Below are 106,376 nucleotides of genomic sequence, written 5' to 3' on the forward strand. Positions count from 1 at the left end.
TAAGCCTATGGGACATGATTGTTAGCCCCAAGTAGCTTATTGTCATGCATCTCCAACAATGGATCTAACAAGGGTCTGTCCTCAAATGATGCAAGATATGCGGGTGATAGCCTAGGTGGACGAAGAGAGGATATAAGATGATCTTCTATTTTTATATTATTAATAATTCTATCAATAAAAAATAACACCAAAGAATTAAAATAAATAATTTGACATAAACTAACTTTGTTAACTATAGAAAACTACTCAGGTTTATGGATATCAAATTGAATTTCTTCACCTGTTAGGCATCTCCTTCCACTTGTTGTTGTTGTTGTTCTTCTTCTTCTTATTCTTCTTCATGCTCATCTTATACCTCTACCTCATCTTTATTGTCTTCATTTTCTACCATTTGAATCAATATAGTTGTATGGTTTGGAGGAACATATAATCTAAACATCATCATCCACTTGGACAACATGAAGATTATCAATTGACAACTCCCGTTAAAAGATATTTTTTTCATTAACTATGGTAAATTATTGCTCCAACACATCAAACATATTTCTCATTACAAAATTTTGAACTACGTGCCTATATAAAAAAACGTTCATCTTGAAATGTTAATGCGAATGGTTCACCATTACACTAGGTCCATGAGGTATTAATACAATAAACCTGGTATCAATCTTTATATTTTGTCAACTGTTGCTGACATCTGACCACTTTTACTTGAGTACATAAATAGAATTATTACTCAAGTAATGTAGTTCAATTATACCAGTTACAACTCTATAATAGTCAAGGTGTCTTCATAATAACTCTTTACCATGATGATACTACTTCGAGTCTTACAATTTGCCTCAAGTTGCTCGGACTACATGATACCGCTTTGTGGGATAGATGAATTTCCAAATGGATCATCAAACCATCAAAAAATGGTGGTGGAAAATCTTCTATAATTTATAAAACATCACCATGATGTCACCTTGTAATTTTTTCAACCATCAACCTTGAGTGTTTTTTAGCATGACTCTTGTAAAAATATTCCCAAGTCAATAAGAGATGTGGACATGTTGTTGGATTAATAACCACATAAACGCACATAAAGTAAATATCGCATCATTAAGTGGCAATCATGACTCTTTAGACTTGATACATGTTGGAGAACTACCTTAACTCATTGTGATATATTTGAAGCATAACCATCTTAAAACTTGTTGAATTTTTGTAAAAGAGAAAAACATTACTAACTTGATATAATTTTGAGTACAATAAGACTCTAGTTATAATAGAAGAAACAAGTAGAATCTAATTATAATTAAATTAGCCTTGTCCCAATTACACCTAAAGTTAAACACTAAAAGATAAGTCCTAGAACAATTGAACATAGATAGAATACTAACATAACTAAAACAACTTTAACTAAGACTCTTCTATGAGACCTCCTCCTATGAGACACCTGTACTCATTGTGCAAAGTTGAACGACTAAGTCGACTATTGAGGCACAAAAGACAAAAAAAAATTATGATAGACTCCATGACCAATTTGGCCACTAAAGTGAGAGTCCCTACTTCAAAGTCAAGTTATACTCCTAAAAAAACATTTTTTTTTTCAAATGGAGCGAGTTTAAGGGAGATGGTTCTGAGTAAGAATATAGGGAATTATTTTAAGTTTAAAAACATTCACGTCAAAGCTAAATGTATTGAGAATGGCAAGGGTGGGTGGCTAAGTTCCAAAATTAGGATGGTGGTAACAACAAAGATGTTATGTATTTTTTTTAAAGTTCTCCTACCTAATGTTGAAGATAATTCATGGTGGTTAGTTTTATTGCATCCACAAATGTCCTAAGTCTAGGGAATTTTTCATTGATTTAAAGAAACTAAAAAATGATGAGCACAAAGTCAACATAGATAACAATTCATAGTATGATGTGTTTATCACAAGGATAATTCAAGTTATGTTACCAAGTGTTAACTATGTGGTGGTGGACTGAGGTGCTTTGAACTCCTACAATTAGGAGGAACTTTGCCTCAATCCCTTGTCTTGGTAAGAAGGGATTGAGAACTTGTTTCGAGTGTCAATAGTTTGGAACATAATATTTGCTTGTATTATGGACTATATGAAGCATATGAATACATGGCAATTTGATGGTGTACAATTACAGTTTTGATCAATATTTTTATTCTTGTGTGCTAGTGTTCAAATTTCTTGTCTCAGACATACCCCATGTGAGCACAATTCCGTTGATGAAGCAAAAACGTGTTGAGGATTGCTTATGGTTCCTAGACAAGTATCTCTTAGGCCTCTATAAAGCAGTGAGTCCTAAGCATAACATGTAGAGCAACTTTGATGGGTCCGAGTCTTGTCTTTACAACCATATCGGGTGTCTCAGGTGCATGAGCTGTTAATGATGAGGGTGTTAGTCTTTTTGTTCTTTGACCATACTCAAATTACTTATTCATCGATTTGTTCATACATTTATTTAATTTCATGAAATTATTTTTTGTTGTGATCATTAAGAGGTAGGTGTTGGATCAGCAAGGTGTCCTAGAGCCTAATACTCAAAATTTTACGAAGTCACTAATGGTGTCAATTGGGGCAATTTATTCAAATCTTTCTATGTCAGATGGGTGAATGTGGGGGTGGTGGGCGGTAATCCATGGATTGATGAGATATTACATCAACATACAATATTTGTGTGAGAACAACATATAAGGTGTTGTCCAGTTTATTAAGTAATTGGGGTTTTGAGTCCATGAACTTGATCACCTCATAATGTCATTTTCTTCGATCTTAGGAATTGTCCAGATATTCATATGGGATATATGATTATTTTAGAGTGAAAATCATCACATAAGTAGATTATTTGATAAATCAAACCACTTTCGAGAGTTTGTATTTTCTATCGAGTTGGAAATTTTTTATTTCCAGAGAAGCCAGTCCTAGGGGTAAAATTATAATTTGAGAAATAAGTCAATAAACCTAGAAATTTAATGATTATGTTTAAAATTATGGATATTCTAATTCTCATAAATGCTTTTTATGAATAAATATTTTATTTAATTTATAAAAAAATATTTTCATGTATTGTTTTTATTAAAAACATTGTGTGGGTAAGGCACAATGGACCTACTTATTGGGTGCCGTATTTGAAATTACACTCAGGGGGTGTTAGTCCACAATGAACTTGAATTGAAGTGAAAATTTGAATTGAAGTGAAATGAATTGATTCAACTTCAACTCATCTTTGGGTGTTAGTGCAAACGAGTTTAAGTGGGGGAAAACAGATTCCAGTATTAGTGCCCCCAAATGAAAAATATGATATTAATAAGAGAATGCGTAATATTTTATAATATACTTAAATATAATATATACATAAACATATAATTAACCAAAATAAATATGGTTACTACACTTTATAAGTGATTTACGTGTAGTATTAGAATATATTAATATCCTAATTAATGAAAAACTATGTTATATTACTTAATGATTATAGTTTATTATAAATTAAAACAATAATTACATGTGACTAGAATAAATTATTTAAAATAAACGAAAAAGTTAAAAATAACATAAGTGAATATAATAAATAAATAAATATTTTTTTAATAACACAAGATATAATTTAATATTAAAATTCACTATTTTAATACAGAATAAATAAATAAATAAATTTATCAATAACATAATATATATTTTACATATTATTAATTAATACTATATTAAAAAAATGAAAAACTAATGGTTTAATTAATTGGATAATTAAACCAATTATGAAAATGGTTTAATTTTTCCTAACTTAGGAAAAATTAAACATCTTCTTCCTACGTGTCGTCTTCCTCAGCGGCGGGCCGACAGGTAATGGCGACGCTCCGACAATACGCTGAGAGAGAGAAAAGAGGGAGGCCGAGAGAGAAGAGAAGTTGGGAGGTCGGCCTCCCGTGCTCTGCAATGGAGGTGGAGAGGGAAAGGAGAGGGAGGAAGGCCGACGAGGGGGGAGGGGGGAGAAGAGCGGGAGGTCGTGAGAGAAGAGAAGCCGGGAGGCCGAGAGGCTCGGCCTCCCGTGCTCTGCGACGGAGGTCGAGAGGGAGAGGAGAGGGAGGCCGACGGGGGTGGGGGAGGAAGGTGGGGCGAAAAAAGTCATTGGGAGACGAAGGCTGAGGGAGAGGGAGAGGGAGAAGAGAAGCAACACGACGCGCTCGAGGAAAGTTGATGATTCACAAAACAGGTAGAAATCAACTTTCCCCCATTTTTTGCCTGAGCGAATGAAATGGTATAATCTCACTTCAATTCAATTGTTTCTACTCTAACGCCATTTTTTTATGAACTAGGTAATGCGGGGGAAATTCATTCCATTCATTGTGGACTAACCCTCCTCAGTTGTTGAGGGATGCCTCATCTAGCTAAAGTTTGAGCGAAAAATAGAGATGGAGTAATCAACATTGGAGTAAGAGAGGTTGATAGGCCACTAAACTTTATATAAGCGCATGTTAAGGAGGTTACACCAATTCATGTAATATAGTCTACCTGGTCTTATGAGAGGGGAACCTGCCATTAAGGAGAGGTAAGAAAAAGATGGGCGGACTTCAAACAATAGAGGGATTTCTACACTGAGTTAAGTATCTTCAACTGTTTTTCTTTGCATTCTGAAAATTTGATTTATTTGTGAAATACATAATTAATTTGGGAGAGTAGAGGGCATGTGAATAATACGTTTCTCCATCCTATTTTTTTCGTTGTACCAATAATTGAACATGAATGGATGCCTTGCACATTGCATTATATGTATTTATGTGCTTTAAAACATAGCAGTTCAATTATTGAGGTAGGATCTAATCTCATTTTGAGCATAATGTACGGGCAAACCCTCCAACCATCGACCCCCAAATTGATGCTTCAAGAGTGCCTCCAATTTGGCTCCTTAAGGTTATGTTTGGAACATAGAAAGTGGAGAGAAAAGAAAAGGAAGATAAAAGAAAGAGAAAGAGAAAAAAAGAAAAGAAAAAAAAGAGGTTTCTTTTCTCTTGTTTGGATGCCCATGAAAAATGAAAGATAAATGAAAGATAAATATAGTTTTTCTTGTTCGGATAAATGTGAAAAAATGAAAAAAAAGCAATATTTTAAAATTTTGATGATTAAGATTTTCTTTCAAGTTTCCATTTCTTTTCTTTTCTCCCCTAATTCCATCATTATGTTAGAAAAAAATTATTAACTAAGTGAGAAAGTGATTCTCTCTTATTTTATTTTTTCTCAATGATTATCTGTTGTCAAACAACAAAAAATAACTTTCTCTCCTTTTTTTTTTTTTTGCTTACGGGTTCCAAACAAACCCTATGTTTTTGTTGGAAATAATTGTCCCACATGAAAAGAATGAGTAGAAAAATATTGAATTTTTAGCTAAGAAAAAGGGTTCTTATCTTGGGTAATTATTTTTGGGATGTGCCCTGGACCCAACTTCTAATATTATATCAAATGCTTAGGTGTAAGTTCTCAATTGTCCGTGTATAATAGGATCAAAACAAAAAGGCCTACATGTAAAGTAGAGTATTAGAAAAAAAAATGTATCATATGGAAAAATAAATAGATAAATGTTAAATTTATTACTTAGAATGACGTTTCTTAACTTACAAAGCTATTTTGGGATGGATCTTGCACCCAACTTTTAGTAGTTTTATAACTCGTACATCGACATGGATATAGAGAGGCTAATAGTGTCATTAACTTTTTGGCCAAGCATGCCACAATGAATGCATCTAATAGAGAAATTTGCCTAACATTCGATCATCTCAAAATGTCTTATATCATGTTTGTTTGAATGTATATAGGGTAGTGTGCTCCTTTATTAATATCATATGCCAATATATATTCTTCCTATTAAAACGTTTTGCCCCTGTAATGCATACTTGTAGGCCACGACAGCCACCCTTTTTCCTAAAGCCTTTCCTCTCTCGCCAAGAATATTTTGATGGTCTCACATCTGTGACCGTGAGTCGTGACTCTCACTCCACCGAAGAAGAAGAAAAAAGGCGGAAAAGTTCTCTCGGTTGCTTCCTCATCTTCGTTCAAGTGTCCGTGGCATCCCTTCTCTGCAACTTCTCCAAAATTCTCTTTTCAGTTGTAGTTTCTGCGATTAAGCACGGAAGAAATAAACCAAATAAGGAAGGGAAAGTTCTCTAGTCCATCTCTGGCTCCGATCATCTAGAAATGGACGAAAGCAGTAGTTTGACTAGTAATGTGGCTCTAGCGATAACTGCAGCCCTAGATTGGAGCTCTCCGCCTGAAAATAGAAAAGCAGCTGTTGCTTATTTAGAATCTGTGAGTTTCTTCTGGCAAAAAAAAAAAAAAAAGAGTTGTGAATGTGACGTTATTATTTAAAGGCTAATTGACACTTCGCGCCATTACTGTCTTCTTTCTTCCCGGAAAAAAAAATGATTTTAGTCAGACATGTTAGTATCAATGCAGTTGTCTACTCTTCCGAGTTTTGGCTGTGTTTAGAGGAAGTTGAACTGCGAATGAGCTATTGGAGTCAATGTTTTAATGTGGTTGATTGCCCTTTAGTTTCAGTTTTTTGCTTGTCTTCTTTTTTCTAAAGAGCCTTTTGCATCGGTTGACATAAGATGTGACTAAATGCTTAATTAGCACATTTCCTCCCTAGCTCTTGTCAAAGTCCATGCCGTAGAGATTGAGAGATTGGTCGAGGACTTGTATACCCGCAATTTTAGCATTGTTACGGTAGATTTGCTATGGTTAAGAATGGTTTAAAAGAGAAGATGTGTATAAAATGCCATAACATCTTGTGTATAGACTATCAATTAGGTGCACCATGTCTCTCGTTCTTGTGCTGTATTATTACGAGGTTCTTGACTTTCATATCGTCATAATTGTACAAACTTTGGTTTTGGTGATGTCTTTATTTTCTAATCCATCTTTCTTATATTTCTTTTGTTCTTGTTTCACAGGTCAAATCTGGGGATATTCGTATTTTAGCTAATATATCCTTTCTTTTGGTCAGAAAGGATTGGTCCTCTGAGGTTCGGTTGCATGGATTTAAAATGTTACAGGTTAGTGTGCCCGTGTTAATCTCACTTTCTCTATTTGCTTGTACAGCCTTATGACTTTTCTAAAGTTTTTCTTTCTCTCTGTTCTCTATGTAGCACTTAGTTCGGTTGCGTTGGGATGAACTTAATAATGCTGAAAGAAGAAATTTTGCAAATCTTGCAATGGGTTTAATTTCAGAGATTGCAAGCCCTCGTGAAGAATGGGCACTGAAGAGTCAAACAGCAGCCCTTGTAGCAGAGGTTTACTAATTACTTTCTGTGAATGACAGAAAGAAAGACCTGATATTTTTACTGCATTTCCACTAATTTTATGTTTATGGCAGGTAGTTCGGAGAGAAGGAATTAGTCTCTGGCAGGAACTCTTGCCTTCTTTCGTGACTCTTTCTAACAGTGGTCCTATAGAGGCATGCTTCATTTCATCTTTTGCTGATTTTGGCATGTCATTTTATGCAGGAACCCTGCTTCTCATGTGTTAGACCTTTTACTGTTTGTTTTTCAGGCTGAGTTAGTTGTGATGATGCTGAGATGGCTTCCGGAAGATATAACAGTTCACAATGAGGACTTAGAAGGTATTTACTTGTTTTGTCGTCAATATGCTTTTCTCTTTTTGATGGGTATGTGTATTTGATAAGATCCATTTATACAATTATAGTATATGTCTCTTGTTGTTAGGGATTTGCTCCTTTTCCTTTGTAATTTTTCTCTTGTTAATATAAATACATCTTTTTAAAATAAAAATAAAAATAATTATAATGTATATTTTAGTCTTGATGTAGTAACTTGGGGTTAGTACAGATATTTGGCCTATTGATTAGACAATCACAATTTGAAGCGCCCACCATGTACAGACAACTATGAGATTATTGGTGGTTGAAAACCAAATTGCATTGCTTGCCCAAGAAATCAGCAACTTGCTCCTCCCACATCCCAACTTGTTCCTCCAGGCACCTCTCCTCCAATTTTCAGCTGACATTATCTCTTTTTGACTTGACTCTCTCAGTCAAGCAATCAATACAAAACTAGCAAGTAATATAAAGCCCTCTCTTCTCCATTTATGAGCTGATATGGGGCAGAGAGTCAAGTGATCCAAATTGCCCACCTGAAACATCATGTCCTGGAAGGTGCGCTTTTTAAGATTGCATCCGTCCTGTTGAACAGTGATGCCCTGCCTTTTATCCTGCTTTGGTTTCCCTCTATTCATTGGGCTATCATGATCTCTTGTGAATCCCATTTTAGAGAAATATTAACAATGTCCTTTAACCTGGCCAAGCAATGTCCTCCCATTGGTAAGTCAAACTGGCCTGATCAAATCCAAACCCATTGGTCTTCTCGATCATTTTCTTTCCTACCTCATTCTGGACCTTGATTTTTCCCAAAATTGAAACATTTGAGAGGATATTATTGTGGCAAGGTGCCAACAATATGTTCAATACAATCTAGTTAAATAGGACAAATTTTGCCTTCCAAAATCTTGTAAGGGTCTTGGCATCAGGAAAATTGGGCAACAAACAATATCCTCCTATAAAAGTGGCTTTGGAGGTTCAGCCTTAGAGAAGTTGCTTTACAGAGCATGTTGCTTATACTAAATATGAGTACTAGGACAGATAAAGAGTACTAGGACAGGATTTGCTTCCCCCAAAGAGTCCTCTCAGGCTTTTTCTTTGAAAGGGGGAAGAAAATGATGCTGACTAACACTTTGAATATTTGGAAAGTTCTCTGTGCTTATTCAAGCCTAAATTCCGGAATCAGAATTCAAGCATGGAATGAGGAATGAACTAGATTTTGGCTTGGCACTTAGATGGGCGATAACTATCCTGTTATAATTTTGTTCTTTTATCATTCTCATTGTTAGGAACCCTCAGTTTATGCCTCTTTGGCCCTTAGAGGCTCATGAAAGCTGGAATTTGAACCTTAAAAGGGACCTATTGTAACCAGAATTATATGGCAAAAAGGGTAAGAGAGAGAGGGAGAGAGAGAGAGAGAGCGAGAGAAGAAAGAGAGGCAAAGTAAAGAGAAGCTGCCATAATTGTCAGGCAGTTGACCCCTAACCTGTTTTATTATTCGTTTAAGATAATTAGATAAAAAAGACGATTATAAGCCTCTTTATAAAGTCTCACTTAACTCTCTATTCTAATACAATAACTTTCTAAACTTTGGCTTAATTCAACTCTACTTAAACCAGCAATAATTCCAGACATGAGAAGGGCAAAATACATAAGTTAAAACACTCCAACACATTTTGTCGTGATTTCCTTTCTATTTGGGTGTAGGGGATGGCCACCTCCTTTAGTGTGTGAGTGTGGTGGGTGGGATGGAGGGGGAGGGGGAGCGGGAGGGGGTTTCCTAGTTGAAGGTCTTGATTCCGCGGCTCCCTAGGTTCAGTGGGTCCAGGTATATCCTGTTGCAATGCATTCAATCCTCCTTTAGTGATGAAGCATATTTTGGTTAGTATCCAATGTCTTCCTATAGTGTGTGCTTCCTCTTAGAAAAGTAACTCGCTTTTTTTTTTTGATAGAAGCAATTTTTCGTAACTTCATAGGAATGAAATTACCGAGTATTCAGTAGTAGGTCTCACCACATTTATGTTATCATTGAAAAAGTATATCCTTTTTGGCTAGCGAATTTCCAAAGTTTGATGGCCTCTATGGAGCTATTATTCAGGACAGCTGCAGCTCGTTGTGGCTTCTACTTCGGATTTATGATCCCCATGAGTGATGCCCCTCTTAATAGTTGGATGGAACTAAATCTTTTGAAAAGGAAAACTTGGTCCTGTTGACAATGTAAGCATTATGATCGGTAGTGATGGGTGGATCATGTGGGTATATTCTGCTCCATTGTGCACGTGGACTCCATTGAATGATGTGGAGGTGGAAAAAGAACACATCATACAGATCAAGCTTGCCGGAAAGCGCCACCCATGTACTCCTACATTGCAGCTTTGCCTAGTCAGTCTAGGCCAGCCTCCTGAATAGAATCGGGATCCAGTACTACGTCGCTTGTGATCTCCCTTCGATGATCCAATCACTTGTTGGCTCTCGGCTTCCCAAGCTTGGTAAGCTCCTCATTTCCAACTGCGTGGGTCATATCCCTTGGGCTCTTTGAAAGGAGCGAAATAGGCGGAAATTCCAGTTCAAGGCCTCCTCTGACTCTGAACTTGCTGAATCTATTGCGGATCAGGTCTCAACTTGGCTCCTCACGAAGAAAAATTTCCTTCATCTCAGAAGTTCCCACCTTCGGGGAAATTGGCGTCTTGTTGCTGCTATGGCTGGGGCCTCTCACCCTCCTACTATGGTTACCTGGAATCCTTCGCCTATCGGTTACCTTAAACTAAACTTTGACGGTGGTGCCTTCGGGTGTTTTGGGCTTGTGGGATTTGGTGGTGTCATCCATGATGACCGCAACAACCTCCTTCTCTCCTATGCCGGGCCTTTGGGCATCTCCGACTCCACCTTGGCGGAGCTTGCTGGGTTGCTTCATGGGTTGATGTTCTTCCGTGATCATTTCTATGGTCCCCTCATCATTGAGGGAGACTCTAAAGTGATCATTGATTGGTGCACCAAGTCCAAGTCTCCTCCCTGGCACCATTGGGACATCTTTCTAGATATTTGTAACATCTCTTCCTCCCCGGACTTTATTTGGAATCATGTTCTTAGATCCACTAATCATCTTGCGGATGCTCAAGTTAAATAGGGCACATCCGTCCAAACTTTTGATGTGGTGGGAGACCCCCCCTCTAGGTTGTAACTTTTGCTCTCTCTTTATAAATTCACACTTCGCATAAAAAAAGAAGAAGCTTGCACTTCAGATCTGTAGGATAATATGTAGACAGCATCTTGCTATTCGACAAGCCTTTTGCCTAGAAAGTTATTGCTATAGTTCTCATTCAAGGGTCTAATAAAACCAACCTCAACTCATATGAATTAAGAATTTGAGAGGAAAATAGTAATTTTATTCATAATTCATGACTAAGATGAAAGGGAGGTCTAAGACTTGGGTACTAAGCCTTGCAGCCTTTTATTCTCTTACAAAATAATAGTTTCACCCCTCGTTGAGTTATGTTAAAACACAAGTTCAGGGGTATTTTGGTCATTTCTTATATTTTCCATATTACATTTTTCTCTTATATTATGGCTATTAGATAGAGAATGTCTTATTTTATCTCTAGTTAAATTTTCATTCAATTTAGACATGTATTTTAGGAGATATGTAATTTTGAGTATTGAGAAGCATTTTTGTCCTTTTGTAAATTTCACTTAAACCTTGATTATAAAGAAGCAGGAAGGGCCTTTCTGGCTCGGATTTCAAGGCAGCAAAACTGCCCCTCTTCTAGAAATCTTTTTCCTCTTCTATTTTCTCCCCAAATCACCTAGTCTTGTGCAAGTTTCTTTCAATTTTGTGGATCTTCTCTGCATTTTTAGCAATCTCCTCGAAGTTTTTTCCCAGATTTCTGGACTGGTAGGGTAAAAATTCCATTTTTTCCCTTTTTCTGCCTATTAGCCTAGTGACTAATGATTACTGCTTCTATTTGATTGAATGTTGGGATTTAAAAGTGTTTGATGATCCCAATTTGAGGAAATTTCTCAAATCTGCTTGCATCATCAATCTAATGCTTGCATCATCATCTATATAGTCTACGTCATCCTGATTTCTTGCAATTAGATCATTCTTTCATCGATTTATGGTCTTAATTGCTAGAATTGATCATTGTTGGTTCTAAATTGAATAAATTGGGTGCTGCATTGCCCTAATTGAATTCGGTGTGTGGCCCACTTCACTACGCAAATATAGAAATTTGGGAAAAGTGCTTCCCTTTGATTTATTGATGCTCTAGTGTACTGAATTGTGGTATTTGGTGATATTTAATGGTTGATTCCAGCACACAGGTTGCTGTCCAAAGGACTGCTGAGATCTCAAATGTAAAATTCTCTCAGTCTATTTAGATAACTACAATCCGATTGAATGGATCGAATTATGTAAACTGGTCTAGATCAGTTTTGATGTATTTGAGGGCCAGAAAAATGGCAAAACATATAAATGATGATCCCCCGGTACCTATTAGTGAAGATTGGGTGGCAGAAGATAATTTAGTATTGACCTGGTTGGTCAATAGTATGGAGTCCAGATTTAGTGATCAAATTTTGAGTTGTAGCATTGCTAAGGCAATGTGGACTACATGGGCTTCCATTTTGTCTCAAGAAAGTAATTTGTCAAGGATCTATGAGTTATATGTGAAGTTCTTTAATACGAAGCGTGGAGGTAGATCAGTGACAAATTATTTCACTTAGATGAGGGGAGTACTACAGAAGATTAGTACATTCCATCCTTTTAATACGAATGTTGAAGAAATCCGTAAGAAAGAAAATCAGATTCAAGTAGCCCTGTTTTTGGATGGTTTGGGGCATGAGTATGATGCTATTAGAGCCCAGTTGTTGGTCAATGAGGATGTTACCACTCTTGAGTAAGCCTTTAACAGAGTTCTTCAAGCTGAAGGTGCAGTTATAAATAATAATAAGTCAGGTGGAGCCCTATCAGAAGAAGCTGCTCTTAACCTTCAATCTTCTACTAGTAAGCCTGAGGGTCAATTTCATGGTGGTAATAATAGAGGTAGAGGTCGCTATTACACAACCTGTGGCTGTGGCCGAAATGATTGGGGGGATCGAAAATGTGTTTATTGTGGTAGGACTAATCATATTTCTGAGAAATACTGGGATAAATTTGGTAAACCTACCTAGGCCAACACTATAGTCACAGATAAGGATGCCTCCTCACACACTGGATCCTATGAGGAAATTCAATAGTTATTACAGTGACTTGGTCAACCGACTGCTTCTCAGATTACCGAGACTCCTCCTTCTTCCTCAGCAAGTGCCCCGATGGCTAGTAGAAGTATGAATGCACTGAATGTATCTCATTCCCCCTCTTGGATCATTGATTCGGGAGCCTCTACACACATGTCAGGTATGCCCTTTCTATTTTAGTCCATTAGTCCATCTCATTCATATTGTCGAGTTACTTTAGCTGATGGATCCACCTCTCCCATTCAGGGGGAGGGTGTTCACACTACACAAATATCCTTAGATTCTGTTTTATTTTTATCAAAGTTTCCAGTTAATCTCTTGTCTGTGAGTCATATAACTAAATCCTTAAACTGTTCAGTAACCTTTTATCTTACTTCTTGTGTTTTCCTGGACTTGTCGACGAAGAGGACGATTGGTTCAGAACATGAGAAGGAGGGCTCTACATGCTGAATGATGTATCCGTTTCTTGAGTTGTAGCTCTCACTACTGCAGATTCTTCTTACTTGTGACATCTGCGCTTAGGACATCCCTCACTAGCGAAGTTGCGTTAGTTTTTTCCTTCTCTGCCAGCCAATATTTCATTTGATTGTGAATCTTGTCAGTTGGGAAAGCATTGTCGCTCCGGTTTCCTAGTTAGTTCTAGTCAAAATACCAAGTTATTTGAATTAGTCCATTCTGATGTATGGGGTCCATGTCGGGTTCCTAGCCCATTTGGTTTGTCGTTCATTGATGATTTCAGTAGAGTCACTTGGGTGTATCTCCTATGGGAGAAATCCGAAGTATTTGATGTATTCCTCAATTTTTTCAATGAAATAAAAAATCAATTTGTGGTTATGTTCATGTACTTCGTACTGATAATGGTGTGGAATATCTTAACTATATATTTTCAGTATTTTGTGATTCTTATGGTATTACCCATCATACATCTTGCCCTTATACACCACAACAAAATGGGGTTGCTGAACGTAAAAATAGACATTTCCTTGAGGTTACACGGACACTATTACTGCATATGGATGTTCCTAAATCTTTTTGGGGAGATGCGGTTTTAGCTTCGTGCTACTTGGTTAATCGTATGCCCTCTTCTGTTTTGAGTGGTCAAGTTCCTCTTTAGGTTTTAAAACCCAATTGTAAGTTGTTTGGTGTGGTTCTTCGTATTTTTGGATGTACTTGTTCATATGTTTGGAACTTTAGTCGGTAAGTTGTCACCTCAGTTTGTCAAATGTGTTTTTTTGGGATATTCTCGTCTACAAAAAGGGTACAAATGTTATGATCCTATTCAACGGAAAACATATCTGTTAGCCGATGTGACCTTCTTTGAACATACTCCATATTTTTCATTATCTACTGAGCTTCCTGTATCACTTGAATCTCTTTCAGACAGTCCTGCTCCTGTTGCAGTTTTGGATGTACCAGCATCAGCGAGTTCTTCATTGCCTCTTCAATTTTACAATTGTCGCTCTCGTACTCCTGTTGTGCCTCCACCAGTTACCTCTACAAAGCTCTCTTCTCATGATCCACTAGCTTCCTCATTGCCTGCAGATCCTGTTGTCTCTGATTTGGACCTACCTATTAGTCTACGAAAAGGTAAACGATATTGTACTTCTCATCTGATATCCAAATATGTGTCTCTTGATTTTTTGTCCCCATCCTTGTCCTTTGCTATGTCATTGTCTACTTCCCATATGCCTCGTTTAGGGTAAGAAGTCTTGTGCTCTCCAGAGTGGAAACAAGCTATGGATGATGAGATGAGTGCTTTGGTGTCTCGGGGAACGGCGTCTATATGAGCAACTATTGTGGGGTGTCATTGGGTTTATACTATCAAATATAATGCTGATGAGTCTATTGAACGGTACAAAGCTCGGCTGGTACCGAAAGGGTATACGCAAACTTTTGGAGTTGATGTCTTTGAAACATTTTCTCCTGTGGCCCGACTTACTTCAGTACATATCTTAATATCTGTGGCTATTAATAAAGGTTGACCTATCTTTCAACTCGATGTGAAGAATGCCTTTCTATATGGTGATCTACAAGAGGAAGTGTATATGGAGTAACCTTCTGGGTATGTTCTCCTGTGGCCCGACTTACTTCAGTACATATCTTAATATCTGTGGCTGTTAATAAAGGTTGACCTATCTTTCAACTCGATGTGAAGAATGCCTTTCTATATGGTGATCTACAAGAGGAAGTGTATATGGAGTAACCTTCTGGGTATGTTGCTTAGGGGGAGATAGAAAAGGTGTGTAAGCTGCAGAAGGCTATTTATGGACTTAAACAAAGTCCACGGGCCTGGTTTGAAAAGTTTAGTGATGTGGTACTACAGTTTGGGTTCTATAGGAGCCATTGTGATCATTCTATGTTCCTACTTAAAAGGAAGACTGGTATGGTTGTTTTGGTTGTCTATGTAGATGACATTGTGTGATCTGGTGATGATCTTGATGGTATTACAAAATTTAAACAATATCTAGCCACACATTTTCAGACAAAGGATTTGGGCTCTCTCAAGTACTTCCTTAGCATTGAAGTCGCTCGTAGCAAGCAAGGTATTGTTCTTTCTGAGAGAAAATATATATTAGATATGTTACAAGAGTATGGTTTATTAGGTGCTAAACCCATAGACACCCCCATGGAAGTCAATCATAATCTACATGACACCCAGGGTCCTACACTTAAGGATAAAACTCAATACCGACAATTAGTAGGTAAACTGATCTATGCTATAGTTACCAGGCCGGATATCTCATTTGCTGTGGGAGTTGTGAGCCGGTTCATGGAAAATCCTCAAAAAGTACATTTAGAAGCTGCTCAAAGGATTTTGAAGTACTTGAAGGGTGCGTCTGGAAAATGTATTCTATTTACTTATAATGGGAAAATTGATGTACTTGGGTATTCTGATGCCGATTATGCTGGGTGTATGATGGATAGACGTTCTACATTAGGCTACTATTGTTTTGTTGGAGGCAACTTGGTAAGCTGGAAAAGTAAGAAACAAACAGTTGTCGTTAAGTCCAGTGCAGAGGATCGAGCAATGACTCATATAGTTAGTGAGCTTATGTGGATTAAGTTTATGCTTCTTGAGTTTGGTTTTACGTTACCTGACCTTATGGTTATGAATTGTGATAACTAGGCAGCTATTTTTATTGCCAGCAAGCCTGCATTCCATGAGAGAATGAAACATATAGAGGTTGACTGCCACTTCATTAGAGATACAGTTATGCAAGGGAAGGTGATAACTCATGTAAAGTCTTCAGACCAGTTGGGAGATATATTTACCAAGCCTTTAGGGAGACGTGAACATGTATTATTTAGTGACAAGCTGGGATTGTTTGATATCTACTCTCCAGCTTGAGGGGTAATGTTAAAATACAAGTTCATGGGTATTTTGGTCATTTCCTATATTTTCCATATAATATTTTTCTCTTATAGTATGGCTATGTCTTATTTTATCTCTAGTTAAATTTTCTTTCAATTTAGACATGTATTTTAGGAGATACATAATTTTGAGTATTGAGGGGCATTTTTGTCCTTTTGTAAATTTAACTTAAACCCTGATTATAAAGAAGCAGGAAGGGCCTTTCTGGCTCGGATTCCATGGCAGAAAAACTGCCCCTCTTCCAGAAATCTTTTTCCTTTTGTATTTTCTCCCCAAATCACCTATTTTTCACTTCTAAAGTAAAAAGACTCCCATAAACTTTTTTTTCTTTTTTCTTTTTTAGAGAGGACAAAAACAGAATTAAGGGTGTAAAATTCTGAGGTTAGTGAGAATAGAAGAGAGGAAGAAGAGGAGAGAAAAGACAAGGGAGAGAAGAGCTTTACGGCAGCCATAGAAGAGGGCAGTCTCGTCGGAAGCTTCTGATACCCTCTGACTCTGATTTATTAAGCACTTAAGTGAAACGTTACAAAATGACAAAAATACTCCTCTTCCTTGCCTGCACAAGATAACATAAAACAGCCACTGTTTAGGCTTAAAAAATTTAGGATAACTTCACCTAATCAACTCAAGCTTATTAGGAAGAGGGTTATACCACCAAACATATGGTGAAAACACAACTTAGAGGCACACTTTTTCTGTCCTAACGAGAAAGATGTCCTCATCTGGAACCTATCCAGCTCTGTGAAGTATGAAGTCTCAAGTGGATACCAAGTCATTTACAAAAGTGGCAATAGCCCGCACCCGGCCCACATGGCTTGGAAGCTTGAAGGATGTCCAAAAACGAAGTTCTTATGGAGTGCTATGCATGATATTCTAGCATTTGATAAGCTGGCCAAACGTGGGGTTTCATTACCAAACCTGTCATGCACGCTGTGGCAGAGAGAATGAGACCATTGACCTTTTACTGACTCATTGCTGGTTTTCTTGATCCATCTGAACATCCTTTATGGATAAGAGTGGCCTCAGTGCTGTTTTCCGGCCTCCTTCCAGCAATTCATCTTGCATATGACTAATATGCCACTATTGGAAAGAATTCTCTGGAAAACTTGTCTTATTTATATTCCATGTGTAAAAGAGTGAACTTTAGGGTTTTGGAGAAAGAGAAGGAGAAAGAGAGAAAAGAGGAGAAAATCAAATTACTGGAAAGACTCTTGTGTGGGGGTTGATAGGGGTAGCATTGAGCCAAGCCAAGCCCAAACCTGTCTATGTTCGAGTCGAGTTTGATTTAAATATTTCGAACTCGAGCTCGAGCCAAGCCTAGGCTTGAGCCTAAAATTGTTATCGAGCTTGAGCGTAATAATTTTAACCGAGTTCAAGCCGAGCTCGAGCTTCAACATACATTTATAACTTTTCAAAAAATATATGTCAAATAAATTGTATATAAAATTATGCATACATTTTACGTAAAATTGGGAATGACCTCTACTTAAAATTGGGCATAATGGTGGCATCGAATCCAGCCGAGTCCGAACCTTGTTCAAGCCGAGCTTGATTTAAATATTTTGAACTCGAGCTCGAGCCGACCCTGGCCTTGAACCTAAAATTGTAATCGAACTTGATCCTGATTTTTTTAACTGAGTTCGAGCTCGAGCTCTACCCAAGTTCGAGCTTAACCTACATTTAATACTCTATATAAAATATATGTCAAATAAATTATATATAAAATTATGCATACATTTTAAAAAAAGAATGATAGGGGAGGTTCAGGATTGAATTTCAATAATGGATTAAAACGCACCAATATTAATCTTTTTTACTCCAAATGTTGTCTAACTTGTTTTGTAATTTATGAATCTGGCCATAAATTTACTATGGCCTCCTTAGTGCCCCTGGTTGAAACTTATATTCTAGGAAAAACTAGTTTTTCCTATGATACATATTTCAAAAAAAAACTTTAAATAAAATCCTATTACTATTAGTGACTTATTAGAAAATTACAAGAAATATTTTAAAAATTTCTTAGGAAAGTTAATGGACCTCTTATTGCCTCTTCTAGGGAAATAAATAAAAATTAATAATCAATCTAATATATTACTATATTTATCAATAAATTTTTAATCAAATAAAATGTCAAAAAAATAATTGCAATAAAAATTGCCTCATGCTAAAAGTATTACAACAACAACTGTCAAATTCTTATTCAAAATTTTTCTATACGATTTTCTAGCCCATCTTGGCAGGAAAATCTTACTTAGAAAATTATATGATTTTTTTAATAAGAATTTTCAATTAGAAAAATGTTTACAAAAAGCATGAGATACTAATAGTACCTAGAAACTTATTTCTACTGTATTTTCAATTTCTTCAAGAGCCATGAGGAAGGAGAGTTTAAGGCGAGGGGAGGAAGAAATCGAACGGCCGGCGACAGAGGCGGCCGACGAGTAGCTGTCGACGGTGACAGAGGCGGCAACAACAGTTGTCGGGAGGGGCTCGACGGTGACGAGGGGAGGAAGAATTTTCCCCCCTCTCGCTCTGGCTCCCGCTCTGGCTCCCGCTCCCGTCTCAGCTCGTTAACGAGCCGGCTCGCGAGTCGTCGAGCCGAACTTGGATTCGGTCGAGCTCGGCTCGTTAATTTAAACGAGCCGATTCCGGATCTCGAGCTCGAGAGATACCGAATCGAACCGAGCCGAGCTCGAGCCGCTCGCAAACTAGCCCGGTTCGAAGCCACCCCTAGGGGTCAAGCTTGATCCCCAACGCTTTTATAAGGTTTTGAAATCCAAATTACAGAAATGCCCTTAAATCACATATATCTCCTTATACACTTGTCCAAATTACATAAAGATTGAACTAAAGATAAAATTAAACACACATAATAGGATAGTGTAGCCACTGTTTGTAGTAAGTGCAAAATGAAGATTGTTGCTCCTTAGTTGATTTTCTAATACTCCCCTTCAAGTTGGAGCATATATATCCATAAGGCCCAACTTGCTGTAGAACACACCAAATTCACGTCTGACCAATGCTTTGGTCAACATGTCTCCAATCTGATCACTAGACTGCACATAGGGGTGATGACTTTATTTTTCATCACAACATCTCGAATGAAGTGACAATCTGCTTCGATGTGTTTTGTCCGTTCATGAAACATTGGGTTTCCTGCAATAAATATGGAAACTTGATTGTTACAGTACATAGTCATTGACCCCTGCTGTTGTAGTTTCAACTCTCTGATCACATATCTCACCCACATTAATTCATTTACTATATGAGATATGACTCTATATTCAACTTCAACATTGGAATGAACAACAACATTTTGTTTCTTACTCTTCTAGCTAATCAGATTACCTCCCAAAAAGATGCAATAGCCAGTGGTAGATTTTTGGTCAAGTTTAGATTGAACATAATCAGCATCTAAGAAGGCCTCTATCTTCATGTGACTGTGAGGTTTAAAGAAGTCCCTTTCCAGTTGCTCACTTCTTTTTGATATCTCAAGATCTGTCGGGCAACTTCCAGATGAATCTTATGTGGGCACTCCATGGCCTGACTAACAACATTGCTAGCAAAGGGTATGTCTGGATGAGTGATAGTAGCATATACAAGTTTTCGAACTAGTCGATGATACATTGTCTTGTCGCGGAGTTCATCACTTTGTTCACCATGAAGGTCATGACCAACCTCTGTAGGGGTCTCAACCGGCTTAGCACCCAACAATCCATATTTATGTAACATGTCTATGACATATTTCCTTCGTGTCAGTATTAGACCTACTTTGCTTCTACCTACTTCGATACCAAAAAAATATTTTAGTGATCCAGGTCTTTGGTCTGAAAAATGCTGTGCTAATTGGGCTTTTACTTTTTCAATGCCTAGTATATCACTGCCAAATACAATGATGTCGTCTACATATACTAGTATTACCACGATAAGGGACGATCTTCTCATAACAAAGAGTGAATAGTCACAATGGTTCTTGACAAACCCAATGGACATGACCGCTTGACTAAACTTCTCAAACCATGCTGAGGACTTTGTTTGAGACCATAAATGGCTTTCTTTAGTTGACATATTTTGTCATTCTCCTCCTGAGCAACATGCCCAAGAGGTTGCTCCATATAGACTTCCTCAACTAGGTCGCCATACAAAAAGGCATTTTGAATATCAAGTTGATACAACGACCACCCCTTGTTAACAACAACAGACATCAAGATCCCAATCGAAGACAGCTGTGCAACAGGAGAAAAGGTTTCAAAGACGTCAATCCCATATGTTTGGGTGTAACATTTGGCAACTAGTCTAGCCTTATATCCTTTAGCAGAGGCGTCTGGCTTATACTTGACAATTTATACCCATCTACAACCTACAATTGTAGCACCAACGAATAAATTACATAGTTGCCAGTACCTTTATTCAGTAGTGCCTCCATCTCAGCATCCATAGCTTTCTTCCACTGAGGGGAGGAAAGAGTAGCTTGAATAGATGAAAGACAAGTATAGGAGGACAAGGACAAGGCAAACTACTTATATCCATCAGAAAGAAAATCAAATGAGACAAAGTGAGACAAGGGATAACGGAGAACCTTTTCTAATACTTTTCCGAAGAGCAATGGGTACGTGTAGATCACTTACTTTAGGATTAGTAAACACGGAGGGTTTTTGGTCCAACGGGAGAGAGGGAATAGTTTCATCTCGAGTAGCTTTCCGTCGTTGATACACCTGTGGTGGCTTCTTTGCAGTAGCATCAAGAAGTGGACTAGGAATATCATCCATATGTATTGGAGCAACAACCTCTGGAATAGAAGCGGGTGGACACACATCTATAGAGGGTGAAGAAAAGAAAGGAGTATCCTTAAAAATGTTATATTAGCAGAGATAAATGTTTTCTTAGTAGACGTATAGTAACACTTACATCCTTTCCGTGTGAGCTTAAAAAAGTACATTTGATAGTCCTAGGTGATAACTTGTCTCTTGAGGAACCAAAGTCATGTCCAAAACAATCGCATCCAAAAACTTGAGGTGATACTGGAAATAAGGTGACTGATGGTAATAATACCTGGATAGGAACTTTTCCATCAATAACTGAGGAAGACATTTGGTTAATGAGAAAACAAACATTTAGGACAGCATCGCCTCGATATGATTTGGGAACATGCATGGAGAAGCATAGTACAATCCACTTCTAACATATGATGGTTCTTACGTTTAACAATGCCATTTTTTTGTAGCATAAAAACACATGAAGATTGGTGTATAATACCATGATTTTTACCAAATAAGTCAAACTTTTGATTTATAAATTCAAGACCATTGTTAGTGCGAAGTACACAGATAGAAGTATTGAATTGATTTTTTATTTCACTATAAAAAGTTTGAACACATTACATACTTCAGATTTCTCCCGTAGGAGATACACCCAAGTACATCGATTGCATAATAAAAGAAAAAAAATATTTATAACCAGAAATACTTGGCACTGGTCAAGGCCTCTAAACATCAAAATGAATAATATCAAACGAGCAATTGTTTCGGGATTGATTTGTAGGAAAGGATGTTCGACGGTGCTTGCCCAACTGACACGAGTCACATTGGAAGGATAGACTTGAAGGAAATGTAGGAAATAGTTGAATCAACTTTGAAGGAGAGGGGTGACCTAACCGTAGATACCACTGTAGAGGAGAAACTGTAGAATGCAATGCTTGTGGAGTATTTTTTGAATCGCTTTCCATATAATATAGTTCGCCTCTCTCACGCGCGGAACTAATCCTCCTCCTCGTCATAAGATCCTGAAAGACATCGTGTGAAGGATAAAAAGTTATGAAGCAATTCATAAATTTAGTGAATTGACTTAATAAAAACAAGTTGAGATGGAATTTAGGGACAAATAGAACAAATTGCGTGACATAAAAAGTAGATGGAATCATTGTACTCATTCCTCGTATTGGAGAAATAGATCCATTGGCCAAGGTGACTTGTTTAATGGAAGTTGACTCTTTCAAATTAGAAAACAAGGTGGACATACTTGACATGGAAGGAGACTCCTGAGTCAAGGACCCAAGCGGAGGATGAGCGTACATGAAGGGCAGACATACTTGAATTGGCCAATATGGCTGTAGGAACGGAAGATTAAGTTACAGATGTTGAAGAGGAGGCAACATTTATTGTGACATGCACTAAATCAGCTGTAGTATTTCATCAGAGGCGCCTGTTAAAACTTACACAAGAGGCTCAGTAGACGATTCAGTACTTTCATCAACAAGAGAGTTGACCCATGCAGGTTTACAAAACTCCTTCCAACACTTTTCACAAAAGTGGTTTGTACGGCCACAACTAATACATTTTTTGTTCAGCTTAGTGCCACCTCTGCCCTTTCTTCTTCCTTGACTATCTTTGCCCCTTTCTTCTTGTGCTTCCAATTCTGCCCTTAGATGTTCTAAGGGGCCCTGACAGTTCAGTGGTGATCCTGGAGTGCTGGTCACATCTGTATTTTCCGGTACTAAAATAGCCTTCTCTACATGCAGTATTCGGTTATAGGCTGTGGATAATGATTGAACATCCTCATCTGCCAATAATTGAGCTCTAATAGAGTCAAATTTTGCGCCTAATCCATCCAGAAATTTAGCAGTGTGCACTTACCCATTCTGTTTTTTTATTTCCCTTTCATTTGTTGTAACGGGATGGAAAACACTAATCTCCTGCAATATACTAACCAACTCACTATAGTATACAGTAATAAACCTCTGACCTCTCTTAAGGCTAAACATCTTGGCATACAACTAAAAAACACGTGACAAATTACTTTCTTGTGAATAAACAGACTCTAAGGAATTCCACATTTCCTTAGCTGTGCCACAGTTCATAGCCTGATTTTTTAAATCGGGATCTGTATCCAGGTCATAACATGACTATCCTAGGCTTCCCAATCTTCATTCAATGGCATAGGAGGATCATCCGTAATGAATTTTGTCTTTTTCTTACCTTTCAAATATAGAGTGGCTGATCCTGACCAGCTCAGGTAATTTTGGCCATTCAATCTCTTAGTAGTTATCACAATAGTATCCTTTTTTTTATATTTACAAACTCACTTGAAGGAGTAAAAACCTTACCTGAATCAGCCATTATGGTTTTTGAACAACCTAAAACAACAAATAAAGACAATATGTGCTGGTGTTGTGGGCTCCACTTTGCAGGAAAAATTAGGGTTTTACAAACTGGAAGAATCAATCTGTCTTAACATGCAATTCTTTGTTTCTGTAGGTAATTCCCTGAAAAAATCCACAAATTTCACAACTTCCAGGGCTAACATCACTTGATCCAGTGATGATGCAGGCAGTTCAGCCCAGCAATGGCTGCTCGACAATACAAAAGTTGGAAATTCAAGGAAAGAACTCTTCTTTAGGGCATAATTCCAGGTTTAAGCATTTAAGTTTACACAACTCATGCAAAATTCAGAAAAAAATTAGGGCTGGCGCAAGCAGATGACCAGGTGCTGGGTTCGCAAGTAGTTTAGAATTGCTCAATAGACAGTAGGAGCCATTAACCCTAGTGTTATGGCAGGAGAGGAATGCAAAAAGTTCAGATTTTTACTAACCAGTCTATGCAGATTCTGGAAAATCCCTTTTCTTGAAGTTGCATGCTTTTTGATCGAGAGATCTTGAGAGGACTGGAAGGCTTCAACCAAGACCTACTACTTTGATACCATGTAAAAAAAAGTGAACTTTAGGGTTTTAGAGAGAGAAGGAGAAGGACTCCTCCATTCGTGAAAACTGGGAAAACTTGGCTATGATGCACATTGAGAAAAAGCTTCCGGTCATGCAAGAATGGACTCCTCCTGATCCTAGTTATCTCAAGTTAAAATTTGATGGCTCGTCTCTTGGTAACCCTGGGATTTCTGGTTTCGGAGGAGTTATTTCAGACCATTCTGGTAATCAGCTCTTCACTTATGCCGGCCCTCTTCGTATATCTGACTCTAAGTCTGCTGAGTTACATGGTCTTCTCTCCGGTTTTCGCGTCTTTAGAGATAAATGCAGGGGGGCCCTTCATATTGAAGGTGACTCAAAAGTGGTGATAGGCTGGTGTGAGAACGCATCCTCTCCTCCGTGGAGGCATTGGGATACTTTTAGGGAAATTTTAGAAATTACCTCAATTGTTTCTTGTATTTGGACTCACATTCCGAGATCCACAAATCCGGCGGCAGATGTGCTAGCCAGGCAGGGAGCTACCCTACAATCCCTGGTTGTAAGGGACATGCTCCCCCAAATTTTGTAATTTCTCCTGTTTTATTAATACATCTTTTTCAAAAAAAAAAAAAGAAATAAAAGTGGAAAAAAATCAGAGTCCTAGAAAGCCTCTGTGTGGGGGTCAAGCTTGACCCCAGGTGCTTTCATAAGGTTCTGAAAATCAAATTACAAAAATGCCTCTAGTCACTTAAAAGCAGTTAAACCCTTATACCTTCCTGTTAAGGAATAGTCTCACATGGATTAGTGAGTACAAAGATCTTAAGTTTATTAGTTGGGAAAAAGGCTTCCTAAGGTGGCTAGTCATTTTGGAATGAGCTTTAGACCCAACTTTACATGGTATCAGAGCAGGTACTCATATGTGGCCTACACCTAAATTATCTACTTGTAAAGCCACAAAAGAGGACCTACACCTAAACTATCTACTTGTAGAGCCACAAAAGAGGGCCTACACCTAAACTGCCTACTCCTAAATTATCCGCATGTAGAGCCACAAAAAAAAAGGGTCTACACACGAGGGGGAGTGTTAAGGAATAGTCCCACACGGATTAGTGAGTACAAAGATCTTGAGTTTATTAGTTGGGAAAGAGGCTTCCTAAGGTGGCTAGTCATTTTGGGATGAGCCTTAGACCCAACTTTACACTTCCTATATACTTTTTTTTGAGAAGAGTTGTAAATGTATTCAAAAAGAAAATACAAACCTAGAGACTAAAAAGACATTTCCTCCACAACAAGATGTTGCAGGGTAACGCCTTTTTTAGCTTGAACATCGGCTAAATGATTAGCGGATCTTGGAACATGTTTCCAAGTACATAATAAAACAGAAGTTAAATTACAAATTTCATCAAAAATCTTCCAATGACGCCAAGGAGGTTTTGATGGCTTGGAGCACCAGTTTATAATAACTTGAGAATCCCCTTCAATCAAGAGAGCACCGTCCTTTTTTTGTTTGAAGAGTTTCAGCCCGTTGAGCAAGCCATGTAATTCCGCACAAGTAGAGTCTGATACTCCAATTGGACCTGCATACATCGTGAATTACTCCACCAAATCCAGCTGGGCCCGGACAACCGAAAGCACTTCCATCAAAATTTAATTTAAAGTGTCCAGGAGGAGGTCTAGTCCATTCTAACATAATAGGAACCTTCGAAATAAGAGACATTTTCGCAACATTTCTCCAATTTTCCCTCATATTTGTTGCTCTTAGATCACAAAATTCTTTGCGAAGGAGAACCCAAGAGCTAACTTGACCGACTATCTGATCACAAAGAATATTCCGAGGAATAGCTTTCTGATTGAATTTGCGATTGTTTCTTTCTTTCCATAAATTCCACGCAATGTGTCCAACACAACAAGATATTAAGATTTTCCCTAACTTCGGAAGACGAGAGCTAACCAAAGTTAAAATAGTGTTTTGCAAATCTTGCGAAGGGCAATATAATAAACCGATCTTGTCCATTAATTCGGTCCAAATCTTATGAGCATATTTGCAATGTAGAAGCGTGTGATCTGCTGTTTCAGGAGATGTGTTGCAAAATGGGCATTCTGGATTGGAAATATTAATGCCTCGTCTTTGCAAAGCGTCAGAAGTTAAGATTTTCTTACGACATACCGTCCAGATGAAAAATTTGATGCGAGGAGGAATCGGGAGCGACCATGCAAAAGCAGCAGGATGTTTTGCGTGAAGAGGCGGGTATGAAATCATATGATGGTACGTTGAGGCTGTAGAGAACATACCTTGTTTGTTGGGCGTCCAGATGAGTGTATCGGTAGAATTTTTTAAGGCCACACCAGAAAGTAAATTGATCAGACCAGTAGCTTCAACAGCTTCAGAATCATTTAATGCCCGCCTGAGATGAAGATTCCAACCACCCGAAGACTGCCAATGGTCAGAAATCATTGAACTACGAGATCTTGACAGTTGGAATAAAAGAGGATAACTTTCCTCTAAACAACTAGCCCCGATCCACCAATCCGACCAGAAAAGAGTATTTGTACCACTCCCAATATAGCATTTGACGGCAGATTTGAAGGTAGGTAAGAGTTTGGCAATTTTCTTCCAAACAGGGGATAACTTGTAAAATCTTCCCCCATCCGTCCACCAGCCATTCTCTTTTCCGGATTTAATTGCAACCATTCGGCGCCACAGTAGATTGGGTTGCATGTTGAACTTCCAAAACCACTTTAATAGCAGAGACTTGTTGGTGGTAGCAACGTCGCGAATCCCAAGGCCCCCCATTACAATTGGTTTACAAACATCTACCCATTTTACAAGATTAAATTTTTTTTCCCCATTTGGCCCATCCCACAAAAATCTTCTTTTCAAGAATTCAATTCTATCCCGAATAGAAGCTGGACAATGGTACAAAGATAAGAAATAGGATGGAATTCCATGAAGGCATGATTTAATTAGAACCAGTTTACCAACTTTGGATAAAAATTTTCCTTTCCAAGAAGCCAGACGCTTCTCAAGCCTCTCAACAACCGGAAACCAAGAATTTTTCGAAGGCAGGAAAGGAGTCAAAGGTAAGCCCAGATATGTACTCGGAACTGATGCTACCTTACAACCCAGATAGTTCGCCATTGAGTTGAGAATAGATGCATCAATATTAAATCCAAAGATTGTTGTTTTCTCCCAGCTTATCTTTTGACCAGACGTCATTTCAAAGATGCTCAAGATTGCTTTCATGTGTTTTATTTGTCTCATGGACCCTTCTCCAAAAAAATTAGAATCATCTGCAAACTGAAGAATGGGAACGTCTTGGATTGGATCAGAAAATAGGACTGAGCCAACCCAAACGTTTAGCAAACCGGATCATAGAGGTAAGGTATTCTCCAATGAGAGTAAAAATAAATGGAGAAAGGGGGTCTCCTTGTCTGATCCCCCTAGAGGCTTTGAAATATCCTCGGGGTTTCCCATTTACCAAAACAGAATATGAAGGAGAGGAAATACAGCTCCTCATCCAAAATTTCCATCTTGTACCAAAACCCATACGGTCAAAAAGATAATCCACCAGTTTCCAATCAACCCGGTCAAAGGCTTTCTCAAAATCAATTTTTAGAACAAACCTAGGAAGGGAAGATTTTTTGAACGAATCAAGAAGTTCATGAGCAGTTAGAGAAGAGTCCAGGATGTTTCTGTCTCGGATAAAAACACTTTGACAAGGATTAATTACCTTGTAAAGGACAACTTTTAGCCGATTAGCCAATAGACGTCCAATAATTTTATATGAACTGGAAGTGAGACTAATAGGCCGAAAATCTTTAGGCTCCTCCGAATTTGTTTTTTTAGGAATAAGCGCAATAAAAGATGCGCTGATTCCAGAGTGAGTAATTCCCACTTGGTGAAAATTGTGAACGAAGGCACATACATCATTTTTTAACAGATCCCACAAACAGTGATAAAACTCACCATTAAAGCCATCTGGTCCGGGGGCTTTATCTTTAGGAAGGCCAAGCACAACCCGTTCAATTTCTTTTGAGGAGAATGGTTTTTCAAGATCAACAGTGTCTTCAGTTGAGATGCGCTCGAAATCGTGCTGATGGATATTTGGTCTTCTGAAACAGACTTCTGAATATAACTCTGAGAAATACTTCACCAAAAGGTTAGAAATGGAGGCACTATCCATTACCACTTGGTCTCCGTTACAGAGAGCAGTGATACGGTTAGTCCTCCTGGCCGAGGCGATGGAATGGAAAAACTTTGTGTTTCCATCACCCTCAGCCATCCAACGAAATCTTGAACGTTGTTTCCAGCGGACAGAATCAGAATGAAGAAACGTACGGTATTCAACATTTAAATTATTTCTAATCAAAAAATCAGTAGGAGAAATTAACCTTTGTTCCTCCAGTAGATCCAGCTCAGAAATGCAGCGGCGAATCGAATCTTTCTGGGAAGCAGCAGAAACTCGGTGATTTTTATCCCACATTTTGATATTTGTCTTGAGGGCTTTCAGTTTCCGAGGGAGGGCCCAACCCGGGTTCGGATGATTTTCCAATTCGAGCCACCATGATTTCAAAGAAGGGATGAAAGCCTTGGTTAATAACCAGGCATTCTCAAACCGAAAGGGAGATCTTTCCCATGCAACAGGCCGAGAATTGAGTTGGATAGGCCAATGGTCAGATCCTATTTTGTTTAGGACTTGGCCAGAGGTGTTGGGAAAAAGGAGGTTCCATTCTATATTGGCAAAAAATCTGTCCAATTTAGACAAAATGGGGGGGGGGGGGTTCTGGCAATTTGTCCAAGTGAATTTTTTCCCCGATAGAGGAACCTCGGAAAGAGCAACACTATTGATAAAGTCAGAAAAAACTCTCATGGTTGATGAGGTTCGGGAGGCAGGAGGACTTTTGTCAGAGCAAAGTAATGTCGCATTGAAGTCTCCTCCATTGAGCCAAGGGAGGTCCCACAATTGGACAAGTTGAAAGATTTCCTCCCAGAAAGATGCTCGGTCACGGTAACGAGTAGGCCCATATATGCCAGCTAGAGCCCAAGAAGTACCGAGGTTGTGATCCCAGAGCTGGATACCGATTGAGTATCGCCCCGGAAGGACGGAAATAGCATCAAAAGCAGTTGGATCCCAAATGACAATAATGCCCCCAGAATGGCCAATTGCACCCACATGCGCCCACGCTGGGTTGGAGTCATACCATATATTACACACAATTGAGTAATCAAAAGACTGTATCTTTGTTTCAAGAAGTATAGCAATTTTTGGTTTAATATCAAAAAGCGCTACTCTGACGAGGGCACGCTTGGCCAGAGAGCCGAGACCTCTTACATTCCATGACAGAACGATCATGGGGAACGGTGGGAGTTGATATTTCGCTCCACGGCGCCAGCTTCAGTGTATCCCGCACAAAAGATGTTGGCAAACTCCGTCATTTTTGAAAATTCTTCTCGAGGAAAGTCTTGTTCCTGTTCCAGCAGGAACAGGAGGAGCTCATCCCGCGGATTGGGAGTGAAGGCCTTGGCTAGGGTAGATTCAGAGGTTATAGTTGGGGGGAGGTCAGACCAAATTGGAGGGATTCTAGAGGGGAAAGCAGGGGGGAGATTGTACCAATCATGGGGAAATTCCATTGGAAGGACAGGAGGGGGATTAGGAGGGGGGGAAGGTGGGGGGGTAGTGTCTTTGATTTTATCTTTGTCAGTGTTTTTTTCGGAAGGTGCGGGGTTACCGAATATGGCTTTAGTTTTCCCTGCTTCTTTTTTCCTGGAGTAGGTATACCGGAAAGGGGTGTTGGCAATTTGTTTTCCAGTATTGGTGTGGAAGGGAGGGGTGAAGGTTTTGGGGTTTGGGTTTTCCATGGTGTCCGAGTGGGGGAAGATAATACGAAGGGGGGTGGGGCAGAGGATAGTGGGAGAGTGAATATATAAGGGGGGAGGGGAGTAAAAGGGGGGTTCAAAATCCCAAGTGGATTCATTAGAGAGGAGGGATGGCCTTAGCGGGGCTCGAGGGGTGGCCGTATAAGGGGAGATTTGAGTCAGAGAGGGAGGGTCTGATGGGACGGCGAGAGGAGCGGGATGCTGGGATGGATGGGATGGGTGATGTGGAAGGTTTGAGGTCGGGGGGGTCGCAGAGGGAGATCCTCGATAAGGAGCCGAGAATGTGGGTGAAAGTGGGGGGGAAAGGGGATTTATCGAGTTAGAGAAGCTGCGGGACGGGAATGCCAGGTGAGGGGTGCGGCTTCGGGAAAAGGAAGATTTAGGCGGCGGAGGGGGGAGGGGAGGGATTTAAAAGTGAAAGGACGGGAGGGTGGCGTGATGTGGACTGAGGGGTTGACGTACGGCAGGCTTCGGGAAAAGGAAGATTTAGGCGGCGGAGGGGAGGGGAGGGATTTAAAAGTGGAAGGATGGGAGGGTGGCGTGATGTGGACTGAGGGGTTGACGTATGGCAGGCGAGTGGTACTGCTTCGGGAAGCGAGAAGCGGCGGAGGTGAAAAGGTTGATGTACAAAGGAAAGGACGGGGCGACGACGTGATGTAGACTGAGGGGTTTTGGAAATTGACATATGGCAGGCGAGTGGTAATGGTTTGGGAATCTAGGAGCGGCGGAGCGAAAGGGGGTGATGTAGAGAGAAAAGTACGGGGCGACGGTGTGATGTCGACTGAAGGGTGTTGGAGGTTGATGTATGGCAGTCGAGTGGTACTGCTTCGGGAATCGAGGTGCGGCGGTGGGGAAGGGGTTGATGTAGAAAGGAAATGACGGGGCGATGACGTGATGTGGACTGAGGGGCTTTGGAAGTTGATGAGGTCGACGGCTGTGGATTTGATGGTTGAAAAGGTGTTTTTTTTATGTGTAAAAGTATGGTGTGGGGCTCGAGCTTGCCAGATCGGAGGGGCATTGGAAATGTCAATGATTTGAGAGGGTGATGATGGTTTTTGGTAAATGGAGAGGTAGGTATGTGGGGGAAAGTGTTTCTTTTTTTGGTTTTTGTGTCGAGGTGAGGTAGAGTTTGACAGTGATGGATGTGAGCATGGGGAAGTAATAATCCCCTTGTCAGGATGTGTCTGTAGATCGGGTTGAGAGATCCTGTCAGATTTTGGATTTGGGGAGTGGTGTATTGCAGATGTTTTGGGATTGGGGATTGGCACTGTGGCCAAGGGCGATTTCAGAGATGGGATTGTCTGCGGAGGCATTTATGTGGATAGAATCTTTTTCGGCGGAGGCAGTAAGAGGGTTACTGTGAACTGGTGTTGATTGGACTGTTTCGAGATATGGGGATTGATTTTGTGTGGTTGGATTTTTTTTTTTTTTTTTCGGAACCTATGTCCGATTGAACTCCGAGTGATGCTTCCGAGTCAGCAAGTGGCGGATCGGCTGAGTCTGGGTTGTGTTTTCTTCCGAGTTGGCTGCCGGGAGGGTTTCCAGATCTCCGAATTCCATGGAGACCCAGATCATGGTTTTTCCGCAGGAGATATGAAAAAATTGTAAACCACTTACCGGTGATTTTGGCCGGATGAAATTTTTTTCTTTGTGAAGCTGCATTGGCTGGCTTTCGGCCCAAATAATCTCTCCGAATTCTTTTGTGAGGTATTCCAGAGTATGCCGGCATCGGATTTCCACCGGAAGACCATTGACGATCACCCATTGCCCCGAGATGGGGGCTGTGAGTTCTGGGCTCCAATTACTTGTCCAAATTACATAAAAATTGAACAAGAGATAAAATTAAACACACAGAACAGGATAGTGTAGCCGCTGGACTTTGTAGTAAGTGCAAAATAATGATATTGCCCTTCAGTAGATTTTCTAATACCATGGGTGATTTGGAATGAAAGAAAGCAAAGACATTTTAACAGAACTTCCAAATCAGCTGCTAAGCTTGCCTCATTTTCATTCCATGGGTGATTTGGAACGAAAGAAACCAAAGACATTTTAACAAAACTTCTAAACCAGCTGCCAGATTAATTGATATTGTAAGTCAAGTAGTCTCATGGGTCTGTGTGTTGAATGAATTCAAGGAATTCTCTGGGGGCCTTCCCAGGTTGGAAAGATTAAATTGAATTTTGATGGGTGCTCCAAAGGTAACCTTGGTCCTGCAGGTTTTGGTGGAATTTTTAGATATCATGAGGTCTGATTCTTCTGTACTATGCTGGCCCATTGGGTGTGACTGACTCAACCATAGCTGAACTCCAAGAAGTTCTCCATGGCCTCAGAATCTTCAAAGAACTTCCTCTGATCATTTAGAAGTTGAGGGCAGCCCTTTCTCTGTTATCAGCTGGTTCAAGAAAATCAAAAAGCCTCCCTGGAGACATTGGACATCTCTTGAGGAAATTTCAAGCATTTTTGTGGGCTTCAATTGTACTAGGAAGCATGTAAAGAGTGCAAATTCTCATGCAGACAATCCTGCAAATGAGGGAGTTGGCCAGTTGTTTTGATCCATCTCTCCTGATCTATCTTCTCAGCTTTTGGCCTATGGGCCTTAAAAATCATCCCTTTTTTAATAAACGAGGAGAAATAGAAGCCACACCAAGTACTGTCCAACTGAAGCCACTGTTGTTTACCAATGATAGACACCTCCCAAGAAACTATCAAAGGTTCCCTCCTCTCTATCTTTGCCATTTTCCTCCTCGTCTACAGCACCTGATTTGGATCTTCCTATTGCTTTTCAAAAGGGTGTTCATGCTTGTACTCATCATCTCATATCCAAATTTGTGTCCTTTGGCTTGCTGTCTGGTCCGTTCAAAACGTTTGTCTTGTTTTTGTCTTCTTATATTATTCCTTCTTCAAGGCATGATGCTCTATTATCTCCTCAATGGAAGAAAACTATGGATGTGGAGATGGTGGTATTGCTTTATAGGAGTACCTGAAAATTGTGTAATCCACCCCCAGATGTTGTTGTTAGATTTACAATATGAAATAAGGCTGATGGTCCATAATGCCGTATAAGCCTAGACTTTTAGCTTAGGAGTATACCAAGCAAGTGGTAGGGATGTTTTTGAACTTTCTCACTTGTGGGTCGATTGACATATGTTTGCATTCTGATTTTTGTGGTTGTTACTAAGGGCTGACCTTCGTTTCAACTAGACATAAAAAATGTGTTCCTATATTGGGATTTAGACGAAGAGGTATATATGAAGCAACCTTCGGAGTATATTACTCAAGGAAGACTGAGAAATAATGTAGGTTGAACAAGGCTATTTATGGCCTCAACTAGAGCCCAAAGCATGGTTTGACAAGTTCAACAAAGTGATTATCTTTGGGTTTTACCAGAAGTCATTGTGATCACTTGTTTGTTTTGAAGAGGTCTTTTGGAGTTGTAGCGCTTTTTGTGTATATGGATGCCATACTGCTGTCAGGAAATGATGAAAAAGGTATTGAAGAGTTCAAAGTACATCTTGCAAAACATTTTCAAACTAAAAACTTAGGTTTCCTCAAGTATTTTCCTGGGATTGAAGTAGCGAGAAGTAAGAAAGGCATTGTTTTAGCACAAAGAAGAATGTTACAGATATGCTCCAAGAATATGGTCTACTGGGAGTGTAAAATCGCAAGCTTTAGGGAGGAGAAGAAGGACAAAGAGGGAAGAGGAGAGAAGTGTGCATGAGGCAGAACGTGTTAGGCTCAGAAATGGAGCCCCCTTTCTCTATCAAAAGTCACTTAAGTGAAAATAAGATAAGATTACAATAATGCCTTTTACATCTTAAACCCTCATAACCTTATTTCATACTATTCAGAACTTAACCAACCAAACTTGGACCATTGACTTCTAATATGATACATAGCCTATTGCTGTCTCAAGATTTGTATATCAGGAAGGGGAAATGACTGAAATACCCTTGCATAGAATTTTAACCGGCAACAAAGCGTAGTTAGACACCCATGGCAGTGAACCTTAATCTTCATGAAAATGATAATACTGGACTCAAAGATAAGACTATGTATAGAAGGTTATTGGGCAAATTGATTTATGCAACAGTTACATGGTCTAACATCTTGTTTGCTGGCGGGGTGATTTTTTATCTGAGCAGCACTGCCATACTCACTTATTCTGGCCCTCTTGGAATTGCTGACTCTACCACTACTGAGCTCTCTGGTCTCCTTCACGGCTTGCGTATTTTTCAGGACTGTTTCAGTGGTCCCCTTATTGTGGAGGGAGATTCCAAGGTCGTCATTGGATGATGCTCCTCCTCATCCTTCCCCCCATGGCGTCACTGGCAGATTTTTCTTGATATTTTTTATATTGTTACCACCATTTCTTGTACTTGGTCTCACGTACTTAGATCAGCCAATTCTGCTGTTGATTTGTGTGCTAAACTTGCCTCCCCCCCTCCCCTCTCTTCAATCTCTTGTTGTTAGGGGAGGCCTCCCTTGATGTATTTTTCCTTTCTTTGTAATAAAATTATCATCATTTAAAAAAATAAATCTCGTTTGCTGGATGTGTAATCAATCGGTTCATAAAGCATCCAAGAAAGATTTATCTAGAGGTTGCCTTGAGTATTGAGATATCTGAAGGGCCAGTGGGCATTGTTGATTCTAATACTTCGCAGAGCTATATTCAGAAGTTTGTTTCAGCAGACCAAAACTCCATCAGCTCAACGTCGAGCGCATTTCAGCTGAAGATGTTGCTGATCTTGAAAAACCATTTTCCTCAGAAGAAATTGAATAGGCTGTTCTTGACCTTTCTAAAGATAAAGCCCCCGGACCAGATGGCTTTAATGGTGAGTTTTATCATTGTTTTTGGGACCTGTTAAAAAATGATGTTTGTGCCCTCGTTCACAATTTTCACCAAGTGGGAATAACTCACTCTGGAATCGGCGCATCTTTTATTGCACTTATTCCTAAAAAAACTAATTCGGAGTTACCCAAAGATTTTCGCCCTATTAGCCTCACTTCCAGTTCATATAAAATTATTGGGCGTCTATTGGCTAATCGGCTGCAAGCAGTCCTTTACAAGTTAATTAATCCTTGTCAAAGTGCTGTTATCCGAGACAGAAACATCCTGGACTCTTCTCTAACAACTCATGAACTCCTTGATTCTTTCAAAAAATCTTCCCTTCCACGTTTTGTTCTGAAAATTGATTTTGAGAAAGCTTTTGATCTGGTTGATTGAAAACTGGTGGACTATCTTTTTGTCCGTATGGGTTTTGGCACAAGATGAATATTCTGGATGAGGAGCTGTATTTCCTCTCCTTCTTATTCTGTCTTGGTAAATGGGAAACCTTGAGTTTTTTTCAAAGCTTCTGGGGGGATAAGACAAGGCGACCCCTTATCTCCATTTATTTTTACTCTTGTTGGAGAATACCTTACCTCTATGATCCGGTTTGCAAAACGTTCGGGTTGGCCAAGTCCTGTTTTTTCTGATCCAAACCAAGACGTTCCCATTCTACAGTATGCTGATGACTCTATCTTTTTTGGAGAAGGGTCCATGAGACAAATCAAACACATGAAAGCAATTTTGAACATCTTTGAATTAACCTCGGGTCAAAAGATAAGCTGGGAAAAAACATCAATTTTTGGATTTAATATTGAAGCCTCTATTCTCAACTCAATGGCGAACTATCTGGGTTGTAAGGTAGCGTCCGTTTCGAGCACATATCTGGGCTTACCTTTGACTCCGCTCTTGCCTACGAAAAACTCCTAGTTTCTGGTTGTTGAGCGGCTTGAGAAGCGTCTGGCTTCTTGGAAAGGGAAATTTTTATCCAAAGGTGGTAAGTTGGTTCTTATCAAATCTTGCCTTCATGGTATCCCATCTTATTTTTTATCTTTGTACCATTGTCCAGCATCTATTGGGGATAGAATTGAATTTTTGAAAAGAAGATTCCTATGGGATGGGCCAAATGAGGAAAAAAAGTTTAATCTTGTAAAATGGGTAGATGCTTGTAAACCACTTGTAATGGGGGGACCTCAGGATTCGGGACATTGCTACCACAAACAAGGCTTTGCTCTTAAAGTGGATTTGGAAGTTCAACATGCAACCCTATCTGCTGTGGCGCCGAATGGTTGCAATAAAATCCAGAACAGACAATGGCTGGTGGACGGACGGGGGAAGATTTTACAAGTTATCCCCTATTTGGAAGAAAATTGCCAAACTCTTACCTACCTTCAAATCTGCCGTCAAATGCTACATTGGGAGCGGTACAGATACTCTATTCTGGACGGATTGGTGGATAGGGTCAAGTTGTTTAAAGGAAAGTCATCAACGTTTATATCAACTGTCAAGATCTCGTAGCACAATGGTTTCTGACCATTGGCAGTCTTCGGGCGGTTGGAATCTTCATCTCAGGCGAGCGTTGAATGACTCTGAAGCTGTTGAAGCCACTTGCCTGGTCAACTTGCTCTCTGATGTGACTTTAAAAAGCTCTACCGATACACTCATCTGGACGCCGAACAAACAAGGTATGTTCTCTACAGCTTCTACGTACCATCATATGATATCGTATCCACCTCCCCACACAGAACATCCTGCTGCCTTTGCATGGTCGCTCCCGATTCCTCCTCGAGTTAAGTTCTTCATCTGGACGGTATGTCGTAAGAAAATCTTAACTTCTGACGCTTTGCAAAGACGTGGCACTAATATTCCTAGTCCAGAATGCCCATTTTGCAACACATCCCCTGAAACAGCAGATCACACGCTTCTACATTGCGAATATGCTCATAAGATTTGGACCGAATTAATGGACAAAATCGGTTTATTATATTACCCATCGCAAGATTTACTTAACACTATCTTAACTTTGGTTAGCTCGCATCTTCCAAAGTTGGGGAAAATTTTGATCTCTTGCTGTGTTGGGCACATTGTGTGGAATTTATGGAAAGAAAGAAACAATCGTAAATTCAATCAGAAAGCTCTCCCTCAAAATATTCTTTTTGAGTAGATCATCGGTCAAGTTAGCTCTTGGGTTCTCCTTCACAAAGTATTTTGTAACTTAAAAGCGACAAACATGCGTGAAAATAGGCGAAATGTTGCGGGTATGTCTATTCCATCGAAGGCCCCTGTAATGGTTGAATGGTCCAAACCTCCTCCTGGACATTTTAAACTAAATTTTGATGGAAGTGCTCTCGGGTGTCCTGGGCCAGCTGGGTTTCGCGGAGTAATTCACGATGATCAAGCGAATTTTCTCTTCACATACGCGGGTCCAATTGGAGTATTTGACTCTACTTGCGCGGAATTGCATGGGCTGTTCAACGGACTGAAAATTTTCATGCAAAAAAAGGAGGGTGTTCTCTTGGTTGAAGGGGATTCTCAAGTCATTATTAACTGGTGCTTGAAGCCATCAAAACCTCCTTGGCGTCATTGGGAGCTTTTTGATGAAATTTGTAAGTTAATTTTTGTTTTACAATGCACTTGGAAACATGTTCCAAGATCTGCTAATCACTTAGCCGATGCTCAAGCGAAAAAAGGCGTTACCCTCCAACATCTTGTTGTGGAGGAAATGTCTTTTTAGCTTCAAGGTATGTAATTTTTTTTCTTCAGTAATACATTCACACCTCTTCTCAAAAAAAAAAAAAAAAATACTGCTGAAGTGAGTGCTCTTCTATTCGGCTTCCAAATCTTCAAAGAGCGCTTCTATGGCAAGCTGCTTATCGAAGGAGACTCAAAGACGTTCTAAAGATAGGTCCTCCCCTTGGTGCCACTGGCCAATCATTGATTGTATTGCTGACATTGTGTCATCCATTTATTGTAATTGGAACCTCGTTCCTAGATTAGCCAATTCTTTGGCCGATAAATTGGCTAAATTCGGAACCTCCGAGCAATCTCTTATTGTTTGGGAAGGCTTCTCCCCTTGTAATTTGCTCGTTTGAGCTCTCTCTTAATAAAATTTAGCATCATTTAAAAAAAAAAGAATATGCAAGGTTCGAGCTGGATAAAAAGTCTACTATTGGATATTGTGTATTTGTTGGAGGTAATTTAATTAGCTGGAAGAGCAAAAAACAAAAATTTGTATCCCAATCTAATGTAGAAGCAAAATGTTGGGCAACGGTTCACACTGTTGGTGAACTTGTATGGGTTCAATAAATTTTGCAAGAGTTAAGCTTTGCAACCAAGGTTGTGAGGATGATGTATTGTGACAATCAAGTCGCCATTTTCATTGTTAGTAATCTGGTCTTTTATGAACAAACTAAACATGTTGAAGTAGGCTGTCATTTTATTTGTGGTGCCATAATAAGTGGTCACTCCGCATGTTAAATCTGCGAATCAGCTTGGTGATGTGTTTACTAAGGCCATGGGAAAAAGAGAATTTTGGGATTTTTTGTAACAAGTTGGGGCTTTTAAATGTATATGTTCTAGCTTGAAGGGTAGTTTGGTCATTTCATATTTTTTGGATTGTCCATGTTAGAGTAATTTGTCTTTGTATAAGTGTTTTATGGTCCAATTTTAGTTAATAGTAACGGTGAATTGGGTATAGAGGGGTTTGTGTATTTTTGACACTAGTGAGTTAAGTGAGGGTTAATAATAAGGAGGGGTCAAATTCAAGACCCCTCAATGAGTGCTGGAGATCTGCACATTCTTCCTTTCTCTTGTGTTCTCTTTTCTCCCTCTTCTTCTCTCTATTTCTTTTCTTTTTGAAATGATGCTGATTTTTTATTAAGACAAAAAAAGCTTTTTGTAGAGGGAAACCTTCCCAAACAACGAGAGATTGCTGGGAAGTTCCGAATTTTGCCAATTTATCAGCCAAAGAGTTGGTTGATCTAGGAATGAGATTCCAATTACTTAGAATAGAAGATACAATGTCAGTATTACTATCAGTGATTGGCCAGTGGCGCCAAGGGGGGGTACTGTCTTTGGAACACCAACTAATAACAGTCTTCAAGTCACCTTCAATGATTAACTTGCCATGGTGACGATCTTTGAAGATTTGGAGGCCGAACAACAGATCACTAACTTCAGTAGTATTAGAATCGACAATGCCCATTGGATCAACATAAGAAAGAATAGGGTGGCATCAATTTTGGAGCAAACGGAGACCAGACAGTGCATGAATGATAACAAATAATTTGGCAGCCCTGCCAGACAAGACTTGTGGAGAGAGACGCCCCGTTGTAGATAAGAACTTACCCCTCCAAGTGGCTAGCCTCTTTTCAAATGAGGGGGGGGGGGGGGGGGGGGGGGGGGGGGGGGACCATAGAGATGCTGAAGGCCAAGAATAAAAAAGTGGGAGCCCAAGATATGTAGCTGGCACATTTCCCACAGAGCATCCCAAGTAGTCCGCCATATCCCGAAGCCCATCTGGATCAATGTGGTAGCCAAAAAGAGTGGGTTTTCCTCAATTTATGTTATGACTGGAAGCCAATTCAAATAATCCCAGAACAGGACACAATCTGATCTGATCCATAGTATCAACCCCGAAGCAAATAGTATCGTCCGCAAATTGGAGGATCGGAATATCAAAGGCTGTGCAATCTGTCATGGGGAAGAGTCATCCCATGTTCTTGGCCGAGTATGGCTGAGTAGATCAAGGAGGATAGATATTCTACTACCACGTTGAAGAGCAAGAGGGAGAGGGGGTCTCCCTGTTTGATTCCCTTGGTTCCCTTAAAATACCTACAAACTGTTCCATTGAGAAGGACAGAGTAGCTTGTAGAGGAGATGCAACTTTGGATCCAGAAGCGCCATTTTTCCCTGAATCCCATCTTCCCCAGGAGGGTGTCCAGAAACTTCCAGTTAATTTTGTCAAATGCCTTTTCGAAGTCAAGCTTGAGGATGAATCTGGGGAGCTTGAGGACCTTGAAAAGATGACTAAGTTCATGACATGCCATGGCCGAATAAAAAATGTTTCTTCCCTTAATAAAAGCACTCTGGCCATGGTGAATGGCATGACTGCCCTAAGTCGACTAACAAGGAGGCGCGCAATCACCTTATATGCACTGGTGGTGAGACTGATCAGCCGGAAGTCGGATGGGAGCTCTGCCCCATCTTTTTAAGGGATGAGGGCGATGAAAGAGGCTCCAATGCTCCTATATCTGATGCCATGTTGATAAAAAGACAGGCCATGCCGGAAATGTCGTCTCTGATGAAGGGCCAGCAGTGGCGATAAAATTCCCCATTGAATTCATCTAGGCCCGGAGTGCGATCCAGAGGAAGACCATGGGCTGCAATTTCAATTTCCCGATTAGAGAAGGGGAGCTCGATGAGGCTAGTGGCAACTGATAGAATAACCTAGAGGTTAACCCTTTGGAAGAAGGGGCGGACTGGCTGGTGATCAAAGTATAAATCTGCAAAAAAAATCACCAGTGAGTCATAAATAAACGTTGAGCATGGTGATGCGGTTGACCCTTCTTCGTGCATAGGCGATTGCATGGAAGAATTTAGAATTAGCATCCCCATCGGAGAGCTATTTGAATCTTGCTTGTTTCTTCTAGTGCACTGGCTCGTTGTGGGCGAAGGACTGTAATTGCCCTTGAAGGGCATACCTCTGAGAGACTTCCAGACAAGAGAGACCTTTAGACTCCTCCTCAGAGTCGAGAGCGGCTATCTGAGCAAGGGCATTGGCTCTCACAACCGAGGAAGAGGCCTTGTTTTCGGAGGCCCAAGACTGCAACAACGACGTCAACATCTTGAGTTTGATTGGGAAGGTCCACCCGCTCGGGCCAGCAACGGTCATATTCTCCCTGAAGGATTGGAGAGATAGCTCCAAAGAGGGGTCTGCCATCCAAAATGGGTATCAACCATAATCGGCCAATGATCAGAGACTTGTCGATTGAGCACTTTGCCAGAGACATTACTGTAGAGCTGAAGCCAATCATTGCTGGCTAAGAATTGGTCCAACTTTGAGAGAACAGGGGGCTGTCTACCATTTGATCAAGTGAAGGTCTTCCTAGATAGGGTAATCTCATCCAGGTCCCAGTTGCCAATAAAGTCAGCAAAAAGCCTCATGGAGGTTGTGATTCTCTGGGACGATGGGGATTTCTCATGGCAGAAGCGAGTAACATTGAAGTTGCCCACAAGCATCAGAGGAATAGGCCCCATTTGACAAGTCCTCAATAGATCATCCCAAAAGAGGCGGCGGTCATGGTGTCTGGTAGGGCCGTAGACACCAACTAGGCACCAAATGTTCCCTGAACCTTTGTCTCTCAGCTTAATGCCAAGGGAGTAAGAGCCACAACAACGATCAAGCACCTCAATAGTACTGGTGTCCCACATCAGTAGGATGCCGCCAGCCGATCCCACTGCATCCACTGAAGCCCAGTCGGGCTCCTTTCGGTGCCACAACTCTCGAGTATATCCAAGGGGAAGAGAAGCCGCCTTGGTTTATTGGAGAACAACAACATTTACCTTGGTACGGGCAAGGAGGTCCCGAATGGAGGTGCGGCGCAAGGACCCAATTCCACGAACATTCTAGGAGAAAATAATCATTGATTATTTTTCTTCTTTTTTGACTTCTCAGATGGGTGGTTGTCTAGTTCCGGATTCTGCGTCGGAGAGGTAATTTTCGGGGTGGGTATTTCTCAGGGGTGAGGGAAGGGGGGAGTCCATTATCCGGGGGGAAGCTTGTGGAGTGTGGGGGCTATGGGGACGATTTATAGGGGGGGGGGGCATATAGGGGAGTCAGTGAGAATAGGTCCCGTGCCAGCTATAAAGCTGTCTGGGGGGGATCGAATCCCCTGGGAAGGGGGGGGGGGCTATTCCCAGATCATTGACTGGCTGTGTAATTTCCCGAGGCTTGATTGGGCTTTTGGGGACCACATCTCTAAAATTATCCATCTTAGTCATGCTGATACGGATCTAGTACCACACTTTATCCACCATAACACATGAAATATTGCCCTTCACACGAGTGAAGAGGATTGATGAGGATCCGGGCCTCATCCTGATGGTGCTAGTGCTCCATGAGCGGGTCCAAAGCAATGATGGAGCCAAACTTAGACATGATTCTCGAGAAGACTGCGTTCTGCCATAGCTCGGCAAAAAGCCCTGTAACAGTAATCCATTGGCCGCACTGACTGGAGGGTGCTGAGGGGAGCCACTCTAAGACATAGTTTCTCTCTATTTCATCTCAAATTTTCCACTTTTACATAGTTTCTCTTGCCCAAGTATTGTTTTCCTTTGGTTGTTTGTTCTTAGTGATGTTGATATGGATCTAGTACCACGCTTTATCCACTATAACACATCTGAAATATTGCCTTTCACACGGGTGAAGAGGATTGATGAGGATCCGGGCCTTATCCAGACGGTGCTAGTGCTCCGTGAGCGGGTCCAAAGCAATGATGGAGCCAAACTCAGATACGATTCTCGAGAAGACTGCATTCTGCCATAGTTCGGCAAGAAGCCCTGTAATTGTAACCCATTGGCCGTACTGGTTGGAGGGTGCCGAGGGGAGCCACTCTGAGACATAGTCTCTCTATTTCATCTCAATTTTTCCACTTTTACATTGTTTCTCTTGCTTAAGTATTGTTTTCCTTTGGTTGTTTGTTCTTATCATTCTGTTTGTACTTCTCCCCAGGCTGTACTCCTTTCTTGATAAATGTTTTGCCATTTAAAAAAAGAAAAAGAAAAAGTGACAAGTTCAAGGCTTTTGAATGTTAATGTGAGTTGTTTGATTTGTCTTATCTTATCTGTATGATTAGATTGGTAAGTTTGTCGGATTTTGTGATTTTTTAGATTGTTTTCCAATGCATGTCATTATCTCATTTGCAAAGTATATTAGTTTATTCTGTACTCTCTCTCCCCTGGGAGTTCTATCTTAATGAAACAGACTAATCACCAATCTGCCATGTATGTGTTTTGCAAGTGGAGTATGACTTTAACTATACCTTTTTTGCCTCATAGGTTACTTGTTTTTGACTTTTAAGATTAGATGAATGGATTCCTTAGAAACCCAAGAGACTTGCATGCACTTTTTCTTTATCTTATTGCTCGTCTCACCAATGTTATGAGATGGCACTTGAACAGGTGATCGCAGAAGACTCTTGCTACGTGGACTTACACAATCTTTACCAGAAATTTTGCCTTTATTATACAATGTACGTTTGCCATTCTCTAAAATGATGCTTTGAGAAATCTAGTGGGCTGTTTTCCAATTTCAATACTGTTTGTTTACTTGGTCATTGTTATTCTTAATGGGGGAATTTAGTTACTTGAGAAGCACTTTGGAGCTGCTCTGAATGAAGCTGGCAGGCAACAAATGGACATTGCAAAGCAGCATGCAGCTACTGTTATAGCTGCTTTAAATGCTTTAAATGCATATGCTGAGTGGGCTCCTGTTCCTGATCTTGCTAAGCATAGATTGATTCATGGGTACTTTTCAACTTGCTGCAGTTTCCTTCCTCTAAAGTTTAATGCCTTGCCTTTCTCTCTGTGACTTTTTTTTTTTTTTTTTAATTTCAGATGTGCCTTCTTGCTTTCCTCTGCCGAATTCTGTCTCCATGCATGTGAATTCTTCAAACTTGTTTGTGGGAGGTAAGTCAATGAAGTCTTTTAAGGATGTATCTGTAACTTTCTAAAAAAGGAAATGTATTTGTAAGATACTGTTATATTGCTAATGCCCATGCTCAACACAATTAATAAAAGAAAATGATTTTGCCAAAAGTAATTGTTGAAAAACAATACATGGGCATTTTGGTTATTTTACCTTGTCGTTATGTATATTTCTTGATGTAATCTTGTTCTACATGTTCAACTATATCTATGGAACAAATTTTATATAAGCGGACATGTAGAATAGGAGATATAAATAATTAGGTTTTCACTTAAGTAAGGGCATTTTTGTAACTTGTACTCAACCCTTATTATAAATAGAGATTGGGGATGTGCAGGTCCCCCAACACACTTTAGTTTTTCATTCTCCTCTCCACCTTCTCTCCCTCTTGTTCTCTCTCTTTAACTCTTTCTTCTTAACTTTTTTCAGTAACATTTTGTGTAACGTAGAATAGGAAATATAGATAATTAGGTTTTCACTTAAGTAAGGGCATTTTTGCAACTTGTACTCAACCCTTATTATAAATAGAGGTTGGGGGACGTGCAGGTCCCCCAACACACTTTAGTTTTTCATTCTCTCCACTTTCTCTCCCTCTCATTCTCTCTTTAACTCTTTCTTCTTAACTTTTTTTCAGTAACATTTTGTGTAACAGAAGTATTTCACATTGTTGTGCGTTGGCCCTTTGGCTCCACATTGGGGTGGGGTAGTGGTTCCTAATTTGTGGTCTTGGGTTCAAGTCTAAATTGTGTGCATGTGTAATCAACATTCAAAAAAATTCTTATAGAAACTGATATTTCATGGTTATGTAATTATTAATTCCTGATGTTCTTGTATGAAGTAACTACTGGTATATTTAGAGTAGATAATCTCTGTCAAACAAGGAAACTGAAATCTACATTTTAAAAAAAGTGGTCCAAAGAAAAATTTGGATATTGTCGTCCATAGGTACCTAGTGACACTATCCAATGTAAGATTGCGCAGAATAAATGGCTGATGTTACAGGTTATCTTGCTAATGTTTCTCATTTTTCTTCATGTAACTTTTCAGGAAAAGACCTGTAGATTCTTCTGGTCCTGAATTTGATTCTGCCATGCGTACCATCTTTCAGATTTTGATGAATGTTTCACAAGATATATTAAACCGAAGTAGATCCAATACAGCTGCTTATATGGATGAAAGCGAATTTGAGTTTGCTGAATGTATATGTGAGAGTATGGTTTCACTGGGTTCTTCCAACTTACATTGCATTGCAGGGGATGCTTCCACCCTTACTCTCTATCTTCAACAGGTTGTACCAGGAAATTATTGTTTTGTCTTTGGTAACGTTATTGCTGTTATTATTATATTCTTCCAGTAGAAACCATTGGAAGGTTGTTGGCAGTAGTCTAATTCTTACCCATGGTTTAAGGATATATTAGTCTCCATGTCTTGGGACTTGGGTCTTGTGACTGTAATCTGAGATCCCCTTGGTCTAATCTGAAATTATTGTTTTGTCTTTGGTAACGTTATTGCTGTTATTATTATATTCTTCCAGTAGAAACCACTGGAAGGTTGTCTCCATGTCTTGGGACTTGGGTCTTGTGACTGTAATCTGAGATCCCCTTGGTCTAATCTGCATGGTTGCATTGCGTTAAAAGTTTTCGTTATGAGGTCAATGGTCTGTTTGTTATAACTCAATGGATAACTAATAGTTGACCAGAGCTAAAAGGTTGAGATGAAGACACTCTTCTGTAATTGGCAAATTTAATCTTATAATTATGAAAAATTGCTGAAGTTGACATAACCAAGCACCTTAGACATGCACCCATAGGATAGGTAAACACGTCTCTATGTGCTTGTCATGCATAATTCTTACTTTCAACTCTTTTCAGATGCTGGGATACTTCCAACACTACAAGTTCTCGCTGCATTTTCAATCACTACTTTTTTGGTTGGTATGTTGATATAGAAATGGCTTCAAAATCTTCTCTTCTGATGTAAAAGTAAAATTCATACAGGTTGTTCTCGTATTCTTATTCTTATTTCTGAACAGGTTTTAATGAGAGAATCAGTATCAAAGCCGAAAGTTACTGGCCAAGTTGGTGGGGATGGTACTGCTCCAAGTAGTTCAGTCTTGGCTAGTCAGATAGACAAGGAAAAGAAGGGGTTCTCAAATGCCATTAATGATGATATTTGTGGCACTATCTTGGACGTATCTTTCCAACGGATGTTCAAAAGAAATGTTCAACTAGGGCCACATCAACCTGTGGGCACATTGGAATTATGGAGCGAGGAGTTTGATGGCAAAGGGGATTTCAGCCAATATCGTTCTAGGCTGGTACATCTTAACTTTATCAATCTTATTATAAATGATAACATAGTATATAGACTTTTTTTTTTGAAAAAGATGTATATATTAACAGAGAAAATGACAAAGGAGATAGGAGCAAATCCCTAACAACAAGAGATTGAAGGGTTGCTCCCGTCTTGGCAAGTACATCTGTTGCCGAATTTGCAGATCTCGGAATGTGAGACCAAAAACAAGAAAATTGAGAAGCAATTTCAAGAATCTCCTTAAAAGAGTCCCAATGGCGCCACGGGGGAGAGGATGCATACTCGTACCAACCAATTACTACCTTTGAGTCTCCTTCAATGTGAAGAGGGCCACTACAATTGTCTATGAAAACGCGAAGCCCATTGAGGAGGCCTTGGAGCTCAGCCGACATTGAAAGCAATGCCTAACGGGCCAGCATACGAGAAGCGTTGGTTTCCAAAGGGGTCCGAGATAACTCTCCCAAAGCTAGCAATCCCAGGATTGCCAAGAGAGGAACCGTCAAAATTCAACTTTAGGAACCGTGCTTTGGGGAGGTCCATTCTTGCATAACTGGGGCCTTGGATGCAAACCTCATTTTTGCCATTGTGCTTCAGTTGTCGCAGATAGAGGAACCCACATAGGAGGAGAAAGGCTTCTTGGTAAGAAGCCACACTGAGATTTGACCCAAAACACGCTCGGCTACTCTCTCCGCGGAATCACATTTAGCATCAAATCGCCTGCAATTGCACTTATTCCAAAGCCTCCACTGGATGAAGCCAGTGCAAGCAGAGACCATAAGCTTTCCAAGCCTAGGGAAGGGGGTACCAATGAACGATTTACTGAAAGAGATCAGATCTGCAGACATACGGAATTGAAGCCCTATCTTATTGAGGATTAAAGTCCACACTTTCCACGAGAAGGAGCATTGAAGCAGGGTATGACTGGCTGTCTCAACCTCTGAGTTGTAGAAGGGGCAGAGAGGATCAATAGTAGGGTGACCTCTTCTTCTGAGCACATCGACCGTGGGTATTTTTCCCTGTAAGGCGCTCCATATGAATTTTTTTATCTTTGGCGGAGCACAAAGACGCCATGCAAATAAAATCTCATAATCACTTTGATTTAGATGCCAGCCATTGATAAGTTTGTAAGCGGAGGATACTATGAAGATTCTACTTTTGTCTGGCCACCAAATCAGTTTGTTGACTTTTGAAGGCCTCGGTCTTAAAGAGTGAAGAGATTCCATCAACCTGCAAGCCACCAATGCCTCGGTATCAGTAAGACTCTGTCTCGGTGCAGGCTCAATCCACCCCCCTCAAAAGCTTCGGCAACTGATATCTCCCTTCGTAAAAATAAGAGAAAAAAATTCTTGAACAAAGACTGAAGGGGTTCCTGTCCTGTCCACCAATCCTCCCAGAATTTTAAGGATCTGCCGTTTTCAACATAAAATCTGCTAGTAGAGGAGAATGTGGGAATAAGTGAATATATCGATCTCCAAATTGAAGATAGACCCCTCCGATTATCTCCCAAAGTTCACCATGGAGAAGGACAACCAAACTGGACTTTTACCATTTCCTTCCAAAGATTAGTTAGTGTTGAACTTCCCAATCCCTTTTAAGAGCAGAGCTTTTTTTCGTTTCCTTTGATTTCAGAATCCCCAAACCTCCCTTCTGTTTAGGCAGGCAAACCTGCTCCCATTTGACCAATTGATATTTAAAGGTATCACTCGATCCTCTCCAAAAAAATCTTCTTTTTAACTTATCCATGTCATTGCATATGGAGGAGGGACAAGGCATAATTCGGAATGCCTGCAATACAAAACTTTAGGAGAATGAGTCTTGCTGCTTTGCTGAGAAAATGGCCCTTCCTGGATGCCAGACAAGTCTCAATCTTTTCCACCACAGGGTTCCAAAGACTTTGATTTATGCGACCATTGAAAAGGGGAAGGCCAAGGTAAGTGGACGGGATGCTAGATGTTTTACATTCAAAGAGATTTGCCATCTCATCTAGTAGCTCAGGACTTACATTGAAACCCATGAGGGAAGTTTTCCCCAGTTAACTTTCTGCCCTGAGGCTGTTGGTTCAAATAGTCCCAAGACTGTTTTGATCCTTCTGGTGCCATCCATGTTACCGATCCCAAAAATGATGGTATCATCCGCGTATTGTAGAATAAGGATATTAAAAGCCTGCTGGTGGCTAGTAGGAGGGAGCCACCCAAGATTCACAGCCAAGTAAAACATTGAGGAAAGAAATTCCGCTATAATATTGAAGAGAAGCGGGTCTCCCTGCTTGATTCCCCTGGTCCCTTTGACATACCCGCAAACCTAGCCATTTAGGATGAGAGAATAGGAGGCCGAACCCATGCAACTCCTGATCCAAAATCTCCATTTTGCTCCGAAGCTCATTTTCTCCATTAACTCATCAAGGAGTATCCAATTTACTCGATTGAAAGTCTTTTATAGGTCAAACTTGAGGGCAATTCTTGGATTCTTGCTACGATTGATCGATAAGCTCATGAGTTGCCATTGTGAGTCTAGAATTTCTCTCCCCTTCAGGAAGGCGCCTTGTGGGATACTTTTGTGCCTTGGATGCTTCTTTCTGTGTTGTAAGAAAGTAAAATAGAATAGAAATCGAAGAGAAAAGAGAAGAAAAAGAGAAAGAACAGGGGAGAAAGGGCCGTCGTACAACCTGCTGGATGGGGAAGAAATAGACCCCCCATCAGGTTTTATTTCTCACTCAAGTGTTTTTTCAAAAAGACCAAAAAGCCCCTAACTTAAAGGACTTATACATGTGTATATACATCACCCTTTTAAACCCACAAAATTTACACAATAACCTTACCTCTTTAGATACGGCAATCTGGACCATTTTATCAAGCAAATTACAGATCTACTCACGTCAGAATTTACTAAAATACCCCTAATTTTTAACACGTGTTTTGTTATAGTTGCTATGGCAAGTCAAATTGACTAGCTGAAGTTAGGAGACCTCTTCCGAAGTTATAAGCACATGATTTTTCTAATCTCAGATCCATTAGGACTATTTTTAACACTCAGATATGAGCCCTCTTTATTGCTTCTACATACATGTAGACAAGTTTAGTTGGAGGTCCATGTACCACCACTTGTTATATTACTATGTGAAAGTTAAGTTGCATCCAAGTCCATCCTAAAATGACTAGCCAAAGTTAAGAGGTCTCTTCCCAGCTAATTACATACGACTATTCCTTTTATTAACCTATATGGGGTTATTCACATTAAAGGATCATTCTCCATGATTTCTGCGTACAATCTTCTTTACAGCCTCAACACCTCTCAACCTCGCCACCTTGCGGCCCAAGCCTGGTCCTTGCTCGCTCTGCTCCATGCTAAGTTTTTTATTTAGTGTGCTTGTAGAAACAAAATCCTCACCTCTGACACCCTCATTAGGTGGGGAACTCCTGTGCCAGATCCATCTTGCCCCTTCTGTCACAACTCCCCTGAATCCGCCACCCATGTCCTCCTCCATTACCAATTTGCTCAAGCCATATGGACCAATCTTCTCAATCGAATTGGAATACAATTCTGCGTCCCCCACAATCTGCCATCCATGATCCTCTCCATCATCAACTCTCGTCTTTCGAAGCTTGGAAAAATGCTCATATCCATTTGTGTGGGTCACATCCCTTGGGTTCTCTAGAAAGAGAGGAATAACCAGAAATTCCAATTCAAAGCTTCTCCAATTGAAGTGCTTGCTGAGAACATTGCTAGTCAGGTCTCCGCCTGGTTGCTGACGAAGAAGGAATTCATCCACCTTAGTAGCTCTGATTTCAGGGGGAACTGGCTTCTGATTGTCGCCATGACGGGGCCTTCCCGAGCCCCGATCATGACAATGTGGTCCCCCCACCCTCAAATCACTTCAAGATGAATTTCGATTGTAGTGTTGTTGCCTACCCTAGGTCCGCTGGTTTTTGTGGGGTAATTCGTGATGAAATTAGCTGCCTCCTCTATCCTTTGCTGACCCATTGGGTATATCTGATTCTACTACCGCGGAGCTTGCAAGGCTCTGGCGGCATTGGGACACTTTTGAAATCTGCAATGTAACTTCTGATCTAAATTGTATATGGACGCGCACCCCCAAATCCGCTAATCATTGGGCAGACTATAATGCCAAAAGGTGTTCTTCCCTCTAATACCTCGTTGTGGAGGATGGCCCATCTCACTAGTTTGTATCTCTCCTCCTTTTGAATAAAATTTCACACATTTCCATAAAAAAACAATAATGCTTCATGGAGTTCAATTTTTGTACCATTTACAGTTTTTTTCCGATCTTAGAAAACAATCTATTGCACTTAATATGAAACAGATTTATTCATACTTGAATATGTTGTGTAGAATTGATTCATTTAATAAAGGCAGTGTTGAATTTTTGGAAAAAGAGAAAAACTTTTTGACTTGATGTAATTTGAGTACAATGAGCTTCTATTTATGATGGAAGAAACAAGTGGAATCAAATTACAATTAAATTACTCTTGTCCCAATTACACCTAAAATCTAACTCTTAAAGATAAGTCCTAGCATAATTAAATAACTGAACATAAATAGAAGACTAAAATAACTAAAACACTTTCTAACTGTGTAAAAATCCAGATTTGGGTGAAGGAAGACGAGTAAAAGGAGAAAAGAGAAGAATTTTTTTTTCTTTTTGAAGAGCCTGAAAAGCTTTGTTGGGAACTGTGCACGAATTCCCAGACTTCTTAAATAGGTGTTTGGAGTTACAATTACAAAAATACCCCTAATAAACCTTAATCTCCTTATATCTCCCTAACTACACATCCTATGTACATGAAGATTTAACATTGATATAATTTAATATGTAGAACAAGATTACATAAAGAAAATTAACCACTGAAGTGGTAAAATGACCAAAATACCCCTGAATGTATTTTCTAACACCCCCTTCAAGCTGGAGCAAATATATCCAGAAGTCCCGCTTGTTGCAGAAAGATAAATTCTTGTTTGCCAAGGGCCTTTGGGTGAAGACATCTCCCAATTGATCTCCAGACCAAACAAACGGAGTTACTACCTCTTTTTTTCATCACTGCATCCTGAATGAAGTGGCAATCCACTTCTATATGTTTAGTCCTCTCATGGAAAACTGGGTTACTTGCAATAAAGATTGCAACCTGATTATCACAAAACATGCTCATTGGCTCATCCTGGTTGAAACCCAACTCTTGTGAGACTGACCTAACCCACATCAACTCACTCACTGTGTGAGCCATCACCTTGTATTCAGCTTCTGCACTAGACCGGGCTACAACATTCTGCTTTTTACTTCGCCAACAAACCAAATTTCTTCCTAATAAGACAATATCTAGAGGTTGACTTTCTTTACAGTTTTGATCCTGCATAGTCTGCATCAAAGAAAACTTCTATCTTCATATGATTGTTTGGTCTAAAGAAAAGACCTTTTCCTGGTGCTCTTTTCAAATACTTCAAAATTCTTTGTGCAACTTCTAAATGTACTTTTCTAGGACGTACCATAAACAGGCTCACTACACTTACTACAAAAGAAATGTTAGGTCTAGTAACTATTGCATAAATTAACTTTTCCAGTAACCTCCGATACTGTGTTCTATCATTTAGTTCATCACTCTTCTCATTTAGAGATGATGTCCCACTTCCATTGGTGTATCAATTGGCTTGGCTCCCAATAAACCATACTCTTGAAGCATATTTGTGACATATACGTTGTGTCATCACAACGCCTTCTTTACTTTTCGCCAGTTCAATGCCCATAAAGTATTTCAATGGTCCCAAGTCTTTACTTTGAAAATGTACAGACAAACGAGACTTGGTGTCCTCTATACCAGAAATATCTCCTAGATAATATAATGTCATCTACATAAACAAAAAACACCTCAATTCTAGAGGACTTCTTCATCACAAACAAAGAGTGATCACAACGACTCCTCGAGAACTTTATAGATCGCACAACCTAGCTGATTTTTTCAAAACCAATCACGTGGACTTTGCTTTAGCCCATAAATCACCTTCTTAAGTCTGCATACTTTATGTGTCTCCACTTGAACAACATATCTTGGAGGTTGTTCCATATATATCTTTTCTTCAGATCACCATATAAGAAGACATTTTTAATGTCCAGTTGATGTAGGGACTATTCGTGATTCACTGCAACAGAGAGTAAAATATGGACAAACGATAGGCGAACAACATGCGAAAAGGTACACATCAATACCAAAGGTTTGACTAGACCCTTGTGCAACCATTCGAGCTTTATACTGCTCAATAGAACCGTCTGCATTATACTTGATAGTATAAACCCAACGATAACCAACAACTTTGGCTCTAGATGGTAGATCACATAGTTGCCAAGTGTCCCAATCTATCAAATCATCCATTTCAACATCCATATTTTACTTCCAATGAGGAGACGAGAAGGCCTCCTACACTGAAGAAGGGATAGTGCAAATAAAAATGAACAAAACAAATTTTTTATAAGAGTCAGATAAGGAACAAAAAGACACATACTGACATAACGGATATCGTGTACCTTTACCTTTCCTTACACTCTTCCTGAGTGCAATAGGAAGACGTAGATTATTACCTCCAGGATCTTGAGACGAAGTAGAATCATGGTCCGGTGAGAGAGTCGGTGGTGATACTTCTTTCTGGCATTTATATACCTATAATGGTTTCTCGACAGTGACAGCTTGTGACGGTCCAACGGGCTAATCAATTGGTATAGGGATAACTGGTACTTGTTTAGGTGAGACAACAAGATCAGAAGGTAAAGACATAGATGAAAAGAACGATACATCCTCAAATAAAGTAACATTAGCAGATACAAATATTTTTCTAATGGACAGGCAAAAACATTTGTACCCTTCTGTGTGCGAGAGTACCCCAAGAATACACTTAATTACTCGGGGAGACAACTTATCCCTAGAAGACCCAAATACATGAGCAAAACAGACACATCCATACACACGGGGAGAAATAGCAAATAATGATGTGGACGACAAAAGAACCTGCATAAGAATTTTTCCTTCTAACACAGATGAAGGCGTTCTATTAACCAAGAAGCAGGCTGTAAGAATAGCATCACCCCGTAAGGCTTGGGCACATATATATGTATCATCATTGTCCTAGCTACCTCTAGCCAATGGCGATTCTTACGTTCAGCTACACCATTTTGTTGAGGGGTAAAGACACGATGTCTGATGAATAATTCCATTCTTGACAAAAGACTTGAAATTTATGATTCACGAACTCGAGGCCATTATCAATATGCAAGATATGAAACGAAGCAGTAAACTGATTTTTTATTTCATTGAAGAAAAAGTTGAATACATAAAAAACTTCAGATTTCTCCTTAAAAAGGTAAATCCAAGTCCACCTACTAACATCATCGATCAAGGAAATAAAATACCTATGACCAAACTGACTAGTTACAGGACAAGGACCCCAAATCTCTGAGTGTTCAATCTCAAATAGATGGCTGGTTTTATGAGATGAGACTTGAAACGAACTTCTGCGTTGCTTGCCTAGTTGACCCGACTCGCACTGAAAAGAAGAAGTAGACGGAAAGTCTAGAAAGACTTGAGTCGGTTTTGTTGCAGACGGATGTCCTAGCCGCAAGTGCCACTGTAAAGGAGAATCTACGGTATATAATGCCTGAATACTATTTTGTCGATGGTTCTCTAGGTAGTATAGCCCATCTCTCTCACGAGCGGAACCAATCGTCTTCCTTGTTGTGAGATCCTGAAAAACACAATGAGTAGGATGAAATGTAAGGGAACAACTCATTGACTTAGCTAGCTGACTAACCAACAACAATTTTAGAGGAAACTTGGGAACAAAAAAGCCTTGACTGAGGAGACAAAAAGGAAGCAGGAGTAACATTGCCTACTCCTTGAACAAGAGAGGTAGAACCATCTGCAAGATTAACATGTTTGACACACAAAGACTCTTTTAAATTGGAAAACAATGACAACATAGTTGACATGTGTTTGGAAGCTCCTGAGTCAAAAACCCAAGATGGTGACAAGTGAGCATGATAAGCTGCCATATCTGAGTCAACACTGGTAGAGCTAGAAACTGGGATGGAAGCATGAGCTACAAATGCTGAGGTCAAAGCAACAAAGATCTGGGCCATGAGTCGAACAATCTGTTGCTGTTGCTATATCAATTGTTGCATCTCATATGGAGCACCCGATGTGACCGACATAGAAGAATCTAAACTCCCACTTCCATTATCAGGAGTTTTAGAATTAGCCATGCATGCTTCCAAACTTAATCCTACATCTCACAGAATAATGATTATTTATACCATAAAGAACGCACTTCCTTTCTGACTTACCATCACCATGTCCTCTATCTTTGCCTGGGCCCTCTTTACCTTGGCCTCTACCTTTACCTCTAGAGGAATCTGTAGGGGCTGATGTAGTGTTGGAAGCTTTAAGAGCAGTGGCTTCCATTATCTTACCTCCTTTACTTGTTATAGCTACAATAATCTTCTCAGCCCTCATAATCTGATTAAAAATGGTAGAGAGAGTAGGGATTTCATTTGAAGCTAACACCTGGGCTTTAATAACATCAAATTCAGCACCAAAATCATCCAATTTTTTTGCAACAAGCAGCTGATTTTGCTGTTTTCTCAACTAATTTTCATCTGTAGTAAACGGACGATGTACATTGATCTCCTACCATATGCCAAGGAATGCACTATAATATTCTGTAACAGTTCGATTTCCTCTTTTCAACCTAAATAAGTCTGTATACAACTCTTTTCAACCTAGCAGGTCGTCCTCTTAAAAAATGACAACAATTTGCAGTAGAATGCTCCGACTACGATCTACTGCTCTAATACCATGTAAAAATCCAAATTTAGGTAAATGAAGAGAAAATAGAGAGAAAAAGGAGAAAGGAGAAGAAAGAAATCTCTGAAGAGCCTGAAAGGCTTTGTTGGGAACTATGCACGAATTCCTTGACTTCTTAAATAGTTGTTTTGAGTTACAAATTACAAAAATGCCCCTATACACTTAATAAACCTTAAATCTCCTTAAATCTCCCTAACTACACAGCCTATTAACATGAAGATTTTTTTTTTTTTTGGAAATAGTGTTGAGTTATATTAAAAGGATCAATAGAGCAAGATTACAAGGAGGGGGAACCATCCCAAACAATGAGATATTGGTGGGAGGTTCCAAATTTAGCTAGCCTATCAGCCACAAAATTGGCTGACCTAGGAATGTGATTCCGAGTACAAGAAATGGAAGATACAATATTTGCAATAGATAAAGTAATTGGCTAGTGCCACCAAGGGGGAGAGGTTGAATTAGAGCACCAACTTATGACCACTTTAGAGTCTCCCTCAATCAACAGCTTCCCTTGAAGTTTGTCTTTGAAAATCTTCAACCCAAGATGAAGAAAATTCACCTTCGCAGTGGTAGAATCTGCAATGCCCAAAGGCCCAACATATGTACATGAAGATTTCACTGATATAAGTTAACCTGCAGAACATAAAGAAAATTAACCTTTTTTTTTTTTTTTTGAAATGATGCTGAATTTTATTATGAGAGCTCAAACGAGCATATTACAAGAGGGGAAGCCTTCCCAAACAATGAGAGATTGCTAGGAGGTTCCGAATTTAGCCAATTTATTAGCCAAAGAATTGCCTGATCTAGGAATGAGGTTCCAATTACAATGAATGGATGACACAATGTCAGCAATACAATCAGTGATTGGCCAGTGGCGCCAAGGAGGGGAGCTATCTTTTGAACACCAGCTGATGACAGTCTTTGAGTCGCCTTCGATAATCAGCTTGCCATGAAATCGCTCTTTAAAGATTTGGAGGCCGAATAGAAGAGCACTCACTTCAGCAGTATTTGAATCAGCAATACCCACCGACCCTGCATAGGATAGAATGGGTCTCCACTGCTGTCTCTGAAAACACCACCAGCTCCAATCGGCCCAGGACAGCTTAAAGCACTGCCGTCAAAATTGAGTTTGGTGCAGTAGTAAGGGGGAGGATCCCAGGTGGCTATAACCGGATTCCTACAGAGGCCCACCATGTGTGCAATCAAGCTCCAATTTTCTCAAAGGAAGACGCCTGATAGAGATGCAAACTCCTTCCTAGAATGTAGCCAACTTGAGATAAGGCCCACTGCTTGAGAAGCTATATTATCCGGGTTGCTAGCCTTGGAGTTGAATCTCCTGTTGTTTCGCTCAAGCCATATACACCATGGGACATGCGCAAGGCATGACAAGAGAATTATCTTACCCAACTTAGGAAGGCATATCCCCATAACCATCTCAACGGTTCCGAAAAGGTCCTGATGTAGCCCCATTTAGAGACCAATCTTCTGAAATATCTTCATCCATACTTGCCAAGAAAAGTCACAATGTAAGAGAACATGCTGGCCTGTCTCGTCGCACTCACCACAAAGGGGACAAGTGTTATCGGGGGCTGTGTAACCTCTTTTGTGGAGGTTGTCAGAGGTGAAGATCTGTTCCCTGATGACCGTCCACACGAAGATACTAGGCGCTGAGAGCTTCCATGCCAGGTTTGCTTTGTGCTCATGCATGCTGTAATTTTGTTTTCTAATGTGAGAGTAGGCGGATGCAATTGTGAATCGGCCATTAATGCTGAGCTTCCATATCAATTTATCAACTGCATGCTCACGAATACTAGTGCTGCTGAGTCTGGAGAGGAGAGAGCAAAAAGTCGTAGTTTCCTCATCATTTAATCCCCGGCAAAACGTGAGACTCCATGAGCGATCTCTCCAAGAATCAGCCATTGAGCAAAAGAGGTCCCACGCCACCTTAGAGAGCCCCGAAAAATCCTCGGGCGGGGGCCACACCATTCATCCGACCAAAAGAGGAGGGTCCTTCCGTTGCCTGTGTGAAAAGAAATTGCATCTCTGAATATTGGGAGGAGCTTTTGAATTGATTTCCATATCGGGGACAGGAGGTGAGTAGCGCCATCCTCCCTCCACCAGGCACTCGAAGGTTGAAGATAGAACTTGACCATATCGCCCCATAAGCTGTTATGCTTGATGTTGAAGTTCCAGATCCATTTGAGCAAAAGGGCATTGTTCATCTCCTTCGTAGGCCGAATGCTTAAGCCACCTCAATTGCGGGGCATGCAAATATCCTTCCAACTCACCAAATGATATTTGAAGGTGTCCTTTGATCCTCTCCAGAGGAAACGTCGACGGATGGCGTCAATCCTGTTGCAAACGGAGGCCAGACAGTGCATGAATAATAATAAATAGTTTGACAGTCCTGCCAAACAAGACTTGAGGAGAGTGAGTCGCCTAGCAGTAGATAAAAGCTTGCCCCTCCAAGTAGCTAGCCTCTTCTCAAATTTCTGAATGAGGGGGGGACCAAAGCGTCGCCGAAGGCCGAGAGTCAAAGAGTGGTAGTCCAAGATATGTAGCTGGCAAATTTCCCACTAAGCACCCCAAATAGTCGGCCATACCCTGAAGCACCAGTGAGTCGATATGATAGCCTAGGAGGGTGGTTATTCTTCTAGTTAATATTTTGACCAGAAGCCAGTTTAAATAGTCCCAATACAGTACGCAGTTTTCGGATCTGATCCATAGTACCAACCCCAAAGCAAATTGTATCGTATGCAAACTGAAGGATCGACACGTCAAAGGCTGCACAGTCCGTCGTGGGGAGGAGCCAACCCAGATTTTTGGCTGAATATATCAAAGATGATAGGTATTCCGTTACCACATTGAAGAGCAAAGGGGAAAGGGGGTCTCCCTGTTTGATCCCCTTGGATCCCTTAAAATAACCGCAGGCCGTTCCATTGAGAAGAACGGAGTAGCTTGCAGAGGAGATGCAACTTTGAATCCAGAAGCGCCATTTTTCCCCGAATCCCATCTTTCCCAAGAGAGTGTCCAAAAGCTTCCAGTTAACTCTGTCAAAGGCTTTCTCAAAATCAAGCTCTAGGATGAATCTGGGAAACTTTAAAGCCTTAAAATGGTGGATGAGCTCGTGACATGCCATGGCCGAGTCTAATATATTTTTTCCCTTGATAAAAACACTCTGGCCATGATGAATGGCAATAGGGAGAACCGCCCTGAGGCGATTGGCAAGGATGCGCGTAAGCACCTTGTAGGCACTAGTGGTGAGGTTGATCGGCCGAAAGTCAGAGGAATTTCTGCCCCTTCTTTTTTAGGGATGAGGGCAATGAACGAAGCTCCGATGCTCCTATATCTGATGTTATGCTGATAGAACGAGTGGACCATGCAGGCAATATCGTCTCTGATGAAGGGCCAGCATCGACGATAGAATTCTCCATTGAAACCATCCGGGCCCGGAGCACGATCCAAAGGAAACCCAATGTTGCTTTTTCAATTTCCTTATTGGAGAAAGGGAGCTCAATGAGTCTAGCTGCGGCCGAAGGAATAGCATGGAGATGAACCCTTTCAAAAAAAGGGCGAACTAGTTGGCCATCAGAGTATAATTCTGCAAAAAAGTTCACTAGTGAGTCTGAAATAAGGGAATGATTTGAGGTACTCTCACCATTGACGCTGAGTGTGGTGATGCGGTTGGCTCTTCTCCGAGCAAAGGCGGACTGCATGGAAGAATTTGGTATTGACATCCCCCTCTATGAGCCATTTAAATCTTGAACGCTGCTTCCAGTGCACGAGTTCACTATGATTGTAGGACTGCCTTTGCCCTTGGATAGCATATCTCTGAGTAACTTCTGACGAAGAGAGGTTTCTAGATTCCTCTTCAGAGTCAAGAGTGGAAATCTGAGAAAGGACAGCGGCTCTCTAGGCTAAGGAAGAGGCCTTTCTCGCAGAGGCCCATGATCGCAGCAACGACTTCAGCATCTTGAGCTTGGCTTGGAAATTCCACCTAATCAGGCCCACCACCACCATCCTCTCCAAGAAGGACTGGATAGATGAGTCAAAAGAGGGGTCCGCCATCCAAGCATTGTTGAATCTGAAAAGGGGGGGGGGGGCAACTGCCGAAGTGGGTATCTACCATAATCGGCCAATGGTCGGAAACAACCCTAGTGAGGACTTTACCTGTGGCATTGCTGTATAACTGAAGCCAATCGTTGTTGGCTAAGAAGCGGTCAAGCTTGGAGAGGACGGGGGGATGGGGGGCTATCTGCCGTTTGACCAAGTGAAGGTCTTCCCAGATAGGGTAACCTCATCAAGATCCCAACTGCCAATAAAGTCTGCAAATAGCGTCATGGAGGTAGTGATTCTCTGGGAGGGCGGAGATTTCTCGTGGCAGAAGCGTGTAACATTGAAGTCTCCCTCAAGCATCAGAGGAATGGGCCACCTCTGACAAGTCCTCACAAGGTCATCCCAGAAGAGATGTCTGTCATGGTGTCAAGTAGGACCATACACACCCACAAGGCACTAAATGTTCCCCGATCCTTTGTGTCTTAATTTGATTCCGAGGGAGTAAGTGCCACAACAGTGATCGAGCACCTCAATGGTATTAGTGTCCCACACAATCAAAATGCCACCAGCCGATCCAATCACAACTCACGGATATATCCAAGGGGTAGAGAAGCCGCCTTGGTTTCTTGAAAAGTAGCAACATTTGCCTAGGTAGAGTCAAGGAGGTCCCGAATTGTGGCACGGTGACGCACAGATCCAATTCCTCGAACATTCCAAGAGATAATGATCATTGATCACTTATCTTCTTCTTGGACATCTCAGACAGGTGGTTATTTCCCTTGAGGGGCTCCGTGTAGACGACACCCATCACCTTGGCAAGTTCCACTATTGCTGTTCTATCTGAAGAGCAGCTACATACTTCTGAGCTCTTTCACCCGTCTCTAGAAAGATGAAGTCTTCTATCTCTGGATTGCGAGGAGTTTTGGAGTGGGAATATCTCGAAGGTGGTGGAGGGGTTGAGTTTGTAATTTGGGTGGTGGTTTGAGGGGTGTGAGGACTGTGGGATGGAGTTATAGGGAGGCCTGCGGGGCTTTTAATGGGGGGTGCGGGTGGTTATTTCGGGGGTAAAGTGGGAGGGTGAATGGCAGCAATAGGTATCTGGGGGTTGGAATAGATTCTATCAAGGATAATATATGTGGTGAGTTGAGATGGACTGGTGGGTGGGTGGTATGGCAGGCCGGAGGTGGGGACAACCAAGGAGGCAGCTGGAATAGAATCAGTGCCAGCTGTAAGACTAGCTGGTTCAAGACGCCTCTTCTGGGGAGAAGAGGTCGGGGTTGCCTCTCTCAATGTGTGGATAGGTTGTGGTGAATCTCTGAATTTAGTTGTAGGACTCAAGGTCACATTTTTTAAACTTGTATATCTCCCAACTCGATACGAATCCAGAATCGGGCATTATCCATCATAATGCATCGGAAGTAGCGTCCTTCGTAAGGATGAATAGGATTGATGAGGATCCAGGCCTCATCAAGGCGATGCCAGTGCTCAGTAAGGGGGTCCAGAGCAATTATGTCACCAAACTTTGAGATAATGCTCGTGAAGACCTCATGGTGCCATAGTTCTGCCGGGAGGCCAGTGACTGTAGCCTATTGCCCAAATTGACTAGAAGGAGTAGAGGGGAGCCATTCCGATATCCCAATGAGGCCCAAGGGGGTGTGGGATGTGAGAGCAAGGACCGCAAAAGACTCTTGCTGGGTTTCAAAGTGAACAAGCCAGGAATGGGGGTTGAGGTAAGAAATTCTGGGTGTGTAGGGGAGGTGAAGCTCATCAGTCAGCCATTGAAGGATGCTGGATTTGACGATACTGGAGGAGGTGTGGACTAGGATAGAGCGGGTCAGAGATTGTTGCCCTTTATGGAGTAAGTTCGGATGGATTTGGATGGTTTTGGATTTTTCTGAAGGAAGAAGTGTGTAGGAATATGGTGATCTGAAAAGAGGTTCTACACGGTTGGGTTAAGGAGGTTAGGGAATTTCGAAGGAAGGGGAGGGCTGGTTGGGGGGAGAAATGGGCTTAGAGGAGTGTTTTGTCACTGGTGGGGCTCAGGTATAAGGGGGGGGGGGGGGAGGAAGGCTCGGGTGGTGTCGCTAGATCTGGGGGCTCCCCTTGTCGGAGTCTGCGTCGGAGAGAGGCTCCGGATGGCTTCTTCGAACTTCTTCTAGCCAAATCCCGAGTTTGTGGCCTCGGGAATATAGATCTTGGCGAGCACTGTTGAGCCACTCCGATGGATGACACAACACTCTCTTTGTCCCCGAAAGGAGCTCACCGACAGGAAGAAAATCGAATCTCATGTCTAAAGTTCACGGGTTTGGTTAGCTTCGTTCGTGACTCATTGGAACTGAAGGACGAAGCATGAAGCGGCTTCCATTGGAACACAGATGAGGGACATCTTCGATCCGACGACAAAGGAGATGCGAATCACCTGCCCGGAGCTCCGAGCGACTTTCTCCACTGTAAATCTGTTTTTTTTGTAGCTGAAATGGAAAGGGGGGTTCATTTTCTTTCGTCGGGAGATCGTCTTCTAGCTGGCTTCGAAATCTTTTGTAGGAGGTTTCGTTGGCTCGTCGGAGGGAAGATTCAAGGTTTCCGAGCATCTGGCTTGACGTTTTGCTAGTTCAGAATTTCTGTGTCTTCTTGGAAAGTCAACCTCTTTCTGTCGATCGGTGTCGGAGAAGGAGTCAACATCCTTGTCGGAAGTCTGCCGTCGGGGTTCCGGTCACCGGCCGCGGGGACGGTGATCGGAGAAAGATCTCAGCTTATTTTCGAAAAGAGGCACACATTAGCACATTTGAAGCTAATGGCGCACGTTACGTGTTTCACCGGCGCACATTACGCGTAACGTTAATTTCTCTCCGAAATCGCCTCTCTCACGCTCTCTTACAATTAACCATTGAAGTGGTAAAATCACCAAAATACCCCTTGGATGTGTTTTCTAACAAACTGAAACTCTTCTGTGAAACCTCCTTCCATGAGACTCATCTTAGACTCCACCATATTAATTCTGGCTTTGCTAGACTTCTTGTTGTGAGAGTCACGTATGACTCTTCCATACCTGCTCTTCAACACTCCTCTTCAAGTTGGAGTTTACAACTTCCGCTTGCAAAGAAATAAATTCTTGGTCTTCTGTCTTCTTTTTTTTTTTTCAAAAAATTCATCATAGATGAAAAATTCATCATCTTTTGTTCTCCTCCTTTTTTGAATATTTTAGTTACATGAAAATTACCACAACATATGGGATAAAGTACATCTTTCTTGTACCTTTTCTTATTCTCCTCTTGCTCAAGCTGGGGATAAAAAGGACATAGAGACCCAACTTGGAAAAAACACAATATGAGAGAAGAAAATCATTCCTAGCCGTACGACAAAGCTCTATTCACCAGTTAAAACGGTCATAGTTTGAAACACAATCCTCTCAATTTTAAAGGCAGAAAAACAACCCAACTTTAGGGCACAACAAAGATACTATTCACTTTTAAGGGTAGCTCAAACACAAATGATCTCTTGGGTGAAGAGTAAAAGACTTGTTTCGAGCTAGATGTTGGATACACTCCTATACTTTTTAGGTAATGGGTTTAGGCATTGCTCTGAAGTGATGAAAATACAAGATGATAAACTGAAGAAATACTAGAATAAAATAACTTTTATCGAAAGAAGGTCACTTTGCAACACTCATACTTCCAAACGAATCTAGAATGTGACATTTTTAAAAAAAACTAAGGGAGAATATAACGATAGAACTTAATAAATTTGACCAAGGATAACTTTTTATTTGGGGTGACCACAATTTTTTGGAGTTGTCTATGCGGAAGATACACAACTAAGTAACAAAAAACGCAAAACTTGAAAATAACATCGAAGCAGGATATTGCATACCTTGAACGAGCACATCATGGAGTGATTAAATCTGACCAAAATTCTATGATTAGAAGATAAATTTGGCTCAAAAAGGTTTCTAGAAGAAAAGGAAACTCAATTCACGTCAATGCACAGAGAGATAATAGGAAAAGGAGAGGTTTTCAGCTGAACTGACCTTTAGCACTTCTGATATCCATATCTTTCAAGACATAACTTAGAATCACAAATGGTTTGTTTCTCAAGAAACTAGACTCAAAGAGGTTTAGTTTGATATCTAATTTGACATAAAAAGCTTCGTTCTTGAATCTTTTATGATCTCTTGATTTGCTTTGTTTTGTAGCTTGACTCTTGCCGACTTCTATGTGAATAACTACTTATAGATAGATCAGATTGACATAAAATTTGCTCCTTCTCAGACTAAACGTTGATACCTTTCATTAAAGGATAATGTTTTTTCACAAAATATTTTTCTTTTGACAAACATAATCTGATGGATTTTAGATTCTATAATCTGGTCAAATTGAGTGTGCTTTCTTCTTTGGCCAACATGACTATTGACCCTTGCGAAATTGATATCTCCCTCTAGAAAACTCAGATTGAGAATTGGTTTAATAAGGTAGAAAATAGACTTACAAATATTTCTTTTGAAATATAAATTTCTATATAAAGTCTCATTTTTTATGGAATAGAATGGCTTGAAAGTTGAAACACTTAAACAACTGGTTAGTACAGACTAAACATAAATAGAAGACTAAAATAACTAAAACAAGTTATTTAAATATAAGTTTGGCATAATTAAACACTAGTTTAAATATAATTATGTTCTAGCATAAATAAGTTTAAATTGTACACATAATTTAAACACTTAAACACTTTCGACATAAATATGAGTTCTAACATAAGTAAACAACTGAACATAAATAGAAGATTAAAATAACTAAAACACCTTTTAACTGAAATTCTTCGGTGAGACCTCCTTCCATGAGACTTATCTTAGACTCTATGATATTAATTATGGCTTTGTGAGATTTCTAGCTGTGAGAGTCAGATAAGACTTTCCCATACCTACTTTTCAAAAGGCAGCAGCTAGTTGAATCTATAAGCTGGTGTGGCCATTTCTTTATTAGGGGAAAATATTCGCTATTTAACATTTGGCTTATGTGTGTACTTTTTTTTATAAGTCTAGGGAACATGGATTTTCATTTAAATTGAGGTGTGTGTAAGTAATTTTTTTTTCTAAAGAGAGTGAAATAAGAAGGATTGAGAAGGTGTGCCTGTATCTAGGCATATTAATATGTTTCTGATGGATAAGCTTCCATTTTTTTGTTTTTTGAGAAATATGAGATTTATTAAAGGCACAAAACCAAAGGACAAATTACAAGGAGCGACATGGGAGTTACAACGAGGGATTGGAGTGAGATTCCCTGCTTAGTAAGCCAAAAAGTTGGCTGATCTCGGAACATGACGCCAAGAATAACCAAACAAGGAAGACAAGTCAATAATCTCATGGAAGGTTTGCTAGTGCCGCCAAAGAGGGTCAGAAGCCGTGGAGCTCCAACCAATCACCACTTTAGAATCCCCTTTGATCCAAAGATGCTTATTCATAAAATCTTTAAAAACGAGAAGCCCATGCCAAAGGGCTTGTAGCTTAGCTGTAGTGGAGTCAGCAATGCCAAGAAGACCCAAAGAGAGGCTGAAGTGACAACTTCATGATTTCTAAATATTCCATCAAATCCAACCGGACGGGGACTTCGCAAGGAGCAACTATCAAAGTTCAGCTTTATAACTCAAGAAGGGGGAGGGGTCCATTCAGTTGGTAGGTCTGTCCTGGTTATTGACATCTGGGCAATCAGGCGTCAGTTGTTTCAAACCAAGCTGCCATATAATCTTTCAAACTTGTTTTAAGTGCTAATCCAGGCCGTAGTAGAATCAGAAATTCTGCAAATCACTTTATCCACCAAGGAGCTTTTGTTGTTGAATCTATGATTGTTTATTTCTAACCAAATCCCCCATGAAATATGAGCTATGCATCCAAAGAGCAAGGTCTTGCCCAAGGCTGGAAATCCTATGCCTTTACCAATTTGATAAATCAGGTTAAGGCAGCCTGGATGCACTTATAGCCCAATTTTGTTGAAGAAATGGGTCCATATTTGCCATGCAAAGGGGCAGTGGATAAAACTGCTATTGCCATTCTATGGATAAGCTTCCATATATCTTCATGTTATCATACTGTTAAGTATCTTAAATTGTACTTTAGCTATTTAGGTACATCTTTCTGCTTAGGGAGGGTAGTAAGCAATGGATCTATTTGCTTTCAGGAAGGCCTAAAAAGGAGCACCAGAGTTCGTTAAAAATCATCTTGGGAAGGGGACTAGATATTTCTAGAAAAGTGTGTCAATAATTCTAAACGTGCTTCAGATGGGCTCACTGGATAAAAAGATGCAGAAGATCTTTCATCCAAAACATGAAGATCAAATTATATTTTCTGATTATTTGAACTCTCCAACTTGATAGCCATTCTGGATAACTGAAATGCATTTGACATTCCACTCTTCCTCTGCTTACTGGAGGTCCATAATTTCCTACTTGGATATGGTCATCCAATTCAACAAAAAAAAAAAAAAAAAAAAGAAGGAAAAGCATAGATCAAGTTCGTTCTGCACTTGTATTTATTTCTATGCTTCTTCTCATTTCATTTCATCTAATAGCAGTTTCATGATTTCATATGTTTCATTTGCAACAAGCTGTATGGGAAAATGGGTGTATTTTTTGTGATTAAACTGAAATATGGAGGCCCTTTCATCTCACAACTTAAACCTCAACTCCCTTCTGATGTTCACCCTATTTTTTCAGAAAAGCTTGGTTTAAAAGCTATTCAGAAAAGCATCACATCCCATCTTTTTAAGGTTGCAACTTCTAAAAGTTGCAGTATTCAACAACACTTTTGTAAGACAAACAGCTTTTTGCTTAAAAAGATTACTTGCATGTACACCCTTACAGCCTTAATTTTGTCTTTTTTTTTTTTTTTGTTTATTCAGTTGTTACATTCCAATTAAGTTTCTACTTATCCAATTTCTGTTTGTGTGCAATGTAGTCCTGCCGTATCTGTATATGAAAATTCAAATGTTGAATTAATTCATGGGCTGACATTGTTATGCAGTACAAACTGAGATATGAGTTTTTGATTCAGGTGGAACTCATTCGACTAGTTGCATCCCTCAAGCCCATTGTAGCTGTCACTAGTGTATCACAGAGAATTGATGCAATTATTAAGACCCATCTGAACAATTCTGTGCCTGCTCAGGTTTGGTTACTTAAATTGTGATTATTGTTTGTTATCTTATTCTAGTTCTTTAAGTCGAGTTGTTTCTCCTATTTGCTAGGTCTGAATTCTAGTTCTTTTCATGTTTCAGGATATACCTGTCATGGATAGCATGCAACTGGCATTAGAAACGATTGTGGTTGTTATTTTTGATGGATCATCAGAATTCACAGCCAGTAGTTCTGAGACTCAACGTGTGTTGCATACTATACTGGAAGGTTGTCCTGTGAGTTTTGCTTTTTCATTGTGAACTCTCAAGTACCCCTCAAAATGGTAAATTTTACTGAAAAGCCTATTTGTTTCTTGTCAAATAAAGGGCTTCTGAGAAAACTTCTTGGCCTGAAGTGGACTGAGCCAACACTTGCAGAATTACTAGGGCGATATATTGATGCACTGGGTCCCTTCTTGAAGCACTTCCCCGATGCAGTTGGTGAGGTCATCAGGAAGCTTTTTGAGCTCCTGACATCACTTCCATTCGATTGTAAGGTTAGGCTAACTCATCTTTCCGTACATATCTTTGTTACTGTCTAAGTATGCGGATGTACAGTACTAATTTAATAGATGGTCTTTTCACATTGTAATTGGGATAATTGTGAACTGCAGAGTCGTATTATGAAATTCTGCTCATATATTATGGCTGTCACATGCTACTAGGGCTGATCTAGCATCAAAAGTTTTCTTTTGAGAGATAGAAATCGCTTTAAACATGAAACTCTGTATGTCATCTCTGATCTTGGTATGTCCCTTCCTGGACTCGGAAAGGTGATGCTCTCGGCTTGTACTAGTTTCTTACCGTGGGGTCTATGGAATGAACGCAATCGTAGGAGGTTCGAAGGTAAAATCGAATCAGCCGACCGGGTGTTGGATCGAGTGGTGGGGCATATTTCTTCTTGGCTCTAGACGAAGAAATCTTTCTCCTCATTTGTGGATACCCCTATCCGTGAGAACTACTTTAATTTGGCTAGGATGCACTCGAGGACAAAGGCCTCGATTATGCAGGAATGGACCCCTCCTGATCCTGGTTACCATAAGTTGAACTTTGACGGTTCTTCTTTTGGTAATCCCGGGCTCTCTGGATTCGGCGGGGTTATCTTGGATCACTTAGGCAACCAACTTTACTCATATACCGGCCCTTTAGAAATCACCGACTCTACGTCTGCGGAGCTTCATGGTCTCCTCAACGGGCTTCACGTTTTCAGAGATAAGTGTACAAGTTCCCTCCATATTGAAGGGGACTCGAAGGTGGTCATTGGATGGTGTGAGCGTGTATCCCCTCCCCCGTGGCACCAGTGGGATATTTTTTGGGAGATTATTGAAATTTGTTCATTTTTATCTTGTATTTGGTCTCACATTCCGAGATCTACTAATTCGGCAGCCGATGCACTTGCTAAACACGGAGCTACCCTACAATCGCTAGTTGTCAGGGATATGCTCTCCTCTTTGTAATTTATGTTTTTTCTTGTTTATATATATACATCTTTTTTTAAATAAATAAAAAAAAGTCATCTGTGAGCTGATGATGTAGAACATGCCTCAATTGTTGAAGAAGAAAGTCATCCAAAAAAAAACTTTAAGACATAAAAGAAGGAAGAAGTAACAAAAAGAAGGCAGAAATACAATTGTTTCTATTTGGAAAGTCAATATTTTTAGAAAGTACCCTGTTTTAGTACTTTCCATATATAGAAGTCAATATATTTCCACTTTTAGTAGTTTCCTAGTTTGTCTATAGTTCCAATTAGGAGAGTTTTCTTTTGGGAAGTCTTTGGTTAGCTAGCCATTCTTTATTAGTAGTTAATCAGGAATGTCAAAGTAATTGAGTCCATTACTAGTGGTTTCCATTTAAATTACTTGCTGAGTTCTTCTCAAGCTACTGATTTCAATATGAGAAGTCACTATTCTATTGTTATTAGGATGTTTAGTCTAAGGAAATTTTGATCGTGGTGATGTTACTTATTTTAGCAAGTCTTTGGATGTCTAGAGTTTATAAATAGGTGAATTTGTTATAACTTTAAACAAGATTGCTAGGAGGTTCCGAACTTAGCCAATTTATCAGCCAAGGAATTGGCTGATCTAGGAATGTGATTCCAAGTACAATGAATCGTGTACACAATGCCAGTAATACAATCAATGATAGGCCATTGGCGCTAGGGGGTGTAGCTTTCTTTGGAGCACCAACTGATGACTACTTTGGAATCTCCTTCAATAAGCAGCTTTCCATGAAGATGGTCCTTGAAGATTTGAAGACCATAAAGAAGGGCACTCACTTCAGCAATGTTGGAGTCGGCGATGCCAACCGGCCCTGCATAGGAGAGAATAGACTCCCCACAACTGTCTCTGAAGACACCACCCGCACCCACCGGCCTAGGACACTTGGGTGAGGTTCCCAAATAGCCATGACCGGCATCTTGCGGGGATCCGCCATATAAGCCAGCAGGCTCCAATTGCCCCGTAGGGAAACACTTGACAGAGTGGCAAATTCCTTTCCGGTATGCAGCCGGCTAGAAGTTAAGGCCACTGCATAAGAAGTCGTACTATCCGGGTACTGGATTTGGAATTGAATCTCTTATTGTCGCACTCTAGCCATAGACACCATGGGATGAGAGCAAGGCATGCCAAGAGTAGCTTGCCCAATCTAGGCAGGTGATTCTCTTTGTACTTTGAAAACTAGTAATATTCTGGAGTTTGAGAAGTTAGTGGCTGGATGTCTCGTATCCCAACATTGTCTATCAACTATCTTTTATTAGATTTGCGGCATTATTTGGTATCAGAGCTAGTGTCTAAGCAAGACTCTTGATCCTGCAGATCACCATGGGGGCATCTCAAAATCAGATTTGGAAGAATTTAAAGCTGACACCACAAGCTCAAGGATGTGCCTTTGTTGAAATTTCATGGAAACTCCAGCCTAAGGATGTGCCTTTGTTGTAAGACCACAAGGCAACATACGACAACTGATGGGAGTAGAATTAAATTTGAGGTTCCTGAATTTAAAGGGAGTCTTGATGCTGAAGATAACCTTGATTCGGTGACACTACTGTTGAGCAAAATTTTCAGTTCAAAGAGGCTCCGCCTTATAAACATACTACTTAGGTAGTTGTGTGAGCTGCTGCATGATTATTTTTTTTTTATCTTCTGAAATGGATGATTTTATGGCAAGCCACAACATACCACCAAAGCCTAAAATCACTACATGGCAAGAGATGAAAAGGGTTGTAAAATTCGAAAATTAAGGAGAAATAAAGGAAAGAGAAGGAAAAATAGAAGAGAAGAAATTGAGGAGGCTGCATTGAATACAGTGGCAGCCATTAGGGTCTGGGATCGACCCTCAATTCATTGTTACACTCACTCATGAAAAAAGATACAAAGTAACACATATGCCCCTCTATAGAAAAATCCTTGTATTTCCTTAATTACACCTTAGAATGAAACAAAAAATTTAAACATACAACTCTTAACATAAAGATAATTAACTGCTATCCTATGAGGGATATGTGACCATGGTAAATGACCAAAATATCATTTTATAGATATTTCAACACTTCCCCTCGAGCTGCAGTATGTATATCAAGGATGCCTAGCTTGTTACAAAAAATCCCACAATCTCTCTTGCCCAATGCTTTTGTAAAGAGATCACCTGTTTTTTTTTTTTTTTTTTTTTTTTTTTTTTTTTTTTTGAAAATGATGAACTTTATTGAACCAAGAACCACCTACAAACAATCAAGGGAGGGATCCCAAAACAACAGGAGAATGGAGGGGAATCCCATCCCTTGCAAGAGAGTCTGTCAAAGAATTGGCGAAGAGCGGTACATGAGGGAGATAGAGCCCAAATCCTCTAAGAGGCGATAAACATCCAAGGTCTCAACATCATTAAGGCCCCTTTTTGAGATGAAGATTCCAGGAATCTTCACATCCCCTAGAATCCGCCATCGAGATAGAGGGATTGTAGTTAAGAGCAGCGATCGAGAGAAAAGAACTCAAGAGAGGGCTAGGGTCCTACCACCAATCCGCCCAAAATCTGATAAGACGACCATTACCAACAAAATATTGAACAACCACAACGAAGTCAAGCAATAGAAGGTAGATAGATCGTCCAATGGGGAAGGGCCTATGGCAACCAAGCATCTCCAAATAGAGTGAGAATCAGTGTTGAGCTTCGTAATCCACTTTTTTTTTTCTTTTTTTTTGAAATGATGATGATATCAATTCAAGGAAGAAAAAGATACATCAATCGAGGCATCCCCTTACAACAAGGGATTGAAGGGAGGGACCCAATTTTGCACAAGAATCAGCAGCCGAATTGTCTAATCTCAGAACATGGGACCATGTACAAGGAATTAAAGATACAAGGTCAATAATGTTAAGAAAAATCTGCCAATGATGCCAGGGTTGGAAGGTTGAGGAGGAGAACTAGCCGATGACGACCCGAAAATCTCCTTCCACAATGAGAGGCCCGCTGAAATGATCGTGAAAAATGCGAAGACCGTGAAGGAGCGTAGATAGCTCAGCTGTAGTCGAGTCAACAACAATGCCACTAGCATCAAAGATCTCTCCACCAAAGCTCGTTAAACCAGGACATCCAAGGGCGCACCCATAAAAGTTGAGTTTGAATTGACCAGCCGTGAGAGGAATCCAAACCATCACTTGAGATGGAGGGCCTTGTTCATGGTTGCTGCGAGACAAATACCCAGCCCAACAAGGGTTGTCGGCTGGCAAACCTCATTCAAACGAACGAGATGGTATTTAAAACCATCATCCGCTCCCTGCCATAGAAATCTTCTTTTGATACAGTCTAAGTGGTGGCAGATGGAAATTGGGCACGGGAGGAAGGAGAGATAATAAGTGGGAAGTCCAGCCCTAAAAACAATACACAAACGATATGCGCAGGTGGCAAGAAAATTAGGGTTTTAGAAACTAGAAGAACCTATCTGCCCTAACATGCAATTCGTTGCTGATGTAGTTAATACCCAGAAAAGATCCACAAATTTCACAATTTCCAGGGCTAACGTCACCTAACCCATTGATGATGTAGGCAGTTCAGCCCAGTGACAGGCTGCACAGCAAGAAAAAGGTAGGAAATTCGAGTAAAAAACTGTTTTTAGATCATTAGTCTAGTTGTATGCACTTAGGTTTGCACAACTCACGCAAAAATCCAGAAAAAAAAAATTAGGGATTACATAGGCAGTCCAAAAAGTAACGCAGGCAAGGTCCCAGTGTTGGGTTCACATAGTTCAAAAAAGGTGATTTTATCACTCAGTAATCATTCATAGGGCAGTAGGTAGTTTAGATCTGTTCAATAGGCAGTAGGAGCCTTCAACCATAGGGTTAGTTCAGATTTTTACCCACTAGTCAAGGTAGATTTTGGAAAATCCCCTTTCTTGAAGTTGCAGGCTTTGATGGGAGACAATTGGAGTAAACTGGAAGGCTTCAACTAAGATCTAGTACTTTGAAACCATGTAAAAGAGTGAACTTTAGGATTTTGGAGAAGGAGAGAGAGAGAGAGAGAGAAAAGAGAAAGAAATCAGTGTTCTGGAATGACTTTGTGGTTTCGAGCTCAACCCCCATGCTTTTACAGAGTTCTGAAAAGAATTACAAAAATGACCCTAGTCACTTAAAAAACTTCAACCCTTATATCTCCTTCCCAACTTATTAAAATCACATGAAAATTGAACTAGAGATAAAACTAAACCCATAGAATAGGATAGTGTAGATGCTGGACTTTGTAGGAAGTGTAAAATAACGAAATTGCCCTTCAGTAGATTTTCATACATCTTCAAAACATATCTGAAGTTCCAATAGATTTATCCTATTTATAGACTAAAAAAGACCTAGACTTGCCAAAATAAGTTACATCACCAAAATAAAAATATACTAGGATTAAACCTCCTAATTACAGTTGAATTATGACTTATTAAATTGAAAACCACTTGTTGGAAAGAATTCTAACAGCTATCATAAATAGAAACTTCTAAAAGTGAAACTAACTTTGTTATTTCCTAAATTGACTACTAATAATGAAACTTATTCTTTTTAGCTAGCAAGGTTTGTATCCTCTCTCCTTTCGTAATACATCTACACATTTCTCTCAAAAAAAATAATGAAACCTATTTACCAAATATTTCCCTAAAAAAAATCTCCTAATTTCGACTTGTTGATAAACTAGGAAAATAATGAAAGTTGAAACTTGCTAACCTTCCTTTGATAGCAAGTACTAAAATTGAGTACTTTCCTAAAACAATAAGTTTCTACAAATAGAAACTACTGTTTTCCAGTCTTCTTCTTTCCTTTTCTTCTTCCTTCTTTTATATATCTTCCTTTGTTTAGGTTGATTTTCTTCTTCCACAATTAAGCCATGCGCTAGATCATGATTGCATTACATTTGATTGTGTACTGTTAGGACAACCTCTCTACTGTCTGTTTGGTCTCTATTTTTAAATTTCATTGGCCCCTTTATATGCAATCTACAGCCATACCTTTAATGAATTAATTTTACAAATCTAATAAGTTGTCATCATATTTTTAATGTATCTGTGTGGGTAATGATTTTCCTTGCTCCTATATCTAGTCTGCCTAGAGGATTACCATATTTCAATTATAGACCATGTTGAGCTCATCAATTTTTGTTCAGTGATTGGCGTGTTGTGGTTCTTTCATATTGCTGGGTTGTCAACACTTGTATGTGCGATGTAGACGATTCAACATTGAATCTTAACTTGTTAGTATGATGGGTTCCACTCATCCCTAATGTCATTGATTAGCTAACACTTGAAATCACATGGGCCTAAGTTGATTAGGTCATGCAGATTTCCTTTAGAGAGAAGACCAATTATAAGATGGAATCCATATACTACCTTCTAGAAAGTTATATCTTGATTGCTTGAAGCATATGCTTTCTATGTGACCAATGCTTTTCTAAAATGCATGTATTTCATTTCTCTGATCTAACTCACATTTTGTAACAGGATCCTTCTGCAATGAGTGCTCGGCATGCTAGATTACAGATCTGCTCATCATTCATTCGGATTGCGAAAGCCGCTGATAAAAGTCTTCTTCCTCATATGAAGGTTATTTTTTACTTAGTTGATCAAATTCTTCTTCTATATATGAAGGTTATTTTTTACTTAGTTGATAAAATTCTTCTTCTATATATTAAGGTTATTTTATACTTGCTTTTCAAAGGTTATCAGTATTCGTAAAAAAAATTTCAAATTGGGTACAAGTCCATCTCAAAATGATTAACCAAAATTAGGAAGTCTCTTCCTATGTAATAAGCACATGATTTTCTTATCTTGGATCCATGTGAGACAATTCTAACACTCTCCCTCACATGTCTGTCCTCTTTATGGATCTTACACGTGGACAACTTTGGGTAGAGGCCCACCGGGGTCAGAATGCCTTTATCAGAGGCCGTGACATACTTGACTCTGCTATGGCCACGCATGAGATTGTGGATTATTTTGCTAAGTTGGGTCGGCCGTGGTTTGTTCTCAAGTTGGACCTCGAGAAAGCATTCGACCAGGTTAGTTGGTCCCTCTTAGACGACTTTATGCAGCATATGGGGTTTGGTGACAAATGGAGGTTTTGGATCCACAATTGTATCTCTCTGGCCTCGAACTCCTTGCTCCTCAATGGCACGGTCTGTGGCTTCTTCCAGGGCACTCGAGGCAACCATTAGGGAGACCCCCTCTCCCCACTCCTCTTCAACATCATTGCTGAATACTTATTCTCTATGTTCTACTCTGCTCCCAGCATTGGTTGGCTAGAGGCCGTCTCTGATCAGAGTTGTTTTGACATCCCCTGCTCCAGTTTGCGGACGACACCATATGCTTCAGTGTTGGCACTCTTGATCAGGTCTGTACATTAAGACCCTTCTCGGCCTTTTTGAGATCACTTATGATCAAAAAGTTAACTGGGGAAAGTCGACCATTATGGGATATCGTATTGATCCCCCCTTGCTTCAGATCATGGCAGAGACTTTGGGATGTCCAATTGCGATTGCTCCCACATGCTATCTGAGCCTCCTTCTTATTGACAGTAAATCCTGCATGGGGCTATGGGCTCCAGTGATCGAGCGGCTTGAACGTTGCCTCTTCACATGGAAGGGTAGAACGCTCTCCAAATCGGGTAGATTGATCCTCTTAAACTCATGCCTCGCGGGTATACCTAACTACTTCCTCTCTATCCTGGCTTGGCCCGCCTCTATTAGCCGGCGCATTGACATGATCAAGAGACGTTTTCTGTGGCGTGGCATTGGAAATGAGTTTCACTATCACCTTGTCAATTGGGATGAAGTGTGTAAGCCAAAGTCTTTGGGTGGGCTCGAGATCAGACACACCAAGGAAATGGGGCATGCTCTATTGCTCGTGGTTCTGGAAGCTCAACTCTTCCTCGAGGCTTCAACATCTTGGAGATAGATGGATCACTGCCAACAATTGTCGTCATCTCTCCCCCATCTAGAAGGCCATGTTTCATTTGTTCTCTACTTTTCATACTGCCATTCGGTTCTTTGTTGGGGATGGCTCCAGTCTACGTTTTTGGACGGATTGGTGGTTGGACGATGGCTCTCTTGCCTAGTCTTATCCACCTCTGCTTCAACTCACTACCAACTGCGACTTATCTGTCTCTGACGCTTGGGGGAATGGCTCATGGAATTTTTGCCTTAGACGCGGCCTTACTGATGAGGAAGCCATTTTTGTATGTGGCTTGATTGATAGTCTTGGCAGTGTTATAGTCCGTCCTTAGACGGCTGACCGGATGATCTGGTTCCCTGACGATAGCAAGTGATTCTCTGTTTCCTCGGCCTACCGTCATCTTATGGGATAGACTCGGCCGCCCGCCCCCCACCGGTAGCTTTTGTTTGGCGCCTCTCGACCCCACTCAAGGTGAAGTTTTTTCTCTGGAGTGCCTGCTGCAACAAGGTCCTCACCGCAGACAACCTTATTAAGCGTGGTAACACCATTCCCGATCCTCTCTGCCCCTTTTGCAAGACGAAGGTTGAAACTGTGAGTCATCTTCTACTCCACTATGGTTCATCTAAAATAACTAGTCTAAGTTAGGACACCTCTTCTCAAGCAAGCAGGGGATGCTTCAAATCCTGGATCTTTGTGGCACTATTATAATAAACCTACTGTGTTATGGATGACAACATATGATTAATTAAGTAGCCTGAAGTCAGAACTACATTTCCTCAAAAAGACTTAGGAACATGCATCTAATGTACGAGCCGGATCAAATAAATGCTTGTTCTTTCTCTTAGAAAAATCATTCTATTTGGGGGTAATATACACACGAAATCTGATGAATAATTTCATGTAAGACACAAAAAGAAGAAAAATCGTGATTGGCAAGTTCAAGACTATTATCAAAATGAAACACAAATAGAATTACTAAACTATGTTCTTATTTCACTATAAGAAATGACAAATACTTCAAAGACTTCAAATTTCTCCTCAAGGAGATACCCCAAGTTACTCGGCTATAATCATCTATGAAAGACAAAAAATACTTGAACTAGAAGTGCTTGGAACCTTACATTGGCCCCATACACTCGATTAGATTTTGTCTATGACTGCTACAAGGTGTTGGTGCCTCCCAAGCTTACAGGATTCACAATCAAATGACAATTGCATGGGAATAAAGGAGTAGACTAAATAAACTTAGTTGGTGATGGCTGCCCAAGCATTAGTGCCAAAAACATGGGAATTTGGACCCATCAACTAATGTAACAAATTTATAATATATGGATGGAGAAAAAGAAGAAGACAAGTTGGTGGATGCCCTAAAGTCATTAACTCAAGATCTAGGGGGCACATCAAGTGCAAACATACCTGAACTCGCCAAAATAGCGAAAGCAATGGAGATCTCAGGGGCTTTAGATACGAAGGAGAGGAGGATGTCAATTGACCCAACTTTTGAAACAACTTCTAAATTTCATCTTGGGTTCCAATGGAAGATTCAATTTCACCACTTGCCACATCACCACATCAGGAACACTAGAATTAGCCTAAGCGACTTATCATACTCATGCCAACATGTGCACACTTCCTCTTGCAATGGTGACCACCAAACCCCCCCCCTTTATCCTTTAGAAGTTTCAGATCTAGTGGGGTGGAATTGAGGTTAAAAGCAGCAGCAGCATCTGACCCTTTTACAACCCTACTACCTTTTAGAACAACCATGCTTTCGGCTCTTAATATCCTACTATAAGCCTTCTCAAGCATCGCAAGATCATCATTAGCCAATAACTTGACTCATATAGCATCAAATTCTGGGCCATGTCTCCACTTTGTATTATGTCCCTCATTGGTCAAGGAATGTCACCGGTCTACATATTGATTGTAGAAGTCAGAAGTTAGAAAGTTATTAATTAGGCCAGTCTTTTAAGTGAAAGTTACTTTTTGTGCTTCATGTCTTAGACTCATTATATGTATGTGTAAGCTTGGATATGAAGGGGAGTGTTTAGTGGGAATAGGACCAAGTGGTGTTAAAAAAAAAGTTGGTTTATTAGGTTGAGCGATAGAATTCCTAAATTGCTAGTCATTTTGAGACAGAACAAGGCTCAATCTTAACATCTTTTTCTACGAACTAGCTTACTACCCCAGTTATAGCTGGATATCTGAAATAAACCAACAACTGAGATCTTTATTGTTTCTTATAGATGATGTTGAGACATAGTGAGGTACAAGGGTATTTAATGTAATTAAGTAGATTGTTCTGTCTTAAGTACTCATCTATGGGTATACAAGTCAGTCAATAAAATGTAGTCTGATGTAGTTAAGTTATTAAGGGTATATAGTCAACGAACTATGTAACTGTGCTTAAGGGAGTTGAGGGTGACCTACTTTTCTAAATTTTATTGAAGTGTGATAACTGCTCTGTGTTTGGCAGTTTCTCTTCTTCTTCAATCTTCAATTCTAATACCTGAGTATATCTTTTAACTACCAAATCTTCAACCATTCAGTTGTACCATTAGATGGTTCTTCACTTTGTAATATTAATCAAAATGCACTAGATTAATAAAAAAACATGACATAAGAATATGAACACTGCATTTGTTTGGAAAATTATCTGAAACATGATAATTTATGCAACATCCAGCAAATTGCATTTTCTAGTGTTTAACTGATAACCCAGACAATTCTTGAAAAAATACCAATAAAGGTGATAAAGTGCTTGTGACCATACTGCTAGACACTGAATAAAGATCTTTGACCTGTGGCGAAACTGAAAGAAAGGAGAATTACGATATTTATTTAAACAAAGCTGAAACACAAACCTGTTATGCTTGCATACTCAAATAGAGACAGTGGTTTACAAGAAGGAAACAATGAGCATTTTAAGTGAGGGATAATTCTCTAGGGAATGAAAAAAAGTACAGAGTTCCACTTCTCTTTATGCTTTTTGTTACTCTTAAGCATCCCATACTTTTTTTTTTAAAATATTTGTCCATACGGAATTAGATATTTTCATACCTGAATTATATGAAAAAGGATAGTTTGGTCATTTCATATTTTTCAGATTGTCCTCTATGTTAGGAGTAAGTTTGTCTTAGTGTATGTGTCGTATGGTCATTTTTTAGTTTAATTCTGAGTTGCTATTAGGGAGATATGGTGAGTTGGGTGTAGAGGGGCATTTATGTACTTTTGACATATTATGGCTTAAGTGAGGGTTAATAAGGAGGGGTTGAATTCTAGACCCTCAATGAGTGCTGGAGGCTGCACACTCTTCATCTCTCTTTCATGTTCTCCTTTTTCTCTCTTCTTCTCTCTACTTCTTTTCAATTTTTCACTTCTACAATACTATATATAGATTCCAATAATTTTTAACTTTTTTTTATTTTACCCAGGATATTGCTGACACCATGGCTTATCTCCAAGGTGAAGGCCGTCTACTTCGTGGAGAGCATAATCTTCTGGGTGAAGCATTTCTTGTTATGGCTTCTGCTGCTGGGTAAATACTTGTAATTCTGCAGATGCTTTACTAGGTTTATTCTTGTGAGTACACAGGCTTTTATTCCTGTAAGAGTGATGCTATTTCTTATGGTACTTGTATCATATGCAGTGTACAGCAGCAGCAAGAAGTTTTAGCATGGTTGCTTGAACCCTTCAGCAAACAATGGACCATGCTTGAATGGCAAAATGCATATTTGTCAGATCCTCTAGGCCTTGTAAGGTTGTGCTCCAACAGAGCATTTATGTGGTCCATTTACCACAGTGTGACATTCTTCGAAAAGGCGCTTAAAAGGAGTGGAATTAGAAAGGGCAGTCTGACTGTGCAAAATCAATCGTCAGTTAGCATAGATGGTATCCCTTCTCATCCAATGGGTCTGCATCTGTCATGGATGTTGCCTCCTCTCTTGAGGGTATGCATGAAACTTTATATTGTACTGTTCGTTACCTTGTTCTTAATACCTTACTCAAATACCCGGAGATACTAAAATTGCATTTCTCACCATACAAAAATACAAAACTGTCTACTCTTCACTCTACTTCATTTGCAACTCTAATCTAGTTTTTTAGGAATAGCTTTTCTGAGAGTACAGACTAGTATGACATTTTTTTTTAAGGTATGAAAAGCAATTTTAGCGTTGTGACTAGTCTGACATGGAATCATTTGCTAATATATTCAGTCTTATGAAGTAGAAAAAAGAATACTTATTTGTGACTTGCTAATGTCTATTTTTTAAAAGCAATGCATGAACGCAAAGGCGATCTCCAGTAGTATGGCAATTAAGCTCTGATGCCTCAAAAATAGAAAATATCTGCATGTTTTGTCTGTTCTTCTGGAAACATCTATAAGCTATATGTGAGCATTATGAATTATATTCTTTTTGTTACTAATCAAAAGGTTAGGAATATGAAATTTGTTGGATAAAGCCCAGTTCCATATCAAAATGAACTAGCTATTTAGGAGACTTTTTGCTTAATCTTATAAACCATAACACTTCTCAGCACTTATCAATCTTGGACATTCTCTCTCAACACTCCTCTCACATCCAGACTTACGCATAACAGGCCTAAGGAGTGGACAATACACATGGAGCACAAACTGGACCTAGGCTCAAGTAGACATCTTGCTATTATACTACAATTGGATGGAGCCCAGTTCCATCCCAAAATGATTGGCTACTTGTAAGGCCTATTGCTCAACCTAAAACTAATGACACTTCTTAACTCTTATTAATGTGGGACTATTCTAACTCAGCAAATTTGATACACCAGAACTTCAAGCAGCTGAAGCTGATTAGGCTTAGGTGTTACCTACGAAATATTTCACTGCCTTTGACTGAACAAACGGTGACTGTCCTTTCATTTTTTGAGAGAGCAGTATCCTGCAAACATATCCAGTATTCATTGATGGTCTGAAACTATTTATATGGAGTGCAAGGAATGTGTAGGTGCAGGACTTGAGAGAGTGGACAAAGAAGGAAGCAAGGAGACTATCGTGAATGGTTTGATGGTGATACTTGAATTTTTTTGTGTCAGAGGGGGACAGCATCAAGACATGGAATTAGATACTATTTCGGATGTCCCTTTCTCTGCTTCAGTAGTTTTGTGCCCTAAAGCCACAATAGCTGAAAGGCAAATTGTTCCTCTAACAAATACAGTCCCAAGGACTTTATGAATTATTAGCTCTAAATGTGGTGCTCTGCCTGCAGTTGCTTCGTTCTGTACATTCTCTTTGGTCTCTGCCAGTCACCCAAGCTTTACCGGGAGACTTCCGAGCAGCCATGAGCATGAATCAAGTTGATCAGGCTGGTCTTCTTGGAGAGGGCAACTCTAAACTCCCAAAGAATGTTTTAACATTTTCTGATGGATTCCAGACTGATGTGAATAAGGAAAGAAGCTCTGAGCCAAATGAAAATGACCTCAGGAATTGGCTGAAAGGCATCAGAGATAGTGGGTATGGGTTATGATTTATTCAACTTAAACTGTTCTTTCTTTTTTGGTTGGTAATCACATTCGTGATTGAATTATTTTCCGTTTTGTAGGTATAATGTTCTTGGTTTATCAGCAACTCTTGGTGACTGCTTTTTTAGATGTCTGGAGAGTTCCTCAGTTGCCCTGTCACTTGTGGAGAATATTCAGTCTATGGAGTTCAGGCACATTCGTCAACTTGTTCATTTAGTTTTGATTCCTTTGGTCAAGTTCTGTCCTGTAGATTTATGGGAGAGTTGGCTGGAAAACCTCCTCCACCCATTATTTCTTCACAGTCAGCAGGCTCTTAGTATATCATGGGCCAGTCTTCTGCATGAGGGTAGAGCCATAGTGCCTGATAGTTGTGGTAATGTCTCTGGATTAGAATTAAAAATGGAAGTTATGGAGGAAAAGTTGCTTCGAGATTTGACTCGTGAGATTTGTTCCTTCCTCTCGGTTTTAGCCTCCCCAGGGCTAAATAGTGGACTCCCTGCAATGGAACACTCTGGACATGTGCGTGCAGCAATGTCTTCACTGAAAGACTTGGATGCATTTGCCACGAACTCTCTGATGGGGTATGTCTGGAGCTATTTATAAACACATTTACACCATAAACATTTCAAATTTAGTTCTATTAATTTTATTGTGGTTTTTCATTTTTTATTGGATTGCAGCTTTCTCTTACAACATAAAGGTATGGCTCTCCCAGTCCTGCAAATATGTAAAGAAGCCTTTTCTTGGACTGATGGGGAGGCAGTGGCAAAGATCACTTCTTTTTGTGGGGCTGTGATCCTTCTGGCTTGTTTAAGCAATAATGCTGAACTCAGAGAATTTGTAGCTAAAGATATGTTTAATGCACTCATTCAAGGATTAACGCTCGAGTCCAATGCTATCGTCAGTGCTGATCTTGTTGGTCTTTGCCGTGATATTTTTGTATATCTCTCAGAGAGGGATCCTTCTCCACGACAGGTCTTTCAGATATTTTTTTTTTAAAATCTTTGAAGCATTCCTTTTCTTCCTGTAATAGTCAAAAAAGTGGTCCACAATTTTGTTAAAGTGGTTGTGGATCATTTGGGTGGCCTATCATCAACTCTTTATGAAGGATTATGATTCTTTGGATATGGCAGGTCCTGCTTTCTCTACCTAATATTACAAGCACAGATTTGCAAGCTTTTGAAGATGCTCTAGGGAAGACAAGCAGTCCAAAAGAACAGAAGCAGCATATGAAAAGCTTGCTCTTGTTAGCTGCAGGAAACAAGCTAAAAGCACTTGCAGCCCAGAAAAGCACAAACGTCATTACCAATGTGTCAGGTCAGTCTTTTTTAAGTTTTTTCCAATTCCTAATTTAGGATTTTCTTCTTGATTTTCGACATTTAGTGACTATTTGTCTCTACATGTGTAAATTCATTTGAAGCATTTACAAATTTCTGGTGTTCTTTTAAGTATGATTTGTCATAGTAGACATAATTTTTCCCCTTCTTGATTTACTACAGTTTTCTGAATTTTCTTGTTATTCTCTTCTTCTTTTATTCCTTTATTGCCCTCCTTCACATAGCCTACAACATAGAATTCTTTAGGCATATGAGGAAATAGATCACTTCTTGGAGTCTGGTGAAGTGGATTTCTTGCATAAACACGACCTTTGTAGGTGTTTACTGCTTTCAAGAGCCCTTGGGATTCCCTCAGCCACATCACAGCATGAGGTAGAATCAGGGCAATCCATTCATGTGGAACCCACATGAATGGACAGCCCTGATTTCTTCTCATTCTGAAACACACCTCAGGGAACCCATCTTTCAAGAGGCACTTTGGACCCATCTATCATGCAACTTGCATTTAATTTCTGGTTAATAAGGACCACTCACAATTGATAACCATGTATCAAAGAGATATGCATATTAGGTGTAGTTAGTTTTAGTATATAAACAATTGGAATCCACATAAATGGACAGCCCTGATTTTCTCTCATGCTGAAATGCACCTCAAGGAACCAGTCTTTTTCAGGAGGCACTTAGACCCATCTAACATGTAAGTTCCATTTAACTTCTGGTTAAGATGGAGCACTCAGAAATGGTAATCATGTATCAAAGGGACATGTATATTGGATGTAGTTGAACTCTAGTAAACAATCAGGAACCTCCTGCACCATTCCTCCATTACTGTTGTGTTTTGTGGGTAGTTTTACGTCTTGCCTATTCTCCGTCTTCTTGTACTGATTGCTATGCTTTTCCTCTCCATTGGAGGGTAGAAAGCTCTTCATGTTAAGTGTTCACATGCTGCGCTTAACTCAAGCTCATGGCAAAGCATGGAGAGAGTTTGTATTCTACATCTTGTTGTAGGGCATAGCTTGCCCATTTGATGCTTTGTGCCTCTTGGGTGGTGGCTGTTTTGTCACCACTATTTTGTAATCTTTGAAGAAAAAAATTTTGTTGGTCTTAATACGACTGAATATGGTATTAATGCCAAACCCAAGCGCAGGTATATTAGTTCGTTCTCCACATCTTAGGGCAGGTTTTGTGTAGGTATGGACATGCAGAGTGTTTGATGGTTTTAAAACCCTCTTGTGTTTAAGCCGCTCACATGCTCATGAGTCAAGTTGGATGCTTAACCTTGTGATGGATAAATCGTCTCATATTTGTTTGACCTTTGAAAGATGCTGAGCTTATTAGTTGAGAAGAAAGCCCATTAAAATTTGGTTATTCACTTAGTGATGGAACAGACCCATATGCAATACCCTATCCGCTATAAAATTCACCACCTATTAGTGAATAAAAAAAAAGAAGGAAATGAAGGAAGACTCTTGTTATAAGCTTCAATTGCTACTTGTTTTCTGCAAACTCCACGATTGCTGATAATACAGAAATTCGCATTACTACCGGAATGTAGCAAACATGAGAATGCAATGGCAAGTATATGGAGTCATTTACCCATGTACACTTCTGTTTGACCCCTGCAATGGCAGTTATGACTTATAATGACCTCTGGATATATTTGGAGTATCACATGGCCACAGTACAGTTAGAATACAAAAATCCCCCGGCAAAGAGAGAAATTTACTTCCTACATCAGGTTGAGTGGAATGGGGTGCGCTACATCCAAGACCTAACCTGAATAATGAATTTTTTGAAAGTGATTCTTATGGATGTAAATGAAACTATTTTCAAGTATAGCGAGGTCAGATGTTCTAAAAGTGGAAAGTACTGTCTGAAACACAGTAGAAATCTGTAACTTTTGAGTTTAAAAAGGATACTGGGCTCTCTTGCGTGTAAAGGCAGTAAAGTCATTTTAATTTAGCCAGGTGAGATGTCCTTGTAGAGGGAATTACTGCCCAGACAAGAGGAAATCTTCTACTTCCTGCAGTAAACATAATTTTGGGAGAAGTACTGTATACTGTAAGCAAAAGGATGATATCCTTTTGTAAGCAAAAGCACCGGATTTCACTAAATCAATATGTAACAATCCAGATTTGGGTGAAGGAACAAGAGAAAATTGAGAGAGAAAAGATAAAGGAGAAGAAGAAATTTTTGAAGAGCCTAAAAAGCTTTGTTGGGAACTGTGCACAAATTCTCAGACTTCTTAAATAGGTGTTTAGAGTTACAAATTATAAAAATGCCCCTATACACTTAATGGACCTTAATCTCCTTATATCTCCCTAACTACACATCCTATGTACATGAAAATTTAACCACTGATATAATTTAACATGCAGAATAAGATTACATAAAGAGAATTAACCACTAATGTGGTAAAATGACCAAAATACCCCTGAATGTATTTTCTAACACAATAATTTGTCACCTGCTTTATGAGTTATTTGGTTTTTGAATTCGTGTAACCTCCGTCTTATTGGGTCAGCTATTTTGCTCGTTCCTGATTTCCACCATCATTCTGTTCTTAACATAGTATCTATTAGATACCAGATTCCTGTTGGAAGTGACTTTACCTTCTTCTTTTGTCCTGTTTTCTTTTAATAGTTGAATATGTAATTGCCATTAAATTTCTGATGCTGTTGCTATTTCACAAATGGCGCCTTCCTTGCAGCTAGGACCCGCAGTGCGATCTCAGTTCCAGGGTTCAGCATGGAAGGTGATGAGGTCGTTGGATTGGCAGCCATATTATAGTATTTTGTTGTTACTAGGAGCAGGATTGTACAGTTGTTGCACGAATCGGTGCTCGTAATGTAAAGCAGAGCGAAACATAACCAGAGACAAAGAAAATGAGGATTGGAAAACCTTCTCAGTGGCTACCTCAACAGTTTTCCATCATCCACATGAGGTACTTCCGAGTTCGTTTTGTATGGTGTAAATCATTAACGTTTCAAAGTTCCGCCATGTGAGGCTTGACTGGCCGTGCTCAAATTGCCATGGTGGATCAGCTTTTTTACTTCGAAAGTGAGTTACCTTTGTTGTGCAGAAATAATTAGCCAAAATAATTTCTTTTGATTTTATGTTCCATAATATTTTCTACTCCCTTGGCCCTTCTAACAATTTTAATATATGCCCTGATATGAACAAAAATATTTGTCAAAAAGATAAACCAATAATTACTTTTTTAAACTATTGTTAGCATTTCTTTGTATTGATTAATATATGTCCCAAACTTTATGTCATGCTTTTTTATAATTTCTTTATGCTGCCAAATAACCTAAGTTTAATGTCATCTCCATATAGTTTAGGTCAGAGCAGAACAACTATTAGTATTGAAGAGAGTATAACCATGCTCATTCATTTTGAACTGGTTTCTCTTTTCAGAAAAGAAAAAGAAATCAGTGTTCTACCAAGTCTTGTGCAATCCATTGAAATCTATGAGAACAAATGAGCCAGACAGAAAAAAACCAATGTCTACCATTGAATAGTAGGCAATGAAAGGAGAAGTCAGTGAGAGAGGAAGTATAGTAGTCCCAACTCTGTTTTTTTGTCAAGACTTCTTTTCCAGTTTCCGACCGTTCATGCAATGGCAGCTCGAGTTTTAATTGTGGAGAGAAAAGCAAAGAAAAAAGAATCATTTTAAGAAGACACTTCCATTCCGGTTTTTGCTGGCATGTGGAAGAGATTTCTCGATTTTCTCTTTGCTTCTGCCTCTCCCGTTTTTTTCTGTCTAACGAGTAACGACCCCATCTGATTTTATGTTCTTGTCAAGCTCAATTTTTATCTTATTTCCTCCGTATCTTGTTTGGTTATGTATGTTTGTCAAGAGAGACATGAAGAGATCGATAATTTACTCTATTCTCTTTCGTTCTGTTGAAGAGTTGAAGAGTAGGAAACTCTCTCAGTTATTTTATCGATATCTTTTGTAGAGGGATGATCCAATATGAAAAATTATTTAATACGAAACATGTGAAACATTATTTCAGTTATCTGATCATGATTAATGGTTATCTCAACAGTCCAATCAACGATTGAGATAAAAATTTCACACCGAATGGTTTTTTGTATTGGTTCAGTCATGTTGCTTTATATTTCCAACTTTGATGAAGAGTCCCAATCTCTGTCTACTCCGTATGTTAGCTTTTATTTTTTGGGTCTGTAACGACAAGGTACTGTTGAAGGGTATGACTGAGACTTGTCTCCACACAAAGACAGATATTGTGTCTGGGTTAGGTATTTGATTAAAGAACAAAAAGTAGATGCGCAGTTATACCTTATTTTACGTGTATTCTTGGCTATCGAGCCCGCTGGAAGAATAGTATTCCTCCAACCATCAAGTAAACCCATGAAATATTTACAAAACCATTATGAAATTTTGTCTTCCGGGAGACCCTTGTTCCTTTTTCTGGGGGATTGTAGGTGATATCTGGATCCTGAGCTTTATCATTGAAAGTCAGTTTCTCCTCTAACTTTTTTCCATTAGGTCAGCTCGGTAGTCAATTTAGGTCATGAATTTTCTTCGTCCGTAATCCTTTTTTATCTGCTTTACCCGATTTATGTAAGAAACGCCTTTGAAGTCATTTCATACATTATTCTCATCATTTCATGTGCAACCAGAAGAGGATTTACAGCACAATATGCCGATTTCTCTGAAACAAGATGATTCTGACATGATCATCCTGTCAACCACTCCATGTTTTTGCAATTTTGGTTGTCTAGAGCGTCTTGGTAATATGGCGGAACAATCAAACATGTAAAAAGGACGTTAAGCTCACCGGTGAGTGCAAATGAAACACAAGGAGTTGACAGTAGATATCTTCACCCATCGAGTGCCTTTGAGAAGTGTAAGCCTCCCCGCTGCAAAAGATATGGATAACATTGTAATACTCACCAAAAAAGAGAAGAAGACATCATTTGCTTCAGTGCCTCAGGATTGTTCCGTCTCTATCAAGATATTGAGAGGTGATAAAGCCGAAAAGCCATCAAACGACTGTGTTTTGGGGTAACCAGGCTTCCCTTCCGATGCAACGTCGAACCTGAAAAACCGCCGAAAAGATCAGATATAGCTTTTGGACATAAAAGAGTTCAGAAGTTACTGAAAAAAGCTTACGAGGAAAACTGAAAACCTGTAATGTGTAGGAAAGACTAGAGAATGCAATGGGCTCCGAGCATCTAATTATCGACCCCTGGCAATCATGGCCATAAAAACAGGCTTTTTTTTTTTTTTTGTCAATTCTATAGCTTTCGTTCTACTTTCGTAACAAGCTCTGCTATTCGCAGAACCACTCTGCTTTTCAGTAATCACATTCCTGAATAAGAATAATGTTCATTGCATAGTTGACCATTCCAGGGGGAGGAAGGCTGCCACAAGATGAAAAAGAAAACAGTAGAGCGGAAGGGAATTATGGCTTACAAACAGCTTTCCTTGATCTCTTTTCTGGAACCCAACTCTTGCACGATTTCGAACTCCCCCTGTCCACCGTAAATGGATCTCGATTGCAAACTTATCTGTTTGGAGAGATGAATTTTCAAAATAAAATGACGAAGAAGATGCTGCAGCAAAGCTTGATCAAGATAGATATGAACATCAAGATAGCTGCAAATGTCTTGAGGGAGAGAAATAAAGATTTGATGAGGCTTCGATGGAAAATTCGCATTGTCCCCCATAAAGAGTCTTTAAGTTAACATTATACCCAGTAATACTTGATGTCGTTGCCATAATGAAATCTTTGCTTTAAAATGATGAAATCATTGAAAACAGCCCCTCTAGAGATTAATCATTGGTGCAGGGGCATGAGAGTAAAGATTGAGATCCGATCCATTCCTGCTGTAGGAAGAAGCCTCCTTAATCACCTGTTTTGAGACCCACTTGGATGCTATAAAATATATATGCACAATTAAGAGAATTCTTTGGACGGATGCCAAATTGCAAGGTAATAAAAAGTAGAGTACTGCTTCTAAAAGACGGGAGCAACCCAGTTGAACCTTAGATTACAAATATAATATACTAGAGGAAAAGAAAAAAACAAAAGTACAAAAAAAGAATCCCCACATATCCAAGTATACAGAAGCCATACTACCAAAAACTAATCTCCCTGCCTGCTACCAAGTTCTGAATGAACCCACATTCACCTCCTTATTAACTATGGACTCATGCTTGCTCTTCCACCACTGATAAAAATGAAACCACAGCCAAACCCATCCGCCCCACCTCAAATGCCACGGTTATGATTGCAGTTAAATCGTTCTTTACTCAATTGGAATGAGAAGAAATGAAAACTAAAGTCTTACCTGCACAAGTGAATGGATTGGTTTAATTTAAGAAGTTACATGGTCCGAACAAATTCTGGCATATCAGACCTTGGCCCAGTAATACTTCTGTAAACGTAGAGCTTTTCAACATGACAATTGTCTGGCCGTGACTCTGGCAGTCCTCTCTCATCAATAACCTCTACGTTGAGCTTGGGCATCTTCTCTGCCAATAATTTACAAGCTCGTAAGCTCACAGAGCAAGAAGACATCCAAAGGGATCGCATTGTCTCGAATTTGGTAGCATTGGCCAAAAGGGCCTTATCACCAAATGGGCAATCCCTAATCTCCAACTTGCGGAGACTCTTGCAGCCAGACAATATATGATGGAGAGCCAAGTCGCTGTCCCCAGCAAAAGCCACAGAAAGCATCTCAAGTTTCTTAGCATGAGCTCCAATGTACTCAAAAACACGATCTGTCAGCAGCCCAGAGAGTGACAGGCGCCGGAGATCTTTACTGAACTTCACAATGGCACCAAAGCCGGTGTCAAGTGGTTCTTGAGTGATGTAATCAGGTGTTCGTGGCTCAATAATGCATAGGCGGAATCTGGTGAGGTTAGGAGAATTTCGAGCAACAGTAAGAAGAGCAGCATTGGACATCTGGTGGCAGAAATAAAGGACAGAGTTGAGCTTAGGGCAACCGCCAGAAATGGCAACTAGCCCTCGTTCTGTCAAGGATACATGCTGTTCTGTCCCAAAAGGGTCAGATGGAAATACACGCAGCTCTTGGAGATCTTTACAGCATTCAGCCACAGCCTCGAGACCAGCATCCTCAATGTAGTCTAAGACCTGCATTAGCAATGAAGGAAACAAACAAACTGTTAAGTGTTGTTATTGTACAAATCCAAGTACACCTCATAATTTCACATACAGGGTATCTGCAGAGTCAGAGGGCAATACCAATAACCGCTGCAAGTTCCGGCACTTGGTAATGAGCTTGGTGAGTTCAAGACACTGGACAGTAGCATAACTCATGTTCAAGGATATTAAACCTGCACAGAGTGGGTATAAGGCGGGAAGATATGTTGGAGTTACTGACCAGAACCCAGAAAGGCTCTTCAGCTCCTTGCAACCCTCAAAGGCACTTGCTAACTTAGAATAGAGTTGTGGCCGAGGTTCAGCAGAAAAGGATCCAGTGCCGAGATCAACCAGTTGTGGAGCCCGTTGAAGGAGGTTAGCCAGCTTATCAAGAGGAATGTCATGATTGAGCCCAAGGGTCTTTAGGTTAGGACACCTCGCAACAAGACGCTCAAGGGCTGAAAAGCTCACTTCCCCAGCAAGGCATGCAATATTTAGTGAAACTAGAGAAGTAAATGACTCAGGGAAACAATTGAGCCACTGTCCACTCCGATCCTCCACATCATTCTCCTGTAAATCCAGTTCCCTCAGATTCCTGCATTAGCAAATTGCAGAGAGAATCTAAGCAACTGGTAGTCAACAAAATTTTACAATTACAACTACTAGAAAAGGATCACTCAAGTCAACAGACCACACAGAAACTGAAAAAAATAAAGAAAAATGAAATAACATTTCATGTGAACTACCTAATATTTTCTTGTTGGCCTCAGAGAACATGAAGTCTTAAACAATGAAAAAAAAATGGCATGAACCTACAAAAGCACATTAATTAAGGAAAAGAAAATAAACCCTGAAATCACCAAAATTGAGAATAAGACACACTAATTACTTTTACAAGCTGTCAAATCTCCATGCCAAGAAATTTAATCATGCATATGCTAGAAATAAAATTCAACAGAAGCAGGCATAGTGAAGAACCACAATATCAATGTCCTCTCCAGCAACCAACCCTAACTTCCAGGCAGCCCAAATCAACAATAGAAAAAGAAGAAACAAACAATACAAGATAAGCAAGTGCAATATTCTGAAAGAGTAATTTCCTGTTAGCCATTGAGAAATACCTATGCCAACGTATCTGTTATTACATGGCAGGGATGTTAGTCCATAATGTATAACCAAAAAATAAAAAAACGTAAAAAAAATAAAAAAGAGGAAAGAAAAGGTACTGAAGATGGAGACACCAAAAGTCATGAGCATTACAGAAATACACTTGGAAGCAGGAGAAAACCAAGCCCAAAACATAACAATCGCATAAACACCAAACATGAATTGTAACCGGAGATGACTGAAAAACAATTAGCATAATTTAGAACTATATAAATCAAGCCACAAGAAATGGAACTCATCTACAATTGCGGCTCTCTTGACAACAAAAAAGTTCCCCTAGTCAAACCCTAGCAAGAGAAAAGCCGCCATAACTTAATATATCTACCGTTTCTCCATGTTGACAGCTCAAAGTTCCAGTTTCCTGACAAGAAAACAAAAACTCGAAGACTGCAGCACCAAACTACTCGGAGAAGCTGAAGTAGCTAAAGGGGTCAGAACCAAAACAGAAACTATGAAAAACCAAATTATTCTCTGTCAAAATAAAACCAAACTATTCAAAATGAAGCATCTCGTACAACCTAACCATGATCAAAACGTTTTAAAAGCACAAAAAAACAAGAACGTTCTCGTAAAGCAGACATAGCCATTTAATCACATTTCATTTGAAATAACAAAAGACAAAATTCACCTTATAAATATATGCACAAGTTCAGTCTAAATCTTGTAACATAATACGAAAGATTACCTAAAATGAACTATGTTTTAAGAAAGAGAATGTATTTTTGCCATATTCCACAGATTATACACTATGAAGATTGTCCACCAAATGGAAAAACAACAGAAGAAAGTAAACAGCTACCCAAAAAGTGGGTCGCAACGGCCTTAAAAAAATACTCCCCAGCACTTTGAATTCTTTTAAAGCCATCAGCCCACATCAGCTTGTTCACAATAGAAGTTCAAAGACGCAAGGGGTCTAGTTAGCAGAATACCTCAAAACCTTCACATCAGTCACCACAAAGTAACGAGAGCAAGAAATAGAAACATAAACCTAAGACAAAAAAAAGTCAGCAGGAGAGAAATAGAGAGAACACCTGCAATTCGAGGCAATAGCAGCAAGTCCATTAGTGCTAAAACCCTCGCAAGACACCAGCACCAAAACTTTAAAATTCTTAAAAGCCCGCGACAGCAGCTCCAAGCTATCATCGGTGACCACCATTCTCTTCAGTCTCAGCTCCTCGAGCCAGGGGTACGCCGTCGCCATCTCCTTGATCCATGGATACACGTTCCCTCCCCAGTTGTAGGGAACGAGGTTAAAGTCCGCAAAATGCGGCTTCCCCTTAAGCGCCACGGATCGGACCTCCGGGAACCGTTGGATCACGATCTCGGGGCTGACGGCGTAGCAGTTCCCGACGAAGATCCGGTGGCGGCAACATCGCTCGATGCGGTACCATGCCTTGCAGACGAGCGAGATGGCGTTTCGGTCTCGGTCCAAGTCGACAAACGAGAAGATGTGCTCAAGGACTTCGTCGGGGAAGGATGTCGCCATTAAAGAGGTCGAACCAGGACTAGGAGTCACCATTCACAAAAAGATCTGGCGAATCCGCTGCCATGAGAGAGATCTCCGAAGCCATGAACAGGGAGCTGCAGCAGGGAACAGACGCGAGCGCCTGAGGAGATAAGGTTTTAGTTGGTGACTCAAACGGGGATAGAAATTTAACTGGAGTGAGTATCAATGGCTTCAGAAGGAGAACCTGTGGAGCCTTCGAATAATCTCCGCCGTTGGTTTTTACGGTGATCGGGGAAAGAGACCGTGACCGTGCTCTTATCCACTCACGATGCCGCCCGACCGCAGAAAGGACTACGTATTAGACAAGTATAGTACGTAGTATTTGTACGGTTCTACGACACACTCAAGAGATACGGTATTCCCTCCCCAAAATAATGATTAGTGAGAATAATAAAACCATTAAAACCCTAATTAAATTTGTCACAAAAGGGATAAGTTTATTATTATGCCTAAATTAATAAAAAATATTCTTATTGAGTAGGTAATATTTTGTCTACTAAATTTTTATTTAAATATATTTATTTAATAATAATTTAATTAGTGCATTGGTGTCAAATGTTGTTTTTTGCATCCTTAAAGCCATGATTTATCATTAATTGTTAAAAAAATATTTTAATTATAAAATTAAATATAGATAATAAAAAGAACTTGCTAGAAGTCTTATTAAAAGTATACGATCGAATTTTCACGTACGCGTGTACGATGTTTCACATCTACATCGTTTGATTGATCGAATTATTGACCCACCCCTCCACTCTTAAATGAATTGACGAAAACGCCCCTCTTTCTGACCCAAACCCTGCAGTTAAAAAGCGAAAACAAAAAAGGCGGATAACAGTCATTAGACCAACTGACAGTGGGACCCATCCCTCCGCCTCCCTGCAAAACTCTCTCAGGCATCGGACCGCGGCGGTGCTCTACCCGGTTTTTTATCCACAATCCGGCGAAAGTTTGGCCGCCCAAGTAGAAGCAAATGATGAAATCATTCCAGTTAAAGCGAGACGGGGTGGGTAGTCCAGTCTTTTTTTTGCCTTCTTTAACTCGAATTGATAGTTCTCTGCTTTCCATAATACTCTGGAACGATGGTCTGGTTTAAACTGGCTTTGGCTTCCGAATTGATGGTTACCGGATCCATGGACCACAACGCAGGATCTGATCAATGTCCCCTCTCGCGCGGAAGCAGCAGCTGCAGCTGCAGCGAAGTTTAAAAATGATCCTTGGAGTCGATTTTGTGGCCGAGGTGTTGACGGAGAAAAGACAGAGCAAGTTACAGACGGGGCGGTGGAGATTGAGGAAAATTCAAGCGAGCGGGACGAGGATCTTGACCGTCGCAGGCGCCCGTCCCTGTCGACAGCAACGCCACCCTTTGTCTCTATCTGTGCTCGCCAAGCACGCCAGTGTGAGGCACCCAGAAAAGAACAGCAGGCAGAAAATAATCTCCACATAAATTCTCCCCCTATTAAACCTAATTATTCCCTTCGTAAGCTGTCATTAGTGAAGTTTGTGGGGGGCCCACCACGTGACGAGATTGCACATTGGTACTCGCCAGTCACTTATTATAAATGTACACGCTCGGCTTTCCGGGATTCTCTCGGAGCTTTCTTTTCTTTTTACTTTTCTCTCCTCCAACCTTATATTATTAATATCCCTTCACGTACCAAAATTACTAATGAATTAATTAATCGTCTTAATGAGGTCGAACCGCCTCGAATTAAACCCGCTTCACGTGATTAAATTACACGTAGATGGCTGATCGGGTGGGCCAAGGGTGAGAGAAAGGGCTAGGATGTGTTTATCTCGCTGCGATGGAAGGTCGGGAAGAGATGCAGTGTATAGAGACGAAGACGATAAAATAAAACGGGGAATTGAAGGAGGTGTCACGTCAGCTTGTCAACTTTATGTAAAGCGTCAGAGCGTGGTGATTAGCTTTATTTCCACAAGTGACCTTGACAAAAAAGATGCCGCTTACGTCTTAAAGAACTCTGAGATGGCCGTGGGGCCGTACACACGTGTCGGACTACCACACGTCCATCCATCGCCTCGGGTCTCGCCTAACGTTGACCAGTTGTTGATGGGCACGCGCCCGAGCGAGCGACCGTCCTTGCGGGTTGCTGCACCCATGACCCATCACCTCCCGGGGCCCACTCATTATGCTGCGAGGCACGGTCGCACGAAAAGACGGGGTAGGCGGGTTGGATGATGAAACGATGATTAGTGGGATCATACGGAGACATTAGTTAGATTTATGAGCCGGCCGGGTCTGGGTTTTTCCAGTCTGAGCAACTGGAAGCTCTTATGTTGGGGATTGATTGATTTGGTCAAAGTCGTACTGAACCCGCCGCAGGGTTCATCAACGGCACTACGCTCTTGTCCATTGGATCATAGAGCAAGTTTTCAAGCCTTTATTCCTCTCTCAATTCTTATAAATAGAATAAATGAGGCTTTATCACTCTATATCTTTCATACAAAACTAGGTCTTTATCACTCTTTTATCCTAATTACCATATCAAATGATAAAAGTATAAATTTACCACCACTAACCTAGGAATATACACAAGGATCATATGAGTTTGGAACAAACCCACACTCTACGACCTTTGCTCGGTTGACACACCTTATTTTCTTAATCGTGCAATATAAGTCTTTCAGGGTGACCTATATAAATTTCTTCCTCTAAATCACCATTGAAGAAGGTTTAGGTAAGCCACTATAGGTGGTAACAATCTAATAGAGGTAAAGACAAACACTAAAGAATAAGTCTCCTTAAAATCAATACCTTCTTTTTTAGTGAACCACTTTGGCCACCGACCTACCCTTATGTCTATCAGTGGTTCCATTAGGTTTTAACTTTATTCTTGCTCATTTACTCCAATTCATCTTGAATGACCTTCGTATTTCACTTGCAATACCCATCATCACATAGTAGTTCTTCGATACTGACAACTTCTAAGAATATGAGTGATTAGATCAATTGGATTAGGGGCTTCAATGGCTTTTTCTATTCAATAGATGACCCTTTGAGTCATTGGATTATCAAACAACTCAACTTTCTTGACTGGGTTTCTGACTTCGAGTTCCCTTCTAAAAAATATGCATTACAACTTTCAAGTATACCCCCACTGATCCATTAGAGTAATATACAACAAATTGATAATCTCCTCTCAAATGACCACTATACATAATAAAATTACATTGTATTGTTTCAAGATCAAGTTTGCCTCTATTTTTATCTATCACTTTCACAAGTGCCCCCAGTCTCCAGACCCTTCAATGACTTAAGTTTTGGTTTTTCCATATTCATAACTCATAGGGCGGAGCCTTAGTGGTTTTACATAAAACTCGATTAAGGATGTATATAGTATTATCTAATGTCTAACCCTAAAATAGGATTCATAACGTTAAGTGTTTTAACATAGACCTCACCATATCTATCAAAGTTTGGTTTCTTCTCTCAGTAACTCCATTTTCTTGTGATGTATACAACAAAGTAAATTGATGAAATATTTTGTTCAATTTTTAAAAATCATTAAACAAGTAAGAGGTATACTTTCTACCTCTATCTAATTTCAAATTTTTTATGGTTCTACCTACTTGATTTTCAACCTCAACTTGAAATTCTATAAATTTATCTATGGGTTTTGATTTTCTAGCAATTAGATAAATATAGCCTAATTTAAAGTAATCATCAGTGAATGTAATGAAATAAGACGTTCCTCTACAAGTACAGGCATTAAGAGAATCACATATACATGAGTGTATGACTTCTAAAAGATTTTTAACTTTTTTTCCCTTTACCAAAAGGCAAACCATATCATTTTTATGGACAAGAAATTCCCATATACATGCAAATCATTATACAACTTTGGTAAGAAACCACTACTAACCGGATGATGTTGTTTATTAGTATTGAATTTCTAGATAAGAAGAATAATTCATTGATTTAATTATAACTGAGTATAATGAGCCTCTATTTATGATAGAGGAAACAAGTAGAATCCGATTACAATTAAATTGTTTTTGCCTTTGTTTCACCCAAAGGTAAACACTTAAAGATAAACCCTAGAACAATTAAACAATTGAACAAAAATTAGAATACTAACATAACTAAAACACCTTTTAACTAAGTCACTTCCGTGCAACTTCTTCTCATGAGACTCCTATTAGACTCCACCATATTAATTTTGGATCTTATGAGACTTCTTGTTGAGATTCATGTAAGAGTCGTCCATATTTGTTTTTCAATACTCTCCTCAAGCTAGAGTTTATAACTTCAACTTGCATTGAAAAAATTCTTAATCTTCAAGAAAAAAATCTTTATATTGTGTTCTCCCTAACTTAGATATTCTGGTCATATAATATTTGATTATTACCACAACACATAAAATTCTTAATTATAGATTGTACTTCTTCTTCTCAAATGATAGCAACACCCATACTTTAATTTTGGAAGGAGGTACAACCATTGCAATAGTAGTCGCATTCTTATGCATATAAAAAATAATAAGACGACGTCGTCAAATCAAATAGAGTACTAAAATGACTAGGCTTGATTCAGCTTGTAAAATCCTTCATATTTCTCCTATTCTTCCCCTCAAATTAGGAGGTAATGACAGTAATCCTAACTTGAATAAAAATAATTATAATAATTATCTTCTACATTAAGGTGTCCCAATGATAAGTACTCAATCGGACATAGACACTAAAAAATTAAAAAATATGGGTGATAAAAAGTCAAAACCAATCTCGACTGAACAAAATAGTGATAATAATTACTACAAGGAGTAATGTTTGTCACTTGAAGGTCAACAATAAAAACCCACTTAAGGGTACAAATAAAAGTCTCAATGGACTTAAAAAAGAATGACATAAAAGTCTCATAGGCCCACATAGTGATGGCATGATGGCAAATAAAGTGTCATCTCATAAAGATGACACTGATGTAATTAGTTTATGATTTATGTCTCTTATTCACTCTTACTAGGGTGAAGGGTATTCTTGTAATATTCATACTTTTGATATCTATAAATAGAACTTAAAGGGGAGGGTTTGAACTTGTCCATTACCCTAATCTTCTTTTACTTTTCTCCACTACTCTTCTTCTTCTTCTCACTCCTTAATCATCTTCTACTATGATTATACATCATGAAATCCTAAGTTTCAACATGGTATTAGAGCGGGCAATGATCTGAGATGTAAAAGGAGAAGAAGATGGAGAAAAAAGGGAGGAAGAAGAAGAATAAGAAAAAGAAAAAGAAAAAAATAGGACTTTCTCGTTTTCCCTTAAGTCTTATTTCTCAATTTCTATATTTCATTGGATGTTTCACTCTCTTGCCATATTTTTCATATATAAATTATATACCTTTGGAAATATATTTGAATATAATTTATAAATAAAAAAAATCATTGAAATCATATTTTTCTAGAAAGAGAAATCAACATATGAAGCAGCTAAGGAAAAGCAACAAAAAGGTTATGTGCAGTATCAGAAAGCTTCAACTTGTGAGCCGATTTATGCTATCAAGAAAGAGACTTTATATGGATAATTATATATCAAAAGAATGATATATAAGTATATTTTCTTACCTATTCAACCAATTCTCATTTTGTGGCTTTTAGATGGAAATATCAATCTCAAAAGAGTCAATGGTCATTGTAGCCCAAGAATAAAGAGTATTTAGTTCAGCCAGATTACAATCCGAAATCTATCATACTATTTATCTCAAAAGAAGTATATTTTATGAAGAGAATTTATACTTGATTGAAAGACATTTAAGTCTAATTTCATAAGGATAAAATTTTATGTCAATCTTATCTATATTTAAGGAGATATTCACATGAGAAGAATCAAAGGTCATGCTGGTATATTGTTGCATGTGAAGAACTGGATTTAAGCTGAATTTTTTGCTTAATTTTAGTTGTTGTTATTGATAAAAATATCAGGAAAGTATCTCATGATCTACCCTTGGAAAGTTTTTGTTTGTTAACTAACAATATCTGGAAAGAATCTTTACAAGATCATCTTATTTTCAAAAACTTTCCTTGATTTATTTGTCAAAGATTTGCCTTGCCTAAAGATTTCAAGAAAAAAACAGGCAAGGAAAAATGTCTTCTTTGATTGCTAAGTTGGCACCAATTGAAGGATGAAACTACCTTATTTAGAATATTTTTCCAGCCACGATTTTTGTGATATTTTTTTGGTATTTTGAAAGATTATAAAGAAATTGATTTGGTATCCTCTTTCCTAAAAAATTAAAGCAAGAAAAGATTGAAATATTTGGCTTGATTACGAGTTACTTGGTTTACAATATTTGAGCTATTGAAGTTGTTGATACTAGCCTTATTTTACTTGATCATACAAGAAGTGGATTAACACTTGAGCTTACAAAATATTTGTTGACTTAAAGCTGGGATAATTGACTTTATCTCCCATCTTGAAAGGGAGAATAGAAGGAGAAGTAAGAAGGATAAGCACATTGGAGATTGTTTGATTTATTGATTATCAAAAAATACTTGGTTCAACTTATTATTGGCAGTCTATTACTCAGCTTGACTCACTCACTCATTGTCAAAGCTACTATTTGTTATATTCTATCTGCTACCAGCTTAATTTCGACTTGATTATTACCTTGGATTATCTTCAGCTTATTACTTGGTATGGGGCTTCTTTATTCAAGGATGGACTTGTTGCAGATTATCTTATGTGTCCTTATTGTTCTTAAGGACTTTTATTATCTACTGGTTATCCGCTACTATATAACTGCCTATTTGGTACGAGTTATTTAGGTCGAGGCCCATTTCAACAATTGTTATTGTGTCTCTCTGATTGAAAAATTATTATTGAAGGACTTCTCAATTGCTGATTGTTATAAACATTGGCTATTCTGATAAAGAAAAGAAAGCACACGATAGCCCCCGCATCTTATCTTTTTTTATACCTTTTACCCCCTTATTTGGCAGTTTCAATCCTACCATTTGAGAGTCAGTGTCCTGTGGTGGGACACTGTGATAGAGGAACTTATTACTACACTCTTGAGTATTACCTACAGATCTACTACTTACAGAGGATAGAAGTGTGCCCAACATCCAGTGCAAGTCAAGTCTATTATTCACTCAAAATGTGTTTTTTATCTACCCTAAGAAAGCAGATAGACTCTGTGCCCCACATTAGGGCTACTTTTTCGCCTATGTAATTGAGCGAAAAATATTTTTGACTATGACTATTTTACTGGAGTATGAAGCGATTTTTTACGGCTAGGAGTGATTTTACTTTCTCGCAAATTATGCCAGTTAGGTCTCTAAGAGACCACCATCTTGAGGGGGAGTGTTGGAAGACATGATGGCTACCATTTTATACGGGAGTATCCTATACACTATTTGTAGCAAGTTGGGCGTTCATGATGTTCTCTCACCCCTAGTTTGAAGGGCAGTATTGGAAGATGGGCCTAAGCCCACACGACCAAGGAAGGCCTACACGTCCAAGTATGTTAGAAGATGGGTTCAAGCCATAAGACCAAGGAATGCCCACACATCCAAGAAAGGTGGAATATGGGCTCAAAACCACAGAACAAGGAGAAGGCACACACAGTGGTGGCATGATGGTAATTAAAGAGTCATCTCATAAAGATGATATTGATATAATTAGTTTATGATTTATATCTCTTATTCATTCTTATTAGGGTGAAGGGTATTTTTATAATATTAATATTTTTTATATCTTAAATACAACTTAAGGGGGAGGGTTTGGACAAGTCTATTACCCTAATCTTCCTCCTCTTTTCTCCAAATTTGTCACTCTTCCTCCTCTCCTCCTAAAACCTTCTCTCCACAACTCTTATTCTTTTTCTCACCCTTTAATCCTCTTCTACTTTGATTATACATCATGGAATCCTAAGTTTCAACAGTAATTAAAACATGAATCCAGCATACAAGAGACTCAAGTGAATGTCATGGACGTTGTGCAAGACGCTACATCTGCACACGAAGATAACTCTACAAGATATTGGAAGATATGGTGGATTGCCATTTTCACAAGAAGATCTTATACACCATTTATAGCAAGTTGGGTGTTCATGATGTTCTCTCACCCCCAGCTGCAGGAGGAGTTTTGGAATATGGACCTAAATCCACACAACCAAGGAAAACCCACACATCCAAGAGAGGTGAAAGGCGCATAGGCCCACATAGTGGTGGCATTATGGTAAACAACAAGTCATCTCATAAAGATGACATTGATGTAATTAGTTTAAGTTTAAGGGGCATAATTGTAATATTATAGGATTATTAATCAATAAATTGAGCTTTAGGGGAAGGGTTAGGATACAAGTCCATAACCTCTTTCTTCTTCCTATTTTCTCCCAAAGATGTTGTCTCCCTTTTTCTCCATGCAACGCCATGACGCAACTCATACCACCAGCTATAGGCCAAGATTCCCAGTCAAGGAATGGCGACGGATTTAGCCACAAGCTGAGAGATTTTCTCATCTACTGTATGCTGAGAGACGAGGTCCCTCACTCTTTCGTTGATGGGCAGAGAAGTATTACAAAATCAGTAAGAATGATTCAATGGGTTAGATGCATCGCATGCATGCGATGGCAGCACAAGGAAAGCAGAGCCAAAGAAGACCAATGGAGAATTATAGACCATCTATCTGGAAAAAAAATCATGCTGAGAATTTGAAGAAAGAAAAAATAAGGAGACGACATGGAGGCACACGTCCAAATATAAAAAAACTTAGAATTCTAAAAACCATAGTTACGAGTCCTGAAAAATCAATGCTCTGTTACCATGATGATTTTTCAGGACTCTATGGATTTAGTTCATGGAGAAAAAGGGAGACAAAATCTTTGGGAGAAAGTAGGAGGAAGAAAGAGTTTATGGACTTGTGTCCTAACCCATCCCTTGAAGCTCAATTTATAGATTAATAATCCTATAATATTACAATTATGCCCCTAAAACTTAAACTAATTATATCAATGTCATTTTTATGAGATGTCTCATTATTTACCATAATGTCACCACTGTGTGGGCCTGTGGGCCTTGAGTCCATCTTCTACTCTCTTAAATGTGTGGGCCTTCCATGGTCTTATGAACTTGAACCCATCTTCTAGCACACTTGGATGTGTGGGTTTTCTTTAGTCGTGTGGACTTGTACCCATCTTCCAACACTAGAAAATAATGGTATGAAAAGATTCCAATATTTTGATTATGCTATTGGGAGACATTAAAGAAAGCAAGACAAACCAGAAAAAGATTATGACAACTGCTCATATGCAAACCAAGAATTCTTGCTTGATTATAATGTCCTTATCTTTGATCTCGGTAGTGGATTCAACAACCAACAATTCTTAGTCAGCCCCACAAAATGTCAATGAATTAAACAACAAATCATGATAAGGATCGAATGCCTCCCACTCAAGATCGTTGGCATTTGAAACTTGGTAGAAGGAGCAACACGTGTTGTTGTTGAGAATTCAGACAACAACAACTGCTTCTCATTGTAGTTGTTGAAATACTTATACCTTGGTCGTCATTATTGTGGTCCTTAATTTGTTGGGTTATCTCAATCCACCAACCGAACGTCTAAACCGGTTGAGGAAGATAAGATATGTGAGAACTAGGACCACCAACATTAGCACATATGCAATCCCCACTCACCTAAGCCAGAGTTGGTGCCTAAGTCGCATGCAAAAAGATACTAAAAACAAGTGCAACAACCAACATGGCTCCAAAAGAAACCCTCAATCACCAAGCAAGGTGGAGACCCTTTGAGTAACAAGTAGATGCAAAAGAGCTAAGAGCTATTTAATATCAGGTACCAGTAATCTTTCAATCTAAGAAAAATCAACTTCTACATTACTAATAACTCGTCTTCAACAGACTTTATAACCTAGAACAACAACATGTTTATTATTATACAAATTGGAACTTCAAGTCCTTCACCAGTAAGGACTTGCCTTCAACGTCAATCTTCCCTCAATTAAAATCCTTCTCCAACAAGGATGGGAACTCAGAGAACCCGAGAGAAATGAGGAAGTTGTTGCTACATTAAGATAAATTACCTTTCTATCGGAATCCTTCTTCAAGGACTTAGTTTTGACCAATATTATGCTATTGTCTTCCAACCAATATTATAACTACTGTTTAGAATCCTACAACAGTAACAAGTCAACTTTCAGAGGGTGGTCCAAGAGAAATTAAATGAAGTATTCCAAGTATGCTATTGCTCTTTTGTTTAAGTCTTTCACCAACAAGGACTTAGTTCCAGTCTCTTCTACCAACAATAAGACCCTAAGCAAGAACTATTGAATGGAGACACAATGAAGCTACTTGGTGACAAATCTGAACCGATTCCTCGGCTTCCAACCTAATTAGATGAAAAGAAAGTGACCTCTGAATAGAATAGAGTATGAGATGGATACCTACAGTTGTTTTGAATTCTTATTGTTGACCAAAGTGAAGGTACACATCAAAAGGATTTGAAGGGTAAAAATTGAAACGAAAGAGAAGCCTAGAGGCTCCCAAGGATGAAACTATTTTTGGTTTATTTAGGGTAAAAAAAATTTAGATAATGGGAAAAATCGTACTATACTATAAAATGACGTTTGTTGAGAGCAATCAAGATGATGGCTAGTTCAATGAATACAAAGAAATAAAAAATAAAACTAATGAAACCAGAAAAAGAGAGAGGGACTTACAAAGCTTAACTCAAAAAACACAAAGAGAATTTCACCTTAGTCTCTATGAGATACCATGTTGAATTTTTGTAAAAGAAGAATAATTAATTTACTTGATTACAGTTAAGTATAATAAATATCTATTTATAATGGAGAAAACAAGTAGAATCATATTATAATTAAACTAACCTTGTCCCATTTATACCCAAAGTCAAACACTTAAAAATAAGCTCTAAAACAACTTAACATAAATAGAAGACCAACATAACTAAAATACCTTTTAAATGGGCCACTTCTATGAGACTTCTTCTTATGAGACTCTTGTTATACTCCACCATATTAATTCCGGCTCATGTGAGACTTCTTGCCATGAGAGTCATGTAAGACTCTTTCATACATGTTCTTCAACAATTAGAACTTACATAACCAAACGTAAATGTCATAATAAAGTATCATTGAGAAACAAACAAGTACTATATTGAAAATCAACATTCGTATTACTGGTAGAACTAGAATACTCGTCAAGTTTATACCATCCATTACTCAAGGTACAATTAAAAAGGACATTATTCATGAGGTCCACAAAATCTCCAATCCCTTCTTACCAAGACAAGGGATTGAGATCAAGTTCCTCCTAATAAGGGAAGCCAAAATCGCCTTAATTAACCCTAAATACTTACCACTTGGCTACATCACCCAATTTGGGTAAAAGTGATTAATTTTTATTTTAAAATTATTCTTTATCCTCCACATTCATGATTGGAGTTCATTCGAGTTTTTTCTTCTTTTTATTAATTTATGAGAAAATATAAATAAATTATATTGTTTTAAATTATAATTTTAATAAATAAATAATGTTCTCATTAATAGTATAATTTTTTTAAGAAAAATAGTTGAGTGTAACAAAGGTTGGTCCGGCCTCCTCCTCCCCGTGCCACTAAATGTATCTTTCCCGTCTACTTAGAGACGGTCAGGTGAAAATTGATTCCGTTCTGAGTGGCAAATGAAATTCTCAACGTCGTCTAACCCGTTCAATCTGCACGAAACCCTAATCTTCTTCAACAGTAGCGGCGACCACTTTCATCTATAAAACGACTTCGCATCTGAGTCTCCTCACAGACTTGCAGGCCTTTTGACAACTGACTACTGACTGGGGTCGGTGAGTTGTCACCTTTTCTGGAACGTTCTTTCTCATGGTCGCTGTTGTGGAAAACTCTAAGATGTTTCATTTGAGCTAATGGCTTATCCACTTTGTTTGCTCGACATTTGTGTGTATTTTGTTTTGGTAGATTTTGGCTTATCCCCTATTGCTGGTTTCAGTTATTCCGAGTAGGTTGATGTGCGCGTTTGATGCGTGACTTTTTTTTTTGTTGGCGGATACTGTTGTTGGTCTTAGCTGTTTCTGTTTATCTAAAGAAGATGGTGACCATTTCAGGAATGCAGCGTTGGGAATGAGGACAATTCAGTGCCTTACGTTGGTTGTAGTTGTGTCTCCTTGTTGCTTGTTGATTTGCTTGAATGAGATTACTGAAACGCAGTGATGCGGAGAAATGTTATGCACTACTCTGATGTTTATAATGCTGATAAAGGACATACCCAACCATCTGAGCCTGATGTTAGATCGTAAGCTCCGAGTGGTTAGATCGGGTGTTACTGCCTTTATAAGTTAGCTACTGGTTCGCACGGTCCTTTCTCTTCTTGTTGCTCTTTTCTATCTGTATCCCTCTACTTTTTTGTATTCTATATGTTTATCTGCTCTTCTGTTTTCATCCTAAAGCTGCATCTCCTCTTTTTTTTTTTTTTTTTTTTTTTTTTTTTTGAAGTTGCAGTTGGAAATGAAATGTTTTTTCCAATGCTAAATCTGATTAGGAAAAATTGAATGGTGTTCTTATCCGGATGTGTTCTTTTGCTTCTTCATTTTCTATGCAATGTATCTTTCTAAGAAAAAATTCTGTCCAATAGTGCAAAGGAAAAAGCCAGGTGATGTGGTCTTGTTTTGAACATGGCCAGCCATGATGCGGACCGTATAGCACAACGCTCTGGGGACAAAATGGGGTCTGATGGCTTTTTTTTTTAATTCTTCTCAGATGAGTGAGCTAGCGTTCCCTTTAAGATTCAACGTATATATGGGTGGTGGCCGGTGATGATAGCATGGGGCATTAGCCTCAACAACTAATGCGCACCAAGGTAGAGCTTTTCTACCTGGGTTGTTGGTGGCAAAGATGAATGAGCCAAAATGCTAATCTGAGGCCAAGGCAAAAACCTTGTTTTAAGTTGCACAAAATGATTTAGATAAATTCTGGTGGAAAGTTGTTACTTTTTATTGGTCATGTAGCGAATACTCTAGCCTTCAATGTTTAGTAGGGAAACTTCTGTGATGTTGATTTCTTTGCCGAATCCAATAGGTATATTTTTTAAAATAAAAATGAACATTTTTATGTGCTTCTCACGACATGCAGTTTCTTTTCTGACTTCAATATGGTACGAAATGTTTTGTGTGACAGTCAATTTTCTTTTTTGTCAATATTTTTTTCATTGTCGATAAGAGGCCTCACCTTCTTCGAACTCTGTTGAGGTAATGGACTTACAAGAAGCCTTACTTTGGATTGCATTATTTGTCCTTGTTGATGTCATCTGATAACCTTACCTTTTGTTCTGTGGGTCAATAGGACTGAGACATTGCCCACAAAAGTCGTTGGTTTTGTGTGATGTTTACACTTTATATGCCCTCATTTATCTTGATGTCATTCATTTATGATTTTTTTTTAATTGAAGTTAATGTTTTAACATGGTGACTGGTGACCTTGCCAGAGAAGTAACCTCTCTCCCTGAACTTGTACTAAGTGCAGAATTATAATCTTGTTTTGTGTTCTTTGTTTCTCCCCCTAGTGTGGTTGCATGATAAAATCTCACTTTGCAAAAAATAAAAATAAAAAAGTTTGTATGACACGATATTCTGTTTCTTATCTTTTTGCTGTAGAGTATGCTCATCTTTCCTCTCTGGACTTCTCACTTAATAAGCACCATACAACATCCCTCTTTCTCCTCTTTCTCAAGCGAGTGGCTCTTTGAACAGGCTTCATCATTTTTGGGAGCAGTTTGCATGTTTATAAATTTATTGTCATTTTGAAGTTGGGCAAAAATTTGATCTTTTTTAAGTTTTCAAACTCTATGATACCTTCTGTTATTCTCCATACTGTATGCTCTAACTCTTCTCTTAAGGATATCGTTCTCAAACTTGCTCTTTTCTGTAACATTCATAATATGGGATCAGCTTGGTTGCTCTCTGGGGAAATTTAGTTTCTTTCTCCTTTGTTGCAACTAGCCTCAGCATTCTTGGAAAACATCCTGCCTAATCTTGGGGTATGTGGGTAAGATTGATCTGGGTTTCAAGTGTTATGTCTCTTACTGAACATTAGGATGTATGCTCAAGTCTATGCTTTGTTTCCATATGATATAAAATTGGGAAGGCAGATCCCTCTTCTTTCAAGGAGATGTATTTATTTATTTTTTCTATTTTCCCTGTTTTTCTATATGACTAGTGCAGCCATCGAACTTCAATAATTGAACTGTAGTACAAAAAATCCTTTTACCAAATTTTCATGGAAGTGCTATTTTGCGTTTTTTATGTGTTTTTCACATTGATTTTCTTAAACATCTTCCTGTCTCCACAGAAGCATCTTCTGCTATACATTATATTGGTGGCGCTCATATATCTTTGTTGGACATCTATGCCTGGTTCAGCTACATGGAATACAGTTAATGAAGGCCATCGATTACTCGCTGGCAGAGATTTCATTTTAAGTTCTGGATGAAGTGTGCTCGTAGTTGAAGTACAGGCGTAGTGTAATCTGCAGTTAGGAGTTCAATTTCCTTTGCAATTCATTCGACCTGATTACGTGGTTTAGGACTTGGTTTCAACTCCCACAGAGAAATTCATGATTACTCTGAAGAGCTGCTTCAGGCGTCTTGTCCTTAGTTCTTCGTGTAGTCGTTTTTTGGTGTGTTTAGTACCTTTTAGGAGGTCTAATCAGCTTCATCGTAAGTTTATTTCGAGTAACTGTTGGTGATGTTATTTAAAACGGATTACAAAAATTCATCTGATTTATCCTTTCACAGCCCTGAATTTGGTGAAATCAAAACTTATCTTATTTCTAATGATGTTCCTTGTTAAAGGATAAGTGAAAATAAAAGTGATTATACTCTCGTTTATCCAAAAAGAGTTTTCATTCTCTTTGCGTACCACTCTCGCTCACTTTATCTCCTTTCTAGCCTCTCGCTATTTGTGGGCCCTCTCTCTCACTACCCCTCTTTATTTATTTATTTATCTATCGATAATACAGATTTTTATTTATAAATTATAAAAATAAACATCTTTTTTTTTGTATTTATTTTAAATTTTTTATAGTTAATTAAACTAATAATTTTATTTTTTTGTAATTATATTATTAATTTATAATATATTAAAATCTATTATGTTATTAATAAATTATTTTGTTTATTTATTTATTTATTATATTTATTGCTGTTATTACTTTATTAGATTAGTGATTTAAGAGTATAATTAAAATAATATTGAAATAATTATTTGAGTAAGTGTTTTTGTTTAATTATTAATTTTTATAATTAATTAAACTAATAATTTTTAATTTTTTGGAATTATATTAATATCTTATATTAAGTTAAAATTTAATTTATGTTATTAATAAAATAATATTATTTTTATTATAATTATTATTTTTATTATTATATTAAATTAGTGATTTAAGAGTGATAATGAAAATATTGTTAAAGTAAGAATTCGATTAAATATTTAGATATTATAAAAGTATACATTTTTTAAGTATTTTATTTTTATAATTAATTAATGCACCAATTAATTTTAATCCATAATTATTATAGTAATTTAAACTAAACTATAATATATCTTAAATTACTAATG

At 39.3% G+C, this 106,376-nt stretch overlaps 2 protein-coding genes across 4 annotated transcripts; one reads left to right on the forward strand and one right to left on the reverse strand.

Moving 5' to 3' along the window:
• Nucleotides 1-5,905: 5,905 nt before the first annotated feature.
• Nucleotides 5,906-84,081, forward strand: LOC137956027 (protein HASTY 1). 3 transcript variants are annotated; one of them, XM_068803318.1, is made up of 22 exons: nt 5,906-6,301; nt 6,946-7,047; nt 7,141-7,284; nt 7,368-7,448; nt 7,544-7,613; nt 42,775-42,845; nt 42,956-43,119; nt 43,210-43,281; nt 44,348-44,588; nt 45,172-45,234; nt 45,333-45,617; nt 65,573-65,686; nt 65,796-65,922; nt 66,021-66,190; nt 72,661-72,762; nt 77,544-77,647; nt 77,759-78,059; nt 79,356-79,600; nt 79,689-80,189; nt 80,289-80,583; nt 80,742-80,925; nt 83,656-84,081. In XM_068803318.1, exons 1-22 carry the CDS (start codon nt 6,191-6,193, stop codon nt 83,733-83,735), a joined length of 3,627 nt encoding a protein of 1,208 aa, XP_068659419.1. In that variant the 5' UTR covers nt 5,906-6,190; the 3' UTR covers nt 83,736-84,081. The 3 variants fall into 3 exon arrangements, with proteins under 3 accessions (XP_068659419.1, XP_068659420.1, XP_068659421.1); XM_068803319.1 differs by lacking the exon at nt 5,906-6,301 and adding an exon at nt 6,605-6,842; XM_068803320.1 differs by lacking the exons at nt 5,906-6,301; nt 6,946-7,047 and having other exon boundaries at nt 7,163-7,284; nt 7,372-7,448.
• Nucleotides 84,082-86,907: 2,826 nt separating this feature from the next.
• On the reverse strand, nt 86,908-90,931 carry LOC137955741 (protein TRANSPORT INHIBITOR RESPONSE 1-like). Its single transcript, XM_068802840.1, has 3 exons — nt 90,286-90,931; nt 88,190-88,682; nt 86,908-88,078 (listed from the first exon to the last, which is right to left on the reverse strand). Exons 1-3 carry the CDS (start codon nt 90,771-90,773, stop codon nt 87,308-87,310), a joined length of 1,752 nt encoding a protein of 583 aa, XP_068658941.1. The 5' UTR covers nt 90,774-90,931; the 3' UTR covers nt 86,908-87,307.
• Between the last annotated feature and the right edge of the window lie 15,445 nt (nt 90,932-106,376).

This window comes from Aristolochia californica, unplaced genomic scaffold (assembly GCF_029961685.1).
Source record: "Aristolochia californica isolate CCGP_79_NKW_82.1479 unplaced genomic scaffold, dmAriCali1.0.hap1 SCAF_2, whole genome shotgun sequence".
NCBI lineage: Eukaryota > Viridiplantae > Streptophyta > Magnoliopsida > Piperales > Aristolochiaceae > Aristolochia > Aristolochia californica.

Excerpts from the sequence above, each read along its gene's own strand:
- LOC137956027 (XM_068803318.1), top strand. The coding sequence starts at position 6,191 with ATGGACGAAAGCAGTAGTTTGACTAGTAATGTGGCTCTAGCGATAACT. Across the intron at positions 7,614-42,774 it reads TCACAATGAGGACTTAGAAG|GTGATCGCAGAAGACTCTTG; the intron begins GTATTTACTTGT and ends GCACTTGAACAG. Across the intron at positions 45,235-45,332 it reads AATCACTACTTTTTTGGTTG|GTTTTAATGAGAGAATCAGT; the intron begins GTATGTTGATAT and ends ATTTCTGAACAG.
- LOC137955741 (XM_068802840.1), bottom strand. The coding sequence starts at position 90,773 with ATGGTGACTCCTAGTCCTGGTTCGACCTCTTTAATGGCGACATCCTTC. Across the intron at positions 88,683-90,285 it reads GCTATTGCCTCGAATTGCAG|GAATCTGAGGGAACTGGATT; the intron begins GTGTTCTCTCTA and ends TTGCTAATGCAG. Across the intron at positions 88,079-88,189 it reads GGAACTTGCAGCGGTTATTG|GTCTTAGACTACATTGAGGA; the intron begins GTATTGCCCTCT and ends TTGCTAATGCAG.